This window comes from Macaca mulatta, chromosome 16, assembly GCF_049350105.2.
Source record: "Macaca mulatta isolate MMU2019108-1 chromosome 16, T2T-MMU8v2.0, whole genome shotgun sequence".
Lineage (NCBI taxonomy): Eukaryota > Metazoa > Chordata > Mammalia > Primates > Cercopithecidae > Macaca > Macaca mulatta.
The window spans coordinates 45,327,881-45,439,681 of NC_133421.1; the positions used below are offsets into that span (position 1 = coordinate 45,327,881).

At 45.5% G+C, this 111,801-nt stretch overlaps 4 protein-coding genes, 2 long non-coding RNA genes and 4 pseudogenes across 9 annotated transcripts; 2 read left to right on the forward strand and 8 right to left on the reverse strand.

Moving 5' to 3' along the window:
- Positions 1-385: 385 nt before the first annotated feature.
- Positions 386-16,555, reverse strand: HEATR9 (HEAT repeat containing 9). Its single transcript, NM_001194645.3, is given in 15 exon segments — positions 386-850; positions 1,104-1,190; positions 1,623-1,674; positions 2,141-2,214; positions 3,167-3,286; positions 3,400-3,492; positions 3,854-4,036; positions 10,379-10,509; positions 10,886-10,943; positions 11,631-11,687; positions 11,882-11,938; positions 12,143-12,275; positions 12,595-12,776; positions 14,105-14,154; positions 16,325-16,555. Coding segments are annotated over 15 exon segments (1,713 nt in total). The 5' UTR covers positions 16,413-16,555; the 3' UTR covers positions 386-502.
- Positions 16,556-20,519: 3,964 nt separating this feature from the next.
- On the reverse strand, positions 20,520-28,882 carry CCL5 (C-C motif chemokine ligand 5). The gene is given in 3 exon segments (NM_001032850.1): positions 20,520-20,607; positions 27,104-27,215; positions 28,807-28,882. Coding segments are annotated over 3 exon segments (276 nt in total).
- LOC144335447 (uncharacterized) lies at positions 28,468-34,596 on the forward strand. The gene is made up of 3 exons (XR_013406300.1): positions 28,468-28,649; positions 32,675-32,753; positions 32,992-34,596. It is a non-coding gene; the product is annotated as an uncharacterized LOC144335447 (long non-coding RNA).
- A 26,276-nt stretch (positions 34,597-60,872) lies between these two features.
- LOC144335448 (small nuclear ribonucleoprotein E pseudogene) lies at positions 60,873-61,216 on the reverse strand (annotated as a pseudogene).
- Positions 61,217-66,652: 5,436 nt separating this feature from the next.
- Positions 66,653-68,337, reverse strand: LOC718987 (leucine-rich repeat-containing protein 37A3 pseudogene; annotated as a pseudogene).
- Positions 68,338-69,129: 792 nt separating this feature from the next.
- On the reverse strand, positions 69,130-70,151 carry LOC114673097 (leucine-rich repeat-containing protein 37A2 pseudogene; annotated as a pseudogene).
- Positions 70,152-73,403: 3,252 nt separating this feature from the next.
- Positions 73,404-74,599, reverse strand: LOC106993967 (leucine-rich repeat-containing protein 37B pseudogene; annotated as a pseudogene).
- A 156-nt stretch (positions 74,600-74,755) lies between these two features.
- Positions 74,756-88,759, reverse strand: RDM1 (RAD52 motif containing 1). 4 transcript variants are annotated; one of them, XM_001114720.5, is made up of 7 exons: positions 87,052-88,759; positions 86,489-86,668; positions 81,828-81,950; positions 80,907-81,075; positions 78,904-79,002; positions 76,873-76,958; positions 74,756-75,137 (listed from the first exon to the last, which is right to left on the reverse strand). In XM_001114720.5, the coding sequence occupies exons 1-7, from the start codon at positions 87,145-87,147 to the stop codon at positions 75,036-75,038; spliced, it is 855 nt and encodes a 284-aa protein (XP_001114720.2). In that variant the 5' UTR covers positions 87,148-88,759; the 3' UTR covers positions 74,756-75,035.
- Positions 88,760-90,843: 2,084 nt separating this feature from the next.
- LYZL6 (lysozyme like 6) lies at positions 90,844-95,780 on the reverse strand. Its single transcript, NM_001194655.1, has 4 exons — positions 95,496-95,780; positions 94,085-94,243; positions 93,091-93,169; positions 90,844-91,166 (listed from the first exon to the last, which is right to left on the reverse strand). Exons 1-4 carry the CDS (start codon positions 95,632-95,634, stop codon positions 91,097-91,099), a joined length of 447 nt encoding a protein of 148 aa, NP_001181584.1. The 5' UTR covers positions 95,635-95,780; the 3' UTR covers positions 90,844-91,096.
- Positions 95,781-99,646: 3,866 nt separating this feature from the next.
- LOC114673098 (uncharacterized) lies at positions 99,647-101,426 on the forward strand. Its single transcript, XR_003723697.2, has 2 exons — positions 99,647-99,794; positions 100,759-101,426. It is a non-coding gene; the product is annotated as an uncharacterized LOC114673098 (long non-coding RNA).
- The last annotated feature ends 10,375 nt before the right edge of the window (positions 101,427-111,801 follow it).

The window sequence follows — 111,801 nt, forward strand, 5'->3', positions numbered from 1 at the left end:
AAGCAGGTACCTAGGTAGACGAGGCAGCAGAGAGGATGGTTGGTTCTGATTAACGCTTAATTATCTCCTGACCACTGGTAGGGAGGTAAGGGGTGAGGGCAAGTTAGTAAGAGGACGTGATCCAAGCTTTCCAGCATTTTCTCCTAGTTTTCTCTATCTAGGCAGAGACTCCTCTCTAGCTTTGCCGTCAAATTCTGGACACAGATAAGCACTTGATTTAGGGAGGCAGGCTGGCCGTCCAGAGAAGCTTTGACTCTGTCTTTCCCTCTTTCCTCTGGTAGAAGGGCATGTGGCTGAGTGGAAAGTATACACAGGCAGGAGTGAGGAGACCTGTATTCCAGTGGAGCTTCTGATGAACAGAAGTGGCAGTAGTGATTCCGAGAAATGTGGTAGGTAGAGTGACACTTGTTTATTCATGGAAGGTAAGTATAGATTGTTTTCTCAGGGGAGCCTGAGAAGCATCTTTAGGGAGGGAGTCAGGGAGTAGACCCAAAGAACTGACTTATTTGGCAATTTCAGCAAGGACCCGGAGCTGTTTCTTGATCCTTGGCTGCCAGGGCCCTATGGCCTGTGGCCTATGTTTTCGTGGTTTCGAGCAGTACGGTGGGAAAGCAGGTGTTTTCTTTTGGCCTACTTTGGTGATGGACTTTGCAGTAAACAAGGGGTTCAGCTTTGCAAGTCGAAAGTCTTGAATAGTTAACTCTTCTGGGTTCTCAGGCTCTTTCCGGAACCTTGTGGGCTCTGCCTTCACATTGGTCTTAGGTGCCTCGTATACAGAGAGAACCTTGTTTTTCAGCTTGTTTTGGATCCAGGGATCAATTGAGGCACAAAGGATTAATGTTTCTTGTAGCTGCGTTGAAACAAAGGTCCTAGTGCTGGCTCACTTTGGGTTCAGGCTAGGAGACTCCAGAGAGGGGACACCCAAAGGAAGGGGGAATTCTAGCCACAGGGCACTGTGGCCCCAAGGAACAAGGTCAAGGGACAGTGTCTAAGGGCTCATGACCCTCTCCTCCTGACAAGGAGCAAATGGTGGTGAGATAGGTGGGAGAAGCTTGGAGGAGGGATAGAGAAGAGGAAAAGGTGGGCAGGAATGCCTTACTTACACTCTTCTTCACAGCCTGGTGGTTTTCTGCATCTAGTAAATCCAGGAGCAAGTGGAACACTTGTGGGCTGCGGATCCCCAGGACACCCTGGTAGAAGCAGAGTGAGAGTGCCTACGTAGCCAGCCCCAGGAAGATGCCTTATACTCTTTCCCATTCTAGCCCCTTTGTGAGACTCTGCAGCATAGAGAGCGGGGAGATAGGGTTTCCCAGCTGAGATACTCCTTTCCTTGCCATTTGGGACCACTACATGGGACTTTAATGCCCATATTTGCTAGGAGGAGTCAAGACAATTTCAGCAGCATCTAAGCAACACCCCTCACATCAATCTTCTGTCCCTTAGCCCACCCACCCCCAACCCTGAAGAAAAGGTTATCTTAACTCTCGGTAGGGCTGGAATTCTAAAATAAACAACTTCCCCAAAATGTACAGGCCTTTATTCCCCTCAGTGACTCTGCTCAATCGCCTACTCCGCCTGCCATCAACACAGGAATTGGGTCAGAGAAGCAGAGCCCACCTTACCAAAGAGATGACTGCTTCCTGGCGTGCAGTGGCATCTGGGTTCATCAGTTGTCTGTGTAGAAGGGAGTGAGTATGTTATAGTTGAATTAAGGAGTAGGGGAAGTGGAAGGGAGGCTGGTTGCTTTTTAGGTCCAGAGTGAATTAGGCAAAGTGATGCTAATTTCATTCATTTCCTTCTCTTGTTTCTTGGATCAGAAAAGGGGCTGGGAGAGGAAAAAGAGGCACCACAGTTTGCCAGAAGGCACTGAATGATGATCAGGACTGTCCAGAACTTTTCTTTTAAAAGTTCTTTTCGTGTCATATTTTCAGCTTTATAGCAACCTATACCTAACCTTAGTAGGTATTATTACTCTCTCTTTACAGATGAACAAAAGCTCAGGGGTCAAAGAGTTACTTGGTTAGGGGCACAGGAAAGGGAGAGCTCAGGACCTGCTGCACTGCAGGTTCTCAGCTCTCACTGACCCTCTGCCCCCTTCCCACACCTAGGATTTGGCCCTGGCAGCTCCCAGGCCACTCACGCCTCCACCAAGTTCATCATCATAGGCTTCAACTTGAGTTCTTCCACAGTTTGAGCCACAGCCTGCCTCACAGCCTGCAGAGGGATCAAAATGAGTCAACAGAGAGAGGGAATGCGTAGGGTACACATAGCAGGGTCTCCTAACTCAGTCTGGGGTGCCAGGAAGTCTTCCTGGAAGAGGTGATACCTGAGCTGAATGAAACTTGGAAGGTGAGTAGGAATTAACCAGGCAGATGGTTGGGGTTGGTCAGATTTTAGGAGCAGAGGGGAGAGCATATTCATAAATCTGGAGGCAGGAGAAGGTGCAGAGAGGATGGGGAGCTGAAAATAGTTCAGCTCAGAGAGGTGACCAAATGGACTCTTCCAAGCACTCTGAGTGCTCTAATTACCCTGGGACAACAGGTATAAATCAGGACATGGTTGTTGTAAGCATAGTTGGTGCGTCGTTCTGGCGGGGAGAATGATGAGAGGTGAAGCTAGAGAGGCAAGTAGGCTTGAGCTGTGGAAGCAACATAAGCCATCCACAGGGCATTGGGAGCCAATAGAAAGTTTTATGCAGAGAAGGCACAATCTGATTTATATTTTTAAAAAATGTCTTTAGAAATATAACACCTAGTTTTATAACAAGCTATAGTAAATACAAAAGCAAGGGAACATAGAGGAAGGTAGGATTAATGCTGGTTGGTGATTTGGGAAAGCTTCCCATAGGAGGTATTGTTGGGATCGGTCTTGAAAGAGCCATACAGTATTTTTAGTAGGCAGAAGGGGAGAGGGGTTACTTACTGGTGCGAGTGAATAGTATGAGACAGTTTTTTACCTTATAGAAGGAAGGATGACTCAGATCATTTTAACCTGAGAGAGCTGCCTGAGCAAAGGCAAGGTGATATGAAAACATGAACTGTGTTAGTTGAACAGGAGTAGGTCAGGATGAATGTGATACTTTGGAGGAAGCCAGGGGAGGTCTCCAGAAAAGGGAAAAGAGAAAGGTTTGGGTGTCTCTAGGCTTGGGAGCTTTGGTCTCACTTACGAGGAAGGGTTCATTATGCGTCTTCCTCCTGAGCAGGTTAAATGTGAGTTCCTCTAGCCCCTGTGCCTGGATCTGTTCCAGCCCAATGGTCTTGAGCATTTGGGTGGCTTCAAAGCGGTCCTGAGGTCGGGAGTGAGGGTTAGCGGGGAGGTGTGAAAGATGGATTCCCTTCTTCATCCCCTAACCCTATCCTAGTGCCAGGAAAGGAAGGGTACAGGCAGTCCAGAGCTTACCTCAAGGACACTGGAAGAACACAGCTGGTCTAGGACGGCCCTGATGACTGGGGCTGAGTGCACATGCATCACCTTGACCAGCATCCTAAGTGCCTATGAAGGGCAGGGTAGGGCAGGGTGTACAGGGCCTATAGGCATCTGTGTGGCCAGGTGGACTTGAGGTCTGAGCCTAGAACTGGTGAGGAACAGCTAAGGTCCTTTTTCCTGCCTCTTGGCCTCTTGAGAACAGAAGTTCATGTGTATATATACATAAATGAACACCCATACCTATCAAATATACACAGACACATGTACACTTATATGTCCATATGAACCCATACTTATACATGGACATAGTTGTAAGCACGCAGAGGATACTGCAGTGCTCCACCACTAGGATGGCAGGATCCAGACCACACACAATTCAGCAGCAGCTTCTGTTTTCCCAGGTATCCCAGCCTCCCGCCCCTCACACCTTCATCCGCTGGGTCTTGAGTCCTTGGCACAGGCACTGCAACAAGAACTCTTGGACCATGTTGCTGCGAGGCCTCAGGAAACCCAGGCACAGGGCTGCCTCCAGAGATGCTTCACTGGACGACTTCTTGATCAGTGTCTGTAGTACAGGCACCAGCTTGCCCTCATCCCCGACTTGAGTCCTCTGTGAGGGAGACAGGACACAAAATGGGTAGGGGGAGGGGCTATGTATTTAGCCAGGCTTTGTACTTTATGCTTCCAGACTGTATTCACCTTCCTCCCTAAAATGAATCTTGTGCATCAGATTATTTCACCCAATTAACTTATTCTTGCTGTCACCTACTTGCTCCTAGGTCAGATCTCATTTCTCTATAACTATCTCATGGATGGATCACTGTTACTCTCTTCAACACTTCTTCTGTGTTAATTCCTGTCATTTAAAAAAATGTACATGTGAGTGATCCCATACCTCTCCTCCAATATCCTTGTTCTCTTCTCTGCCTCAGCCATCCCACTGAGAGACCTGATCATTACCCACAAATGCAGCTTCTCCATAATCTCCATTTCATGGATCCCACTCTGACCATCACCTCTTTTTCCAGTTCCTGCGGCCAACAATTGTTTGATTCTACAAGGGACTAATAATCCATTGAGCCTGCCACCTTTGCATTCCTCCACACCTCCGTCCCTCTTGACCCAGCTTAAATTCCATGATCCTGCTGTAATCACTCCCCTTCCTCACCCTCAACTTCTTTACCCACTCTTGCTTCATTCTACTCCCTGGACAGAACTACAATCCTGGCTAAATCCAACTCTCCACTTTGTGCCACTACTTCCTGGAAAAAAACACTGTGGCAGTGAATGATCTTATTAAAATGTGTGAACCACAGACCTCATATAGACCCTTAATGCTGCCTGGTAATCATACTGTTTTTCCCTGGGCAGTTCTCTTTCTCACTCTTCTAATTCACATCGTTTCTGGAACACTTCTTCCTCTATTCTTATTCTTGGCTAATGACCTTGCTTTCTACTTCACTGAGAAAATAAAAGCAATAGAAAGGAAGTTCCATAGACTCCTATGACCACTTCTGTCCAACTTCCAATACTTGCACCCATATGCCCATCCTTTCTACTTGTTAACTATGGACTATAACCATCTATCTAAGGCCAGTCTCCACTTGTGTCAGACTTTATCTCTTCTCACCTGTTTAAGGACATCGTTTAAGAGCATTGTTATTTTTCACACTCTCTTCAAAGTCCTTATTTATTTATTTATTTATTTATTTTTTGAGATGGAGTCTTGCTCTGTTGCCCAGGCTGGAGTGCAGTGGCACGATCTTGGCTCACTGCAAGCTCCACCTCCCAGGTTCATGCCATTTTCCTGCCTCAGCCTCCCGAGTAGCTGGGACTCCAGGCACCCACCACCATGCCGAGCTAATTTTTTTTGTTTTTGTATTTTTAGTAGAGACGGGGTTTCACCAAGTTAGCCAGGATGGTCTCGATCTCCTGACCTCGTGATCTGACCCTCTCTGCCTCCCAAAGTGCTGGGATTACAGGGGCGAGCCACCATGCCCAGCCCAAAGTCCTTATTTTTCTAACAACTGGATCATTACTCCTCAGTGTGGAAACATGCTGTTTTCTTTTTTCTTGACTCTACTTCTGTGCCAACTACTACCTTTCTAGCAAAACTTGGAAAGTTGTCCATATTTGCTGTCCCTAACTTCTTTTCTTCCCAATCTCTCTTAAACCCACTCAAATCAGGCTTTCACCTCCACTACTCCACCAAAATGGCTCTATTAAGATAATCAATGATTCAGCCGGGCGCGGTTGAGCCTAGGTGACAGAGTGACCCGTCTCAAAAAGAAAGATAATCAATGATTCCCACATTGTTAAATCCACATATGAGTTCTCAGTCCTTACATGACTTGATATGTTTGATTTCTCTTCTCTCCTGGATGTATATTCTTCACTTGATTTTCAGAACACCACACTCTTGGTTGTCTTCCTACCCTATTGGCCACTTCTCAGTATTTACTTGTTCCTTCCCTTCTCCCTGACCTCCTAATATTGGGGTGCCCCAAAGCTCAGTGATCTCATCTAGTGTAGTGACATCATATGCTGACAACTCCCAGATTTCCTTCCCTAGTTCAGACTTCTCTCCTAAACTCCAAATTGTATATCTAACCATTTACTTACCACTTCCCTTGGAGTTCTGGTGGATGTTTCAGACATAACTTATCTAAAACTAGATTTCTGATGCAAACTCCAAACCTCTTCTACAGCTTTCTCAACCTTAGTTGATAATAACTTCATCTTTTCAGTTGCTAGGCCAAAAATCTTGGCTTCATCCTTGTTTCCTCATTGTCTTTTACAACTCATTCAACCTGTCAAGAGTTTTGCTTTCAAAATATATCCAGCATTTGAGGCCAGGTGCAATGGCTCAAGCCTGTAATCCCAGCACTTTGGGAGGCTGAGGTGGGCAGATCACCTGAGGTCGAGAGTTCAAGACCAGCCTGACCAACATGGAGAAACCCCATCTCTACTAAAAATACAAAATTAGCCAGGTGTGGTGGTGCATGCCTGTAATCCCAGCTACTCAGGAGGCTGAGGCAGGAGAATCGCTTGAACCCAGGAGGCAGAGGTTGCAGTGAGCTGAGATCATGCCATTGCACTCCAGCCTGGGCAACAAGAGCGAAACCTCATCTCAAAAACTCCCAAAATTATATATATCCAGAATTAAATCACTTCTTACCAACTCCACTGGGATCCCCATGGTCCAAGCCATTATCACATCTCGTCAGGATTATTTCAGTAGCTCCTAATTGATCTCCCTGCTTACACTTTTGGCCCGTAACCCCCAGTCTTTTTGCAGCATATAAGTCAGAGTGAACCTTTTGAAATGTAAGTTACATCATGTTATTCCTCTGCTCAAAATTTCTAATGGCTCCCTATTTCTTTCTTTCTTTTTTTTTTTTTTTTTTTTTTTTGAGACAGAGTCTTGCTCTGTCACCAGGCTGGAGTACAGTGGCATGATCTTGGTTCACTGCAACCTCCACCTCCTGGATTCAAACGATTCCCCTACCTCAGCCTCCCAAGTAGCTGGGATTACAGACATGCGCCACTACGCTCGGCTAGTTTTTTTTTTGTTTTTTTTTTTTGTTTTTTTTGTATTTTAGTAGAGATGGGGTTTCACCATGTTGACCAGGATGGTCTTGATCTCCTGACCTTGTGATCCACCCACCTCGGCCTCCCAGAGTGCTGGGATTATAGGGGTGAGCCACTGCACCCAGCTGGCTCCCTATTTCACTCAAAGTAAAAGCCCAAGTACTTAAAACAGCCCAGAAGGCCACATATGACTTAGTCTCCTATTAACTTCTTTAACTTGACCTCATTTCTTATTGCTGTATTCTTACTTCACGTTAACCACACTGGCCCTCTTGCTTTTTTTTTTTTTTTTTTTTTTTTTTTTTACTTTTTAAATGGTTTTATGTGCAAATAATAAGCAGATGTTGTACCCATAAATTCTACTTTCCAAAAACGAGCTTTTTAAAAGAAAACCACATAACAACTTTTAAAAGGCACTGGGATTCCTCTGCTTCTAGATCATTGGTAGGCTAGAAAAATAAAGTTTGTTCTACCGGGAATCACAAGTTAGAACTGAATATTCTCCAAAGTGGAAACTCTAGAGTGTAGTGTCACTCCAGGCAAAGATTATTCAGTTCTCATCCCCAGCATCCACAACTACCTATCAGAAGGGTTAAACCAGGTCAAAGCAGTCCAGCATAATTAGGCTTCATCAAACAATGTCATTATGCTCTTCTAAGATGCAAATAAACCAAAATAGGAAATATTAAAATCAAAATAATATTTGACAGTGTCATACAGATTGTTAGTTCCCTGATGTGTTCCTCCTTCTGTAACATTAATAAAGGGAATATTTTACTGCAAAGAATATTTTGTTTTATATATCACTAGCCATGGATTTTAGCCATTAGTTATTATATGCTGCCTAATGTCATTATCCAAATGGCATAACCGTTTTACGTCCACAATTCACTTCTGTAGTTATAAGTAGAATTTTCATGATTTACATAAATCTATTAGTGAAGATTTAACACTGAGATGAAATCTAACATTCATAATACCTGATGTTTTGTAGATGGCAATGTAGGAAAGATATATTTTAATCACTTTTCATTTAAGTGACCTTATGTAAAAAATAAACTAATAATTTAGCAGTTCGAAGTCTTCAAAGGGCATTTTCAAATGTACATAAAAGAAATGGTTACAGAGATTTTTAAGAAGCATCCTCTTGTCCACATCCTCTTGTAACTGCTGTACCATTTTCTCTTCCAACTGCTTCGCTTTGCCTGCAAGAGGGGCTCGGATAAGATGGATGTTTTGGGCCGGGCGCGGTGGCTCACGCCTGTAATCCCAGCACTTTGGGAGGCCGAGGCGGGCGGATCACAAGGTCAGGAGATCGAGACCACAGTGAAACCCCGTCTCTACTAAAAATACAAAAAATTAGCCGGGCGCGGTGGCGGGCGCCTGTAGTCCCAGCTACTCAGGAGGCTGAGGCAGGAGAATGGCGGGAACCCGGGAGGCGGAGCTTGCAGTGAGCCGAGATCGCGCCACTGCACTCCAGCCTGGGCAACAGCGTGAGACTCCGTCTCAAAAAAAAAAAAAAAAAAAAAAAAAAAGATGGATGTTTTGCTTGACTTCTTTGATATCCTGAACTTTCTGTAGCTCTTTATTTTTCTTCAATCTGTTCATTATAAATTTAACGTGGCATTTCTGTTTGATCTCTTCAACTCTCTTCATTGCATCAATAGTTTTATTCCATCGCTCTTGCTAGCATTTGATAGGTTCATTTCTACGTTTTTAAAATTCAAATGAATTATCCACTGTAAGCTCTTTCCGGAATGCTTTGGTCCACCTAACTTTGTGAGGATTGCGCTTCTTTTTATAGTTTTTATGACATTTAGATTTACAAAATCTGAACACCTTGCAATCATTGCGGACAAACATCATGTCGTGGCTTGGGGTAGGTGGGCCCCGAAGAGAAGTAACACTTCTTGATACCCTTGTTGAACCTGTGTAGGTCCTCACCAACCAAACGCCATGCTTGAAAGCCCTCTTGCTTTCTTAACCATGCCAAATATACTCCTCCCTTTGCATTGGTCCTTCTGCCTGGAATGTCTTCTCTCAGATATCTGTAAGGCTAACCCACTCACTTTCTTTATGTCTTTGCTCAAATGCACCTTCTAAATGAGGCCTTCCCTGTCTACTATATTTAACATTGCAACCCATCCCTACTCCCACTTGTCACTCCTGATCACTCTTACTTACCCTGCTATGTAATTGTTTCCATTGTACCTGTCACCTCTAACATACTACATAATTTTCTTTTTCTTTTTTTTTTGAAATGGAGTTTTGCTCTAATTGCCCAGGCTGGAGTGCAATGGTGCAATCTTGGCTCACTACAACCTCTGCCTCCTGTGTTCAAGCAATTCTGCCTCAGCCTTCCAAGTAGCTGGGATTACAGGTGTGTGTCACCATGCCTGGCTACGTTTTTTTTTTTTTTTTTTTAGTGGAGACAGGGTCTCACCATGTTGGTCAGGCTGGTCTTAAACTCCTGACCTGAAGAGATCCACCCACCTCAGCCTTCCAATGTGCGGGATTACAGGCGTCAGCCACCATTCCCAGCCTAATTTTCTAAAAATAAATTTATTGGTTATGATGGGTCTCCCCCATTAGAGGGTAACCTCCTCCATAAGGACAGATATCTTTGCCTGTCTGGTTCACTGCTATATCCCAAGGGCCTAGGACAGTGCCCGGCACATGATAGCTGTTTATTTTATATTTGCTGAAAAAATGGATGAATGATGGATTCTCTTTTACATAGAGCAATGATGGGGTCAAAGTAAGAGAACACTAAAGGAGAAAAAAACAGTAGGGTCTGAGGACTCTCTTGGGCCCCGTGTCTTCTTGACAGGTTTTACCTTAATAAGTTATTTTAGAGATGATAATGATAATGATGGTTACCACTGAAAGAGCATAGGCATTGTACTAGGTGTTTTACATACATTATCTCATTTAGTCCTCTCAACAGTACTATCAGGCAATTACAGATGCTCCTCTATTTACAATGACATCCCATGAATGAGTTTATCAGGCTGTAATGTCATACTCATGGTAAGTTAAGGAGTGTACTGAATATGTGTTGTTTTTGCACTGTTGTAAAGTCAAAAAATCATAAGTTAAACCATCTAAATCTGGAACCATCTGTACTGTCTCCATTCTCCATTTTAAATACAAACTGCAGCTCTGAAATTTGGCTTTTCAGAAATGGACTAGTAAATGGCCAAGCCATATGCTTCTATTCAACTTCCGAGGGAACTCCTCAAGGACAGTGTCTTCCTCTATCAAAGCTGTGCTAGGTTAACTTCTTCCTCACCCAACCCCCAGCTAAACCTATCAATTACCTTGTCCAGCTTTGCCCCTAGTTGACTGTCCTCCCAATCACCTTGTCTTTAGAGACAGCAGCCCAGGAGTTAAGAGCCATTCGTAGCCCCGTCAAAGTCTCCATCCTTTGACCCTCATTTTTCTCCTTCAGCTGTTTGATGAGAGCCCGGATCACATGCTTATTTAGGCAACCTGGACAGGGAGGGGCCTCAAGTCAGGGCAGAGCCTCTGGTACTGCCCTTCTCTGCAAGGACCTATTGAACTCCACTTTGCTATTGAGACCTAAGTTCCAAGTCCTAGGTACCACGGTGTTGCCCATCCTCCCAGGATACCAGGGCAGCTGACTGAACATGAACACAATTCCAAGCGCCCTCCCTCTCCCTCTCTCTAATCTCTTTTCCCTTTTCACCCCACCTTCCTCTCTTGGTGCGACATAACTGGGATAGTTCTCAGGCCTTGCCAAATGCTAGGTTGGAGTAGGTGTATGCTCCTCACCCATTTGTCCTTACCCAAAGGAGAAAGTGGTTACACTTTCTCAACTCCCCACCAAGGAAGATGACATACTTACCCAGGATGGCCAGGGTTCGGTAGGCCTCGTACTGTACTTTCTCTGGACCAGTTTGGGCCTAATTTAAGAGGCAGGTGGTAGGAACATATAATAAGGTGATGGAATGTCAGAGCTTTAGGGATTGTCTCAGCTTAACTTCTCATTTTACAAAAGAGGAAACTGAAGCCTAGAAAGTGACCTATCTATTCTCAAATACAGAATACAGGTAAAATGGTTCAATGGAAGGAACAATGCAGTTGGGAGTTAGATGTTTGTTCAAATCTCTATCTGGTATCTAGTAGCCACTTGGTCTTGGGCAAGACCCTTGGTCTTTCAGAGCTTTCATTTTCTTTAAAAAAAATACAGATACTAATTCCTGGTGTTGTTGTAAGAGTTAAATGAGATTATGGATATTAAGAATGCATGTTCCCAGTGGTAAGCTGATGTGTACATATGCGGTGTTTCCAGTTAAGGCAGAGAATGTACTCTGTTCTGGTTTTCAGACTTTCCTGGCTTTTCAGTCCAATAATGTCTTTTTGGTTAGACCGGGGGATCTTCAGATTCTTCCTTCCCCATCTTTTAGATCCAGCTGCTCTTCTAAGAGGCCAAGGACATGAGATGGGGGCATGCTGCACAGTGGTGGCTATGTCCTTACTGGATCTGACCTGCCATCCTAGCACCCTGAGGAGCCTTGTCTATGCCCATGTACCACACATCTCAGACCCTGTTTCCTTCTTTCCTGAACTCCAGCAGTTCTTAGACTCACCACCTGCTGTAGTGCCTTCATGACAAACTTGTCACTGATGCGTAAGCATCCCAGAGCCTGCAGGAAGAGGGATGGAGGAAAGAGAAGGAACCCTGGACACCATCCCCAGGAGTTACCATTCTCTGGACACAGCTGGAGTTTGTGCTTGGAATACCATCCCCATAACCACCATCACATCAAGCAGCTTTTTACTTTCCAGCTCGACCAATTCCTGGCTGTAACCACCCTCCTGTATCCTTGCCTTTTCTCACCTGTGCTGCATAGAATTGCTCATCCTCTCTGGGAGATTCCAGGCTTTTTGTGAGTTCCTGCCCATCCAAGGCAGCCAGTGGAAAGGAAGACAGAGAAAAATACAGAATTTCAAACTAAAGGGAGCTCATCCAATCCAATCCCTTTTCCTACCCTCCCTCTGTTTTTCAGGCAAGAACTGAGGGCTGAAGGATGGTGTGAGCCCAAGGGAAGGGCACCCAGAGGGAGGGAGTCCCCCGCGTCCTCTCCCACATGGTCCTGACCCTTAATCTTTGCCACTTCAGGGGGTCCCAGGTAGGCTCTAAGGGCCTAGATTGCATCTCAGATTTTATAGTCAGCTTGCTCATGGGGAGATGGAACGTTTGGATGTGGGTTTGATGTACTTCTTTGATGTACCTGTGTGAGAAATTGCATAGGCAGCTTTGGTCCCCTTGTACCTTCCCTCCTCAGGTTGCACCCTCACCTCTGCCACAGGGCTGCGGCCCACCTCAGAAATGGGACCAGAGGAAGACAGATGAGGACTCAGTGATATCCACCAGAGCCGAGCCGAGCTGGCCAAGCCAGGTGGAGCTGAGCCGAGCCGAGCTGCCCTAAGCTCCTCTCTGGGACCTGTAGGCTGACTTGCCTTACTCCCTGGGCCACCCCTTCCTTGCCCTTCCTTACTTTCCTAGAAGATGTGGAGAGTGAGGAGAATATGGAGGCCAGCAAAACACACCTATGGTCATCTCTCATTTTCCTCAACATCTTCTCAGCCTCCCGTTCCTCTCGCTGATCATACAGGTCGTGCCAGTGCGTGTAGATCTCAGGTTTATTGAAGTAGCAGTACGGGACTGAGTTTGGCTTGCTCGGATGCTGCCTCCAGCACTCTGGACTTGGGGGAAACTCTTCCTTTGGCATCTGGGTTTGCAAGTGGCAGAACAGTCAGAGGGGTCCCCTAGGCCCTTACTTGGGGTATGGGGAGGAGGGGGTAAAGAGAGGGAAGGGCAGGGTGAGACAGATGCCCTCTAGCCTCTCATCTGAGCTGGAGTCACAGCTGCAACTTAACCCATTGCATAACTTGGGCAAGTTACTTCATCCTAGCAAGGTCTCAGTCTTCTTATCTGTAAAACAAAGCTAATAATCCTTGCTCTGTGTCCCTACCAAGATTATTGTAAAGATCAAAAGAGATCCAGATTGTGAAGCCACTGGTGATCTGTAAATTGATCTGAACACATAGTTTGGTTAGTTGAGGGTCTCAAAGCACTTTGAAAATGGCATTTGGGTAGGGAAATGAAAAGGCAAGGTGTGGGAAGGATGTGGAATAAAGGTGGGGAAAAGACAGACTGTTGCTCATTCAGATACTTATTTGAGTACCAACTATGTGCCAGGTACTGTGCTGGGTGCTAGGACTGCAGTTATCCTTGCCCTCATGGAACTTAACAGTTTAGCAGGAAAACAGACTTTCTTAAAATAATCTATCACTTAAACAATTGTGAAACTACAGCTCTCACTGTAATGGAGGATTTTGAGTGGGTCAGGGGCTTTCTCTGAAGATTTGACTAGGATTCATCCCTGTCTCTTCTTAAGCCTTTCTTTCACTCTTTGCAACAGATCTGGGCAACAGGGTAGAGGGGCTTCAGCTGTGGTTCCCAACTTTGTGCTGAGAAGATCATAGTAAAGGTTCTCAAGTGATTGGCATAAGTTCAAAAAATGGAGCATTGACTCACAGTGACTAGGGTTGCAGATTTAGGAAGAAAAAAAAAAAAGCTCCCTCCTCCCCAACAACAAAAAAATACTAGGATGTCAAGTTAAATTTGGATTTTAGGTAATGAATGAAATATTCGGGGCACATTTGTACTAAAACACCATTTGTTGTGTATCCAAAATTCAAATTTAATTGGTCATTCTATATTTCATCTGGCAACCCAAACTGTGAGGGTTGCTAACTGTCCCTGTGTTAACTAATAAAAATGACTTCCATTAGTAAGCACTTTCTGTACAGCCAAGGCCTCATAGACTTTGTCTCATAACAACTCCACAAAGGGAGGTGGTCAGGTGTTAGCCTGTGACACAGGAAGCTCCTGAGGCTCTGAGGGGGAAAGTGACTTGTTCAAGATCACAGAGTTAATGTGAGCGCCAGAGATGAATGTCAGGGTTCTATGAGCTGGCTTTAACGGGAAGGGATAGTTTGCTGCCCCTCCTAACTTTGATACAGCTCCCAGGATAGCAAAAGTAAGGGGTCTTACCTGGTAGCAGGACAAGGGCAGATGAACAGGAGCCATGGCTTTTCTGAGTTCTGGCAAGAGGAATAAGAGTATGTGTGTGGTTCAAATGAGATAGCAGTTGCAGGCTGGGCGCGGTGGCTCCTGCCTATAATCCCAGCACTTTGGGAAGCCAGGAAGGGCAGATCACCTGAGGTCAGGGGTTTGAGACCAGCCTAGTCAACATGGTGAAACCCCATCTGAACTAAAAATACAAAAAAAATTAGTCAGCTGGGCACGGTGACTCACACCTGTAATCCCAGCACTTTGGGAGGCTGAGACAGGCGGATCACGAGGTCAGGAGATCGAGACCATCCTGGCTAACATGGTGAAACCCTATCTCCACTAAAAATACAAAAAAGAAATTAGCCGGGCATGGTGGCAGGCGCCTGTAGTCCCAGCTACTTGTGAGACTGAGGCAGGAGAATGGTGTGAACCCGGGAGGTGGAGCTTGCAGTGAGCCTAGATCGTGCCACTGCACTCCAGCCTGGGTGACAGGGCGAGACTCTGTCTCAAAAAAACAAAAAAAGAAAAAGAAAAACATTAGCCAGGGGTGGTGGTGCACGCCTATAGTCCCAGCTACTTGAGAGGCTGAGGCAGGAGAATCTCTTGAATCTGGGAGGTGGAGGTTGCAGGGAGCCGAAATCGTGCCATGCCTGGGCAACAGCAAGACTCAAAAAAAAAAAAAAAAAAAAAGAGATAGCAGTTGCAAAGATGGGTTACAGAATAAATACATTCGAGCATTTATTTATTCAGCATTTAGTGACTACTACTACCAGATATTTCACCAGGCACCGGGCAGATAAGGTATAATTCCTACCTTTAAGTGGCACATAGCCTACTACCTTCCTAACTCAATATGTGGTTTGCGGAGCAGCAGCATTGCTGTGCATATTAGAATATTTGTGGGAATTTTGAACATGGCTAGGTCCTTCATCAAACTAATCAAATCAAATTATGTGGGGATGGGGCCTAGGCATTTTGGAAAGCTCCCCAGAAGATTCTAATGTGCAGCTGAGGGTGAAAACCACTGGGGTCATTCAGTGTCTCAAAATTGATTGTGCATTAGAATTACCTGGAGAGGCTGGGCATGGTGGGTCATATCTGTAATCCCAGCCCTTTGGGAGGCCAAAGCTGGCAGATTGCTTGAGCCCAGGAGTTCGAGACCAATCTGGGCAACAAAATGAGACTGCCCCCTAACCCTCAATTAGGAAAAAAAAAAAAATCACATGGAGAGTTTGTTAAAACACAGATTTCTGGGACTCATACCCACAGTATCTGATTCACTAGATTAGGGGTGGGGTCTGAGAATTTGGATTTCGTGTTTTTTGTTTTGTTTTTATTGAGACAGAGTCTTGCTCTCTTGCCCGGGCCGCTGGAGTGTAGTGGCACAATCTTGGCTCAGGTCAATCTCTGCCTCCCAGGTTCAAATGGTTCTCATACCTCAGCCTCCCAAGTAGCTGGAATTATAGGCACCTGCCACCACGCCCAGCTGATTTTTGTATTTTTAGTTGAGATAGCGTTTCACCATGTTGGCCAGGCTGGTCTCAAATTCCTGGTCTCAAGTGATCCGCCTGCCTTGGCCTCCCAAAGTGCTGGGATTACAGACGTGAGCCACCGTGCCCAGCTGAGGATTTGCATTTCTAACAAGATGCTGATGCTGCTGGTCATGGGATCACATTTTGAGGACCACTGTTCTAGCTGGAGAGACAGAAGTGTTTCTTAGTGATTAACAGAGGGAAACAAATGTGAAGATAGATGTAGACACAGGTGGTACACTTGAGGGGTACCTAACCTGGCTGGGAGGATAAGGGAAGGTTTCCTAGAGTGAACTGCACAAGCTGAGTCTTCAATACAAACAGGAGCTAGCCAGGTGGATAAGGGGGAAGAGCATTAGACATGGAACACCCTATGCAAAGATTTGGAGGTGCAAGAATTGAGGGTAAAGAGCAGGGTGCAGGTGTGGGAGAAGAAACTGGGGAGACACACAGGTGTCCCATCTTAGAGGGCCCTGTAGGCCCTGCTGAGGAGCCTGAGACTTACCTTGAGGACTGTGCAGAGCCATCAAGGTGTCCAAGGGCCTGCCTTGATGTTTCCCATGGGTTTGCTGAACTCACCTAGACCCTTGCCTGGGAGTGAGAGCCAGGTAGCATTTCTTTTTCAGTCCCCTTCTCTGGGCTCCATTTCTGTCCATCCCAGCCTCACCTTTGGTCCTGTCTGGATATTCCAGCCATGGATACAGGAACATTGACCTGGAGATATCAAAGATATCAGTTGATTTTTCATAGGCCATCTTCTTCTCCTGGTGGAGCCAGAGGGAACCTGCAGCGGGGAATACAAGGCTTTTAGGGGAGTGGGGGCACAGCTGGAGGAGACCTCTCCTCTGTGGTGCAAGAGGTACAGGTGAGGTGTCTGGACTTCTGGAGGTAGAAGCTTCCAAGTGCTAAGCAACCAGGTTACTTTGGTAAATAGAACACTCAGGTTTCACTTCTGAGCCCTAGCTGTGGCATTTGAGCTAGTCACTTTATTTTCTGAGTTTCAGTTTCCTCACTGGACAAGTAGGAAAGTCATGTCTGTCTGGCTTAACGAAAGGGCCTGTGGTGAGGCATAAACTGGAGAAGAAAGTCAAACCATTTGGTGAACTGTCAAGCTCAAGTAAGCCCATGTTAGGATCAGGGATTGTTCTTAGGATTAGTCATTGTGAAAATGGCAGGGATGGGAAAGTCCCTTTATTTATTTATTTGTTTGTTTGTTTGTTTGTTTGGAGAGGGAGTCTCATTCTGTCGCCCAGGCTGGAGTGCAGTGGCATGATCTTGGCTCACTGCAGTCTCCACCTCCCAGGTTCAAGCAATTCTCCTGCTTCAGCCTCCCAAGTAGCTAGGACAACAGGTGCATGCCACCACACTGGGCTAATTTTTGTATTTTTAGAAGAGACCACCATGTTGGCCAGGCTGGTCTCAAACTTCTGAACTCAGGTGATCTGCCCGCCTTGGCCTCCCAAAATGCTGGGATTACAGGCGTGAGCCACTGCGCCTGGCCCTGGAAAGTCCCTTTTATACACACCCTCTCCCTGTCTTTGGCAGCAAAAGACTGAACTCATCTGTGTGGTAAGGAGCTGCCTTTTTCTTTTCTTTTCTTTCAACTTTTTAAATTTTATTTTATTTTACTTTATGTTCCAGGATACATGTGCAGAAAGTGCAGGTTTGTTACATAGATACATGGTAAATGTGTGTCATGATGGTTTGCTGCACCTCTCAACCCTTCACCCAGGTATTAAGCCCAGCATGCATTTGCTATTTGACCTGATGAAGGAGCTGCTTTTTATACCTCTTACTTTTGCATATTCTGTTCCCTCTACCTGTCAGTCTTTTCCTTTTAAACCTGTTAAACTGTCTCTCAGATCTTTCAAAAAGTCCACTCAAATGTTTTCTCATCTTTGAAGTCTTTATTCTCCCTCAGGGTTCCTGCTCCCCATCCCCTGCCCTGACTCTGTGATAGAATTCCCTCTCTCCACAATGTGACCACAGCTTTTTTACACTTTGCTTTACTTTAAGTCTTTTTCATATGTATAATCTGCTCACAGGTCTGTCTTCCTTACTGGACTATGAGGAATTCGATTATAGACTGTATATTGTGTCATTATTAAGTTTCCTGAGTATGGTACGCATGTTGTGGTTTTATATAATGTCCTTGTTATTAGTAGATACATCCTGACACTTTTTTTTTTTTCCTTTTTTTGAGATGGAGTCTTGCTCTATTGCCCAGGCTGGAGTGCAGTGGCGGCAATCTCAGCTCACTGCAAGCTCCACCTCCTGGGTTCATGCCATTCTCCTGCCTCAGCCTCCCGAGTAGTTGGGACTACAGGCGCCCACCATCACGCCGGGCTAATTTTTTGTATTTTTAGTAGAGACGGGGTTTCACTGTGTTAGCCAGGATGGTCTCGATCTCCTGACCTCATGATCCACTCACCTCGGCCTCCCAAAGTGCTGGGATTACAGGCGTGAGCCACCGCGCCCGACATTTTTTTTTTTTTTTTTTTTTTTTTTTTTTTTTTTTTTTGAGACGGAGTCTCTCTCTGTCGCCCAGGCTGGAGTGCAGTGGCGAGATCTCAATTCACTGCAAGCTCTGCCTTCCAGGTTCATGCCATTCTCCTGCCTCAGCCTCCCGAGTAGCTGGGACTATAGGCGCCTGCCACCACGCCTGGCTAATTGTTTGTATTTTTAGTAGAGACGGGGTTTCACCGCATCCTGACACTTTTTAAAAATTTTTAAATTTATTTTTATTTTTATTTTTATTTTTTAATTATACTTTAAGTTCTAGGGTACATGTGCACAATTTGCAGGTTTATTACAGATGTATGCATGGGCCTGACACTTTTAAGAGTGACATGATATCACATTTGCAACTTACTCTCAAGTGGTTCAGAAAAAAATGTATATACTGACCACACCCTGCCCCCACACACAGATAAAGCAAATGTGGCAAAATGTCAATATTTGACTCTAGATGAAGGGTATGTGGTATATTCTTGCAGATTTCCATACGTTTGGAATTTTGCAAATTAAGGGTGGGAAAAAAAAGCATGGATTTTGGCATTAGACCTGATGGGTTTAAACTTAATTGTAAAGTTTTATCAACTGCTTTATTTTTTTTCTTCTTCTTCTTTTTTTTTTTTTTTTTTTTTTTTTTGAGACAGAGTCTGGCTCTGTTGCCCAGGCTGGAGTGCAGTGGCCGGATCTCAGCTCACTGTAAGCTCTGCCTCCCAGGTTCACGACATTCTCCTGCCTCAGTCTCCTGAGTAGCTGGGACTACAGGCGCCTGCCACTATGCCCAGCTAATTTTTTTGTATTTTTAGTAGAGACAGGGTTTCACCATGTTGGCCAGGATGGTCTCGATCTCCTGACCTTTTGATACGCCTGCCTCGGCCTCCCAAAGTGCTGGGATTACAGGCGTGAGCCACCGAGCCTGGCCCAGCTGCTTTATTTTTCTTTGAGCTGTGGAGCTTTGGGCAAATCATTTCCCTCTCTGCTAAGGGTTTTCCTGACTATAAACAGGGCTAATAACTGTACCTAACCCTATAGGGTTTTAAGGATGAAAAAGAATGATGAATGTAAGGGGCTGAGCCAATCCCTGTCACATAGTGAGTGCTCAGTTAATGTTAACTATTATTATGACCACATATATTGTCAATACATGTTTACATAAAGGGACAAGCTTGGGAAAGTTGGAATACCCCACCTTATAGGAGCTGGTGTACTAGTGGAAAAACCACAAAATACCTCATTGTCCTTATTTCAAAGACCTGAGGCATTTGGAATTGCCATTGAATCCCATTCCAGGGGCAAGGGTGGTGTTAAAGAAATCCACTGGGGATAAGGTGGAGGGTAGGCCAGGGACGAAGGGCCAACCAAGGTCTGAGGAAACAGGGTGACGCTGTGGCAGGCAGTAAGATAAACTCGGGGACTCAGGGGTGGGGACGTAGTGACTATTGTCTCCCCTCCCCCTCCAGAGTGGATAAGTCACTGATTAGTTTAATTGCTCTGCCTACCCATGCCCCCTTCTCAGAAAGCTTTTGTTTTCAGCCCTGTCATCCAAATCTAGGATGGATATCGGGTGTTTGCAAGCCCTGGAGCCCTCTGTGCTCAATGCTCATGGGGAAGGAGAGTTCCCCAGGAGGAAATCAAACCAAGAGTCAGCTTTATAGTTGCACTGAGAACTTTAATGGAAAGCCGATTTTTCATGTTTGCCGATAAGCTCCTCTGAGGGGTTAAGATGGAAGCTTAGGAGCTCAGTGTTCCTCCCCTCCTTGCCTCTAGAGGCACGTTGACTTCCTTCCTGGTCACAGAGCCCTGGCAAAGCCAAGGGGCTTCAGAGCTCAGAAGCTAGAGACTTCCTTTTGACAAAGCAGCGCCTCAGAAGCTCTTCTAGGCTTTAGATGGGGAGGCTTCTTTTTTTGTTGTTGTTGTGACGGAGTCTCACTCTGTCACCCAGGCTGGAGTGAAGTGGCACAATCTCAGCTCACTGCAGCCTCCACCTCCTGGGTTCAAACGATTTTCCTGCCTTAGCCTCCCGAGTAGCTGGGATTACAGGCATGCACCACCATGCCAGGCTAATTTTTGTATTTTCAGTAGAGATGGGGTTTCATCATGTTGGCCAGGCTGGTCTCAAACTCCTGACCTCAAGTGATCCACCCACCTTGGTCTCCCAAAGTGTTGGGATTACAGGCATGCGCCACCACATCCAGCCTGGGGAAGGTTTTCATAACTGCTGCTGTGTGGTAGAATCTGGGCCCTTCAAGGAGGGGGTGGGGTAGGATAGTGAGGGGAAGCCTCCCAAGCTAGGACAAGAGCAAGCAGAAACAGGCGAATTTGTGTAAGTTCAGGTTCAAGGGCTCTCCATCCTAGCTCATCTCCAAAGAGTTGATGTACTCCCGAACCCATTTCTTCTCTGGGTTGGCACACACTTGGCGATTCTTTCGGGTGACAAAGCTGTGGGAGAGGAGAAGAGGGAGGATGAGACCTTCCCAGTACTGGGACAGCCAGTTTGGGGGATGAAGTGGATTAAGGTATAAAGGGAAATGATAATGGTATTGGGGTAGGGCATATTTGGAGCTCCATAAGATTTTATTTGTGGCTTTTAAGGAGAGGACATTTCCTCTTCTGTTGGATCAAAGGGCTCCAAGCCAGAAACAAATTTGTGTGCATTTTAACCACCTTCACACAAATATATGTAGCCTGAAAAGCTAAGAGGATATGGAGCCTTGAAACCCAAGGCTGAGCCTGCCAATCACCAGCCTTTTCTCAGTACTTCCTCTGTTCCAGGCCCTGTGCTGGGTGCTTAAGATGCAAAGAGAATAAGGTGTCCCTCAAAACTGAGTCATGGCTGAATAAGTGGAAGACGAGAAGTTCTTTTTTTTTTTTTTTTTTTTGAGATGGAGTCTTGCTCTCTTGCCCAGGCTGGAGTGCAGTGGCACAATCTCGGCTCACTTCAACCTTCACCTCCCGGGTTCAAGCGATTCTCCTGCCTCAGCCTCCCAAGTAACTGGGACTACTGGCGCCCACCACCATGCCTAGCTAATTTTTGTATTTTTAGTAGAGATGGGGTTTTACCATGTTGACCAGGATGGTCTCAAACTCCTAACCTCAGGTGATCCACCCACCTTGGCCTCCCAAAGTTTTGGGATTACAGGTGTGAGCCACCGTGCTCGGCCTTTTTTTTTTCTGAGATGGAGTCTCTGTCATCCAGGCTGGAGTGCAGTGGCACAATCTTGGCTCACTGCAGTCTCCACCTCCCGGGTTCACGCCATTCTCCTGCCTCAGCCTCCTGAGTAGTTGGGACTACAGGCGCCCGCCACTACGCCTGGGCTAATTTTTTGTATTTTTAGTAGAGACAGGGTTTCACCATGTTAGCCAGGATGGTCTTGATCTCCTGACCTCGTGATCCACCTGCCTCGGCCTCCCAAAATGCTGGGATTACAGACATGAGCCACCGCGCCTGGCCAAGAAGTTCTTGAAAGAACATCTGATTTGGCTTTAGACAATGCAGTGCCTGGCACACTCAACAAATGAATACATCTGTGCATGGGTGGGTGAATGAAAGAAGGGCATGACCTTGAGTCTTCATTTCACCATTTATTAGTTTGATCATTTTGGGCAAATCACTTAAAGCCTCTGAGTCTATTTGCTTAGCTCTGAAATGTAGATAGAAATAATTATTTGCACAATTACTGTGAAGCTCAAAGGATAATATGCATGAGTAAGTTTGGAAAAATACCATTCATGTGTTGTTACTAGAATGCTCTGAAACTTCTGCTTTAGGGTGGATGAGAGCAACATGAGACTGAAAGTCCTGGTACTAAACATTGTGGCTCAGGGGAGTTGAGGGCCATGAGATAATGGCAATGTCAAAGCACTTCCACCAAGTAACCAGCCAGAATGTGGAGGCCTATGAGAATCAGAGGCCTTATCTCCATGGGCATTGATGATAAAGCTGGAAAAGTTGGGGGTCATGAGGGTCAGTCCAGCTGCCTGCCTCACCTGTCTGCTGGGAGACTGATTCTACCTGTGGGAGACCTTGGGCCTTGCTAGCAGTGCTGCCAATTAACACGTTACTTTAGGGTCAGTCCTGCCTAGTTACCCTTTCCCATTTTGGCTTTTCCTTTAGGAATTTTTCCTGCACATTATTATTATTATTATTTGAAATTTGAACATTGATTTTACTTAAGTTCAAATACTGGATATGTTATTTTAGAGGTTTTCATAGGAAGAAATTCAACTTTTTTTTTTTTTTTTTTTGAGACGGAGTCTCGCTCTGTCGCCCAGGCTGGAGTGCAGTGGCCGGATCTCAGCTCACTGCAAGCTCCGCCTCCCGGGTTTATGCCATTCTCCTGCCTCAGCCTCCCGAGTAGCTGGGACTACAGGCGCCTGCCACCTCGCCCGGCTAGTTTTTTGTATTTTTTTAGTAGAGACGGGGTTTCACCAGGTTAGCCAGGATGGTCTCGATCTCCTGACCTCGTGATCCGCCCGTCTCGGCCTCCCAAAGTGCTGGGATTACAGGCTTGAGCCACTGCGCCCGGCCGAAATTCAACTATTTACTGTGCGGCCATCCAGAAGTTTGTTTGTTCATTTGTTTGTTTATTTATTTATATTTTTGAGACAGGGTCTCACTGTCACCCAGGCTGGAGTGTAGTGACATAAACACAGCTCACTGCAGCCTCAACCTCCTGGGCTCAAGTGATTCTCCCACCTTAGCCTCCTGAGTAGCTGGGACCACAGGTGTACACCATCACATTTGGTTAATTTTTAAAAAATTATTTTTGTAGAGACAAGGTCTCACCATGTTGCCCAGGCTGGTCTCAAATTCCTGGGCTCAAGCCATCCTCCTACCTCAATCTCCCAAAACGTTGGTATTACAGGGGTAAGCCACCATGCCTGGCCAGAAGTTTATTTTATTTTTTATTTTTGAGATGGAGTTTTGCTCTTATTGCCCAGGCTGGAGTGCAGTGGCACAATCTCAGCTCGCTGCAACCTTCGCCTCCCGGGTTCAAGCGATTCTCCTGCCTCAGCCTCCTGAGTAGCTGGGATTACAGGTGCGCACCACCATGCCCAGCTGATGTTTTTGTATTTTTAGTAGAGACAGGGTTTCATCCTGTTGACCAGGCTGGTCTTGAACTCCTGACTTCAGGTGACGACCCACGTCAGCCTCCCAAAGTACAGGGATCACAGGCGTGAGCCACTGTGCCCAGCTAGAAGTTTATTTTTTAACTCTTATTGACCCACACAGTATGCCACATGATTACATGGCATAACAAAGGAATTATATGTCTCAAACAACACAGAAATTCCACCTTTGCTTTTGTGATTACTATCACATTTAAAAGAATAGAAATGTATTCCCTAGATGGAAATATTATTCCCAAATATGTTCTGATGTGCTAGGTACCCACCTTATTTAAATATTTCATCACTTATTCATTTTTTTGGTTTAATATTTTCATTCTTTCTATATGCATGTATCGGTGTATCTGTCAAAGTCACTAAGCTCTTGTGGTTCTGATTCTGTGCCTAAGAGCATGAATTTTTTTTTTAAATCGTGGTAAAATATTAGTAACATAAAATTTACCATCTTAACCATTTTTGGATGTGTCCTGCACATTCTTGAGCCTAAATGTTTTCAGACAAAGTGAAGCCTTAGATTGTCTGGTAAGAATGAGGATTTCTTGGTTTCTCTTTGGGTTTCCCTTTTCCCAGTCTCATTCAGAGCCACCTGACCATCTCTTTTTCTCCCACCCTGGTGTGCAGAGATAAGAAAGGGAGCGGAAGCAGTATTCTGGCCTCTCATACTTCCTAGAGTTTGTGTTCTTTTTTAGGGTGGTGTGAGAGTTTCACACCCAGACCATGCCCTGGTTCAGCCAGGAGTCATACAGGAAATCCTGCCAGACTTGCTATCACTCTCTCTTTGGCATCCTTGACCTGTGACTAGGAAATCAAAAAGCCAGGAAATCAATACCTGAGGTAAGGGTAGCTCAGGCCTCCATTTCCTGCCCCCAAACTCCCCGCAGATTGTGATACCGAAGAACAGCCCCTCCTTGCCAAGTCTTCCCTCCTTACTTCCATTTTTAGCACCCTCTGCTTGCCTGACTTCCTCCTTCTGCCTGCCCCTTAAGAGCGGATGTTCTCAAAGCTGCTGCCCTTTTCTCTTCTTTGTGTTTTTTCCTAAGTCTCTGGCCCTGGGCCTGGCACACAGTTGATGCTTAATGGATTTTTATTGAATGAGTAAGTGAATGAACGAATTGCATTCATTCCTTAAGTTTCACCTGTTACTTTTGTGCATGCAATAATGCATTTAGATGATGATGATAATAATAAGCTAATATTTATGCACCTACTGTGTGCCAGAGCATATTGTAAGCATTTTCATCTTACTGTGACCCAGTGGGGGAAGTACTTCTATTACCCTATTTTGTAGAGGAGGAAATTGGGGTCCCAAGAGGTTAATTGAAAGGCCTACACTCGGCAAGTGTCATAGCTGGAGTTCTAACAAAGCAAACTAGCTCTAGAGCCAGTACTCACCAAGGCAGGCTGCATTGCCTTTTTAAAGTTGGGATACCCCTTTTTCCTACAAAAGAATGTCATGTTTTCAGCCCTAACACCATTTCCTCAGCTACCAACCCTTAATTTCACCGTCACCACTGGATATATCCACAGGGTTATCTTGCTGGCACCTTAGCTCTTTCCTCTTTAAACAGCTCTTCCACAAGGCTTAAGATGGTTCTACATTTCTCCAGCCAGAGGTGGAAACCTCAGTGTCATCCTCAACCCCCATATTTCTCCCTTGCTCTTGACCTCAAATCACCTGCTAGGGTTTGCAAATTCCACCTTTGAGGGTTTCAAAGGTGTCTGTCTTTGAAACCTCCTGTTTCTCCTTTCCTTCAGGCACTGTTCAGGTTCCAATGCTACTCACATGGAAAACAGTAGCCGCTAAACTGGACTCCTGTTTTCTCAGCTTTCCCTGTTCTAGCTCATTTTACACTAGACAGCTCTAGCACTTTTGCTGCATTTTCCTGACACCCTGTGCTTTCCTACATGGAGACTCTACATTAACCAAAGTAGAATCCTGGGGGACAGTCCCTCTTCCTGATATATCCCATTCCCTAGGCTTTTCTCTGCCAGGCCAAATCTCTCCTCAGACAGCACCATTTGCAGCAAACCTGTAAATCCCTGAAGCTGAATATGTTTCCTCTCTCTTTCCCTTGTCATGTTTTTTGCTGGGTACTCTAGTCATTGCTGTGTCTGTCTTGCCCCTCTTATTAGACTATGAGCCCCATAAGGTTGGGCTGGGACAGTGGCTTTAGTAATCTGTGTCTGCCCATAGTATGTGCTCAGGGAAGGATTTTCTTCTTTTGAAAAATATTTGTTTTCAGAAATAAAATTAGTAGTTGTTAAATATTACCACTATACTTCAAAAAATTCATCAGACCCAAAGTCTGTCTTTGAATACCTCTAACTTTGACAGTGTCATAAAAATTTTTGCATTAAAAAACTTCACCCCGGCCAGGCGCGGTGGTTCACGCCTGTAATCCCAGCACTTTGGGAGGCCGGGCTGAACAGATCACTTGAGCTCAGAAGTTCAAGACCAGCCTGGCCAACATGGTGAAACTCCGTCTCCACAAAAATTACATAAGTTAGCTGGGCGTGATGGTGCGTGCCTGTAATCTCAGCTACCTGGGAGGCTGAGGCAGGAGAATTGCTTGAACCCAGGAGGCAGAGGATGCAGTGAGCTGAGATCACACCATTGCACAACAGTGAGCTGAGATCACACCCTGGGCAACAGAGTGAGTGAGACTCTGTCTCAAAACAAAAACAAAAACTTCACTGTTATATAGGAAACTTCAGGATTGCACCATTTTCATTTTTGAAGTCTCTGCCATACATTTCTTAAGCAATTGTCACTAATGACTTTGCTATAGCAGAAAGAGGAGGCTCTAGAGATGGGCTTCATCCCTCATTTACTGTGCAGCCTTGGCTAAGTCAATAAACCTCTCTGAATCTTAGTTTTAATACCTGAAACATGGAGAGAATTATGCATACTTGTCAGAGCTAAGTGTAATTTAAAGATCATGCACATAAGACATTTGACACATAGTAGGCATTTCCTATATAGTAGGGTTTATTATATTTTTCCAAATATACTAGCTTGCATATTTAAAGGTGAATCTTATTTCCTTATTTCTTCTTTGATGGATGGCTTTTTTTTAAAATTATTTGACTGCAATTATAGATCCCTGACCTCTGACCTCTCCTCCCTAGTTCCTCTGAGGTTTAGGTGGATTTGACTGGGTGTGAAATATGGGGGACTGTAGGATTCTTCACTGAAGGGGATGACTGACTTGATCTTCCCCACACAGTAGCATTCCAGACCATGTTGAAGTAAAGGCCACACCAGTAAAGATTGGAGTCCTAGGCTGGGCGCGGTGGCTCACACCTGTAATCCCAGCACTTTGGGAGGCCAAGGTGGGTGGATCACGAGGGCAGGAAATCGAGACCATCCTGGCTAACACGGTGAAACCCCGTCTCTACTAAAAAATACAAAAAATTAGCCGGGCACGGTGGCGGGCACCTGTAGTCCCAGCTACTTGGGAGGCTGAGGCAGGAGAATGGTGTGAACCCAGGAGGTGGAGCTTGCAGTGAGCCAAGATCGTGCCACTGCACTCCAGCCTGGGCGACAGAGTGAGACTCCATCTCAAAAAAAAAAAAAAAAAAAAAAAAAGACTGGAGTCCTAGGAACATAGTCCATCAGAGTGGGCAGGATTCTCTAAGGACAGCTTGTCTAGTCTTTTTTCATGATAGCAGGGGACTCTGAGGCTAGAAATGGAGGAGCTGTGGCTGCTCGTAGCTGGAGGATGGGTGGGAGTGGGTAGGGCATCCTCTCAGAGGACTACTGAGGGAACAGGCTCTGGGAGGGCTCCATGGCGCTGAGACTCACACGACTGCTGGGTTGGAGCACTTGCCACTGGTGTAGAAATACTCCTTGATGTGGGCACGGGGCAGTGGGCGGGCAATGTAGGCAAAGCAGCAGGGTGTGGTGTCTGAGGCATCTGGAAGAGGAAAGGAAGGAGGGAGACCCTTTTATTCATTGCTACTGCACACTAGACATTGTGCTGAACACTTTGTATGATCTATTTAGAAAGAACTGTTATCTTCCTTGACAGAAACTGAGGCTCAGAGAGGTAAAGTCACTTGGCCATGGATAAACGGTGGCAGAGTGGGGATTCCAACCCCTCATCTAATCTTTGAGCCAAGCTTGTATCCACTCCTCTACACCATAACCCTCTGCCCTTGGCTCTCAGGGCCTCCTCCTGGCTTGTCCTGGGTCCTCTGGCCTCATTCATGCCCTTCCAGAATCCTCAATGGATTCAGAACTTGGTTTCTTTGAGACCTAGGGCAGGTTGTGGGGAGGCTTCCAAGGCTCAGGCTCCATAACTCAGCCAGGATCCTAAGAGCAGCCTGGAGATGCATATTGTATCTTGAGAGCTCCTGTTGAGCTTCAGTGAGAAGGGCTCTCAACAGAGAACTTCTTGTTGGTCAGTTAATTCAAGATCACGCTGGGAAGCATCAGTTGCCACTTCCCAGCAGAGGAGTAGTTTTTATCTTCCCAGCGAGATGGAACCAGGTTTGAATATCAGTCTCCCCATTTCCTAGCTCTGTGCCTGCCCATGGACAAGTTACTTAACCTCTCTGTTTTCCCATCTGTAAGTCAAGGACAGCTACTCAAAGAAGAGTTGTAGGTATTAAATAAGATGTACAAAAATCAGCCAGGCGCGGTGGCTCACTCCTGTAATCCCAGCACTTTGGGAGGCCGAGGAGGGTGGATCACGAGGTCAGGAGATCAAGACCATCCTGGCTAACACGGTGAAGCCCCGTGTCCACTAAAAGATACAAAACATTAGCCAGGCATGGTCATGGGCACCTGTAGTCCCAGCTACTCTGGAGGCTGAGGCAGGAGAATGGTGTGAACCCGGGAGGCGGAGCTTGCAGTGAGCCGAGATCGTGCCACTGCACTCCAGCCTGGGTGACAGAGCAAAGACTCCATCTCAAAAAAAAAAAAAAAAGAAAAAAGATGTACAAAAATCAGCACAATGCCTGATCCACAGTAGCCATTTAATTAGCTTTTATTATCCTCTCTTTGTTTTTATTTGTTTTTTAAATGTATTCACTCTAATAAAGCCACATACCCTCTCATAAGCCAATTTTTTACATTTATGAAAAGAGAGAGAATATGGCTATCTCAGGGTCTCAGAAAGTTTTAGTTTAGTTAAATTTCTTAGAAACCCTGCTGCTGACAGGCATGAGTCAGTCGTGTTTCAAAGTCAGTGTGAGCTACTCATGACTACTAATCTCCCCAACATGAGTCCACACTCAGTGAACTCCTGTAGGCCTTGGGGGTGTAGACCTTGAAGACAGGAAAACTGATCAGGAGATCCCTGCCATGAAGCAGCATAGAGATCCCTCAAGGACAACAGGACATCTGGGTAAGACAATCCACAAGAATGTAAATAATGGGGTTCGGACAATATTCATGCTACAGTTGAAAAGAGGGCAAGGTCTGGGACAGTCATTGGGATGGGGTGGGCATTCTAGGCAGAGGGTCCGACTCCACAGGCGGTGGTGGTCAAGACCAGGACTTACGTGGGGAGGCAGATGCAGGAGCGCAGAGGGCTGTAGCAACGAGGATGACAGCGAGGGCAGCCACGGAGACCTTCATGGTACCTGTGGGAGAGGCTGTGGGAGGTCCACGTGCTGTCACAGGATCCTCTGCAGGAATCCTCTGCAGCTCAGGCTGGCTCTTTATAGGGCCAGTTAAGGGGTATCCCCTAAGGGGAGTTTCCAAAATAGCAACCAAGCATTGGCCGGTATCATAAGTGAAATTGCACATAACGGAAAAGAAAACTGAAATAGCCTCCGGAAATTCGAGTCTCTGTCTCCCCCTCACTGCCCTCTCATCTAGAGTGAGCTCATCAGTTTCCCCTTTGACCAAGCACCAGTGGTGGAAACATTTCTCTGCTGACATCCTTAGTTTTACCTTCCAGGGAAGGGGTCCTCCTCAGACAGCAGTAAGCTGCTTCCTTGGGGACAACAAGGACAGGCAGTTAGAACAGGATCATAAGTCACTAAGTCTTTATTACTCACTGAGTCACTGAGTCTTCAAAGTTCCTGCTTATTCATTACAGATCTTATCTCCTTTCCCTCATCCACGGTTATTTATAAGGTGTTTTATTGAGGAGGGTGCTCTGGATATACAGTCCCCAAAGGAGGTGAGCGCACTCTCACTGTACATTGAGGCAGTTGATCTGAGCTGGGCATTGGGGACCTTTTCACCAGATATAAGTTGGAATGAGTCCTCTTGTGGGAATTTCTTTCTTTCATCCTGGCCATAGGGTCTCTCCCATTTACTTGCTAAGTGACCTTTGGGAAAAGTGCTTAATGTCTTTGAGTTCTATTTCCTTGTTTATAAAGTAGAATAATTGATTAGAGGCTTGTTGAGAAGCAGAGAGAGAGAGAAAGATCTCTTACAGCATACTCTACCATTATTGGCTACCATTTACTGAGGGCTTATCTGTGCCAGCCACTATTCTACCGGCTTAGCGTGTGTCAACTCATTTACTATTATTATCCCCACTTTATGAATGAGGAAACTCAATATAATACTGGGATCCCATCTCACTGAAGGCCTTCTTGGGCACAAAAGTTACAGAATATGAAAGCTTCAGAGGACTTTAGGGATCCATTTTTTTTCCATGTTCTTCAGTTGCACAAGAGGAAATCAAGGCCCAGTGAGCAGGAGTGACTTGCTAAGAACACACAGCAAATGAATGACAGAGATCATTCATCAGAATGATCAGAACGCAGTTGCCCTCGCTCCCACTTCGGTGCTCCGTCCATTAAGTACTGCCCAACATTAAAGGGTTCGTGGTTAGGAGTATCCTCAAAACTGAACCCATGTGGAACTTCTGGATTAGAGCCGGGGTCCTTATTCCATTCCAAAGAACTGGATATAGTAAGTCTTTATCAATTCCTATTTTAGTAGTTAACAATTAGCAACAATTTGATCTGGGCTAGGCTGAAATTGGCATCTGAATTATTATAATTATAATTATTATTATTTTTGAGATGGAGTCTTGCTCTGTCGCCCAGGCTGGAGTGCAGTGGCATGATCTCGGCTCACTGCAAGCTCCGCCTCCTGGGTTCATGCCATTGTTCTGCCTCAGCCTCCTGAGTAGCTGGGACTACAGGTACCCGCCACCACACCTGGCTAATTTTTTTGTATTTTTAGTAGAGACAGAGTTTCACCGTGTTAGCCAGGATAGTCTCTATCTCCTGCCCTCATGATCCACCTGCCTTGGCCTCCCAAAGTGCTGGGATTACAGCCGTGAGCCACCGCGCCTGGCTGGCATCTGAATTATTTAAAAGAAAAGTGTTTATTGAGAATGACAAAAGCAAAATAAACAAAATGTAACCCTCTACTGAGATCATTTTCTGTTTGCTACTCTCACACTTGTAACATGGTGGTTGACTAAATCACCCAGAATGGGAAGACTTTGTCACATTTCTTCCTCACGATGACTTTGAGGCAGAGTGGTTATTATTCTCATTTGACTAAAAAGGAAACTAAGCCTCAGAACAGACAGCATCTTCAAGCTCAGGCAGCTGATAAGTGGGATTTGAAGGCAGGTGTTTCTGATGACCATGCCCCAGCTCTGACCAGTGAATCACATCAGTAAGGCAGTTAACAGTTATCAAGGCCTTTCTAGGTTTCAGCTGCTATTCCAAGCTTTTTTTTTTTTTTTTTTTTTTTTTTGAGACAGAGTCTCACTCTGTTGATCAGGCTGAAGTGTGGAGGTGCGATCTCGGCTCACTGCACCCTCAGCCTCCCAAGTTCAAGCAATTCTCCTGCCTCCTGAGTAGCTGGGATTACAGGCATCGCCACCATGCCTGGCTAATTTTTGTATATTTAGTAGAGACAGGGTTTCACCATGTTGGCCAGGCTGGTCTCGAACTCCTGACCTCAGGCGATCCGCCCACCTTGGCTTTCCAAAGGGCTGGGATTACAGATGCGAGCCACCGCGCCAGGCCTTGTTCCAAGCTCTTTACAACAATCCTCTCATACCCTCCTTACAGCTCAATCAATTAACAATGGAAACACAATTTTGGAAAGTATGGCCATCTCATTTAAAGAAACAAATTGCAAGCACTTTAGAAACATTCATCCAGCCACATAAAAATGTTCTAGCAATTGTTTCCTTCACAAAGCCATGTTAGGTCTAAGGTAAGTTGCCAAACATGTGAGAGGTTCTGGAAAAGGCAGTGGGTTAAGAGCAGGGACTTGGCAGTTTCTCCTGTTCATTGGCCAGGTGGCCTCAGGTAAGTTATTAATAATCTCTCTGGTCTCAGTTTCCTTACCTATAAATCAGTGATAATAATAATAGTCCCTCACACAACTATCAAGACAATTAAGTCCCTATAAATGTTCTCATGCTTGCAAAGCTCTTAGTGCAACGTCTGACACATGTTGTTAAGTATTTAATAACACTGGCTATTATTATCATGCTATCATTAAGAGTAAGATGTCAGTGCCTTTAAGGATATTCTGTAATTTATGCTTTTCAGCAGTCTAAACTAAACCCCCAGTCAATATTACAAAAAATCTTTATTTATTACAAAAATCTTTTTTTTTTTTTTTTTCCGAGACGGAGTCTCGCTCTGTCGCCCAGGCTGGGGTGCAGTGGCATGGTCTCGGCTCACTGCAAGCTCCACCTCCCGGGTTCACACCATTCTCCTGCCTCAGCCTCCCAAGTAGCTGGGACTACAGGCGCCCACCACCACACCTGGCTAATGTTTTGTATTTTTAGTAGAGACAGGGTTTCACTGTGTTAGCCAGGATGGTCTCGATCTCCTGACCTTGTGATCCACCCGCCTCGGCCTCCCAAAGTGCTGGGATTACAGGCGTGAACCACCGCGCCCGGCCTTTTTTTTTTTTTTTTTTTTTTTTTTTTAAGATGGATTCTCTCACTTTCGCCCAGACTGGAGTGCAGTGGCGCGATCTTGGCTCACTGCAAGCTCCGCCTCCCGGGTTCACGCCATTCTCCTGCCTCAGCCTCCCGAGTAGCTGGGACTACAGGCGCCTGCCACCATGCCTGGCTAATTTTTTGTATTTTTAGTAGAGATGGGGTTTCACTGTGTCAGCCAGGATGATCTCGATCTCCTGACCTGGTGATCCACCTGCCTTGGCCTCCCAAAGTGCTGGGATTACAGGCATGAGCCACCACGCTTGGCCACAAAAAGTCTTTTTTAAAACAGATGGGTCGTTGAGGCTTAGAGAGGTTAAGTGACTAGCTTATAGTCACAGCCTACAGTAGTAGAGTTCAACATTGAACCCATGTCTGGGTTCATAGACTTTCTACCACACTTCATTGTTTCTAGAGAAAATCATAAAACGATTGCCAAGGCTCAGTTTTCTCCTGTGAGCTCAATTTCTGTTTTCTTTCCTTGATTGCAGTTTCCCTCTTTAAGGAAGAAAAGAAAGTGTTTTCCTGGATACCAGATATGCTGAGTTGGGACACGAGCTAAGGACAGAGGTGAGGAAACCCGCAGACAACACCGACATGCTCCTCATCTTTGAATCCCAGCAAACCTTTCCACTGTGTGTGTGTGTGTGTATGTATATCTGTGTGTAAGTGGTGGTGGGACAGGGGGTGGTGGGTAGGATGGTGGGATGTTGGGATTGCTGAGTGGGAATAGGCAGTGGGAATGTCAAGAGTACTTTTGTTGTTGTTGTTGTTGTTGTTTGAGACAGCATCTCACTCTGTTCCCCAGGCTGGAATGCAGTTGCTGATCACCTGCAGGCTTGAATTCCAGGGTTCAAGAGATCCTCCTACTTCAGCCTCCTGAGCAGCTGGGACTACAGGTGTGCACCACCATGCTGGGCTAATTTGAGACGGAGTCTGGCTTTGTTGCCCAGGCTGGAGTGCAGTGGCACGATCTTGGCTCACTGCAAGCTCCGCCTCCCAGGTTCACGCCATTCTCCTGCCTCAGCCTCCCGAGTAGCTGGGACTACAGGCACCTACCACCACGCCTGGCTACTTTTTTGTATTTTTTGTAGAGACAGGGCTTTACTGTGTTAGCCTGGATGGTCTCAATCTCCTGCCCTCGTGATCCGCCCGCTTCAGCGCCCCAAAGTGCTGGGATTACAGGTGTGAGCCACCGTACCTGGCCTTTTTTTTTTTTTTTTTTTTTTTTGAGACAGAGTATTGCTCTGTCACCCAGGCTGGAGTGCAGTGACACGATCTCGGCTCACTGCAAGCTCCGCCTCCCTGGTTCACACCATTCTCCTGTCTCAGCTTCCCAAGTAGCTGGGACTACAGGCGCCCACCACAATGCGTGGCTAATTTTTCGTATTTGTGGTAGAGATGGGGTTTGACCATGTTAGCCAGGTTGGTCTTGATATCCTGACCTTGTAATCCGCCCGTCTCGACCTCTCAAAGTGCTGGGATTATAGGCATGAGCCACTGCACCATACTGGGCTAATTTTTAAATTTTTTTATAGATGGGATCTTGCCATGTTGCTCAGGCTGGTCTTGAAGTCCTGGCTTCAAGCAATCCTCCCACCTTGGCCTCCCAAAGTGCTGGGGTTGTAGGCATGAACCACCACACCCAGCCGTGGGAGTATTTTTCTTCCCTTTCATTGATTCCAATAGATTGTGAGGAGCACAGGAGGGAGGAGAATCTAATTTTTATTTCATTTCTACCATTCATTTTCTCCTATGCAAAATCAAGGTTTGGGCTTGATGGGCTATCTTCAATTTTTTCTCTGGTGCTAATGTACTGATTCCATGTATAAGCAAATTAGAGAGCCCACGTAAACAGTATGGTGCCTGGTACAGGGTGGGTGTTCAATGAATGGCAACTGTCATTATTATTCACCCAGCACATTATATTCCTGAAAACCAGGAACTCCTTCCTGTCTGACCCACAGTAGTGGTGGAGAGGATCAAGGGCAATAATGATAATGGATGTGCTTAGGAGACGTAAGGTGAGGTATACCAGTACACCATCATGGAGCAGTCGCTGCTCTCCCTGTGCCTTCAGTGTGCGTGGTCTGTACCCCTCAGTCATTCCTTACCCACTCTACAGATTTTACTGAGAATTGCTATGAGCTGGGCACCGTTCTAGGCACTGCAGGCACCATGGCTAGTAAGACAGGCAAAGACCTGCCATCTGGAGCTTGTATGGGTGTAGGGTAGGGGGACGGGGAGAAGGGAGATAAACAAAAAACAAGTAAATTTACACTCCTTTATTGTGAATCATCTTTTCACTGGTCTTGTCTTAACTCCATGAAAACAGTGACAGTGTCCTGTGTGTTTTCTATTTATTTGTATTCTCCACCTGCTTTCCAATAAATGTCTTAGACATGCTGTTAAATCAATGCTGATTAAGTCATACTAACTTCTTGTAGCATCTTGATTAAATGGGCTCTCTAGAGTCAGACTTCTAGGTTCAAAATCCAGCTTTATGACTTATTATTTATTTATGTATTTTTAATAAGAACTGTATTTTTAATAAACATATTTACAACATGATGTTTTGATATACATATACATAGTAAAATGATTATTGCAGTTAAACAAATTAATGTATCCGTCTCTTCATACAGTTACCACTATTTTTGTGTGTGTGGTGAGAGCACCTGAAATCTCTTCTCTTAGAAAATTTCCAGTATTCGGCCGGGCGCGGCGGCTCATGCCTGTAATTCCAGCACTTTGGGAGGCCGAGGTGGGTGAATTACCTGAGGTCAGGAGTTTGAGACCAGCCTGGTCAATATGGTGAAACCCGGTCTCCACAAAAAATACAAAAATTATCCAGCCATCGTGGCACACGGCTGTAATCCCAGCTACTCAGGAGGCTGAGGCAGGAGAATTGCTTGAGCCAGGGAGACGCAGGTTGCAGTGAGCCGAGATTGTGCCACTGCACTCCAGCCTGGCTGACAGGGAAAGATTCTGTCTCCAAAAAAAAAAAAAAAAGAAAAGAAAATTTCCAGTATTCAATACAATATTATTAACTATACAGTAGTCCTCCCTTATCTATATTTTGGTTATTCTGGTTTTGCTTACTGCGGTTTCAGTTACTCTTGGTCAACCATGGTCAGAAAATATTAAATGGAAAATTCCAAATATAAACATTTACATAACTTTTATTACAGTATATTGTTATAATTGTTCTATTTTGTTATTATTGTTGTTAATCTCTTACTGTGCCTAATTTATAAAGTTTATCATAGGTAGTATAGGAAAAAACACATAATGTAATAGTATATAACAGGTACTATCCATGGTTTCAGGCATCCACTGGGGGTCTTGGAACATCCACCACAGATAAAGGGGCACTGCTGCAGTCCTCATACTGCACATTCGATTCTGCGTAACCACAACTTTGTGCCCTTTGAGCAGAATCTCCCAATTCCTCTTACAGCCCCACCACTGGTAGCCAAAGTTCTACTCTTTGCTTCCATGTATTTGACTTTTTTTGATTCCACATGTAAGTGAGATCATGTAGTATTTTCCTTTCTGTGTCTGCCTTGCTATTATTAATGATGACTTTGAACAAGTTGCTTACTTTCTCTGGGCCTAAATTTCTTCATCTGTAAAGTAAGATATTGAGCCTAACCTGTTTGGGGCAATGGAGCCATTTAAGAATCTGATGAGGGCTGGGCACGGTGGCTTATGCCTGTAATCCCAGCACTTCGGGAAGGGGAGGCGGGTGGATTGCTTGAGCTCAGGAGTTCAAGACCATCCTGGGCAACATGGCGAACCCCATCTCTACTAAAAATACAAAAATTAGCTGGGCATGGTGGCACGCCTGTAGTCCCAGCTACTCCGTGGGGAGGCAGGAGGATCGCTTGAGCCCAGGAGGCAAAGGTTGCAGTGAGCCAAGATTGAGCCATTGCACTCCAGCCTGGGTGACAGAGTGAGACCCTGCCTCAAAAAAAAAAAAAATAAAATAAAAAAAGAAAAGAAAGGGCCAGGTGCGGTGGCTCACGCCTGCAATCCCAGCACTTTGGGAGGCCGAGGTGGGCAGATCACCTGAGGACAGGAGTTCGAGACCAGTCTGGCCAATGTGGTGAAACCACATCTTTACTAAAAATGCAAAAATTGGCTGGGGATGGTGGCAGGTGCCTGTAATCCCAGCTACTTGGGAGGCTGAGGTAGGATAATTGCTTGAACCCGGGAGACGGAGGTTGCAGTGAGCCGAGATTGTGCCACTGCAGTCTAGCCTGGATGACAGAGCAAGACTGTCTCAAAAAAAAAAAAAAAAAAAAAAAAAGCCCAGTGCCATGGCTCACACCTGTAATCCCAGCACTTTGGGAGGCCAAGGCAGGAGGATCACTTGAGGTCAGGAGTTTTAGACCAGCCTGGCCAACATGGTGAAACCCCGTCTCTACTGAAAGTACAAAAAAGTTAACCAGGCGTGGTGGCACATGCCTGTAGTCCCGGCTACTTGGGAGGCTGAGGCAGGAGAATGGCTTTAACCTGGGAGGCAGAGGTTGCAGTGAGCAGAGGTTGCGCCATTGCACTCTAGCCTGGGCCACAGAGCGACACTCTGTCTTAAAAAAAAAAAAAAAAAAAAAAGGAACCTGAGAGGATGTGAGGGTGATCTGGTTGCAACATCTGTCACCCTATTGATCACCAGGGTTGGTTCTGTTACCGACCATAGTTTCTTGGGTTCTCAATGCAATAGAAATTGACATGAGGCCGAAAGAGTTTTCCCAGACAAGACTTCATTGGAGCTTTTGCCTGGACATAAGGGAGACAGCACAAGAGAGAATTCCCTGACTGACTCTGTGCAAATAGCTGGTAAGGCATTTTAATTAGGCAAAGCGCGAGAATTGACATCAGGGGTAGGGTACACAGGCTGGGCTGGGTAAAACATGTGAGTGGTAGGGTATGCAGGTTAGCATTATCTGGTTGTAATGGTTATCTTGAGGAATGGGCTAACTGGTAGTCTGGCTGGGGCAACAAGTCTGTAAATCAGTTGTTCAGCATTCCTTCCGAGGGGGAATACTCCACAACCTTGGTTTGATACTTGGATTTCCTAAGGCCAGTTCCTGGAATTTATGAAGTAAAAGACATGGTTAAACATGGTGTCAGTGAGATAGTGGTGTGCAGTTTGTGGCCAGTGGGAATGCATGAAAGAAAGCTCTAGTGCTGGTGAGCTGCAGCCAAGTCCCACTCCTAGTCAGTCTCAATTTGGCTGATCTAGCTGGCTAGGCCCGTGTCCCCTTCTCTCTCTACCGTTCCATGTGTGTCCCTCCTGAAGCTGCGCATTTGATTTAATCACCCAATGGGTTCTTCTTGCCTGCTGCCCAGATAGAGCAAGTTTATCAAGACACAGGAATTGCAATAGAGAAAGAGTTTGATACAAATAGAGCCAGCTAAACAGGAGACAGGGGTTTTATTATGACTCAGATCAGCCTCCCTGAAGATTTGGAGGCTTGGGTTTTTTAAAGGTAGTTTGTCGGGCAGGGGGCGAGGGAAGTGGGAATGCTGATTGGTTGGGTCAGGGATGAAATTATAAGGAGCTGAAGCTGTCCTCTTGCACTGAGTCGGTTCCTGGATGGGGGTCAGAAGACCAGATGAGCCAGTTTACTGGTCTGGGTGGTGCCAGTTGATCCATCAGAAGGCAGGGTCTGAAAAATACCTCAAACACCAATCTTAGGCTTTACAATAATAATATTCGCTACAGGAGCAACTGGGGAGGTTAGTGATCTCAAGGCCTCTGGCTGCATGACTTCCGAGCTGTAATTTCTCATCTTGTGGTCAATGCGTTAGTTTTACAAAGGCTTTCTGGTCCCCAAGCAAGGAGTGGGTTTGTCTCAGGGAGGGGCTGTTATCGACTTTGTTTCAAAGTTAAACTATAAACTAAATTCCTCGCAAAGTTAGTGCTCCCTATGCCCAGGAATGAACAAGGGCAGCTGGGAGGTTAGAAGCAAGATGGAGTCAATTAGGTCAGATTTCTTTCACTGTCATAATTTTCTCATTGCTATGATTTCTGCAAAGGCCGTTTCAGAAGAGGACAACCTTCCCAAATAGGGGAGCATTGTTCTTTGGTCAAGGGTATACGAGTAGCTGCGCTCCCCTGCTAGAACCTCCAAACAAGCTCTCAAGGTCCATTTGTAGGAGAATGTAGGATAGTCAAACTTCCAAGACTCCAGACACATCCAAATGAGGTGTTGCATGTGGCAGTGTGCCTTTCTTAAAAAAAAAAAAACTCATGAAAGCTGTGAACACTTCCACCAATCTGTAGAGACCTACACAGACAGACACATGCAGTTTTGCATGTAAGTAGTTCATAGACCCTGTAGGCTCACTGATGGGCCTCTTGATCCACAGGGCTTGTTCCTATCAGCTTTCATGCCTCTGGCACCCCTTTTCCTAGCATAATCCTCTAAAGCCATGCCCATATCCCCTCCAGCCTAGTGTAACCCCTCTCCTCCCCTCCCTTCCCTTCCTGGCACAGTCTTTATTTTTATTTTTTTCTCTCCCATCACTCACTCTTTTCCAAAGCTAAGCTGGCTGCTAGCCAAGTCTCACATTGTGCTGTTAGGAAACCAAACGCAGGCAGAGAAAATGAAACCTTACTCCATCTGGATTCCAAAGCTTTTATCCGACATGGAGTTCCCCTCCTGACCTCGGACTGTTGGCAGCAGCTCTGGCTGTTCTGCTGCTCTTAAAAACATGCCTAAAGCAGGGAAATTCCCCTCTTCCTCTAGAAATCTGGGACCCCAAGAGAAGCCTGAGGCAAAGTCATTTCCTCCTAATGGACCTTAATTTTCCCCATCTGCAAATTGAAGAGTTACTTCCTGGTTGTTTCTCTCCTTCTTTGCCCCTGTTTACAAGTCTAAATATTCCCCACCTGAGACTGGAAGCGATCTCACTCTGTTTCTGAAGGACCTTGCGTGGGATAGGTGCTCCATTGGCACTGGGTGGAGGATCTGCCAGAGGCAATAGGGTGCAAGCCAAGACTCTGTAGCAGGCTCAGGGGACTTCCCAGGAGGAGGCAGAATTTGAACCCAAGACTCTACAACATCCTGGCCTTGATTTTTGGTCCAGCTCTGGTTTGTTCTTTCTGTGTTATTCTGTTCTGCTCCTCTCCTCCCCTCCCCCTCCCCTCCCCCTCTCCCCCCCTTCTGTCCCCTTACACTGTGCACTTTAATGAGCATTGCGGTATGTCAGGGTACTAACTTTGACAACTGCTCTCATAATTCCAACCACATTCAGGCTGAGGGTTGCAGCTTGGCTCCCCTCACTCTTCTCACCTTCACCACACAGGACATTGGCTGTGCACAGCCACTTGTTTATTGCAGCTGGAGACCACATACAGCGTGTTTGTTGATCAGAGCAGGGCTCACCTGCCTCTGGTTACTGGAGGAGCCTGTCACAAGATATCTTGGGGGTGGGGTGGCCGTAGGAACAAGGCCCATGGAGAAGCATCAGTTCTTCCAAATGGCTGGGTGCCAGATGACTTCAGACTGTCCTCCTGCTGATACCTTGGGGTCTGTTTTTGTTGTTGTTTTCCTCTGCATGTTGGTGGCTGGTGGCTTCTCCTCTCTTGGTATATACCCCCTCATGAAGTACTCTTCAAGAACTCTTATTGCTGGAGCACTGCTGTCCCCTGCAAACCCCATCACCCCTGCCCTCCGCCCCACTGCCTCCAGCCCCCAGGAGAGAGCCTGGTAAAGCAGGACAAACTTGGGGTTGAAATCAGACAGCGCATACTTTCTGTATGTCGTTTTTTGTTTGATTTTTCTTTAGAGGTGTTGCCCAGGCTGGAATGCAGTAGCCGATCTTTGCTTACTGTAACCTCAAACTCTTGTGCTCAAGCAATCATCCTGCCTCGACCTCCTGAGTAGCTGGGACTGCAGGTGCATGCCACCATGCCTAGCTATTTTTTTAAGAAAATGTTTTCTATTGAATGTGGCTTTTGTGGCAGATTTTTTTTTTTTTTCCCTAAAGAGGGGATCTCACTGTGTTGCCTAGGTGGGTCTCAAACTCCTAGCCTCAAGTGATCCAGTCGCCTTGGCCTCCCAAAGTTCTGGGATTACAGGTGTGAGCACCACATCCAACCCTTTCTGTATGTCTTTTTTTTTTTTTTTTTTTTTGAGATGGCATCTCACTCTGTTGCCCAGGCTGGAGTACAGTGGCACGATCTTGGCTCACTACAACCTCCGCCTCCCAGGTTCAAGTGATTTCTGGCTAATTTTTGTATTTTTAGTAGAGACAGCATTTCACCTTCTTGGCCAGGCTGGTCTCAAACTCCTGAACTCAAGTGATCTGCCCGCCTTGGCCTCCCAAAGTGCTAGGATTATAGGAGTGAGCCACCATTCCTGGCACTTTTTCATATGTTTTTGAACAAATATATTAACTATTTTTCACCTTGGTTTCCTTTCTGGAAATGGGGCTGAGAATACCTAACTCCTAGGATATTTCAAAGGATTAAATGAAGCAATCAATAAATTGCCCAACACCATTTCTGGCACAAAGTAGATACTTGGAAGACCGTTCCTTCCCTTTCTTTCCCCAATTGTCGAGGTGCCAGCATTTCTTCCCTCAGTGGTTTCCCCTCCCAGTAGAGATGTTCATCTCACCTGAGAGTTAGGAGACATGGCGGTGGGGGAGGGGAAGTTGGGGATTTTCTGTGAGCTGTCAGGCACCATACTAAACACTACACATTATTTCACTTATTAGGAAGAAACACACAGAAAATGGTGATGACTCAGACCCGCCCTGAGCTCTCCTGCCCTCAGTGCAGTGGGCTACAGACACTCAGCCCCATGCTCTGTCCTTCACTGGATTTCTGTCTCTCAGAGCCTGGCCACGGAAGGGGGACGTGATCCTTCCTTCTCCCTTCCTGGCTGTCTTTGCAGGCTAGTACACATACCCGTTTCAAAGAGTTTCACAGACAGGCTTAGGAAGGAAGCCTTAGAAAGGAAGTAACAAAGTTTCAGAATCTTACAGGACTCTAGTTGTAGTCTGGATGCTGCCCTTTTTTAGCTGGTCCTGGGAAGCCCCTTGGCTTCTTGCCTATTACTTCCATTCTCAGGGACGGGGGACCCAGTCCCCTGCTTCCCCACTATGCTGCTTCTCCTGCTTTCTAGTGTTAGGTTAGAGTATTAGGGCCCTTAGAACCTTCCTAGGCATTCAGTACATTTTTGAAGCTCTCCAGCTTGCATGAAAAAGTCCCCTTGGGGAATTTCCTCAAATTAGGGTTTGGAAATTTTGCACCATAGTCATTCCAGTGTCAGCTTTGGGTGGTGAAAAAAGCAAGGAATGGGAATTAAGAGACCTAAGCTCTAGTCCCATTGCAGCTCCAAACCCACTTGTTACATTTTGGCAAAGCACTTGCCCTTTGTAGGCCTAAGTTTCCTTATCTGTGAAATGAGGGTCTGACAGTGTTATTTATTTCCTTCTTAGTTAAAAGATACAGAAGTGAAGGATTTCTAGTACACTAGAGTGAGATTTGGGGGTAAGATTCCTGTTTGCCCCTAAAATCAGTTCACATTACTCCTCCTATGGGTAAGGCTGAGGGAGTAACATCCCCTCTTTCCCTCTTATCCATCAAAGGCCTGGGACTCACTTTACCACTTAGCTCATGAACTTCTGTGAGCAGCACTGCCCTCCTCCACTTAGCCACTCATTCCTACCTATCCACTCATCCCTTCACTCCTTCCTGTCCAGCATGCGTCTATTCATTCATCTGTTCCTTCACATCTACATCTTGTATCTGTTAAAATTCTTTGTGTTCACGGCGGGGCACAGTGACTCATGCCTGTTATCCCAGCACTTTAGGAGGCTGAGGTGAGAGGATCGCTTCAGCCCAGAAGTTCAAAACTGGCCTGGGCAACATAGGGAGACCCTTTCTCTACAAAACATTTAAAAATTAGCGGGGCATGATGGCACACACCTGTGGTCCCACTTACTCGGGAGGCTGAGGTAGAAGGATCACTTGGACCCGGGAGGTTGCAGCTGCAGTGAGCCATGATCACACCACTGCACCCCAGCCTTGATGACAGAGCGAGACCCTGTCTCAGGGAAAAAAAAAATTATTTGTTCATAAGTGGAGAAAACTTTTGTGGACTGGGAGTGTGGAAAAAAACACTCGACATGCATTTTTCCTGTTCTCTTACACCATAACAACACAGAAGACTTCTGTGACTAAATATGTAGGGGCTTCTTTCCACACACTAAGTAATCAATCAGTTCTGCAGTGGACACAGCCAGTTGTCCACCAGTTAATTCAGTTGTGATACCATCTACCTGGAAATTGCCTCAGAAACCACAGGTTGAGGAATCAGTTCCACAGAACTGCTCCCTCCTTCCCACCAGTCATGAGTCTGGGCTTCCAGAATGTCTGACCAGCTGGTTTCAAGTTGGGGCTACCATGACCCACCCTCTTCGGGTTTGATTAATTTGCTGGAGGAGCTCACGGAACTCGTGGAAGTACTTACTTACATTTAAAAAGGATGCAAATAAATAGCCAGATGGAAAGATACACAAGGCAAGATCTAGAGGAGCTTGGGCACCACTCGCCCAGTGCCTGGATGAGTTCTCCTCCGTCCTGTCAGCCTCCATGCGATCAGCTATCCAGAAGCTCTCTGAATCTTGTTTTCTTGGGCCTTTTATACACTTCATTGGATAAGCATGACTAAAGCGTGGACAACCATGTTGAAATGTGACTGGGCAAAAAGGGTATGATTTAATACCAATAGACCGAGGGGGGAATCCAGCAGGGCCTGTCTGCTCAGATTCTTTTCGGCCTCTCTATGAGGCATTCCTTCCTCCGGGGTATGGGGCAGAGCCCTCTCTGGAATGAGGGTCTTATGACTCACAATTAGATTACAGACCTGCCTTGGGCAGACGAAACGGAGGCAGGAGAGGTCAGAGAGAGAGAAATTCTGCTTCCTGAGGCCTGCTTCTAAAGTGTCCCAACATTCTAACAGAAGACTGTAAAAGGGCTATGGGAGTTATAAGCCAGGAACTGTGGATGAAAACTTATGTACATGTAATTATATACACACATAATTATATCACACTAACTTAATCAGGAAGGTAATGTATTGGGAGTAATGTTGAGTAGCTCATAGAATGGGTAGGACATTGGAGAACTTGGCTTGGAAGAATGACAAGTGAGAAACCAGAAACACTCTGGATGTGTGGACAGCGGGAACTACTTGGCAGTGCCATCAGAGTGCCACTGTTGATATAAATGTATTCTGGCTAATTTTCCTATCCTCATCTCACTCTACTCAGGATTCACAGTTCTAGGAGAGGGAGTATGACCAGCTAAGCTTGTGTCATTTGCTTGCTTCTTGGCTAGGAGAAGTTAGCATCCTTGATATGTCGTACCACTGAGACTGTATACCCTGGAAGGAAGAAGTAATTGCATAAAAAGATGTCAAGGTGATTTTGAAGGGGGAATGGATGCTAGTAGAAAAATAAAAACAAGTAAACAAGTGAACCAATACTCAACGCACCAGTCACCCACCCACCCACTCATCCATCCATTCATCTGTTTGCCTATTCGTTCATCCTCTCATCCATATATCATCCATTCTCTCAGCCAATCAAGCAACACACCTTTATTGAGTACCCATCGTGTTCCATAGGCCATGCCAGGCACTTAGATACAGTAAAAAGACACCGCTCAGAAACATCCCAAGAGTATCCTCACGAAGGATGCGGCTATGAAGCTGAAAGATACAGAGAAAGGAATGCATATACATCCATATACTGGGGGGTTCAAAACAATATTGCTAGGGACATGGTGACTAATTCTGGATGTGGACAGATCAGAGCTGGTTTTTACAAACATCTCATACTGCCAGGAGATTGCTCAACATGGGGCAGAACACAGGACCAGGATTAAGCACCAGAAAACCTGTGTTGGCCTCCGGTCTCTGCTTCTCTGGAAAAGGCATACTTCATTTTCCCTATCTGCTCAACAAGAAGAATGAATATAAGAATCCCTTTTTTGTCTAATTCAGAGAACTGTGGAGGCAAAAGGAGTTAATGGACATGAAGGCATTTTCCAATACAAAGAAAGATAATTATTTCACCACGGTTACTTCTGTTTCCTGAGTGGCTGATAGCACTGTGGCTAAGATGCTCCTTTGACTTCTTTCACGCGCTCACTGACCACTATCTTGTGGTAACTGTGCAGGGGACTGTTGCATTTCAGTTCCTTAGGCTGGTTGATGAATGTCCAGGGTCATCACTGCTACCCGCGTCAGAGAAGTGGACGCTTAAGATCCTGTGGGCCCCAAGGAGGCTGGAAATAGTAGCTGTGTGAGTGTGTATGTGTGGGACTGGGGCTGTTTTCTCGTATGTGGGAATGAAATAACCAGGGGAAGTTCTGAATGTGGCAGGCCCAACTACTTTCAGCTCACGATAGGAAGGAGCTGGGTTCTCCAACTTGTAGCCAAGCCAACACAGGAGACTACAGCCTGAGGTCAGACGGTGAAGCATATACTGTTTAGAGGAATTATCCCTGAACCTACAGCGTTCCAGGCCACAACCCTGAGTGAGGCAAGTCGGCTCCCTGAGCCCCAGTTTTCTCATCTGTGAAATGGGTGGCTTGCCTGTAGGGAACAGGCTGTTGGTGGTGCCGGCTCATCTTCTTCATTTGTCCTAGGATGAGTTTCTGGGCCAGGCATGGGCCTGTCTACTTCTCAGTTAGTCTCTTCCAGCTTTTTCCTCATCTAAAAAGCACTCCCAGTGGGGTGCGGTGGCTAACACGTGTAATCCCAGCACTTTGAGAGGCCGAGGCGGGCAGATCATTTGAGGCCAGGGGTTCCAGACCAGCCTTGGCCAACATGGCGAAACCCGTCTCTACTAAAAATACAAAAAATTAGCCGGGCATGGTGGTGCGTGCCTATAATCCCAACTACTCAGGAGGCCGGGGCAGGAGAATCACTTGAACCCAGGAGGCAGAGGTTGCAATGAGCCAAGATGGCGCCATTGCACTCCAGCCTGGGCAACAGAGCAAGACTCCATCTCAAAAAAAAAAAAAAAAAAAAAAGACTCCCTTGACTGCCTTTTATTATTATTATCAATATTATTTTATATTATTATTATTATTATTTTGAGACAGAGTTTCACTCTTATTGCCCAGTCTGGAGTGCAATGGCTCGATCTCAGCTCACTGCAACCTCCACCTACTGAGTTCAAGCGATTCTCCTACCTCAGCCTCCCAACTATCTGGGATTACAGGCGTGTGCCACTACACCGGCTAATTTTTTGTATTTTCAGTAGAGATGGGGTTTCGCCATGTTGGCCAGGCTGGTCTTGAACTCTTGACCTCAGGTGATTTGCCTACCTTGGCCTCCTAAAGTGCTAGGATTACAGGCATGAGCCACTGTGCCCGGCCGTGCCTTTTATTATTAATGGGCTATATATTGCTACATCCTCTATAAAGTGTGAAAAAATTTAAAAGTACATACTGTATTTAATAAGCACTAGTATTCCTACTTCTAGGAATTTATCTTACAGATGTAGTCACATATGTACAATTTGATCTATACAAAATATTCATGGTTTGTAATTGTGAAGATTGAAGTTCATCAATAAAGGACTAATAAAATAATTCTGGCACTTCCATATAACAGAATGCCAGGCTGCTACTAAGATTAAAGAATCCAGGCACAGTGACTCACGCCTGTAATCCCAGCACTTTGGGAGGCCGAGGCGGGCAGATCACAAGGTCAGGAGATTGAGACCATCCTGGCCAACATGGTGAAACCCCATCTCTACTAACAATACAAAAATTAGTTGGGTGTGGTGGCACGTGCCTGTAATCCCAGCTATTCAGGAGGCTGAGGCAGGAGAATCGCATGAACCCAGGAGGTGGAGGTTGCAGTGAGCCGATATTGGCACCGTTGCACTTCAGCCTGGGTGACAGAGTGAGACTCAGTCTCAAAAAAAAACAAGGGGGCAGCCTTCATACTTACAGAAATGAATAACCCCTAAGACACACTAAGTGAAAGAAACAAGGAGGATAGAATGGCTTACATAGTATGCTACAATGTATGTGTGTTTAAAAGGAAGAGAGAGACTCATCTATGTTTGTAAATGCTTTTGGAGGCTGCATAAGAAATTGGCAACAATTCCCTTCCTGTTAGGAAGGGTAATGGGAGCGAGGCTTGGAGACCTGGAGGACAGTGATGGGAGGGAGACCTCCTTTTCCTTGTAGACCACTTTGTATCTTTAGAATTTGGTATCATGTGCACATTTGATCTATTTCTAAGAAGTCATGTGGTAGGGGGCACCCAGGTATTGGAGGGAGAATTCCCATGGAGCTTCAGCCCCAGTCTTAGAGCTTCTTTTACCCCCTCAGGGCAGTGAGAGATTCAGGTTCTCTCAGCGGAGGTTGAGGTGCATGACTCACCCAGTGGCTCGTTTCTACCCCAGCCCCCTCACCCAACCCCTCACCCCACCCTTTACTGCATCAGGGAAGTGTGCTTTTAGAATCATATTTTGACACCAAAAACAACCATACGTGCCTTCCCCCAAAAGAAGAAGAGTGATATTTCATCATCTCTGGGGAAGGAGTGTTAGATATTATCTCCTCCAATGGAAGGTATTTCGTAGTGGAAACACCATAGTCTTTGGAGTTGTACAAACTTTGGTTCAAATTCCAGCCTCTGCTGCTTGTGCTGTAAAAGCTCAAGAAACTGTCGTGCTCTTGCTGGACTGTTTCCTCATCTGTAAAACGGACCTTCTACTGAACCCACGTGACTGGTAAAGACCAGATAAGGTCATTGCATGTGATGCCTGGCACATACTAGGTGCTCAGTAAATGGAAGTAGTTGTGCTCACAGTCACTGAGATCAGCTCAGCCTACTGGAGCCCTTTATCACAAAGGAAGGAGGAAACAGTAGTGGTTGGAATTGGACTCAGTTCAACAAACACTGATGGCCTTCTCTAGTCTTGGCCCCTTGCCAAGTAGAGGTAGACAGGCACAGTGCCTCCTTGCCAGGGATGCACGTTGATCAGAATGGTCTGGGAGAGCCTCAAGTTTGCAGCTGCCTCCCTGTAGCTCTGAGGTCTAGAGACAGTGTGGTCAGCCCCAAGGGGGCTGTTTCCAGGGCAGACGGCATTGGTGTTTGCAGTGGGGACTTTCTTGTCAGGGAACAAGCTGTGTTGGGAAGGAGTGAATCCTAGAGGCTGCTTCATGAAGATGGTGTGTTGGACTAGTAGGGACCTTGGGAACAAGCTCCCCCAGCGTCGAGGGCCCCTGTCTCCTGCTCTGTCCCCTCCACAGAGGCTCCTGCAGTACACTGGCCTTTCCTGCCACATGGAAATTGGTTCTGAACATGGGGTTTGCCTCTCAGCTGCAGACACATATCTCTTTCTCCCCTGATGGGCAGTGGCGGAGAGCATGGACATTTAGAGTAAGCAGACCTGGGTCTGAGTTCTTGCTTGGCCGTTGATTCACTCAGTGGCCATGCTTCCTAACTTTGCTAAGCCTCAGTTTCTTTGTGAAATGGGTATAATAATATTACCTACTGCTTCATGTGAGGATTCAAAAAAATACCCCATTACAAAAATGTTTGGAGGCATTACACAACTGTTTTAGTAAAGTTGCCTACCATTGAGCTGGCTGATCTAAAATGAGGGCAAAATTCTTCTTAGGGAGGGAATTACTCTTAGGATTAGTTGGAAAATACCTTAATGGGCATGTGTGATTATAAAAAGGGAAATCCCTCCATTCCCTCCCGCCCCTACCTCATGTTGCCTAGAGAGGGCTAACTCTTTCTGTGTAAGAAACAGGATTGGAAGTCACTCATGGTCAGTGTGAGAGGTGGGGCAAGGATATGGGGTGGCGAGGGAGAAGAGGGGAGATGTGCAGGGCTCTAGAACACAGTGGGCCAGATCCCAGAGGATAAAATCAGGCCAGGGAGAGATTAATTTATTCTGTCAGGGAATGGCCAGTGGTTTTTTAAGGCAGGGATTTTTATGGCTGGTATCCAATTTCAAGTTCTCGCCTGAATTATTCTGTGCTATATTCAATACCTATCTTAATGTGCAAATCTCCAGTAAACACGTTACATCCAATAGCCTTACAGCATGGTTGTTTTGGGGGAATGAAGAAGTGAGGGCCCTGTCTCTTGTAGGGTGAAGCAGCATGTGAAGAAATGGAGAACTCCGTGGAAGCTGGGAATCAGAGGAAGAGGTGCCATGATGTAACAGGAGCCTTCAGTTCTTCTTGGGGATGTTGATGGAGTGAGTCTTGACTACTTGCAGTATCTGAGATGGAGAATAGGAATGACTTTTTGGATATTTTGGTGAGGTTCCGGATACCCACATAGCAGAGGCTGCCAACTTTTCAGTGTAAAAAGGATAGAGGACATGCTAAGGCTCAGATCAGTGAGAACTGGGTGGGGCCCAGGCAGCAAGTGGCTGTGGGTTCTGGCCTCACCAAGAACACACCACAAGGTCCGCCAGCTGTAACACTGGAGCATCAGGAGGGTCCCAGGGCAAGGTGAGATGAGCCATATGTCAACACGTCAGCTGGAGTCAGCAGAATGAGAACCATGCTGCACCCGCAACCAGCATCATGAGGCCCTGTATCCTGAAGCCACCTTGGGAGGTAAGAAATAGTCCTGACAAGGAGTTTGAACTTCACATTGGCCATGAATATTTACCTGAAGTGAAACTGCTTCATTTCAGAGGAGCCCATTTTCCTTAATTACCCTTGTTTAAGTGTTTCTTCCACCACTGGTGAGAGTGGGTGCTCCAGTGTGAGCTCTGTTACTGAAAAATAGACAGCAACTCTTTTCTGCGTGTCCAAGTTGTAACATGTACATTTTTGACACTGCTACATGATTAATGATGAAGAATTACCCCAGGGTCACATATACACACAGTCCTCCAGCCATAAAACCTCCCTCTCATGTTGCAGACACACAGGCTGCTTTCTAGCCCCATCGCCGCAGACACTCTAACCACCCGTTTGTCTTGTCAAAATCCTGTCAGTGCTTCTGAAAACAGGAGAGAACCACTGACAGCTCACACCCTCACTTTCTGTCCTGCAGCTGCTTTTTGATTGCTCCAACCCCTTAAGCAGGCTTAATTTCCCTGCAGGGACCAGCCAGGATATGCTCAGAAACTAGGACATGGAATTGTTTTGTTAAAACAAACAAACAAACAAACAAATTAGAAAAAAGAAAGAAAAGAAATGGAAAACATAGAGACAGTCTGAGTCACAGCGAGGCGGGGCGTGACCCAGACAAACTGGGTATCAGGTGGCTGGATTTTCTCTTTACTGTTCTGTAGAACGCGGCCTTTCCCGTTCTGATAATATTAGCTAATGTGTCCCTCAAGCCTTGTTGGTAAGATTAAAGAATTGAACAGTATCTGGCACATTGCAAACTTTCTCTCTTACCCTCTATACTTTTGCTCTTTTTCTTTCTCCGTCTTTTCCACGCTCTCCATCAGTGACAAGGTGAATGATAGTACCATTAAGAATCCCCACTGTGGCCAGGTGTGGTGGCTCACGCCTGTAATCCTAGCACTGTGGGAGGCCGAGGCGAGTGGATCACCTGAGGTCAGGAGTTCAAGACCAGCCTGGCCAACATGGTGAAACCCCTTCCCTACTAAAAATACAAAAGTTAGCTGGGTGTGGTGGCGGGCGCCTGTAATCCCAGCTACTCGGGAGGCTGAGGCAGGAGAATTGCTTGAACCTCGGAGGCGGAGGTTGCAGTGAGCCGAGATGGTGCCACTGTACTCCAGCCTAGGCAACAGTGAGACGCCATCTAAAAAAAAAAAATTCCCCTATGAGGAAATAGGAACTTTCCAGTTGGAGGGGGGGCACATGGAAATAGAAGTTGTCATAACCCCACATTTTGGGCAGCCACGCCAAAAAGCAATGTGGACCTCCTTCATCTGCTGTTTACAAAGCAGCTCCACCACTTACTGGTTGTCTAATTCTAATTCTGGGCAGCTGGTTGACTTTTCCAAGGTTCCCCTCCCCTCCCCTCCCCTCCCCTCCCCTCCCCTCCCCTCTCCTCCCCTCTCCTCCCCTCCCCTCCCCTCCCCTCCCTTCCCCTTCCCTCCCCTCCCCTCCCTTCCCTTCCCCTCCCCTCCCCTCCCCTCCTCTCCCTTCCCTTCCCCTCCCCACCCCTCCCCTCCCCTCCTCTCCCTTCCCCTCCCCTCCCCTCCCCTCCCCTCCTCTCCCTTCCCCTCTCCTCCCCTCCTCTCCCTTCCCCTCTCCTCCCCTCCCCTCCCCTCCCCTCCCTTCCCCTCTCCTCCCCTCCCCTCCCCTCCCCTCCTCTCCCTTCCCCTCCCCTCCCCTCCCCTCCCCTCCTCTCCCTTCCCCTCCCCTCCCCTCCCCTCTCCTCCCCTCCCCTCTCCTCCCCTCCTCTCCCTTCCCCTCTCCTCCCCTCCTCTCCCTTCCCCTCTCCTCCCCTCCCCTCCCCTCCCCTCCCTTCCCCTCTCCTCCCCTCCCCTCCCCTCCCCTCCCCTCCCCTCCCCTCCCTTCCCCTCTCCTCCCCTCCCCTCTTCTTTTTTTTGAGACGGAGTCTTGCTCTGTTACCGAGGCTGGAGTGCAGTGGTGCCATCTCAGCTCACTGCAAGCTCCACCTCCCGGGTTCACGCCATTCTCCTGCCTCAGCCTCCAGAGTAGCTGGGACGACAGGCGCCCGCCACCACGCCCAGCTAATATTTTTTATATTTTTAGTAGAGACAGGGTTTCACCGTGTTAACCAGGATGGTCTCAATCTCCTGACCTCGTGATCCGCTCGCCTCGGCCTCCAAAAGTGCTGGGATTACAGGCGTGAGCCACCGCGCCCGGCTCCAAGGCTGTTTTCTTATTGGAGATATGAGGATGATGCTATACACTACACAATGTGGCTATGATTAGGAATTGGCCTAAAATATGTAACATGGTACTTGGCAGATACTCCATAAATGTGGCTGTTTAAGCTAAAATGAGGAAGCTTAGCTGGTCAGGCCAACAACCTAGGAGGTGACTTTTCTTTCTTTCACACCTTTCTTAGGTTGGGCTCCTCCAGAAGCAGAACCTGAGATAAGGGTTTGAGTGCAAATATTTTTTTTCTTTTTTTTTTTGAGACAGAGTCTCACTCTGTTACCTAGGCTGCAGTACAGTGGTGTGATCTCAGTTCACTGTAACCTCCGTCTCCTAGGTTCAAGCAATTATTGTGCCTTCTGAGTAGCTGGGATTATAGGCATGCGCAACCATGCCTGGCTAATTTTTGTATTTTTAGTAGAGACGGAGTTTCACCATATTGACCAGGCTGGTCTTGAACTCCCAGCCTCAGGTGATCTGCCCGCCTCAGCCTCCCAAAGTGCTGGGATTACAGGTGTGAGCCACTGCGCCTGGCCGAGTGCAAATAGTTTACTGAGAGGTGATCTCAGGAAGCTCCAGAAGGGAAACGGGGAAATGAGGTATACCTTATCTTATTTTAGCCTCAGATCAACCCGCTCAAGATAGATATTGTTATTATTCTTTTTTTCTTTTTTTTTTTTTTTGAGACGGAGTCTCCCTCTGTTGCCCAGGCTGGAGTGCAGTGGTGCGATCTCAGCTCACTGCAAGCTCCGCCTCCTGGATTCATGCCATTCTCCTGCCTCAGCCTCCCAAGTAGCTGGGACTACAGGTGGCCGCCACCATGCCCAGTTACTTTTTTTGTATTTTTAGTAGAGACGGAGTTTCACTGTTAGCCAGGATGGTCTTGGTCTCCTGACCTCGTGATCTGCCCGCCTCGGCCTGCCAAAGTGCTGGGATTACAAGCGTGAGCCACTGTGCCTGGCTGTTGTTATTCTTTATATTCTATAGATGAGTTAAGTGGTGGTTTTAAACATGTCCACAATTCTATGATATTTGTACCATTAAGTGGTGGAAAGTATGTCCTCTGTTCTTGGATCTTTGCAACATTATCAATAGATGGATCAGAATGACTCTCAATGCTAGATTAGAAAATGTTGCACAGATGCTTGCTATTCTTTTTGAAATACTCGCTCAGGAAGCCTTTGAAGTGTAGCTACCCTGAGACTGCCATGTTGGAAAGACCTTGTGGAGAGAGAGAGAATTAATATCTGACTGTAACTACCTGAGAGACCCCACACCAGAACCTCCCAGCCAACCCTTTCCTGAATTCCTAACCCACAAAAATTATGAGATAAGAAACAGTTCTTGTTTTAAGCTTAAAGTTCTGAGGTGATTTTTCTATACAGAAGTTGATTACTGGAGCATGATCTTGATGGGATATGGAGCATGCTACCCCAAAATGTGGCACCTTGGCCTACTGAGTATTTTAAGCTGAAAGAAACTGAGAAAACTATAGAAACAGGGAGGTCACTCTCTTACGTCCTCCCACCTTTCTCCCTTGAAGCAGGCCGTAAAAGAATTCTGACCTACCTCCTCTGAAAATAGGTCATAAGATCTTCATTCCAGAGAGGTCCTCCCCAACCCTGGAGGCCAAGAAGAATGTGAGCAAGCAGGCCTTGATAAGTCTTCCCCTCCCTCAGTTTATTACCATTAGATTATACCCTTTTGTCTTCTAATCATACTTCTGCATGACTGTACATAAAAGTAGTTTTTCTTTAGTATTTGGATTTTCATTTCCGAAGTCTCCTGTTTTATGTAAAACTTACCATAAATAAATTTGTATGCTTTCTCTTGTTAATCTGTCTTGTTATAGGGGCCTCAGCCATGAAACTCACAATGGGTGAGAAAAAGATACTACTTTTCCTCCCCTACAATTTGTGCCCAGATTTTTCTGACTGCAGAGATCTCCTTCAATAACTATTTATTTATTTATTATTTTTATGTTTTGTGACAGGGCCTTGCTTGTAGCCTAGGCTGGAGTACAGTGGCGCCATCACAGCTCACTGGAGCCTCAACCTCCTGGGCCGGAGTGGTCCTCCCACCTCAACTTCCTGAGTAGTTGGGACTACAGTCATGCGACACCATACCCAGCTGATTTTTGTATTTTTTATAGACAGAGGGTTTTGTCATGTTGCCCAGACTGGTCTCAAACTCCTGGGCTCGAGCCATCTGCCCACCTCAGCCTCCCAAAGTACTGGAATTACAGGTGTGAGCCACCATGCCTGGCCAATAACTCCCTATTTCATAAAAAATAAAATGCAGACTCCTCTGCATGGCATGCAAGTCTTGACAATTTGGCCCCAGACTACTTTTTAACCCCAAAACCCAGCCATGCCAGCCTGTGATTTCATTGTGAAACGATGGAGGGGAACAAAAAAGCATGAGCTTTGACGAGAGTGTGGCATTGTAGAGGAGAAAAAGTAGTATCTTTTCCTCACCCATTGTTTCATGGATGGCACCCTTATAACAAAAGACAGATTAACAAGAATAAAGCATAACACATTTACTTAATTTTTAAAATCAAAGTTTTTCATGACACTGAAACCTTCAGAAATTACACAAATACCCAGGGGAAAACTGCTGTTTTTTTATGCTTAGGTTTGATGAAGAATGGGCTGTAAACCAAAAATAAAATTTGAAGCCTTTCAACCATCTGAATGGGCACCTCCTCTCGGCCAAGGGCATTCTAAAGTTAACCTGAAAAACTAGTTCAGGTCACGATGGGAAGGAGGAGTTAGACACACCTTGTTACCATTAAAGTCGAAAAGATCTTAAGACTGATAGAACAGACTCTTTAAATCTGGTAAGAAACATTTACAGTCTACTCTCTCTGAAGCCTGATACCTGGAGGCTTCATCTGTATGATAACAGCTTGGTCTCCACAACCCCTTATGGTAACCTAGACATTCCTTTCTAATGATTCCAGGTTTTTAGGAAATAACTCAACCAATTGCCAATCAGAAAATCTGAATCCATCTATCTGGCCCTTCATAAAAAAAAAAAAAAAAAAAAAAAAGAAAGTCTTCAGCTATTCAAATAGTTGTTTTCCTGTAGGTATTGTGTCACTTTTCTCTCCTGCTCTCAACATTTTCTCTTTATCTTTTGCTTTCAGCAGTTTGACTTTAATATGCCTAAGTATAGGTTTCTCTGGATCAATCCTACATGGGATTTGCTGACCTTGAATTTATAAATTCAAGCCTTTCAGAAAATTTGGGAAGTTTTCTATAATTATTTCTTCATATTTTTCCCACTTCATTCTCTTTCCTCTGCTTCTTCACTTCAAGTATCCATATGTTGATGAAAAGAGTCGAACTCTGTAAAATATTTGAAGAGATTTATTCTGAGTCAAATATGAGTGACCATGGCCCATGACACAGCCCTCAGGAAGTCCTGAGAACATGTGTCTAAGGTGGTGGGGAGTAGCTTGGTTTTATACATTTTAGAGAGGCATGAGACATCAATCACATACATTTAAGAAATACATTGCTTTGGTCCAGAAAGGCGGAACCACTCAAAGCGGGGTCGGGCAGCTTTCAGGCAATAGGTGAATGTAAACGTTTTCTGGTTGACAGTTGGTTGAGTTTGTCTAAAGACCTAGGATAGATAGAAAGTGAATGTTCAGGTTAAGATAAAGATTGTGGAGACCAAAGTTCTTTTGAAGTCTTATAGCAGCTGCCCTTAGAGACAATAGGTGACAAATGTTTCCTATTCAGATCTTAGTGAATCTGTTTAAGATTGGGAGGTTCTAGAAGAAAAAGATTTAGCTATGTTAATAGAGATGCTTTACAGTACAAAATTTCCCCCACAAAGAAAAGCTTTGAGGGGTCATTTCAAAGTATGGCAAAGTAACATGTTTTGGGGTAAAATATTTTGATTTTCTTCTTTGTCTTGTAATGTTACGACACGGTCAGGCTGGAAAGTAAATCATGATATATAGGGTTAAATAAAACCCATCTGATGAGAATTTACGATTTGTAGGGCATGACTCCCCAGACCCCTTAGATAGGAATTTAGGCAAGATAAAAAAATTAGTCCATACTTAATGCTAGATCTTTTGAAATTATCCCACAGGCCTCTGGGGCTCTGTTCATTCTTTTCTAGTCATTTTTTCTTCTTCTTACTCAGGTTATAAATTTCTACCAACATATCAATTTCACTGACTGTTTCCTCTGTCATCTTCATTCTGCTATTAATTTCATGCAGTGATTTTTTAAAATTTTAGATACGTTTTAGTGTTAAAGAGAAGCTTTAGCTCTAAAATTGTTTTTCTCCTGAGATTTTCTACCTTTGCCTTCATTATAAACATATTTTCCATTACCTCACTAGATAGAGTTTGACACTGCTCCAAAGTCCTTGTCTGGTAATGCCATCATCTGGCTCATCTGAGGGTTGGTATCTATTGGGCGTCTCTTCTCTTGAGATTAGGTCACATTTTCCTGTTGAATAATTTTGGATTGTATTTAGACATTGTGAATATTATGTTGTAGAGACTCTCGATTCTGTTAAACTGGTCTGAAGAGTTTTGCTGTTTTTATTTTAGCAGGCTGTTAACTTTGATTGAAACTGCAAACTTTCCTTCCTGTAATAGATGACAACTCCAATCTTAGTTCAGTTATGGAAGTTTTAGCTGCAAGCTGCTTTCATGTTTCCTCAAGTACGTATGGTAGAGTAGTCAGCCAGAAACTTGAACTAAGTTTATATAAAGAATTTGGGATTCCCCCATGCTGATTTTCTCCTTTCTGGGCTTCCTGCTCCCTCTTGAATGGTAACTGTTGCCCCAGGCTCCTTCCCTTTTTTTGAGATCGAGTCTGGCTCTGTCGCCCAGGCTGGAGTGCAGTGGTGCCATGTCGGCTCACTGCAACCTCCACCTCCCAGGTTCAAGAGATTCCTCACAGCAGCTTCCCAAGTAGCTGGGATTACAGGCATGTGCCACCAGGGGTTTTGCTATTTTGGCCATGCTAGTCTTGAACTCCTGGCCTCAAGGGGGCCACACGCCTTAGCCTCCCAAAGTGCTGGGATTACAGGTGTGAACCACGGCACCCAGCGAAAAGCTGGGTAATGGTAATTTCAAGATGGTAATATCTGCTCTGCTTTCACTAAAACCTTCCCTCACATTTTCCTTTTTGTGTCTATCTCTCTCCACCACCATACACACACACACACACACGCACACACACACACACACCCCTACCCACACATCCCACCAAATAGTCTGTTTGCCACCTCTCTAGATCACAAAGTCCCTGTTAGAATCCAACTCTAGGTGGCACCAAGATCAACAGAGCTGCCATTTCCTCCTCTCTTTTCCCAAACCTTATTGTGAAAGCACTACAAGGAACTATGTCAGGGCTGCACGTGAAGCCGTTTGACTTTTTCCTCATTAAAAAAATTTGGCCGGGGGTGGTGGCTTATGCCTGTGATCCCAGCACTTTGGGAGGCCGAAGCGGGTGGATCACGAGGTCAGGAGATCAAGACCACGGTGAAAACCCATCTCTACTGAAAATACAAAAAAATAGCTGGGCGTGGTGGCGGGCGCCTGTAGTCCCAGCTACTTGGGAGGCTGAGGCAGGAGAATGGCGTGAACCCAGCAGGCAGAGGTTGCAGTGAGCCGAGATCGCGGCCCTGCACTCCAGCCTGGATGACAGAGCGAGACTCCATCTCAAAAAAAAAAAAAAAAAAAAAAAAAATTCGAGAACTACAATGTTCATAAAGTGCACATAACATAAATGTTGTTTATATTTAATTTTTCTGAGACAGGGTCTCACTCTGTTGCCCAGACTGTTCTTAAACTCCAGGGCTCAAGTGATCCTCTTGCCTCAGCCTCCCAAAGTGTTGCGATTACAGGCATGAGCCACTGCACCTGGCCAAATATTCAGTTTAATAATTATAAAGCAGATACACATGTAATATCATTACGAATGGTCGCTGTTAGCATTCCAGAAGCCCCCAGTGTGCCCCTTTCCAATGACAACCATCTCTCTAACCCTTACAGGTAACCAATATCCTGACCTTTGTAATAATTTTTTTGCTTGTAAACTGTAGTTCTGGCTGGGCAGAGCGGCTCACACTTGTAATCCCAGCAGTTTGTGAGGCTGAGGCAGGAGGATTGCTTGAGCCCAGGAGTTCGAGACCAGCCTAAGCAACACAGCAGGACCACCTCTTTACAAAGATTTAAAAGTTAGTTGGGCATGTTAGCCTGCACCTTGAAGTCCCAGCTACTGGAGAGGCTGAGATGCGAGAATTGCTTGAGCATGGGAGGTCCAGGCTGCAGTGATCCGTGCTTGCACCACTCCAGACCCTGTCTCAAAAATAAATAAAATAAAATGTAGTTTTACCTATTGTATGTCAGTCATAAACAACATACTTTAGTCTTGCCTCCTGGAACATTGTATAAATGAAATCATATTATGCATATTATTTTCTGTATCACTTCTTTCACTTGATAATCTGTTTTTACATTTAAGATGTTGTATGTTGCTGAGGTTGGTGCATTTCAAGGCCTGTGTTGTGCTTCCAGTAAGGAGGTCACTATCTAAATTTGGCTACTGATAGTGGCTAATTTGACGGAGGAACTGAATCTTCAATTTCATTCATTTTAATTACTTTTAAATTTAAAAGCTGATACTCAATGCAGTTATTAGAAAATGTATGTTTGTGGCCGGGCGCGGTGGCTCACACCTGTAATCCCAGCACTTTGGGAGGCTGAGGTGGGTGGACCAGCCTGGCCAACGTGGTGAAACCCTGCCTCTATTAAAAATACACAAATTAGCCTGGCATGGTGGCAGGCACCTGTAATCCCAGCTACTTGGGAGGCTGAGGCAGGAGAATCACTTAAACCTGGGAAGTGGAGGATGAAGTGAGCTGATATTGCACCACTGCACTCCAGCCTGGGCAACAAGAGGGAAACTCCGTCTCAAAAAAAAAAAAAAAAGTATATTTGCAACAACTTGGGTATGTGATGGCTACTTTTTCAACTGCAACTTTTATGAAATCTAAACATAGATTAAGGTTTTTTTTTTTTGTTTGTTTTTGAGACAAAGTCTGGCTCTGTTGCCCAGGCTGGAGAGCAGTAGCATGACCACAGTGCACTGCAGTCTCAACCTCCCAGGCTCAAGTGATCCTCCCACCTAAGCCTCCTGATTAGCTGGGACTATAAGCACACACATTCGTGTCCAGCCAATATTTTTAATTTTTTGTAAAGATGAGGTCTCACTGTGTTGCCAGGCTGGTCTTGAACTCCTGGGCTCAAGCAATCCTCCTGCCTAGGGCTCCCAAAATGCTGGGATCACAGGGATGAGTTACCTCCGGCCACATTAAGTATTATTATTATTTATTTTACTATTCTCCCTAGACTGCTCAGCAGAACAGATTAAGTATTTTTGATAAAAATTTAGCAGCCACATTTAGACTTCAAAGAGTTAGTATGGAAAAAAGAATGTAAACTCCCCAATTAATTTTTATACTAATTACATGCAGAAATGATACCACTTTGGATACATTGAAGACTTAGTATGAAAATAGAATATCTCATTAATAACGCATATAATAATTACATGTTGAAATGATAATATATTGGCTATATGGGTGAAATAAAATATATTAACATGTTTCACCTGTTTCTTTTTTAGTTTTATTTTTTAAGTGACTACCAGAAAAGTTAAGATTATGTATGTGGCTTGCATTGTGTTTCTAATGAGTACTGCTGCTTTAAAGTATTCCATTGTACAATGATTCTGCAATGTATTAATTCACCTACTGTGGATGGATACTGAGATTTTTCTAGTTTTTAATTTTTACAAACAAACAATGCTGCTTTGAACATTCTTATACTTGTATCCTGACAACACTTTTGCTTGAGTTTCTCTAGGATATAAGGGTACAAAATTGTTTTCTAAGAAGTTGTGCTATTTCAAGTTGGCCGTCTGGGAACATGCCATGTCTCTTACCCATCTGATCTCTACCAAATCCCTAAAAATTGTGGAACAGAAATCATTTAAAAACCCACAACCGTAGCTCAAAATGTGGAAGCAGCTCTACAAATTCTCCCCTGTCAGAAATGCCCTGGAATTACCTACAAGTTCTTGGTTGGGACAGGGCATTAGGAGAAGCCAGAGGCACATCAATCCAATATCCTTCTTCCTTGGGCCAGGCAGCAAAAGGTGTCCTCCTCCAGGCAGGAGCAATTGGTGTTAGAAAGGAGGCAGGGTCCTGAAATCCTGGATGAAGGGTGTACACTCCCTTACTAGCCATCTCCCACAACTTCCTTATTCTCAGAAGACTCCATCCGGAACACAAGCCCCAGAATCCCACCCCTCCTCTAGAGCTGGAAAACAGAATGGTCCGGTTCTAGCTTTTTTTTTTTTTTTCTTATCAATAAGATATCAGACTCAGGATAGGGGAAAACTCTTTTAAAGTGGTCTTTTTAGATTACTATGATTGTCATGCGTTTTATTTTAAATGGAGAACTCACGTATGACCTGTCTACATAAGTTGAACTAATGATGTGACACACAAACTGTTGTGAAAAATGCCAGTTACTTTGAATGTAAGCATTTTTCCCAAAATCATTTATGTCTAAACTAATTCCTTTAATAAATCAATAAGAAAATGATGAAACAATTCAACAGGAACATGAACAAAGGAAATAAAACTCAGAGAAGAAACATAAATGTTCAATAAATATATAAAGATATTTAATTAAATTCATGAGTAATCAGAAAAATGGATATATAGATGGGATCCCTTTTATTCACCCATAACATCAACAAAAAGTTGGAGAATACCCAGTGGTAAAAAGGTGTGGGGAAATGAATGCTGTCATATTCTGTTGAGGACAGAGTAAGTTGGCACAACATTTTTAAGGGCAATTAGAATTTCATATCTACATAGTCTGCAGTCCAACAATTCCATTTCTAGAGATCCATTCTTTTTTCTCTTTTAGACGGAGTCTCGCTCTGTTGCCAGGCTGGAGTGCAGTGGTGCAATCTTGTTCACTGCAACCTCTGCCTCCTGGGTTCAAGGGATCCTCCTGCCTCAGCCTCCCGAGTAGCTGGGACGATAGGTGTGCACCACTATGCCCAGCTAATTTTTTTGTATTTTTAGTAGAGATGGGGTTTCACCATGTTGGCCAGGATGGTCCCAATCTCTTGACCTCGTGATCTGCCCGCCTTGGCCTCCCAAAGTGCTGGGATTAAAAAAGAAAAGAAGAAGAAAAAGAATATAACCATGTATTACTTGTATAATAAAAAATAAATTTAAATTGCCTCTTATTTTAAAGACCGTGTACCAAATTTAATTTAAAAATTACCATAGGATTGCAATCAACAGAGGTTGATTTGGGGCATGGAGGGGAAATATCTTTTCTCAGAGGTACCAATCTCAAAATTCTGGACCAAAAAGGACCTTACAATGCAGATAGTTTTTTGTCATATTTCGAGATAATATACTCGCAGTTTCTCAGTCTAACTGTATGTTTCCACACATTTGCATCAATGTAAGAAATATAGTTTCCTTGCAAATGTCTGCGAAGAAACACAATTTATATCCTTAAATAGGTAGGAAAAGAAAAAACAGGATAAGTAAAAGAATCATGGCAACCTTGTGGGAAATATTTAGATATAGAAAATAACACCTGCTTTCTAATTTCCAGCGGTATAAGCTTCCCAGTTTGCACAATTTTTTTAAAGAAGCAATGTAAACGTTTTAATACAAACAATCCCACAGCATTTATTGCCATCTTGTAATAACATAAAGGTAATCAAAACAATATGAATAAATGTTCATATTGGACGAAGGACATCTAAAAACAAACTATATCCTTCTCCACAATTTCTCACTTCATTGATCATTTTCAGTTGGAGACACTTTATAGCAGAGTAATATTATCTCCTTTTAGCGTGATCTGACCCAGTTGTTTTCTTGACTTTGTTTTAGAATGAATCTCTTCTGCATCATCTAATACAAGGTTCATATACTCATTAAAACCAATGATACAGCCTTCTATCCACATATTCACTTGCTCATAGAGCCACGCCTGAATCCACAATCTATTTTGTAAGTATCTGAAGATGAGGTTGATGGGCTGCACCACAACCTTCTGCATTTTCTGGCCCTGGTCACGGTATGCCATGTTGGAATTTCAAAGAGCACACCTGCACACTGCCTCTGAGAGCAACTTCCCCCAGTTTGCACAATTAATCAAGAAATAATGTGGGGCCACTGGCACAAATGACGAGGCATCTCCCCGAAGCTTAACTTCCTATCTATCCAATCTCTTGGACAGATAATGGCAGTTAATTACTTTGAATGTAAGTATTTTATCCAAAATCATTTATGTGTCTAAACAAACCCCTTCTACAAATCAATACAAAAACGATAGATAACGCAACAGAAAAACAGGCATAAGCTTATTATTATAAACAAACAAGAAGAAAGAAACCCTATGCCAGGTAACAGCAAAGCTTGGGCTCCGTGCTCTCTGAAAACATCCTAGGATTTTTCTTTCCACTCTTATCACAACCGATCTGACTTAACCCCTTCTCACTTTACACCTAGGTTTTGCTAGACCTTTCTATTTTGTTGCCCTGAATTAAGCTTTCCCTTGTAGAGCACTCTACATATGGATTCTGAAATAATCTTCTGCCTGTCTACACTTGAACATAAAGCAAAAAATAAAATAAAATAATCCTCCTGGCCGGGCGCGGTTGCTCACGCCTGTAATCCCAGCACTTTGAGAGGCTGAGGTGGGCAGATTGTGAGGTCAGGAGTTTGAGACCAGCCTGGCCAATATGGTGAAACACCATCTCTACTAAAAATACAAAAATTAGCCAGGCGTGGTGCCAAGTGCCTGTAGTCCCAGCTACTTGGGAGGCTGAGGCAGGAGAATCGCTTGAACCTGGGAGGCAGAGGTTGCAGTGAGCTGAGATCACACCATTGCACTCCAGCCTGGGAGACAGAGTGAGACTCTGTCTCAAAAAAAAAAAAAAAAAAAAAATCAAAAAATCTCCTGATTTAATAATTTAATCTCTCTGGCTTGGAAACTTTCAATGACTTTCCATATCTCACTGTGTGGCCTTCAAATTCCTATGTCTGATAATAGAGGTTCTACATAATCATATTTTCTTTTTTTTTTTTTTTTTTTTTTTGAGACGGAGTCTCACGCTGTTGCCCAGGCTGGAGTGCAGTGGCGCGATCTCGGCTCACTGCAAGCTCCGCCTCCCGGGTTCACGCCATTCTCCTGCCTCAGCCTCCTGAGTAGCTAGGACTACAGGCGCCCGCCACCGCGCCCGGCTAATTTTTTGTATTTTTAGTAGAGACGGGGTTTCACTGTGGTCTCGATCTCCTGACCTTGTGATCCGCCCGCCTCGGCCTCCCAAAGTGCTGGGATTACAGGCTTGAGCCACCGCGCCCGGCCTTATAATCATATTTTCATTGCTCCCTCAAAAAATTATTTGCAGCCAGATTGGACTACTAAATTCTGATCATACCTGTAGCCATGTCTTTGTCATGCATTGGAGGTTGACCTGCAACCTCCTTAGGTGGCTCTGGAAGCTGAGCTGGGACCATCTGCTGGCTTGAAGTTTCAACCTCCTCGGGGGGCTCTGGAGCCTGAACTGTGGCCTCCTGTTGGGCTGGAGAAGGTTCTGCCTCCATTTGGGACACTGGGGTCTGAGCTGGAAACTCCTGCTGAGTTAGAGATGGTTCCACCTCTTCAGGGAACTCTGGATGTAAAGATGGGGACACCTGCTGAGTCAGAGAGAGTTCTACTAACATAGGGTCCTCTGAAGATTGAGCAGGGCCTGCCTGCTGGACTGGAGAGGATTCTACCTCTTTAGGTGGCTTTAAAATCTGAGTTTGGGCCAGTTGTAGGACTGGAGATGGCTCGACCTTCTCAGGTGGCTCTGATGGCTGAGGTGGTATCTCCAGCTGTGGTGGAAGACTGACCTCTTCAGTGGACTTCAGAAAATGACCTGAGACTTCCTGCTGGGTTTCAGATGGTTCAACGTCTTTAAGGGGGCCTGATGGCTCAGGTGGGGACTCAGGCTGAACTGGAGAAGATTCTACCTCTTTAGGTGGATCTGGGATCTGAGTTGTGGCTGCTTGCTGGGTTGGAGATTTAATCTTTACAGAATCCAGAAGAGGGATCAGGCGGGGTTAGAGAGTCACCCTGCTCAGTGGGAATAGGAGGGCTGTCCTGCTGGACTGGAGAAGGTTCAGCCTCTATAGTGACTGCTGTAGGTATGGTAAGCTCCATATTCACTTTTTTTTTTTTTTTTTTTGAGATGGAGTCTCGCTCTGTCGCCCAGGCTGGAGTGCAGTGGCGCGATCTCGGTTCACTGCAAGCTCCGCCTCCTGCGTTCATGCCATTCTCCTGCCTCAGCCTCCCGAATAGCTCGGACTACAGGTGCCTGTGACAACGACCGGCTAATTTTTTGTATTTTTAGTAGAGACGGGGTTTCACCGTGTTAGCCAGGTTGATCTCGATCTCCTGACCTCGTGATCCACCCGCCTCGGCCTCTCAAATTTCTGGGATTACAGGCGTGAGCCGCCACGCCCGGGCCATATTCACATATTTAACTGTGGTATTAGGCAAAGCTGAACTACTTCTGAATACGGAAGAGAGATCTAGAGGTGAAAATACCATCTTACAATTAAATGAACTTACAATGTCTGAGGAGAGCTGAGTTGGAGACGGAGTCGTGGGGTCTTGATAGACTTGGCAGAAGTTCATCATTTCCAGGGGTATTTAGCTGCTGAATGATAATCTGTTGCTGGTCTTTCAAATGTTTAAACTGCTCAGGGGATATTAAAGACTGAGCTGGGACCCTGTGTTGAATTAAAATTTCAACCTGATAGGTGAACTCTGGAGTCATGGTAACCATGTGATCCACAGGCTTAACAATGACATGGTGAAATGTTGGAGGCTGAACTTGATCATGACTTATAGGAGAAACTGTTACCCCATGACGCTCTGGAGGTTGAGCTACAACTTCATTAGGGAGCTCTGAAGGCTGAGCTGGGGCGTCTTTCTGGGTTGGAGAAGACTCAACCTACTCAGGGGTCTGTGGATGCTCACCTGCAGCCTCCTACTGTGTTGGAGAGGGGTTCTCATATTTAGTGGGTTCTGGAGATTCAACCGAAGTCTCCTGTTGAACTGGTAAAGGGCCAGCCTCTTCCAATGACTCTGTAGGCAGAGGCGTGCCCCCATGCTGGGTGTTGGAATGTTCCACATCATTAACTGGCCCTGAGAGCTGAGCTGTAGCCTCCTGATGGATTGGAGAAGTTCTCACCTCCGCAGTAGGCTCTGTTGCTATGGTGAGCTTCGTATCTGGAGGCTTAACAGTGATACTGGGCAAATCTCAGTGTTGAACTTGATGGTGACCGGGAGGTGGAACTGTTACTTGATGATGTTCTGGAGGCTGAGCTGGGGTCTCCTGCAGGCTGGAGAGGATTCAACTTCCCCAGAAGACTCAGAAGGCAGACCTGGCTGCTCCTGCTCAACGTTCAGCCTTCACAGGAGGACCTGGAGGCTCAGTTGTGGCCTCCTGTTGGGTTGCAGAAGGTTACATCTGCTCTGGATGCTGGTTTGGGGCCTCCTGCTGGACTGGAGAAGAGTCACTGTCCTTGGTAGGCTCGGAAGTTATGCTAATCTCTACATCTGCAGGTTTAACTGTAATGTTTGACAAGTTATAATGAGCTTGATACACACCCTAAGTTTGAACTGTCACCTCATGATTCAGTGGAGTTTGAGCTGCACTCTTTATAGAAGGCTCTGGAGGCAGAGTTGGGGTCTCCTCCTGGGTCTGAGAAAATTCCACCTCCCCAGAAAACTCAGAAGGCTGAGCTGGCTGCTTCTGCTCTCTGGAGGAAGGTTCAGCCTCCACAGGAGGACCTGGAGGCTCAGCTGGAGTCCCTTGCTCAGGGCAAAATATTTCATCTCCTCAGGGCACTCTGGTGTCTGAGCTGGGGCCTCTAATTGGGTTGAGGAAGAGTCCACCTCCCCAGGATTCTCTGGAGGCTGAGCTGCAGCCTAGTCTACAAAATTTCGACCATACCTGTAACCATGCCTTTGCCCAGACTGTACTCCCATTTGTTTTCTATTTAACACATTAGGCCGGGCATGGTGGCTCACGCCTGTAATCCCAGCACTTTGGGAGGCCGAGTTGGCTAGATCACAAGGTCAGGAGATCAAGACCACGGTGAAACCCCGTCTCTACTAAAAGTACAAAAAATTAGCTGGGCGCAGTGGTGGGTGCCTGTAATCCCAGCTACTCGGGAGGCTGAGGCAGGAGAATGGCGTGAACCCAGGAGGCAGAGCTTGTGGTGAGCCGAGATGGCACCACTGCACTCCAGCCTAGGTGACAGAGCGAGACTCCGTCTCAAAAACAAAACAAAACAAAACAAAAAAACAAATTATAGCTACACTTTAAGCCCCAAGTAAGTTTCAGCTTATTGATGTAGCTTTCCCTGATCTCCACACTTCAAGGATGACAGATTCTGGTGAATTCTAGCACTGATGGTCTGCATTATCTTGTATTACTTCATTATATATACCTCCTTTTTATGCCTATTCTCTTTCTTCCTTCCTATCATTTTCATGTTCTGAAGACAGTATCATACTTGGGCCAGGGCTGGACACAAAACAACTGCTACATATAGAAAGTCAGGGATGAAGATGAGTTCTGGACATAACTAAAGGACTGAGTAATCATGTTAGCAGCCAACACTCCCACATATGGTAGGCACCGATATAAGTAATACATGTATTCACTCAAATCTCACAACAATCCTATGGCATGGTAACTAGCATAATCCCCAGTTTAAAGATGAGGAAATTGAGTCACAGAGAATAACTTGTTCAGGGTAACCAAGCTAACAAATGATGGACCTGGGTTCAAATCCAGTAACCTGGCTCCAGAATCCATTCTTAACCACCTAGAGCACTATCACTGACATGGAGAGAGAGACAGAGTGCTGTAAAGAGGGTGAAGTGCAAATAGGAGGACAGCAGCAGTTAAGCAATGATGTGACGGGGATAAAGAAAAATGGAGGCCGGGCACAGTGGCTCAAGCCTGTAATCCCAGCACTTTGGGAGGCCGAGACGGGTGGATCACAAGGTCAGGAGATCGAGACCATCCTGGCTAACACGGTGAAACCCCGTCTCTACTAAAAAAATACAAAAAACTAGCCGGGCAAGTTGGCGGGCGCCTGTAGTCCCAGCTACTCGGGAGGCTGAGGCAGGAGAATGGCGTGAACCCGGGAGGCAGAGCTTGCAGTGAGCTGAGATCCGGCCACTGCACTCCAGCCTGGGGGACAGAGTGACACTCTGTCTCAAAAAGAAAAAAAAAAAAAAAAAAGAAAAATGGATAAGAAAAGGATTAGAGCAATCACAAGTAAAAGACCAGAGAAGGGGCCTAACAGTAAAGGAGAATGAGGAGAAGGAAGAGATGACAGGCAAAAGCGAAAGCAGAAAGTCAGTTGTCCATGTGGTTTGGTGAGATTAAAGAAGGCCCAGGAAGGCCTTCAGGAAAAAGTTGCCATGTCAGGCAGGACACAGAGAACAATTGAGGAAAGGTGATTCTTACAAGATGGTGAAGGTGCCATTGTAGGTGCTGGGTTTTGGCACGGGCACTTGGTGGAACCTCTGCTTTGGGCTGAGATCAATACATGACAGATGAGATCAACACATCTCATCTCTGCAGGTACAGAGCTCACATATGTTGGTGCTTGTAGAGACCTTCTGCTGCTCTTGTGGAGTTAAAGCCTTATTTTTGAGTGTAACTTTCAGACCGCACCAGTGAATTCTGAGTAGGTTCTAGTTCAGAAGGTGAACGTGTGACTTCAGTCAGGTTTCAATGCTAAGTCTGAACTTGGTCTTGTCGTGGAGCTGTAGTCTTGTCCAGGCCTGTAGAATGCTCAGTCTTTGTAGTGGGTTCTGGTGTTAGGGTGAGCCCCAGGTCCGAAAGCTGAGTTGAGGTCTTCTCCATGGTTGCAGAAGTTTTAACCTCTGTAGTAGGTTCTGTAGTTATGGTAAGCTCCAGGTCCAAAGGTTGAACTGTGAATTGAGTCAGGTTTTGATGCTGAGCCTGGTTCTTGTCTGGAGGTGGAAGTGTCACCTCAGGGTGCTTTGGAGGAGGAGCTGTAGTCCTCAGAGCTGTAGAAGGGCAGAGCTTGATCCTGGCTTGGTGTTGGAATGGGTATCTGATAACAATACACAGGCGGTTGAGCTACAGACTCCTTAGGTAGCTCTGGAGGCCGAGTTGGGGTCTTCTGCATGGTTGGAGAAGGTTCAACCTCCATAGAGTTAAGGTAAGTTCCAGACCCAAAGGTTGAACTGTGACTTGACTCAGGTTTGAATGTAAAGTCTGAACCTGGTGTGGATGTGGAATAGTGAAGACAGATCTTCAGGTGAAAAATTCCATCTCATCATTCAGTGGACTTACAATGTCTGAGGAGAGCTGAGCTGGAGACCAAGTTGTGGGCTTTTGAGCAAGAGGAGAAAGTTCATCATTTTCAGGGGTAGTTAACTGCTGAATGATAATCTCTTGCTCATCTTTCAAATGGTTAAACTTTTCAGGGGACATTAAGGACTGAGCTTGATGGTGACCTGGAGGTGAAACTGTTACCTCATAATGTTTTCAAGGCTGAGGTGGAATCTCCTGCTGGGTTGGAGAAAATTCAACCTCCCAGGAGACTCAGAAGGCTAAGCTGGCTGCTCATGTTCACCGAGAAAAGGATCAGTCTCCACAGGAGAACATGGAGGCTCAGTTGGGGCCTCCTCTTGGGTTGCGGAAGTTTTCACCTCCTCTGGAGGGTAGGTTGCGGCCTCCTGCTGGACTGGAGAAGATTCATTATCCTTGGTAGGCTCTGAAGTTATGCTAATCTGTACATCCACAGGTTTAAATGTAATGCTTGGCAAGGTGTAATGAGCTCCATCCTTACCCTGAGGTGAAATTGTCACCCATGATTCAGTAGAGTTTGAGCTGCATTCTTCATAGAAGACTCTGGAGGCTGAACTGGGGTCTCCTGCTGGGTCTGAGAAGGTTCAACCTCCCCAGGAAACTCAGAAGGTTGAGCTGGCTGCTCCTGCTTACTGGAGGAAGGTTCGGCTGCCACAGGAGGACCTGGAGGCTCAGCCAGAGTCCCTTGCTGGGTTGCTGAAGATTTAATCTCCTCAGGGCACTCTGGTATCTGAGCTGGGGCTTTTAATTGGGTTGAGGAAGAGTCCACCTCCTCGGGGTTCTCTGGAGGCTGAGCTTGGGCCATTCTACTCAACTTCGACCACACCTGTAACCAGGCCTTTGCCTAGACTGTACTCCTATTTTTTCTTATTTAACAAATTATAGCTAATCTTTAAGCCCCAGGTAAATTTTTAGTTTATTGATGCAGCTTCCCCTGACCTCCATAACTCAAGGATCACAGATTCTGGTGAATTCTAGCACTGATGGTCTGCATTATGTTTTAGCACTTTATTATTTACACCTCCATTTTTATGCTTATTGTCTTCTAGAGTTTTCATGTTCTGGAGACAGTGTCATACTTGTCCCTCGGTTGGACACAAAACGGGTGCTACATATAGAAAGTCAGGGACAAAGATGAGTTCTGGACATAACTAAAGAGCTAAGTAATGTTAACAGTCACCGCTCCTACATATACTAAGGACTGATGCAAGTATTACAGGTATTCACTCACCTAAATTTCACAACAATCCTATGAAATGGTAACTAGCATAATCCCCAGTTTAAAGATGAGGAAATTGAGTCACAGAGAAGAATAACTTGTTCAGGGTAACCAAGCTAACAAATGACAGACCTGGGTTTGAACCTAGTAACCTGGCTCCAGAATCCACTCTTAACCACCTAGAACACTATCACTGAGACGGAGAGAGAGACAGAGTGCTGTAAAGAGGGTGAAGTGCAAATAGGAGGAGAGCAGCAGTTAAGCAACGATGTGATGGGGATAAAGAAAAATGGATAAGAAAAGGATTAAGAGCAATCACAAGTAAAAGACCAGAGAAGGGGCCTAACAGTAAAGGAGAATGAGGAGAAGGAAGAGATGACAGGCAAAAGCGAAAGCAGAAAGTCAGTTGTCCATGTGGTTTGGTGAGATTAAAGAAGGCCCAGGAAGGCCTCCAGGAAAAACTGCCATATTAGGCAGCACACAGAGAACAATTGAGGAAAGGCGATTCTTACAAGATGGTGAAGGTGCCATTGTAGGTGCTGGGTTCTGGCTAGGCACTTGGTGGAGCCTCTGCTTTGGGCTGAGATCAATACACGACAGTGTCTCATCTCTGCAGGTACAGAACTCACATATGTTGGTGCTTGTGGAGGCCTTCTGCTCCTCTTGTGCAGTTAAAGCCTTATTTTGGGCGTAACTTTCAGACTGAATCAATGAATCCTGAGTAGGTTCTAGTTCAAAGGTGGACCTCTGACTTTAGTCAGGTTTTGATGCTGAGTCTGAACCTGGTCTGGACGTGGAGCTGTAGTCTTGTCCAGGGCTGTAGAATGCTCAATGTCTATATAGGGCTAGAGTTATGGCAAGCCCCAGGTCTGGAGGCTGAGTTGTGGTCTCCTCTGTGATTGGAAAATGTTCACCCCTGTAGTAGGTTCTATACTTATGGTAAGTTCCAAGTCCCAAAGTTGAACTGTGACTTGAGTCTGGTTTGAGTGCTGAGTATTGACCCTTGTCTCATGGTGGAAGTGTCACCTTAGGGAGCTTTGGCAGAGAAGCTGTAGTCATCATGGCTCTAGAAGGTTCAACCTTTGTAGTGAATTCTGGAGTAATGGTAAGCCTCAGTTCCAAAGGTTGAACTGTGACACTGGCTGATGTTGGATGCTTAGCTTGATCCTGGCCTTGTGTTGGAACAGACATCTCATTATAATACCCAGGAGGGAAAACTACAACCTCCTTAAGTAGCTCTGGAGGCTGATTTGGGGTTTTATGCATGGTTGAAGGTTCAACCTCCATAGAGGATTCTGGAGTTAAGGTAAGTTTCGGATCCAAAGGTTGAAATGTGACTTGAGTCAGGTTTGAATGCCAAGTCTGAACCTGGTGTGGATGTGGAAGTGTCACCTCAGGGTGCTTTGGAGGAACTATAGTCTTCTTCAGGGGTGTAGAATGTTCAACCTCTGTAGTGGGTTCTGGAGTTATGGTAAGTCCCAGGTACAGAGTTTTAACTGTAATGCTGGGTGATATTCAATGCTGAGCTTGATCCTGACCTGGTGTTGAAATTGTTACCTCTTGAAATACTGGAGGTTAAGGTATAACTTCCTGAGGATGCTGAGTTGGGGTCTCCTGCATGGCTGGAAAAGTTCAACCTCTATAGTGGATCCTAGAGTGATGATAAGCCCCAGGTCCAAAGGTTGAAGTGTGACACTGGCCAGTGTTGAATGCCAAGCTTGATCCTGACCTTGTACTGGAACTGTCACCTCATAATGAGCTGCAGGTTGAGTTACAACCTCCATAGGTTGCTCTGCAAGCTAGGTTGAATTCTCCATGGTTGGAGAAAATATACCCTCTGTAGTAGGTTGTTGATTCGTGGTAAATTTCAGATCCAAAGGTTGCACTGTGGCCTCAGGTTTGTGCTGAACCTGCACATGGTCTGAAGGTGGAAGGGTCACCTCAGGGTGTTTTGGAGGAGCTGTAGTCATCCTCAGCATTATAGAATGCTCAGCCTCCATAGTGGGTTCTGGAGTTATGGTAAGCTCCATGTGTAAAGGTTGAAATGTGACACTGGGTGATGCTGGATACTGAGCTTGGTCTTGGCCTGCTGTTGGAATTGTCATTTCATAATGCTGGATACTGAGCTTGGTCCTGGCTTGCTGTTATAATTGTTGTCTCATAATGCATTAGAGGTTGAACTGCAACTCCCTTAGGGGGCTCTGGAAGCTGAGCTGGGACCATCTACTGACTTGAAGTTTTTGCCTCCTTAGGAGGCTCTGGAGCCTGAACTGTGGCCTTCTGCTGAGCTGGAGAAGGTTCTGTCTCCATAGGGGGCTCTCAAGTCTGAGTTGGACCCTCCTGCTGAGTTAGAGATGGTTCCACCTCCTGAGGGAGATTTGGCGGCAAAGATGCGGCCATCTGCTGTGTCTAAGAAGATTCTACCACCATAGGGCTCTGAAGACTAAGCAGGCACTGCCTACTGGACTGGAGAGGATTGTACCTCTTCAGGTGGCTCTAAAAGCTGAGTTGAGGCCTGCTGTAGGACTGAAGATGGTTTGACTTTCTCAGGTGGCTGATGGCTGAGCTGGTATCTTCAGCTATGGTGGACTGACCTCTGCAGTGGACTTTGGAGGATGACTTGAGGCTTCCTGCTGGGTTGCAGATGGTTCAACCTGCTTAGGGAGCTCTGGTGCCTCAGCTGGGGACTCTTGCTGGACTGGAGAAAATTCCACCCCTTTAGGGGAATCTGGGGTCTGAGCTGTGGCCTTGTGCTGTGATGGAGATTCAATCTTTTCAGGAGAATCCAGGGGTGGGGAAGGGGTATCATGTTGGGTTGGAGAAAAGTCAGCCTACTCAGTGGGAATAGGATTGTCCTGCTGGACTGGGGAAGGTTCAACCTCCATAGTGACTTCTGTAGGTATGGTGAGGTCCATATCCATATTTTTAACTGTGGTATTAGGGAAAGTTGAATTGTTTCTGAATATTAAAGACAGATCTAGAGGCAAAAATACCATCTCATCATTCAATGACCTTACAAAGTCTGAGGAGAGCCGAGTTGGAGATTGAGTTGTGGACTCTTGAGGGACTGGAGGAAGTTCATCATTTTCAGGGGTATTTGGCTGCTGAATAATCATTTCTTGCTGGTCTTTCAAACGCTGAAACTGCTAAGGGGACATTGAGGACTGAGCTGGGGCCCCGTGTTTGGTTAAAATTTCAACCTGTTAGGTGAACTCTGAAGTCATGGTTACCATGTGATGCACATGTTTCACAGTGTCATTGTGCAATGTTGGAGGCCGAACTTGATCATGACTTAGAGAAACTGTTACCTCATGATGCGCTGGAGATTAGCTACAATTTCATTAGGGATCTCTGAAGGCTGAGCTTGGGCCTATTGCTGTGTTGGAGAAGACTCAACCTCCTCAGGCATCTGTGGATACTCAGCAGCAGCCTCCTGCTGGGCTGGAGAGAGGTTCTCATCTTTAATAGCTGGAGATTGAACTGAAGTCTCCTGTTGAACTGGTAAAATCATCTTCTGATTACTATGGAGGCAGAGTTGGGCCCCCGTGCTTGGTAGTGGAAGGTTCCACATAATTAACTGGCCCTGAGAGCTGAGCAGTAACCTCCTGGTGGATTGGAGAAGTTCCCACCTCTGCAGTAGGCTCTGTTGCTATGATGAGCTGCATTAACTGGAGGCTTAACAGTGACATTGGGCAAATCTGAATGCTGAGCTCGATAGTGACCTGGAGATGAAAATGTTACTTCGTGATGTTCTGGAGGCTGAGCTGGGGTCTCGTGCTGGGCTGGAGAAGATTCAACCTCCCCAGAAGACTCAGAAGGCTGAACTGGCTGCAAATGCTCACTGGGGGAAGAGTTAGCTTCCACAGGAGGACCTGGAAGTTCAGTTGGGGTCTCCTCCTGGGTTGCAAAGGGTTCCATCTGCTCTGGAGGCTCGGTTGGGGCCTACTACTGGGCTTGAGAAGATTCTGCCTCCTTAACAGGCTCTGGGGTTATGATAATCTCCACATCTACAGGTTTAACTGTAACACTGGGTAAGTTATAACGAGATTGATCCTCAACAGGAGGCTGAAGTGTCACCTCATGATTCAGTGTAGTTTGAGCTGTACTCTCCATAGAGGACTCTGAGGCTCAGCTGGGGTCTCCTGCTGGGTCTAAGAAGGTTCAGCCTCCCCAGAAAACTCTGAAGGCTGAGCTGGCTGCTCCTGCTCACTGGGGGAAGGCTCAGCCTCCATAGGAGGACATGGGAGCTCAGTTGGGGTCTCCTTCTGGGTTGCGGAAGGTTCCACCTCCTCTGGAGGCTGGGTTAGGGCCTCCTGCTGGGCTTGAGAGGATTCTGCCTCCTTGTTAGGCTCTGAGGTTATGGTAATCTTGAAATCGGCAGGTTTACCTGTAATGTTGGGCAAGGTAAAATGAGCTTGATCCTTACCCTGAGGTTGAACTGTCACCTCAAGATTCAGTGGAGTTTGAGCTGCACTCTCCACAGAGACTTGGGAGGCTGAGCTGGGGTCTCCTGCTGAGTCTGAGAACCTCCCCTGGAAACTCAGAAGGCTAGGCTGGCTGCTCCTGTTCACCTGGAGGTGGTTAAGCCTCCACAGGAGGAACTGGAGGTTCAGCTGGATTTCCTTGCTGGGTTACAGACGTTTTCGTCTTCTCAGGGTGGTCTGGTATCTGAGCTGGTGAATTTAACTGGGTTTAGGAAGAGTTCACCTCCTCGGGGTACTCTGGAGGCTGAGCTGCGGCTTGTTCCTGGCTTGATGTAAGTTCCTTACCTGGCTCTTGAATTATCATAAGCTCCACATCCACAGGTTTAACTGTGACATTGGGCAAGTGTGAGTGCTGAGCTTCGCTCCAACTTTTAATGGAACATTTACCTGATGATGTATTGATGGCTGAGCTACAGTCTCTTCTGAGGCAGGCAGCTGCTGTGCTGGGGCCTCCTGCTGTGTTGAAGAGTGGAGCCCCTTAACGGACTGTGAAGGCAGAGCTGGGGCCTCCTGCTGGGTTGAAGAAGGTTCCACCTCCTCAGGGAGCTGTGGAAGCTGCACTGGGGCTTTTTGCTGGAGTGAAGAGGACTGGATCTGTCCTCTGGATTTTGAGTTTCAGGCTCTAGATGGAATTGAGAGCCCAACTTGCTCAGGGGGCCCTGGAGGCTCATCTGAGTTCACCTGGAGTTCTGGAGGCAGGCTGCCCAGATATAGTATATCCATACTTGAACCTAAATACTCATCCTGTAAAGTTTGTTTCTGACGCTGAGGTTTTGATATAAATCGGTGTGGAGTTCCAACAAAAACCTTAGCAAGCCTCTGATGCTTGGCTAGATCTTTCTTCAGGTTTTTGGGCAAAACACTAATCTTCACTGCTTTTGAATTCTGACTATCTAGAGGTGGAACAAGTATTTCATATGCCTGATGATCTGCAGCCTGATCTAGACCTACAGTTTGAACCTTACTTTTGAGGCAAAGAGGCCGAGCTAGCGTCTGGTTCTGATCCCAGTCTGGCATTGGAACCAACTCTGGGAGCCTTTCTTGCAAGTCAGCTTGTCATTCAGATGCTGGTGTACACCAGCGAACTTCTCTGGCCCCAGGGGCAGCTCTCCAGCTGGATCCGTGTCCAGGAATGGAACCAAAGTCTCAGTCGGTTCCTGAGGCGAGGCTGACATCTGGGTGCAAGGACCCCAGGTTATCAAAGCCCCCCGGGTCTGTATGGGGGTTGGGGTGGATAAGCGCATGGGGAGATTCCAGGGGGAGATGGCAGGAGCGCCAAGACCAGGGCTCAGTTGGCCTCAGGGGGTCGGAGGTCAGCTGGAGTGGGCCCTGGACCTGGCTGAGCCTCCTGGACTAGTAGCCACAATAGTTGTCACGTGAGGAGGGGCCGTAGGGACCAGAGACGCAGCCCGTATATGACATACGTTGGCGTCCCACGCTGAGCTGGAACCATTATGGCAGCCCAGAGATGCTCGCACACCTAGCAACCTCGCACTCCTAGCAACCACGGCCCCGCCTCCTCCGTTATTTACCATATCTTTATTTAGGCAACCTTTATTAAGTTCCATTCCAGATTTGCTCCTCGTCACCAGGGCGATCTTATCCCACAATCCCGCCCAAGCCTCCCTTCCCTCTCCACCAGAACACCCTTTCCTTCCCCTTCGCCAGGAAAGATTTGGGCGGCCGACCCAGGTGGTCCCAGGACTCCAGCAGCCTACAGTGGTGGGGCGGGGTGGGGTAGCGGCACGGCAGAGCTTCCCAAGGAAGTTAGGTGACCTCGCCTCGGGATATTCAGAAATGCTAGTCAAGTTCTGGGAGCCTGAACTCTTCCTCCTCCAAGCTGAAATCTGAGAGATACTCTTCCTCCTCTTGGCCACACTGCTTCCAGGGAGAGCAATGGACCTGCAAAATGTGCACCAGTTAGGGTGGCAGGCAGAATGCACAGTAGGGTCATTCATTCCAAAATGTTGCCATTTTTGCTAAACTTTTGATATCCTTTGTTGCATGTTTGATAATTCCCCACTCTATTAGGTAGGAGCTGCCAGGGAATAAGTGAGGACTCCAAATTTTCTGTAGGAAGGGTTTTGGGAGGTGGGCAATTCAGTCTGGGAGAGAAGTCTGAACTGTCACCCTGCCTTAACACAGCCATTACCCTAGAAATTACAGCGCCACTCTTCAGAGGTCTACCCTGTGTGCACACATGAAGAGGCTTAGGTTGTTAAAGTCAGCATGTTAAATAATTTCCTGAAATGTGACTATAACTAGAACCCAGCTGACTTCCTCCACAGCCATTATTACCTATTGTATTTCTCATTGTCTGGCACCATCACCAGCATGCGAACTCTAAGAAGGTGCTTCATCTTATGCCAGTGCCTAGCATAGGCACATGGTGCAGATTAATGGTTTTACAATGAAAGGGATTCCAAGACTCGCCTCATTTAGGGGTGGATCTATTATTATAATCAGATTTCTGAAATCAGTGCTAACTTTGTCTCACATTTCACAGGAAGCTAGACTTCTTAAAGCTTGAAGTTTCCTTGATGGGTTTTATTTAAATTGAATTGAAATAATTATTTTACAGGGAAAAACTTCAAAATAAAACACTTTGCAACTCTGGGGTGAAAGTTAAATAAAACACTCTAGCCCCAAATTAAGTTCCCACTGAAATAAAACACTTTTGCTCCTTTAAAAAAAAATTCCATATGTAGTAAATAATGACTGTTTTCTTTCAGAGATTAATTTAGAAACTTAATCCCTATTTAAGAGCTTTCATATACAGTCATGCGTTGCTTGCCATGTGAGGAGAAACTTGAGAAATATGTCATTAGGGGATTTCACCCTTGTGCTAACATCATAGCATATACTTCCACAAACCTAAGTGGTATAGCCTACAGCACACCTAGGCTATATGGTATGGCCTATGGCTCCTCGGCTATAAACCTGTACCGTATGTTACTATACGGAATACCGAAGGCAATTGTAACACAATGGTAGGTATTTATGTATGTAAAATGGAAAACATACAGTAAAAATACTGTTTAAAAGATAAAAAATGGTATAGCTGTATAGGGATAGCTCCATTATACTCTTATGGAATCACCATCATATATGTGGTTTACTGTTGACTGAAACATCATTTTGCAGCACATGATTGTAATTGATTTACAGAAAGATCTTCAACAAAATGGTCTACCCAAGATATAAGGAGATATTGAGATCTAGGTAATAAGCCATATTTGAAAGGCATTATAGTTTTCAAAAGCTGTAGCACGATCATTCTTAAGGCCAGTTACTTTTTCCCCATATCTCTGGGATCCTGTTTGAAGAAAGTTCTAAAAAGGCCTATGTTCAAGCAGCCTGGCATCCCTAAATCCTGGGGGAAGACTAACCCCTCTCCTGTGTCCACAACTGTAATAACACTCTGACAGTCCTCAGTTCTGCTCTCCAAACTTCAAATAACGGGTCAGAGTCAAAGGTCAAGACTTCAGGAAAAGCCTCAGAAATACTCTGCACTCAAAAGTAGTATCAGTTTCACATTTTCCTAAGAATGAAACAAATTGTCCGCCAAATTATGCTGCTTGTTTTGAATTACGGTTACATTGGCTATGTTAACCCCTGAGTTTTTATCTCCACATACTTGAATTAAACCGTGTAGTTCTTCTTCGCATCTGACATCTATGGTGTCTTCACTGGGTCTGTACTCCACAGCTATTTTACCACTTTCTGAAATAAAGTTAGCGAGGATCAATTCAGAATCTTTTTCATTCTAAAACATCCTGCATATAATGGTAGCACCCCATGAACATTCTTTTGGTTTCTAAAAGCAGAAAATAAGAACATTTTCCTGGAAGTTTCCTTATCTCCTCATCTCACACTTCAGTTTTTTCTTTCTTTCCTTTTTTTTTTGGAAGACACGGTCTTACTCTGTCACCCCGGCTGGAGTGCAGTGGCGTTGTCATAGCTCACTGCAGCCTGGAATTCCTGGGATCAAGTGATCCCCCTGGCTCAGCCTCCAGAGTAGCAGGGACTACAGGTACACACCACTGTGCCCGCCTAATTTTTTTTTTAGAGACACGGTCTTGCTTTGTTGCCCAGGCTGGTCTCGAACTCCTGGCTTTAAGTGATCCTCCTGCCTTGGCCTCCCAAAATACTGAGATTACAGGTATGAGTCACCATGCCTGGCCTCACACCTCAGTTTTTAACATATATATGAAATATCAACCATATTTTGTACAAAGGACATTATGATCTTACAGATAGGAACTAAGGAATAACATAAGAAAAAATATGGAAACCAAAATGTTCAATCATAATACGATGAAATGGTAAGGTATCAGGTGGGGGTCAAAGCAAGTTCAAATTTGGAGTAGAGACCACTGGGCCAGTAGACACTTCACATTAGAAGCAAGGGCCAGGTGTCTGCACCCTGAGAACCAAAATTCATTCCACCAGATGCAATGAACAAAGCTTCTGAGAGAGAGAACATTTGAACATTTTATTGGCAGACACAGGCCCACATATTCTTATAGACAATAGAACTACCTTCAAGGCAAACTAGAGCCATAAGGCTTTTGGTCTAAAAAGTTTTCAGTGTGTGCAAGAGATACCTTTGTATACTAGGGAGAGGTAAACAACCCACACACTTCGTTTGGTTCTTAAAGGTTGTTACTCAGACTTGACAGCTGATGATCAAGGAAGTAAGACTTTCACTAGAAGGGCTGTTGTCCAGGTTGGAAAGCTGAGAGCAATCAGGGCCACCTCCTACAAGCAAATAAAGGTCTGTGGTAACTTAATTAGGATCTCTCAGTCTCTTAAGCCTTTAGGGCTGTGAAGCAGAAGAGCAACTCTGTTCAGGTACTCTTTGCCAATCATCAGGCTTCCTTTGGGCACAGCCTGTAACATTCATGCCACTGTAGAACTCAATAGGGAATACAAGCAATGCCATTCAATAGCATGACCAATTCCAAGGCTCACAGCAAAGCAGCTGATTGTTGTATAAGAATCATACTTGCCCAATGTGTCAGTGCCAGAAATGAAAGCTGAAATTGAATTCTCGATTCAGGAAACAAAATCTAATAAACTCCTCGGCACAGAGTTTATTTATTCAGATAGAAATCAACAATGACAATAACAGTTAATATGTCTGCTTATCTTGTAAGTGTAGTTCTGAGTTTTTACATTTGTCATCTCATTTACTCTTACAATATCCTTCATAAGGCTGACTGAATTACTAACCCCAGTTTGTAGATGAAGAGACTGCAGCTTAGAGCTATTAAGTATTTTCAAATCTCTCTAGCTATAAGACCTAAAATTGCATTAAAAATCTAAGAGACAGAGTTAGGACTCAAATCCATGTGTCCAAAACTTATAATCACTATTCTATATGATAGGCAAGCAATTAAAGAAGACCTGGCTTAAACATTTTCTGTGGGAACTGAGGCAAGTCCTTTCACATCTGTAAACTAGGAACAGTATTTGCTGTCGTTTTTTTTTTCCCACAAATGTCACACAGAACAAATTTGAGCCTGTTGCTGTGAAATAATTTAGCAAATGAAAGCATACTATAGAGTGCTTTAGATATCAATATTTTTATCCAATTAACTTTTCAAAATGAGTTTATTTGCCCATTGAAACTGAAGTACTTCTAGGACAATCAAGAGAGTCTTACCTAGAACAACAATCAACAGTTTCTGGAATGCGTCTGACAAAGCCTTCTGAATAGCAAGCTTCTGGGCTGTCTTCCTTTTCATAAGGAACGATAACGGTCCTAAATCCAACCAAAACAAATGGATTTAAGATGCCTATCTGAATGATAATTGCTATATGTTTAAAAACTAAAAATGCACCCATGGTTCTTAGCTCATAACCTTTGTGATTAAGGACAGACGGCACAAGGGTATGGTTGAATGGCTCTGTTATAGGTATATCCTGGCAGGGCCCATTTTTACGCCTCCATCTAGTAGGGAAGTTCCTGAAGTACTAGAAGGGAGATAACAGCCAAGAACCTGGCACATGTCTCACATCACCCAGAGATTTCAAATTGATCAGTTAAGGCAACACTCCTACAGACCCTACCCTCCTGTGCATCAAGGGCTGGAATCACTCATCAAAAAAGGTTTGGTTGGCTGGACATGGTGGCCCATGCCTGTAATCCCAGCACTTGGGGAGGCTGAGGCAGGTGGAGGCCAGGAGTTCAAGAACAGCCTGGTCAATGTGGTGAAACTTGAGGCCAGGAGTTCAAGAACAGCCTGGCGAACACGGTGAAACCCTGTCTCTATTAAAAATGCAAAAATTAGCCAGGTGTGGTGGCACACACCTGTAATCCCAGCTACCTGGGAGTCTGAGGCTTGAACCAGGAAGCAGAGGTTGCAGTGAGCTGAGATCAGGCCACTGCACTCCAGCCTGGGTGACAGAGTGAGACTCTGTGTCTCAAAAAAAAAGGGCTAGGTCCGGTGGCTCATGCCTATAATCCCAGCACTTTGGGAGGCTGAGGTGGGCAGATCACTTGAGGTCAGGAGTTTGAGAGCAGCCTGGGCAACATGGTGAAACCCTGTCTCTAATGAAAACACAACAACAAGAAAATAGCCAGGTGTGGTGGTAGGCACCTGTAACCCCAGCTACTTGGGAGGCTGAGGCAGGAGAAATGCTTGAACCTGGGAGGTGGAGGTTACAGTGAGCTGAGATCACGCCAGTGCACTTCAGCCTAGGCGACTGAGTGAGGCTCCATGTCAAAAAAGAAAAAACTTTGGTACAGATAATTTGGCTCCTCCCTGGGCATCACCCCCAGGAGCCTACTCCACTCCATTAGCCTACAGCCCTGCCTCTGACTTCAAACCCTAAGCCTGATGGACATGAATACTAAAAAAATACTCAACATTAGTATCAATTGAGTACTCTTTCTAGGTATCTATATTAGACTCTTTTTTGGCTGAAACCCTTTTATGAGTAAAAAAAAAGAACTGAATGTTTACACAAAAGTTTATGTAAATCTTTAGATGATGACCTGGCCTGGTAGCTCATGCCTATAACCCCAGCAACTTGGGATCCTGAGGCAAGAGGATCTCTTGAGGCCAGGAGTTGGAGACCAGGTGGGACAACACAGAAAGACCCCATCTCTAAAAATAATAATAATTAGCCAGGTGTGGTGGTGCATGCCTGTAGTCCTGGCTACTCAGGAGGCTGAGGCAGGAGGATCCCTTGAGCCCAGAAGTTGGAGGTTACAGTGAGCTATGATCATGCTACTGTACTCTAGCCTGGGCAACAGAGCAAGACCCTGCCTCTAAAAAAATAATAAATAGATTTAAAAAAAACCAAAAACTTTAGATGGTTTTGCTGGGATAACCGAGGGCTACAAGAGACACATATTTGAAGAACTATTTTAGCTCGAAGCAAGTTCTTAACCAAAAACTGTAAAAACATTACTTCCTTCTTCCTCCTAAGTTTCTTGGCAGGAAGTCAGCTGTACGATTTTAAATTTAAAGGTTCAATCAGGTATTACCTACAGTAAAACCCTATACTGTAAGACAGAAAAACTCTGCCCAGGACTTCAGTAGCTCAGAGAGGGAAGGGCTTGATATGTATCCGAAAAGATGACTTTCGGAAAGTAAGAAAAAAAGAAAGATCCTTTCCACGCCAAATCCCTACCCTCCTCCACTCCCAATGAAAACAGACCTTCTTCCACCTTATCCACAGGCTTCTCCACCAAGCCAACGCCAGGACTCCTGCAATCATAGGATGGCAACATCACCTCTAAAGCACAGAAGAACTTCAGGCTTTGCTTCGGAAGTGGCACCATGCTATCTTCATTTTCTCTTTCTTCAAGGTCAGAAAGCTCCTGAAGCTGTAAGGATATTTAATGTAAGGTCCTTCCTAGGATCTTAATGTAGGCTTCAAAATGTTTTGTTATTAAAAGTAAAAACTTGGCCGGGCGTGGTGGTTCATGCCTGTAATCCCAGTACTTTGGGAAGCCGAGGTGGGCAGATCACGAGGTCAAGAGATTGAGAGCATCCTGGCCAACATGGTGAAACCCTGTCTCTACTAAAAATACAAAAATTAGCTGGGCATGGTGGCGGGCGCCTGTAGTCCCAGCTACTCAGGAGGCTGAGGCAGGAGAATCGCTTGTACCCAGGAGGTAGATTTTGCAGTGAGCCGAGATAGCACCACTGCACTCCAGCCTGACGACAGAGTGAGACTCTGTCTCAAAAAAACAAAACAAAACAAAAAACCAAAAAGCAAACAACCAAACAAAAACAACAACAAAAAAACAACTAAATTCCAGTCATTCAAGCTAACAGTTGAGGTATCCTATGGCTTCAAAATCAAGTTAGATTTGCAAATGAGTTGCTAGATAGAGACAACCATTTTTTATTATATGCCACAAAAACAGTAGAGAAAATTATGGATACCACCATCCAAGTGACTGAGATTATTAATTCTAGGTAGCAGGCCAATTCAGAAATGTCCACTTATCCTCAATGGTAGAGGCCTCTCACATCTCCTCCCTACAATCCAGTTCAATACTTCTGTCTAAAATCTAGGATTTCAATGTTGAAAGGAGAGTGTGGTTAGTGAAAAAAAATCTACAAGGTTTACCTTGATGATCCTTTTGGACCACCCATTGAAACCAAAGTAGTAATTCGCCAGTTCTTGGCATCGGGAACTATTCAGGGCAAGGGCTTGATGTTGAACTGCCTTATGTCTGGTGCCAAGACGAACCTAAAATCATAAGAGATAGACTCATAAATATCACAACCTGCTAGAGATTTTATTATGGATACATCTGAGATTTGTCAATACCAAGTGTGCAAAGAAAAATTGTTTCGGTCTTCCCATTCAGTAGCTCCTGCTTGAGAATATGACCTGAATATAGATAAGATGAACCCACCACCCATCCCCCTCCCCAAGTTACTAAACTCTGTTAAAAGATGAAATACAATCGGGTGCGGTGGCTCACGTCTGTAATCCCAGCACTTTGGGAGGCTGAGGCGGGTGGATCACAAGGTAAGGATATCGAGCCCATCCTGGCTAACATGGTGAAACCCTGTCTCTACTAAAAATACCAAATATTAGCCAGGCATGGTGACATGTGCCTGTAGTCCCAGCTACTCCGGAGGCTGAGGCAGGAGAATGGCTTGAACCTGGGAGGCAGAGCTTGCAGTGAGCCGAGATAGTGCCACTGCACTCTACCCTAAGCGACAGAGTAAGACTCTGTCTCCAAAAAAAAAAAAAAAAAAAAAAAAAGAGGAAATACACATACTTCTACAAATTTTACAAGCAACTGAAACAACTAGAGGTTTATATGCATTTATAAGTTTCTTTGAGAATGCAAATATCTACTATTAATTCTTAAAATATTTTACCCATTTTTGTGGATTTCTTACATCACAAGTTCTTTCCTATATGTCTATTTCATTTTTAACTCTATTATATTCATGAAATTCAAATGATACAAAGTCAAATTTATTTGTATTAGAAATTAATAAGAATTAACAGTAAAGTTAATTCTTTTTTTTTTTTTTAGACGGAGTCTTGCTCTGTCGCCCAGGCTAGAGTGCAGTGGCCCGATCTCGGCTCACTGCGAGCTCCGCCTCCTGGGTTCACGCCATTCTCCTGCCTCAGCCTCCCGAGTAGCTGGGACTATGGGTGCTCGCCACCACGCCTGGCTAATTTTTTGTATTTTTTAGTAGAGACGGGGTTTCACCATGTTAGCCAGGATGGTCTCGATCTCCTGACCTCGTGATCTGCCTGCCTTCACCTCCCAAAGTGCTGCGATTACAGGCGTGAGCCACCGCGCCTGGCCGAAGTTAATTCTTTATTGATTTGATTATGCACCTTCCTCTATCACTGGTTTACAAGCTCCGTAAGTCCCAGACGAAACCATAGCTTTTTTCACTTCCAGAACCAAGCACAGTTCTTGGCATATAATAGAGGACAGATGATCTGTCAATTGAATGAATAAAACAATGAGCAAGTAAAAATTGAAATTACTTTCTCCAACTGAAAAGAAGGAGAAATGCCTGTTGGGAAAGAGAAATGAAGACCAATTTTTAAACATTGAGTGCTATTGGCGAGACCGGCCTGTATCATGAGTCACAGTGGAGTCTTTCTGGACAACCAGGAAGCTTCAGAAAAACTCTGAGCCCCTGGGTGGCACAGACAGTTGTCAGCTTGGATAACCTTGCCACAGTTCTTGGCGGCAACCATTTTCCTTCATTTCACAAAAAAACAAAAACAAAAACAAAAACCCACAAAAATCCCTCTTGGCCAGGCGCAGTGGCTCACGCCTGTAATCCTGGCACTTTGGGAGGCTGAGGCGAGCAGATCACTTGAGGTCAGGAGTTCAAGACCAGCCTGGCCAACATGGAGAAATCTTGTCTCTACCAGAAATACAAAAATTAGCTGGGTGTGGTGGTGCATGCCTGTAATCCCAGCTACTCTGGAGGCTGAGGCAGGAGAATCACTTAAACCTGGGAGGCAGAGGCTGCAGTGAGCTGAGATCATGCCATTGCGCTCCAGCCTGGGTGACAGAGCAAGACTCCGTCTCCAAACAAAAGCAAAAACAAAAACCCAAAAAGCAAAAACAAAACCCTCTCAGGTGCCTTAGGCCTTTCCTTGATTTTATTTTAAAACATTATTCTCTTTTCTGTATTTAAAAAGGCAAAAAAACCCAGGAACTAAATGTATGAAAATGAAAATGTATGAAAAATGTTCTTTTCTAAAGTAGAAAAGAACACTTAAACTAGATTACAGTGGGGGGTGAGTAGCAACCCAAGGTTTTGGGTTTAGTAAACAAATAAATCTAGTATGAACGCCCTCTCCTCTCACCTAATCTATTGAGTTGTAGAACATATCCTTCATTACTGTCTCAGTGATGGGCTTTATGCTGTGAAATTCTCAAAACCTAAAGCTTATGAAATGGTCTCCATGTCCAAAGAGCACTAAAAACTCATTACTCACAAAATGATACCAAGTAAATGTTTCATAATCTTAGTTGCACCTTTATAATATTTGAGTGGCTATGTGAAACGGTCACAGGTTAGAAACAGACCATAGTTCAAAAGTTAAATAATATCTCACAGGTAATCATTTCAGTCACAGGAAGTGGAACCAGGATTGAAGAGGGTGTTGAACAGGCTAAGAGGGCATTGAACAGGCTACCGAAGTGGGAGTAGTATATCTGGAGTCATTACTGAGCAGAGTTCTCAGATTTGATCAAGGTTAATTCAATGAGGAATGGAATATAGACAGTAATAGGCAGCAAGATTAGTAGGAAACAGTCAGATCAAGTAGCCAATTAGGAATTGAAATGGTCCTTGAAAAGGGAAAGGTGACTGAATTGAGGCATACAATGAGATATCATTCTGTGGCTCTGGGAAGGTAAAATTGGTTGGCATGTTAATATGGAATAGGGTTTCTACAATGCTGCTTAAAGAATGTTCCCATCCTCTCAGAACTGAAGGGAGTTCCAAATAGGCAGTTTGTGAGCCATGGTGAGCATGATGATGATGATGATGATGATGATGATGATGATACAGTTTCCTTTATGTAACAGCTGGCAGAAGACTTGGTCACACCCACACATTTTAAATTCACATAAAAGTAAATATATAGGCTGGGCGTGGTGGCTCATGCTTGTAATCTCAGCACTTTGGGAGGCCAAGGTGGGTGAACCACCTAAGTTCAGGAGTTTGAGACCAGCCTGACCAACATGGAGAAACTCCGTCTCTACCAAAAACACAAAATCAGCCAGGCATGGTGGTGCATGCCTGTAATCCCTGCTACTTGGGAGGCTGAGGCAGGAGAATCGCTTGAACCCGGGAGGTGGAGGTTGTGGTGAGCTGAGATCATGTCACTGCACTCCAGCCTGGGCAACAAGAGCAGAATTCCGTCTTAAAAAAAAAAAAAAAAAGTAAATATATAATATATGGCTGGGCGTGGTCGCTCACACCTGTAGTCCCAGCACTTTGGGAGGCTGAGGTGGGCGAATCACTTGAGGTCAGGAATTCAAGACCAGACTCACCAACATGGCGAAACCCCATCTCTACTAAAATACAAAAATTAGCCAGGTGTGGTGGCAGGTGCCTGTAGTCCCAGCTACTCAGGAGGTTGAGGCAGGAGAATCGCTTGAACCCGCAAGGCAGAGGTTGCAGTGAGCCGAGATCATGCCACTGCTCTCCAGCCTAGGTGACAAAATAAGACTTCATCTCAAGAAACAAAAATAAAAAATAAATGTAGCTGGGCATGGTGGCTTGTACCTAGCTACTTAAGAGGCTGAGGCAGGAGGACTGCTTGAGGCCAGGATTTAGAGACCAGCCTGGGCAACACAGGGATACTGTCTCTAAAAAAATTAAAAAGTAAATAGAAGCAGAAGTCTTCTGGCGAAGATTTCATTCATTCACTCATTGTTTAGAGATAGGGTTTCACTGTGTGGCCCAGGCAGGAGTGCAGTGATGCAATTATTATGACTCATTGCACCCTTAAACCTCTAGGCTCAAGCGATCCTCCCACCTCAGTCTCCCAAGTAGCTGGGACTACAGGTGCATGCCACCATACCTGGCTGATAATTAATTTTTTATTTTTCTTTCTTTCTTTTCTTTTTTTGAGATGGAGTCTCACTCTGTCACCCGTGCTAGAGTGCAGTGGCACAATCTTGGCTCACTGCAGCCTCCACCTCCTGGGTTCAAGTGATTCTCATGCTTCAGCCTCCTGGGTTCAAGCGATTCTCATGCTTCAGCCTCCCGAGTAGCTGGAACTACAGGCGCATGCCACCATGCCTGGCTAGTTTTTGTATTTTTAGTATAGATGGAGTTTTGCTATGTTGCCCAGGCTGATCTCAAACTGCTGGCCTCAAGTGATCCGCCTGCCTCCATCTTCCAAAGTGCTGGGATTATAGGCATGAGCCACGGTGCCCAGCCTTATCTTTAATTTTTTTTTTTTTTTAATAGAGACAGGGTCTCACTTTGCTGCCCAAGCTGAGATTTCTTAAAAAGGGACAGCATAAAATGACATGAGGTTTAGCTCAGCAGGTTTTAGTTCAACCTCAAGTTTCCATAATTCTTTTCAGGAACCTTAAACAAGTCACTCAACCATCTTGAGTTTCAGTTTCTTCATCTAAAAAACCCAGAGAACTGGAAGATTAGTGTGGCAATGCATCTGAAAATATTCCGTAAACCAGAGTGCTAGACAAATGCTAACCTATTATTGAATTCAGCACTTCATCACAGCGGAGCTAGGAATTCCATATTTGGACCCACCTTGACTGGAGATTTCTGAAAAAGCTGCTTCCGGTCGCATGCCTTTTGGGCTCTGCGGGCAGCCCTTGCTGAGTAAAACTTAATGACGGCATAGAAACCAGGATGGGCCACTGCAGCATTTGGGAAGACCCGGACTGAATACAGAAGGCCAAACTGGGAAAATGCTGTGAACAGAGAATGCTGTGGGGGTGGTCCCACCCCAAGTAAGTACATGAAATCTCACGCCCAGCAAACAAAACCGCACTTGCCCTCATATTCCCCAAACCCCTCTTCGCGAAGGATGCTATTCAAAACACTTCCCACTTAATCAACAGGTTTTCCTCTTAAATTCCTAAACTTTAAGAAGCACTGGAAGGTAAAACGTGCTGTCGGTGGAGAGATACCTCTCTGGGACTCTTAAAAATCTTTTGGGGGTCGTTTGTTGTCAGTTGGGATCCCTTTTAGAATTAAGAGTCCTTCAGCAGAGGCTGAGGCAGGTAAGGGTCTGAGGCAGGGCTCCGGAACTCCCAGTCAGCGGGTGGGCGGCTTTCTCCATCCCTCCCTCCTTTCTGGCCCCGGCTCACATGCAAAGCCTCGGCCGTAGGTCCGGAGCTCAGTTCCCACACTAGCAAGGTTTTGTCACTCTCGATGGGAACCGCAAAAGGAACCAACTCCGCCATCCTCCCTTCACCGCACCTGCGCGGCTCACCTTCGCCCCAGCAATGCGCCTGCGCAAGGCACGCCCGCGCTTTTTTAAAAAGAGGCGCGTGCGAGGGGCGGGGCCGGCTCTCGTATCGCTCCCTCGCCCCTCCTGCCTAGGGCCGGCCTCTGAGTCTGTTCCCCTCCTCCAGCCACAGCCCCAAGATCCCTGAGTTCAGAGCTTCCGTTCAAAGCATGTTTAGCGTTCCAAAATGGGCTGACAGGATGGAAGGGTAGGGACATGTTTATAGCAGCCAGCTTCATCTTCACTCCTGAAGGAGATTAGGGTACTAAGTATTAGCACTACCTACTGAGCTTGTGGGAAATAACCATGAAAGATGCAATCTTTTGACTTAAGAGGTTATTTTGTTTTTGTTTTTGTTTTTTTGAGACGGAGTCTCGCTCTGTCGCCCAGGCTGGAGTGCTGTGGCCGGATCTCAGCTCACTGCAAGCTCTGCCTCCCGGGTTTACGCCATTGTCCTGCCTCAGCCTCCCCAGTAGCTGGGACTACAGGCGCCCAGCACCTCGCCCGGCTAGTGTTTTTTGTATTTTTTAGTAGAGACGGGGTTTCACCGTGTTAACCAGGATGGTCTCGGTCTCATGACCTCGTGATCCACCAGCTTCGGCCTCCCAAAGTGCTGGGATTACAGGCGTGAGCCACCGTGCCTGGCCGAAGCTGGTGTTTTTTAAAGGATAATTTGGCAGTCAGGGGGCCAGGGAATGGGAAATGCTGACTGGTTGGGTCAAGGATGAAATCAGAGAGAGTCAGAGCTTGTGTTCTTGTGCTGAGTGAATTCCTGGTTGGGGGGCCACAAGAACAGATGAGCAGGTTTGCCCATCTGAGTGGTGCCAGCTGGTCCGTCAGAATAAAGGGTCTGAAAAATACCTAGAACGCCAATTTTAGGTTTTATAATAGTAATGTTGAAAGGAGTTAGTTAGCTTGCCTTACGGAGAGTGGACACAAAGCAAGGGAAGGTCCCTGGAGAGATCCCGGCCCATAGGGTCAGTGCCTTATCCCCACATAACATAAAAAGCAGCCTGGGAAAAAATTCAAGCTACCAGCACTGATAAGGGAACTAGCATAGGTCATTGTGCCTGGAGACATGCCCATGGCTGCACAGATGGAAAAACCTCTGGCCCATTTGGATAAAAGCTTGCACAAACCTTCAGCTCACTCAGATAAAGGAACGAGGCCTGGCATAGAAATGCCTTTGTCCTTTGTATAGTCAGCGGGCTCCCAGGATGAAGTTGCTTCTCCTTTTGTGGGCATGCGCATAGTGGGCTCCGGTGGGTTCCAGTGGGCACTCCGCTTTCCTTTTTGGACTGTCAGTCCAGCCTCTATGAATCATCACTTCGGCCCCTGATAGGTCTCGGGCCAAGTTAAGAAGCATCTAAGAATCATCATTTCAGCTCCTGACTGGTCCTGGGCCAAGGCTCCTGGCCAAGCTGAGTTCTCCAAGACAGCCGGCGGACTAAGCACATTGCTTCCCCTTTCCAATCCATAAATACCCAGCCTCAGAGGGGACACCCATTCTGGCCCCCACTCTCTGCTGGCAGAGAGCTTTCTTCTTTCGCTTATTAAACTTTTGCTGTAACCCCACCTTTGTGTCCCTGCTCCTTAATCATCTTGGAGGTAGGACAAAGAACTCTGGGAGTTATCTCAGATAACTAGAGACTGTTGTATCTTGGTGCATTGTTGAGACTACAACAATGTTTTGAATAGAAGCAACTGGGGAGGTTAGGAATCTTGTGGCCTCTGGCTACATAATTTCTGAGCCATAATTTCTAATCTTGTGGCTAATTTGTTTGTGTTACAAAGGAGATCTGATTCCCAAGCAGGGACGTGGTTTGTTTCAGGAAAGGACTATTATCTTTGTTTCAAAGTTAAACAGTAAAAATTCATCCCATAGTTAGTGTGGCCTGTGCCCAGGAATGAGCAAGGGCAGCTTGGAGTTAGAAGCAAAATGGAATCAGTTAGGTCAGATTTGTCATAATTTTTATAAAGTCTGTTTCAGTAACACAAGAAGGAAAGCAAGCAGTTCCTACTACTGTTTATTTTAATCCTAGAATGTCAGAGCCAGAAGAGACCCTGCAGGACAAGTCTCTTGTGGTTTCTGAATAATGATCCTCAGACCCATGCTGTGATAAAGTTTTCACCCCTACTCTACAAAATGAGGACAATCTGGAAAATATAATCAGGTTTTTTATAATTTCATAAAATAAGATAGATTCCACTCCATTCTTCTACAAGTATGACCTCCCTATAATGTTGATACTAAAAATTGTTTTATGACAAGATGCTAATAGAGGATAGTTGCTTTAATGCTCTTATTTGGACATTAAAATTAAAAATTAGAAATCTCAGCCGGGCCTGGTGGCTCACATCCATAATCCCAGCACTTTGGTAGGCCAAGGCAGGTGGATCACTTGAGGTCAGGAGTTCAAGACCAGCTTGGCCAACATGGTGAAACCCTGTCTCTCCTAAAAATACAAAATAGCTGGGCACGGTGGCTCATGCCTGTAATTCCAGCACTTTGGGAGGCTGAGGTGGGTGGATCACCTGAGGTCAAGAGTTCAAGACCAGCCTGGCCAACATGGTGAAACCCTCTCTCTACTAAAAGTACAAAAATTAGCCCGGTATGGTGGTGGGTGCCTGTAATCCCAGCTACTGGGGAGGTTGAGGCAGGATAATTGCTTGAACCCAGGAGGCAGAGGTTACAGTGAGTGGAGATCATGCCACTGCACTCCAGCCTGGGTGACAGAGTGAGACTTCGTCTCAAAAAAAAAAAAAAAAAAAAAAAATTGGCTGGGTGTGGTAGCGCACACTTGTAGTCCCAGCTACTTGGGAGGCTGAAGCAGGAGAATTGCTCGAGCCCAGGAGTTGGAGGTTGCAGTGAGCCAAGATCCTGCCATTGCATTCCAGCCTGGGCTATGCAGTGAGGCTCTGTCTCAAAAAAAAAAAAAAAAAAAAAAAAAAAAAAAAAAAATTAGAAATCTCAGGTTTAATTATTTTTTACATTTTATCACCTGTGAAATACAAAAGTCTGGGAACCACTGAATAGTCAAATCTCTCCTTTTATAGTAGAAACAGTTAAGGCTCAGTGGTAGAGAAATAAGTGGTCCAAGATAAAACCCCAGTTTGGTCAGACACTACTGATGGTAGCTATGTGTAGGACATTCCTTCAACTGTCCCTTTTCTGACTTTGCTTTTTCTTTAAGCATGTTCTACTCCACATCAGCACCCTCCAGGCAAACCAGATCCTGTCCAGAGAAGACTTTTTAAATTGTCTAGATCCTAGCCTGTTCTCCCAAAGCACCCCAAAATTATTGGCGTCTGCCACTATTTCTCCATCCCATCACTACTTTCTCCACATCAATACCATACCCTTAGCCCCACCCATTGCCTACTTCTGAGCTTTCTCTTTTACTTCAAAAATTATTCTTTGGAGGAATTACTTGGACGCTGATACTGTTTCAAAGCAACAATTACGAATTTTATTATACATTTAATTATCTATTGTAATATTTGTGGATGTTTCCACCTAGATTATGAACACCTAAAGAGCAACAGTTGTGTTTTGTCTTCCTTCTAGTACCTAGTACACTCCCACTGTCTCAGGTACTCAAATATACATAGAATAATGAAAAAATGGATGCCTTCTTTGCAGAGTGAGTGCTTCAATAAATATAGAGATTTCTTTATTGTGGTCCTCAGTTTACAAATGACAGACAGGAACCAGGAGACTGGGTCCAGATGGGAGTAAGGAGGAAGCCAAGAAAATAATTTATTCTTGGGGCTCTGGTCAGTTTTAGTTGTAAATGGGAAGGGAAGAAAATAACATGAAGTTGAGGCATAGGAAGAAGAAATGAAGAATTCCTGAGTAAGGACAGGAGTCTTGGAATGACTCCATGGTGCACCCGCACCCTGTTTCATCCCAGTCGGCATCCTGTCAGCCAGTAGGAGAGTGGCCGGCCTGAACAGTGCAACCTCCATTCTACCCTGTGGAGAAAAAAGACATGGTTCTTGCCTCACGCTCAGTGACTCCTCCACACACATGACCCAGTTCTTGGTGAGTCTCGCATGTGGAGCAATGCCCAGAATCCCCTTCATTGTTATCCTTCTGGTCTGTCCTCCACTGTCCCCTCTGACGAATCCTGTAAAACTCTCTCATCTCTGGTGTTTGCCTGCTTCCCTGGATCAATATTTCCACATTTGAAAATCCTCATCTCTCCCTGAAGGGGTGAGTACTGTTTCACAGGGCTGAGACTTACTTATTACAAAAAAAAAAAAAAAGTCTCGGGTGCACCCATTCCTTCTCCCTCCAGAAAGGGTCGGCATAATCATTGCTATCAATTCTTTTCTGTGGTGTTTTGAGTATGCAAGGGATTTGACTCCTTCCACAGTCGCCTATAGAGGCGGCCATTTGTGTTACTTATATATCTAGTTTGAAGCTCAGAAAAGGTGACTATCTGAATGTCCACCGTTGGTGAGCTCCCAGCTTTGTGGGTGTCTGCCTAGCTGATGAGCGCCACATTTTTTTTTGTTGTTGTTGTCGTTTTTTGTTTTTTGTTTGTTTGTTTGTTTTTGAGACGGATTCTTGCTCTGCTGCCCAGGCTGGAGTGCAGTGGTGCGATCTCGGCTCACTGCAACCTCTGGCTCCCAGGTTCAAGCGATTCTCCTACCTCAGCCTCCCAAGTAGCTTGCCTTAAGGAGCATGGACACAAAGCAAGGGAAGGGTCCCCAGAGAGATCCCGGCCCACAGGGTGAGTGCCTCATCCCCATATAACATAAAAAGCAGCCTGGGACAGGCGCCCACCACCACGCCTGGCTAATTTTTGTATTTTTTAGTAGAGACAAGGTTTCACCATATTGGCCAGGCTGGTCTCGAACTCTTGACTTTGTGATCCACCCACCTCAGCCTCCCAAAGTGCTAGGATTACAGGAGTGAGCCACCGTGCCCGGCCACCACATTTTTTTTTTTTTTAAACAAGAATCTCACTGTGCCGCCCAGGCTGGAGTGCAGTGGTGTGATCTTGGCTCACTGCAGCCTCAATCTCTCAGGTTCCAGCGATTCTTCTGCCTCAGCCTCCCGAGTAGCTGGGACTACAGGTACACGCCACCATGACCAGCTAATTTTTTGTATTTTTAATAGAGACGGGGTTTCACCATGTTGGCCAGGCTGGTCTCAAACTCCTGACCTCAAGTAATCCACCCGCCTTAGCTTCCCAAAGTGTTGAGATTACAGGCGTGAGCCACCACGCCCGGTCAGCATTTTTAAATTAAAAAAAAAAAAAAGTCAATTATGGCCATAGGGCCCCCGCAGCAGCCGTAATTGTATTGCTTAACTCCTCCCATCCCTACAGTTGATTGGACCAAGGGGGCACAGTGGTGCAAGTGGAACCAATCAGATTCTGTATCCCAGGAAATTGGACTGGGACTGAGCCTAGCCAGTCCCTATGGTTGCTTAGGACTTCAGCTCATTAACTTTGCAGCACCCTTTGTCCTTTAGATTGTGGAGCAGAGAAAGTCTGCAGAGAGAGTTGTGAAGCAAATGCACCAAGAGAAGCTGAAACCTGCCATGGAAAGCTTGCTGACAATTTCCAGCCCTGGTTCCATGGTCTTTCTGGGGCCCAGCTGAAGCCCTTGAGTGGGCTCAGTGAGACATCTGGTCCTCTCAGAATAGATTTTCCCCAGCTAGCTCAAGTTGTTTTCTGTTACCGCAACCAGAAGAGTTTTGTTCAATACAATATCATGGAAGAACCAGATCCCAGGTCTTCTAACTCAGAGTTCCAAGCCCAACGCTATCCCACATCTTTCTAGACACTGCAAGGGCGTGCCCGTGAGTCCTTGTCTACCGCCCTTTTCTCTGTCATGCCCTCCTTCGTGGGGCTCTGCCCGCTGAGTCCCACGGTGTCCTCCTCACCAGTTGTTCATCCCCCGTGCTCCGGACACAATCCTTTTTGCACAGTGGATGCCTGCGAGAAGGTTGGGATTGAGCAGATCTGAAAGGAAGGAAGAGAAAACCTGTGAGGGCACAGAAGACAGTCCCTAAGATGGAGGCAGACACCAGCCCTCCCTAGACAGGCTTATGCCACCTCGAGGTTTCCAGCTGAGGCAAAGGCTCTCTCCCAGGGGCCCATTTAGACATCCCTACAATGGCTGCTGGAGGTTGGAGGTGAAAGGGGGTGTGGGCAGAAGGGGCAAGAGGCCTGAGATTTGGGCCCGTTCACTACTATTCTTCCTAACCAGAGTAGATGGTGGTTCACTCAAAGTTTGTGGGAGGTTTCTAGGGAGAGGAAATGCCAAAACACCACAGAGGTATGTCCCACCTAGTGAGCGGGGGTCTTCAGGTGAGGAGCCCAGGGGCATCAGTCAGTGTGCGAAGGCAGCGGTGAGGGGCAGAGTCATGGGCCCTGTCGAGCCTCCTGGATCAGCTCTGAGCTAGGGAATTTGCACTTGGCCTTTGGTCAGATCGTTAGCTGAAGATGGTACTCCGGAATGGTTAAGAGCCTGTCAGGTCTGGCATTCAATGCTGGTTCTCTTTTTGAGCCTCACTTTGCTGTTTTGTAAAGTGGGGATCATAAATGGTTTCTACTGCATGAAAGTTGGATGAAATAAGCTAAGTATGTAAAGTGCTTAGTGTATAATATTCTCTCAATAAACATTGGCTACTGCAACTGTTCTACTACTACCAGCTGTATACAGAGCCTTTCTGCATCCTATTCAGGGACTCTATAGAATCTCCTAACTGGATGGGCATTAGGGACACTACTCCAGCCCTCTGCTCAGTAAAGGGATTCCCTGATTTTTTGAACCATATCTCTGGGGCCATTCCCAGGCTGTGGGTGGAAAGAGAAGTCTGTGAGCAGAGCCTGGTTTCCACTCTCATCTCTCCCACCCTGGGGCCCTGGCCAGACCTTGACAGTCCACCTGGCAAAGGTTTTCCGAGTGACTCCTATAATCGTTGCACCAGTAGTGGCCGTTGATCTGGAAGAGGCCATAGTCAAAGCTTCCATCTGCGTTTTCATTTATCTTTGATATGTTGAATTTGCTTTCCACAAAAGCCAGGCACAGCCCTTAGAGTAGGGAGAAGGTCAGGATTTAGAGGGGACCAAGCTGAGTGAGAAGGGAGATGGAGGAGAAAGGGAGGCAAGGAATCAGACAAAAGGAACAAGGCCTGGGAGGCAAGGAATCAGACAAAAGGAACAAGGCCTGGGAGGCAAGATAGGACTAGAGGGCTGGAAACCTCCATTGACTTGCCCTCTCATCCTTTGGTCCATCCACCCACTGATAAGTACAACCATTCATCTGTCCATCTATTCATGTGTCTTGCACTTAGCACCTACTGTGTGCCAGGAACTGTGCAAAGCCCAGTGATGGACATTTCAATTGGGTCAAACACAGATGCTGCCTTCAAGGGGCCTATATTAAAAGCATAAAAATATGTACCTAAGGCTGGGCACAGTGGCTCACGCCTGTAATCCCAGCACTTTGGGAGGCTAAGGTGGGCGGATCACGAAGTCAGGAGATCGAGACCGTCCTGGCTAACATGGTGACACCCCGTCTCTACTAAAAATACAAAAAATTAGCTGGGTATGGTGGTGGGCGCCTGTAGTCCCAGCTACTAGGGAGGATAAGCCAGGAGAACAGCGTGAACCCAGGAGGCAGAGCTTGCAGTGAGCTGAGATTGTGCCACTGCACTCCAGCCTAGGTGACAGAGTGAGACTCCGTCTCAAAAAGAAAAAAAGTACCTAAAAAACCCACGAAGCAAGATAAAAGGACAAGTGTTGCAAGACAGGTGCACACAAATCCTAGGCAAAAGGGAGATATCCCTTCCATGCAGGAGGATAAAGCGTTTGTACTAGCTGTCCCCTCTGCTTGGAGTGTTCTTCCCCCAGACATTTGGGTGACCAGGTCCTTCACTTAATTCGGTGCTGCTCAATGTCACCTTCTCAGAGAGGCCTTCCCTGACTTCCCCATCTAAACAGTGTCACCATCGCTCCCCCTGCTTTATTCTTCTTCATAGCATTGATCACTACCAGGCAGTACTTTATGAGTTTGTTGCTGCTCTCTTCCCCTAGGATGTGAACACTACAAGGGAAGGGAATTTGTTTATCTCTACATCCCCAGCATCTAAAACAGTTCTTCGTACGTAATAAGTGCTTGGATAATAACGTGGATGAATACGGCGTGTTGGAAAAACCTTTTTGAAGGGGGCTGCTTTTTGAACTTGGCTTTGAAAGATGAACAGGAGAGAAAGAAGCTGGCCATGTAGGACATGACGGGGAGAAAAGGAGAAATGACAGGGGAGGGGCCGATGGCACTCACAGTCACTCAGGGAGTAACCCTCAAACCCATCCAAGTCCTCCAGCTGCAGCACCTGGGCCAAGTCACAGCGACTGATGAGGCTGGCCTGATTTAGGGCAAGAAAGCTGCTGACCAAGTAGATGAATAGCACCTTTGTCATCCTTGGAGGGGAGGAGGTGCAGCTGAGGGCTGACGATTCTTAGGGTCTTGCAGACTTTCTGCTGATCTTCTCTGAGAGCCTGGGGAATCTGGAGAGGGCAGCCAGATTTCCTTACTCACTCACTGCTCCAACCTGTTTCCTATCTCTTTTCTCTCATTTACTATTTTATAGATTTTTTTAATCATGGAAAATTAAACAGTTACAAAAGGAGAGAGAATAGTATCATGAACCTCCATATACCAACTTCTGAGCTTCAACATTAAAAAACCAAGGCCGATCTTTCTTTGTTGTTGTTTGTTTTTCAGTTTTTTATTTTTTAGAGATGGGGGTCTCACTATGTTGACCAGGCTGGTCTTGAACTCCTGGCCTCAAGTGATCCTCCCATCTCAGCCTCCCAAAGTGCTGGGATTATAGGTGTGAGCCACCACACCTGGCCAATCTCATTTCATCAATAGGTCCTCTTATATGGGCACCCAGCTATGGGTAGTATTTGGGTATTGGGATGGTGAGTGAGGTTGGCAAAGGAGATTACTGAAGACTATCTTCACCGCATATGTGTGTGTGTATCTGAGGATGTGCTTTTAGAAGGAGGGCCAGGATACTGGGTGCTCATCTCCCCACAACCCCACTCCCTAAGACACATGACACATGATTTTTCCCAGGGGCCATACCCTGCCTGGTACAATTCTTGGTGGGCTGGCTGTAGACATAACCTTCACTTTCACATTGTGTGTGTGTGTGTGGAACAGCAAGGGCCCTAGATTCACACTGCCTGCTTTCAAATCTTGGGCTGTTATGTGATTTTTGGCAACATACTCAACCTTTCTGGGCCTCATTTGTAAAATGAAGATATGCTAATACCTACCTAAAAGGGTTGTTTTGATGATTAAATGAAATAATGCCCAGATCTTGGTTCACATTCCACACAAAAGGGAACCGGGACTCCAGGAAATATGGCTGATTCCCAGGCTGGAGCAGGAAAGGGTTATGAGATATCTGGATTATCTTGCTGTACCAGAAATTTAAAAAGTGCTAAAAATATGGATTGGGGCATGTCAGATTGACACAAGAGCTAGCTCAAAGGGGCACCGATTGGCCAGATCTGGAACTATATGTTTTGGTAACGGCATTATTGAGATATAATTCACGTATCAAACAATTAATTCAGTTAAAGTGTACAATTCAGTGGTTTTCAGTATATTTGCAGAGTTGTACAACTACTATCTCACTTGATTTTAGAATATTTTCATCAATCCAAAACAAAACCCTGTACCCATTTAGCAGTCACTGCCCATCCCCCTCCTCCCAACCTCTGGCAACCACTAATCTACTCTCTGTCTCTATGGATTTGCCTCTTCTGGACATTTCATACACATGGAGTTACATAAAATATGGCATTTTGTATCTGGCTTCTTTCACTTAGCATAATGTTTTCAAGGTTCATTCAGGTTGGAGCACATAATGATACTTCATTCCTTTCTATGGTTGAATAATATTCCATTGTATGAATAGACCATACTTTGTCTATCCATTCATTAGTTGATGAACATTTGGGTTGTTTCTGGTTTTGGCTATCATGAATAATGCTGCTATGAACATTCACATACTAGTTTTTGTGTGGGTATACATTTTTATTTCTTTGGAGTAGAGTTGCTGGGTCATGGGGTAACCCTAGGCTTAAGCTTATCAGACCTACCAGATTTCCAAAGTGGCTGCACCATTTTGCATTCCCATCAGCAGTGTATAAAGATTCCAATTTCTCTACATCCTCACCAACACCTATTATCTGTCTACAAAAGGTTTCCTCATGGATATGAACTGGTATCACCCTGTTGTTTTAATTTCCGTTTCCCAGATGGCTATGGATGTTGATCATCTCTTTTTTTTTTTTTTTTTTTTTGAGACGGAGTCTTGCTCAGTCGCCCAGGCTGGAGTGTGGTGGCGCGATCTCTGCTCACTGCAAGCTCCGCCTCCCGGGTTCACACCATTCTCCTGCCTCAGCCTCCCGAGTAGCTGGGACTACAGGCTCCCACCACCATGCCCGGCTAATTTTTTTGTATTTTCAGTATAGACGGGGTTTCACCATGTTAGCCAGGGTGGTCTTGATCTCCTGACCTCGTGATCTGCCCGTCTCGGCCTCCCAAAGTGCTGGGATTACAGGCGTGAGCCACCGCGCCCGGCCGAACATCTTTTTATGTGCTTATCGGCCATTGTATATCTTTGGGAAAATGTCTGTTCAGAACCTTTGCCCAGTTTCAAATTGAGTTGTCTTTTTATTACTGAGTGGGAAGAGTTCTTTATATATTCTGGATACTAGATCAGCATCAGATATATGGCAGATATTTTTTCCCATTCTGTGGGTTGCCTTTCACTTTCTTGGTGGTATTCTTTGAAGCCCTAAAGTTCTTAATTTTGAAGATGTGCAATGTATCTATTTTTCCTTTTGTTGCATGTGCTTTTGGTGTCATATCTAAGAAATCATTGCATAATGGTTTCCAAGGTAATCTGGGACAATTAGACCATCAAAATAAATGACAGTAACAGATTATACATTAATATAATTAATGTATCCATGAGCCCATAGTAATAATAAATTGACAAAAAGATACATAGTGTGGAGCTGAAGCAGAGACCCTCTTCCTGACAATAAAAGGCCAACCGATAAATGTGGAGGAAGTCATGGAGTTGAAAAATAATCACCATTTTGCAACCATCATAGATTGGTTTGAGAAAGAATCATCATTGCATGCTAAATCTGAGGTTGTGGGAAGACTGCTGAATAACTGGATATATTATCCATGATCTTATAGGGTCTCCCCACAGATTGCTTATTAGTTGCACAGAAAGAAAAAACAAAACAGATACAGTGGAGGATAACCAGACAGTATTTTGAACTTGCAATCAAAATGAACATCTCCAATGAGGGACAGAGGGACATTGTGTGCCTCCAGGTGTGATTCCCAAGGAGGACACCTCACTTATGCAGTATTCCATCCAGGGATGCATAGCCTGTATCTAATCCTGAGGAAACATCGAAGCCAAACTCACTGAAAATCTGTAAGATAACTGGCCTGTATTCTTCAAAATGGCCAATGCCATGGAAACTGAAAGACTGGCCAGGCATGGTGGCTCAAGCCTGTAATCCAAGCACTTTGGGGGGCTGAGGTGAGAGGATTGCTTAGGCCAGGAGTTTGAGACCAACCTGGGAAACAGCAAGACCTCATCTCTACACTACAAAGAAGCAATACTTCCAATAAATCTGAAAACCTGCGACTATTTCTGTCACTGGTCTGGTGTGTTTTTCCCCTTAAACTAGGTATATGTTGGTGAGGGGGCAGAAGCCTGAGTTCTTCCATCCCCCGCCTTCCAGTGTCAGGCGGCTTCTGCTTGGACAAGATGGCTATCCTGGTGGGCTTGTTTCTTCTCTGGTCTTGTTATAGGAGGCAGAAAAAAATTACTGGCCGGCGCGGTGGCTCAAGCCTGTAATCCCAGCACTTTGGGAGGCCGAGACGAGTGGATCACGAGGTCAGGAGATCAAGACCATCCTGGCTAACCCAGTGAAACCCCGTCTCTACTAAAAAATACAAAAAACTAGCGGGGCGAGGTGGCAGGAGAATGGCGTGAACCCGGGAGGCGGAGCTTGCAGTGAGCCGAGATCGCGCCACTGCACTCCAGCCTGGGCGACAGAGCGAGACTCCGTCTCAAAAAAAAAAAAAAAAAAAAAAAAAAAAGAAATTACTTAGGTAAACAGGGTAAAGTGAATCCCCAGCAGAAAACTTTCCTTTTAACAAAAAGCAGCTCAAAGATAGCTCCCTTTCTAACCTCACGCAGCTCAAGGAAATAACTTTTCTTCTCACAACAAGCAGCCTGAAAGAGCAAACAGTAAAACAGGTAAGACAGCTCAGGCACAGAAGGATCCGGGAAGTCTCCTGGGTAATCACCAAACTTCACACTTATACAATGGGCACCAGTAAAATAGCGGGCCTTACTAACCACATTCCTTTCTCTGTAGGTGCGCTAAGATAGGGAAGCTAAAAGCAGAATCGAGGGGTATGCCTACAGCTGCAAGATGTATGGGAACAGACACAGAAACTCTTCCTCCCAGATAAGCAAGACAAAGAGACACAGACTAAAAGTTGGCCTATGTGCTCGGGAATGGGGTGAGAGCCTATTAAAAACTCTGCTCTATACAGGTAGCACACCTGGTCCCAACTGAACCATCGGGCCATAGGAGGATAAGACATCCCCTCCTCACAAACGCCTCCTCACTAGCCCATTTAGAAAACCCTGACATTTCCACTACCACCTGGCAACCTGCTCGGGACCTCTGTCTAGGACAGCTGTTCTTTCCTTTTGCCTATTAAACTCCTGCTCCAAACTCACTCTGTGTGTGTGTGTGTCTGTGTCCTTAAACGTGAGACCATGAACCGTGGTATTTACCCCAGACAACAAGGCTGCTTCTGTCTCTTGTTCTAAGACTCATTCCACACCAGCCTGAGCTTGGGGCCATTTTTTTGCTTCTCCCACCTTCCTACCCCCAGAGCTGACAGATTTAGTGAATAATTTTTTTTTTTTTTTTTTGAGACGAAGTCTTTCTCTGTCACCCAGGCTGGAGTGCAGTGGCCGGATCTCAGCTCACTGCAAGCTCAGCCTCCTGGGTTCACGCCATTCTCCTGCCTCAGCCTCCCGAGTAGCTGGGACTACAGGCGCCCGCCACCTCACCCGGCTAGTTTTTTTTTTTTTTTTTTTTTTTTTTTTGTATTTTTTAGTAGAGATGGCGTTTCACTGTGTTAGCCAGGATGGTCTCGATCTCCTGACCTCGTGATCCGCCCGTCTCGGCCTCCCAAAGTGCTGGGATTACAGGCTTGAGCCACCGCGCCCAGCCAGCGAATAAAATTTACAAGATGCCCTGTTAAATTAGAATTCCAGGCAAACAACAGCCTACTCCACACTGACTCAGGAGGGTCCCTCAGAGATAGACGTCACTGAGCCTCGGGAAGCAGGAAGCTCCATCCCTGCCCATTCAGCCCCTCTCAGGGTCCCCTCAAGGAAGACAGTGGTTCCAGAAGGTATGTTCCCACCCCTTCCACAGCTTACCTCTCTCCCATCCCTCTCTGACTCCAGGTTCCAGCTGGCCCGGGGATTTCTGGGAGGACCTGTAGAAAAAGGCCGTCTACAGTAGGAGCCTCTTCTTCCTCACCACGTATGCTTCAGCCCTGCCCAACTAACAGCTCTCCATGTTCTAAAGAAGGAGGGAGTGCTGGGCCATCCCAGCCTTCTGGAACTCCAGTTCTGTGACGTCATCCATCTCCTGGAAATACACTGGTTTTAACCAGGCAAATTGGCCAAGCGTCAGGCAGAATTAGCAGCTGGGCCTGGGAGGACAGGTGACATCTGTGAGGAAAATGGCCAGGTGGGACAGGGTGGAGAGCACTGGCTGTTTCCTTCCTTTTTGGGAACAGCACCACCTTTGGGGGAGCTCCTTCCCTCATGGGGTTTTAGTGAGGGCTGCCAGTCCTAGGGCCCTGCCCTCCAACATTCCCCAATAAGCATAGGAATGCTTGTGTGCCAGTCACTGTATTTGTAAACGGAAGCGGTGGACCTGCTCAGCTTCCAATAGAAAGCCCGTGTGTGCAGGGCCAGAGGACACAGCCCATCTAAGGCGCTAAGCCTCCATAAAGAGGGAGTGGAATCTGGACAGGATTCCAGCCCCAGGGTACACCCTTTCTGGGACCCAAACACACCCTTCCCCTTCCTTCAATTCTGAGACTCAGTAAATGTCTCTACTTGCAGAACAAGTTTGAGTTGGGTTTCTGTCACTTGCAGCCAAAAGAGCCAGTCACAGTCGGCATCGGGTCAACCATCTGTGAAATGGTGACCTGACACCCTGTCCCTTCCCTGTGAAGGCCACAACATCCCAACACCATTAGTCACCGACGAAGTCCAGGAGAAATTTCTACCAACTGTAGCAAAAGAGACGCAAGGGAGAAAACATTTTGTTACTGACAGTGCACTCTTCCCTCTGAAACAGGGAGGCAGGATCTGACAGAAAAAAAGGACAAGTGGCGGCCGGGCGCGGTGGCTCACGCCTGTAATCCCAGCACTTTGGGAGGCCAAGGCGGGCAGATCATGAGGTCAGGAGATCGAGACCATCCTGACTAACACGGTGAAACCCCGTCTCTACTAAAAAAAAAAAAATATATATATATATATATATATTAGTTGGGCGTGGTGGTGGTTGCCTGTAGTCCCAGCTATGCGGGAGGCTGAGGTGGAAGAATGGCGTGAACCCAGGAGGTGGAGCTTGCAGTGAGCAGAGATCGCGCCACTGCACTCCAGCCTGGGCAACAGAGCAAGACTCCGTCTCAAAAAAAAAAAATAAAAAATAAATAAAAAATAAAAAGACAAGGGGCTTCTAAGTGGGCAGTGTTGGCCCGTGCCCCTCCAGACTTCTCTTCCCAGCAGGGCAGCAGTGCATGGCACCCTGGGGTAGGAGGCCTGTGGGGGCAGAGGGGAGGCTGAACATGCTGGGGGCACCACTGTATGAGAAACCATTTGTGGCGAAAAATCTACATGGGCCTCAGATGACCTGAATGAATTCGTCTCTGTAGAGTGAGAGTCCTGGGCAGGAGGAAAGGTTTCCATAGCCCAGGACCACATACTTGGAAATTTGGTCTCTGAAAGTTAAGATCTGAGAGAGGATGGTCTTTGTGGCATTCAAAGGGGGTCCAGAGGGACCCTCCACCTCCAGCCCCCTAGCTGTAGCAAACATGAACCCTGAGTAGATTCCCACCCGTTCAAACAACTGGAAAACCCAGGCTGGGGCCCATGAGTCAAGTCAGCTCAGGGCAAGAGGACAGATGGACACCATAGGCCATCTCTCTCAATATTTGCAAGTTATAAATTAAACTAACAGACTGTTAAAGTATTTCCTATCCTCATCCTCTGACAAATATTCCTTTAAAAGGACAAAATTTTAAAATGTGTATGAAGTTATGATTTGAATTTTTTTTTTTTTTAAAGAGACGGAGTCTCACTCTGGAGTGATCTCGGCTCGCTGCAACCTTTGCCACCTGGGTTCAAGCAATTCTGCCTCAGCCTCCCAAGTAGGTGGGACTACAGGTGCATGCCGCCATGCCTGGCTAATTTTTTTTGTATTTTAGTATAGACGGGGTTTCACCTTGTCGCCCAGGCTGGTCTCAAACTCCTAAGCTCAGGCAATCTGCCTGCCTTGGCCTCCCAAAGTGCTAGGATTACAGGCGTGAGCCACCACGCCCAGCCGATTATGTTATGTTATGTATGTTAAAGTATGTCCTATCCTTATCCTCTGACAAATATGCCTTTAAAAGGATAAAATTTAAAAATATGTATGAAGCTGTGATTTGTATATGACAGAAAATTAGCAAAATGTCAAAGATCATGAAATTTCATGTTTATTGCACACGTCTGGGTGCTCTGTTGATGGGCTGACAATATTGGGATGAGTAATAAAATATGTGTAATTTATAAATTACTGAAACTATTCCGTGAAATTTATTTTTCTTATCTTTCTTTCAGCAAAATCAGTAATTATATTATTATCAAGATTTGAAAATACATGTAAGGATTAAAACAATCATTTAAAGTACAAATATCTTAATATTTTCATCAAAATTATGTTTATGTAAAAAAATTTAATTTTATCAGAAATGTTTTCCCAAAAGTTAGTTTTCTTTTCAAATATTGAAAAGTATCTATTAAACCAAAAGGCAACACACAAATTAGAATTAGTCAAATTTGTACATCAAAATGATTGAAATAAATCCATTTTATTTTGATTTTTGAAAACTTGATTAATTTTTGTTAAATTTAAATTCATAATTCTAGCATTCAGTGACCACCTTGTTGCCGATGTAAAGAATAGGCATCACAGTTTGTCTGAGGGCTAGACATAGATACAAATATTAGAGTAATGTGTAATGTGATTTATTTAACCCTTTTTCTGTTTGCCCAGAGAATACTCACTGGTGGCTTGCTGCAGTGCTTACCCCAAGATAACTTTGCCATGAAATATTTAACACAAGGTATAAATGCTTGAGGGGATGGATACCCCCTTCTCCATGATGTGATTATTATGGATTGCAGGCCTGTATCAAAACATCTCAGGTGCTCCATAAATATATACACTTACTATGTACCCACAAAAACTACAATTACAATTTTAAAAAGTAATGAACTATTGCCACACAAAACAACATGGATAAATCTCAGAATAATTATACCGAGTGAAAGAAGTTTGACAAAAAACAGTACACACTGTATGATTCCATTTCTAGACAGCACTAGAAAATATAGACTAATCTATGATGATTGAAAGCAGATCAGGGCAGGGTGCGGTGGCTCACACCTGTAATGCCAGTACTTTAGGAGGCTGAGGTGGGCGAATCACTTGAGGTCAGGAGTTTGAGACCAGCCTTGTCAACAGAGTGAAACCCTGTCTCTGCTAAAAATAGAAAAATTAGCCAGGCCTGTTCGCACACAGTTGTAATCCCAGCTACTCGGGAGGCTGAGGCACAAAAATCACTTGAACCCAGAAGGTGGAGGTTGCAGTAAGCCAAGATCACACCACTGCACTCCAGCCTGGGAGACAGAGCAAGACTCCATCTAAAAAAAAAAAAAAAGAAAAAAGAAAAAGAAAAAAAGGAAGCAGATCAGTAGTTGCTTAGGGGTGGGGAAGTAGAAAGAGCAGGAAGCAGGATCGCCAAGGGCAACAAGGAAACTTTTTGGGGGATGGATATCTTCACTATATTGATTGTGATAATGATTTCAGGTGCATACCAAGGGTCAGACATTACCTCTATATATGCACAGTTTATTATATGTCAATACCTCAATAAATCTGTCTAAAATGTTTAAAAATTACAGTAATTATACAAAATATATTTTATGAAAAGGAAGTTATGGGTGGGCATGGTTGAGAACTCCAGCATCAGGTAGATTCAGAAGTGGGGAAAAGCATCTCCCCCTTTCCCTTCTTCGGCCAGCGTGCTGTGCAATTTATCCTGTGGCCACTAGAGGGCAGCCGCGACTCAGGCAGAGGAAGCGGGCGTTTCAGGGCTTGAATACTTAGAATTCCCTGCTTTGTGCTCCCTATCCTGGGCGGTGGGCGTTAATACCCCCATAATACTCAGTTAGAGCTGGGACTTGGTCCCTGGTCTCTGGCTCCTGATACCACCTTGTTGGTCTCCCAACACCGGGAGAGCTCCCTGTGCTCCCAGATTTTTTTTTTTTTTTTTGAGATGGAGTTTCGCTCTTGCCCAGGCTGGAGTGCATTGGCGCGATCTCGGCTCACCGCAACTTCCGCCCCCGGGTTCAAGCAATTCTCCTGCCTCAGCCTCCCAAGTAGCTGGGATTACAGGCATGCACCACCACGCCCAGCTAATTTTGTGTTTTTAGTAGAGACGGGGTTTCTCCATGTTGGTCAGGCTGGTCTCGAACTCCCAACCTCAGGTTTTCTGCCCTCCTTGGCCTCCCAAAGTGCTGGGATTACAGGCGTGAGCCATAGCGCCCGGTGCTCCCATTTCTTTTTAAAAGGATGTCCTGACTCCAGTGAGGCAGCAGCCATAGTTCCCTGTCTGTTATCTGCAGGACTGATATGGAGGATTGCAGATGGCACCAAAGAGTTGTGGTTCTCAGGTGGGGCACAGTGGCTTACGCCTGTAATCCCAGCATTTTGGGATTCCCAGGCGGCTGGATCACATGAGGTCAGGAGTTTGAGATCAGCCTGGCCAACATGGCAAAACCTCATCTTTCCTAAAAAATACAAAAAATTAGCTGGGTGTGGTGGCACATGCCTGTGGTCCCAGCTACTCAGGAGGCTGAGGCAGGAGATTTGCTTGAGCCCAGGAGGTGAAGGTTGCAGTGAGCTGAGATTGCACTGCTGCACTCCAGCCTGGGCGACAAGAGTGAAAAAAAAAAGTTGTGGTTCTCAAGGGCCTTTGGAAGGCCTCCCAGCTTGCCTGAAATCCACGATTATAAAGCCGGTCAAAGTTGCATCATCAGACTCTGCAACATCACAGGTTAGCATGTCACTGAGAAAACGACACACCGAAAGGTCATTTTTATAAGAGAGAGGGACAGAAGAGAAGGTTCAATGAGGGGCAGGGAACATGATGGTGGAGCCCCCTTAAGGTGCTGCAATGGAAGTTTCCCCCAGAAAAGCGATCGTGGGCTGGGCACTGTGGCTCAGGCCTGTAATCCCAGCACTTTGGGAGGCTGAGGCAGGTGGATCACTTGAGCTCAGGAGTTCGAGACCAGCCTGACCAACATGGCGAAACCCCGTCCCTACTAAAAATACAAAAATTAGCTGGGTGTGGTGGCATGTGCCTGTAATCCCAGCTACTTGGGAGGCTGAGGCAGGAGAATCACTTAAACCTGGGAGGCGGAGGTTGCAGTGAGCCGAGATCATACCACTGTACTCCAGCCTGGGTGACAGAGTGAAACTCCGTCTCAAAGAAAAAAGAAAAAGAAAAAGAAAAAGAAAAAGAAAAAAAAAAGCAATTGTGAACATACATTGAGCCATCCCAGTGTGTGAGGCATGATGCCGAACACTCTAGGCAGGGAGTCGCCTCATCTTCACAGCACTCACACTAAATAAACTGCAGAGAGGTTAAGAAATGCCTAAAGGGCCAGGAGCGGCTCATGTCTGTAATCCCAACACTTTGGGACGCCAAGGTGGGTGGATCACTTGAGCTCAGGAATTCAAGACCAGCCTGTGCAACATGGCGAGGCCCCGTCTCTACAAAAAAATTACAAAAATTAGCCAGGTGTGGTGTCCTGTAGTCGCAGCTACTCCTGAGGTTGAGCTATGATTGCACTATAGCCTGGGTGTGAGAGTGCACATAGTCTCAAAAAAAAAAAAAAAAAAAAAAAGAAAAGAAATGAAAAGCCATTGTGGACACACATTGAGCCCTCCCAGTGGGTGAGGCACGATGCCAAACACTGTCTGAAGGAAATAATCTCATCTTCACAGCATTCTTACTGAATAAGCTGCAGAGAAGTTAAGAAATGCCTAAAGTCACAGAGCTGATAGGAGGCAGTGCAGGATTTGAATTCAGATTTGACACTAATGTGTAGATCTAGCTACTGCTCTGTAGTACCCGCTTAAATGGAAGTGTTTTTCTTTCTAGGTTATTTAGTTCATGTGTTAAACTGGTTGGTGTTGGCAGCAGAAGTAAGTATTGTAGTTCAGCCTTCTGAAGAAAGCTTGTCAGGCTTCAAGAGAATGTTAAGCATCTGTGACGGTCCAGCAGGCAGGTTCCCCTCTCCACCCCTTCACTGCTTTACATGGAGCACTTACAATGTGTGAGGTTCTGTGTTAAGGATGATACTTTCATGATGACGGTATCTGAAGGGTAGGTGGGCAGAGGCCAGCAACGAGGAATTGAAGGGCCAGTGATGTAGCAATCCAGTGACATTGTTCATTTGCACACACATGGGTCTGTCACATGCAGCCCAACTCAACTCGAGTCCTGAGAAAGTAACCAGACCAGGATGGAGGCCCAGGGAACTCACCAGAAGTCCTTAGGCATCAGAACAAGGTCAAAGCATCCTGGTGAGCAGATAACACATGCCCACGGTTTGTGAGAGGAAGTCGTCCAGCAGTTTCTCTCCTTCCCGTTGGCTCTGACCCGGCTCACCTGGGATCACGCAGTTGATTCTTCAGGCCAGGTGCCTCAGGGAGGTGACCCTTCCTGTTCTGGGTTCTGTAGAAGCCAACAGCGCTGGGCTTGTGCTCATCAAGCACTCTTCTGCCCATTTTACACTCTCATGGACGCATGGTGGTGTTGATACAGGCCCTGAGTTAAAGGCTCCATGGCTGCCCATGACAGGACAAAGCAAAAGAAAGTCAGAGTTAAACAGGCCCCTTGGGTCCCCTCCTTCATTTCATAGATGGGAAAACCAAGGTCTGGGCAGGGAAAGGGACTCAGCCAAGGCCACAGTGCACTGAGGGCCAAGCCAGGGTTAGGATTCCCAGCACAGTCTGTTTCTCTCATACTCCACAGCCTTCTCTAATAATAGATTTTGCTGTTGGGTTCTTCTTTATCAAGCGTTGGTCACACATTATCTCTCTCTCTCTTTCTTAAAACAATTGTTCTTTAATATCATTATACATTCAGTCAGTGTTCAAATTTTCAACTGTTTTATGTCAAAGGGCATTTTCTAACATGTTGATTAAACCAAGATTGAAATCAGATGCACACATTATGATTAGTTGATGTCTTTTAAATCTCTTTTAATCCATGGATTGCTCTTTCCTCTTTCTCTTTTTCCCTTTATTCTTGAATAAGCCACATCCTGCATAAACACTTGAAATCCTTCTCATTAAACAGAAAAAAATCAAACCCCACAGGAAATGTTACTACATATATAAAGCTGAAGACAGGAATTGCTTGTGAGTGAAGCAATGAAGTCTGAGCACAATGTGGCAACTGGAAATCAGAGGTTATATTTTGAAAATCTCCACTCTCTTCTTTAGATAGATTGGTGATTATTTTACCTATTTCATTTTACCGATCTTAAACACAATGTAAGGAGCCTAAAGAGAAAACCTGTGAGCAATTGATCTGTCTTTTCAATTAACAGTGAATGCCAGTGGATATGTCCACATGGGTACAAATCTCCACTTGCTAAAAAGCAAACAGCGAACCTCTAACTCAACGTAAACTTTCAGCATGTTTCACTTCAATTGATTCCACATGTTGAGGCTAGGCACAGCTGAGCAAATCAGCTGTAAAATCCTAAAGAAGATATCATTTTAAAGATAACAATTGTGATATTTAGACAAATAATTCTTTTACTGATTTCATTTAAAAAACCATCTGTGCTCTTGGCTGAATGCTGTGTGAATTTGATCCTGTCATCATGATGCTAGCTGATTATTTGGCACACTAGTTGATGCAGTTTCTTCATAGTGTCACTGGTCTTTATATTTTGGTGTGTTTTTGCAGTGGCTGGTACTGGTTTTTCCTTTCCATATTTGGTGTTTCATTCAGGAGCTCTTGCAAGGCAGGCCTTGTGGTGATGAAATCCCTTAGCATTTGCTTGTTGGGAAAGGATTTTATCCCTCCTTTGCTTATGAAGCTTAGCTGGGATGGATATGAAAATCTGGGTTGAAAATTCTTTTCTTTAATTTTTTTTGTTTGTTTGTTTGAGATTGAGTCTTACTCTGTCACCCAGCCTTGAGTCCAGTGGCGCTATGTTGGCTCACTGCAATGTCTGCCTCTTGGATTCAAGCGATTTTCATGTTTCAGCCTCCCAAGTAGCTGGGACTACAGGCACGAGTCACCATGCCTGGCTGGTTTTTTGTATTTTTAGTAGAGACCATGTTGACCAGGCTGTTTCTTGAACTCCTGACCTCAAGTTATCCCAAAGTGCTGGTATTACAGGCGTGAGCCACCATGCCTGGCCTCTTTAAGAATGTTGAATATTGGCCCCCACTCTCTTCTGGCTTGTAGGGTTTCTGCTGAGAGATCACTGTCAGTCTGATGAGCTTGCCTTTGTAGGTGACCTGACCTTTCTCTCTCGCTGCCCTTAACATTTTTTCCTTCATTTCAGCCTTGGAGAATCTGCTGATTTCGTGTCTTGGGGTTGCTCTTCTCAAGGAGTATATTTGTGGTGTTCTCTGTATTTCCTGAATTTGAATGTTGGCCTGTCTTTCTAGGTTGGGGAAGTTCTCCTGGATAATATCCTGAAGTGTGTTTTCCAACTTGGTTCCATTCTCCTCGTCACTTTCAGGTACACCAATCAATCGTAGGTTTGGTCTTTTCACATATTCCCATACTTCTTGGAGGTTTTGTTCATTCCTTTTCACTGTTTTCTCTAATCTTATCTGCTTGCCTTATTTCAGCAAGATGGTCTTCAATCTCTGATATCCTTTCTTCTGCTTGATCACTTTGGCTATTGATACTTGCGTATGCTTCATGAAGTTCTCGTGCTGTGTTTTTCAGCTCCATCAGGTCATTTTTGTTCCTCTCTAAACTGGCTATTCTAGTTGGCAGATCCTGTAACCTTTTATCAAGGTTCTTAGCTTCCTTGCATTGGGTTAGAACATGCTCCTTTGACTCAGAGGAGTTTGTTATTACCCACCTTCTGAAGCCTACTTTTGTCAATTCATCAATCTCATTCTCCATCCAGTTTTGTGCCCTTGCTGGAGAGGAGTTGCAATCATTTGGAGGAGAAGAGGCATTCTGGTTTTTGGAATTTTCAGCGTTTTTGCAGTGGTTTTTCCTCATCTTCATGGATTTATTATCTTTGAGGCTGATGACCTTTGGATGGGGTTTTGTTGCGGGGTCATTTTTGTTGATGTTGTTGTTGCTTTCTCTCTGTTAGTTTTTCTTCTAACAGTCAGGTCTCTCTTCTTCAGGTCTGCTGCAGTTTGCTGGAGGTCCACACTCCAGACCGTGTTCACCTGGGTATCACCAGTGGAGGCTACAGAACAGCAAAGATTGCTGCCTGCTCCTTCCTCTGGAAGCTTCGTCCCAGAGGGGCACTGGCCTGATACCAGCCGGAGCTCTCCTGTATGAGGTGTCTGTCGATCCCTGTTTGGAGGCCTCTCCCAGTCAGGAGGCACAGGGGTCAGGGACTCACTTGAGGAGTCAGTCTGTCCCTTAGCAGAGCTGGTGTGCTGTCCTGGGAGAATCCCCCTTATCAGGATCAATCACTCTCTTTAGAGCCGTCAGGCAGGAAAGATTAAGTCCACTGAAGCTGTGACAACAGCCGCCCCTTCCCCCAGGTGCTCCGTCCCAGGGAGATGAGAGTTTTATCTGTAAGCCCCTGACTGGAGCTGCCGCATTTCCTGCAGAGAGGCCCTGCCCGATGAGGAGGAATCTGGAGCAGTCTGGCCACAGCCGCTTCACTGTGCTGTGGTGAATTCCGCCCAGTCGAAATCTCCCAGTTTCCTTAGCACCGTCAGGTGAAAACTGCCTACTAAGTTTAGTTAGTTTGCATTTCTTTAGTTATAAGTGAGTGTGAACATGTTTTCAAAATGTTTCAGGGCCATTTTAATCCCTTTTTTGGGAATTGTCTGTTTCTTTCTTTCCCATCATGTTTTGGTCCATTTTTTCCTCAGTTTTTAAGAGTTCTTTAGGCTGGGTGTGGTGGCTCACACCTGTAATCCCAGCAGTTTTGGAGGCTGAGGTGGGTGGATCACCTGAGGTCAGGAGTTCAAGACCAGCCTGACCAATATGGTGAAACCCCATCTCTACTAAAAATACAAAAATTAGCTGGGTGGGGTAGTGTGCACCTGTAGTCCCAGATACTCAGGAGGCTGAGACAGGAGAATTGCTTGAACCCAGTAGGCAGAGGTTGCAGTGAGTGGAGATCATGTCACTGCACTCCAGCCTGGGCGACAGAGTGAGACTCCATCTCAAAAAAAAAAAAAAGTTCTTTAAATATAAAATATATTAACCTTTTATCTGTAGTATATGCTATAAATTTTTTCCTTCAAATCTTTGATTCATTGAAAAAAATAAACCTATTACATGCTGACATCTAAGAATATATCTTATGAAAAGAACTATTGTTCAAAGCAAACATTTCAGAAAGTGGCACTGTTTTACACTTTTGCAATAGACTCCCAAATTTGCCTCTGCATTCAGTATGTTGCAAGAAACTGTCATGGATTCGAGTATATGAGGAAAGCCTAGCCATCTGTTGGAGAAGGGAAGGTGGATACTTTTCTTTTACACTATGCTAAAAGTTGACAAGTGGTAGATTTTTAAATTATTATGTTTGATTGACTAATCATAATTGTGTACATTTATGGTGTACTTTGTCATGTTTTGATATATCTATACAATGTGGAATGATTAAATCAAGCTAATTAACACATATCGCCTCCCTAACCTATCATTTTTTATGGTGAAACATTTAAAAGTTAGTTATTTTGAAATATATATTATTATCGTAGTTACCTACTCTGCTGTGTAATGGATCTCAAAACTTATTCCTTCTCTCTATCTGAAAATTTGTACCCTTTGATCAACAATTTCTCTTCATTTCTTCCTTCTTCACACTCCCAGTCTCTGGTAACTATCTTTCTACTGTCTATTTCTATGAGTTTAAGTTTTTTAGATTCCACATATAAGAAAGATCATGCAGTATTGGTCTTTCTGTTTCTAGCTTATT

What these genes read in the sequence shown, in the direction of transcription:
- RDM1 (XM_001114720.5), bottom strand. Translation starts at nt 87,147, where the DNA reads ATGGCGGAGTTGGTTCCTTTTGCGGTTCCCATCGAGAGTGACAAAACC. An exon ending in TTCAGAAATCTCCAGTCAAG is followed by an intron (nt 81,951 to 86,488) that starts GTGGGTCCAAAT and finishes TTATGATTTTAG; the next exon opens with GTTCGTCTTGGCACCAGACA. An exon ending in ACTGTTGATTGTTGTTCTAG is followed by an intron (nt 76,959 to 78,903) that starts GTAAGACTCTCT and finishes ACTTTATTTCAG; the next exon opens with AAAGTGGTAAAATAGCTGTG.
- LYZL6 (NM_001194655.1), bottom strand. Translation starts at nt 95,634, where the DNA reads ATGACAAAGGTGCTATTCATCTACTTGGTCAGCAGCTTTCTTGCCCTA. An exon ending in GGGTTACTCCCTGAGTGACT is followed by an intron (nt 94,244 to 95,495) that starts GTGAGTGCCATC and finishes CCCTACTCTAAG; the next exon opens with GGCTGTGCCTGGCTTTTGTG. An exon ending in TTGCCAGGTGGACTGTCAAG is followed by an intron (nt 93,170 to 94,084) that starts GTCTGGCCAGGG and finishes CCTTCCTTTCAG; the next exon opens with ATCTGCTCAATCCCAACCTT.